Source organism: Salmo trutta, chromosome 4 (assembly GCF_901001165.1).
Source record: "Salmo trutta chromosome 4, fSalTru1.1, whole genome shotgun sequence".
NCBI lineage: Eukaryota > Metazoa > Chordata > Actinopteri > Salmoniformes > Salmonidae > Salmo > Salmo trutta.
Window position 1 is genome coordinate 51,693,464 of NC_042960.1, and position 141,962 is coordinate 51,835,425.

General features: G+C 44.4%; 5 protein-coding genes and 1 pseudogene across 8 annotated transcripts; 1 reads left to right on the forward strand and 5 right to left on the reverse strand.

The window, feature by feature from the left end:
* Window positions 1-7,755: 7,755 nt before the first annotated feature.
* LOC115192560 (forkhead box protein D2-like) lies at window positions 7,756-10,096 on the reverse strand. The gene has a single exon (XM_029751204.1). It carries the CDS (start codon window positions 9,645-9,647, stop codon window positions 8,541-8,543), a length of 1,107 nt encoding a protein of 368 aa, XP_029607064.1. The 5' UTR covers window positions 9,648-10,096; the 3' UTR covers window positions 7,756-8,540.
* Window positions 10,097-14,615: 4,519 nt separating this feature from the next.
* LOC115191548 (forkhead box protein E4-like) lies at window positions 14,616-16,703 on the reverse strand. Its single transcript, XM_029749346.1, has one exon. It carries the CDS (start codon window positions 16,529-16,531, stop codon window positions 15,209-15,211), a length of 1,323 nt encoding a protein of 440 aa, XP_029605206.1. The 5' UTR covers window positions 16,532-16,703; the 3' UTR covers window positions 14,616-15,208.
* Window positions 16,704-19,637: 2,934 nt separating this feature from the next.
* Window positions 19,638-39,743, reverse strand: LOC115193044 (UMP-CMP kinase-like; annotated as a pseudogene).
* Window positions 39,744-44,805: 5,062 nt separating this feature from the next.
* On the forward strand, window positions 44,806-48,559 carry LOC115192561 (protein FAM78B). The gene is made up of 2 exons (XM_029751205.1): window positions 44,806-45,961; window positions 47,070-48,559. The coding sequence occupies exons 1-2, from the start codon at window positions 45,699-45,701 to the stop codon at window positions 47,590-47,592; spliced, it is 786 nt and encodes a 261-aa protein (XP_029607065.1). The 5' UTR covers window positions 44,806-45,698; the 3' UTR covers window positions 47,593-48,559.
* A 2,967-nt stretch (window positions 48,560-51,526) lies between these two features.
* Window positions 51,527-53,091, reverse strand: LOC115192564 (UDP-N-acetylglucosamine transporter-like). 2 transcript variants are annotated; one of them, XM_029751209.1, is made up of 4 exons: window positions 52,893-53,091; window positions 52,218-52,336; window positions 51,728-51,861; window positions 51,527-51,626 (listed from the first exon to the last, which is right to left on the reverse strand). In XM_029751209.1, the coding sequence occupies exons 1-4, from the start codon at window positions 53,026-53,028 to the stop codon at window positions 51,536-51,538; spliced, it is 480 nt and encodes a 159-aa protein (XP_029607069.1). In that variant the 5' UTR covers window positions 53,029-53,091; the 3' UTR covers window positions 51,527-51,535. The 2 variants fall into 2 exon arrangements, with proteins under 2 accessions (XP_029607069.1, XP_029607071.1); XM_029751211.1 differs by having other exon boundaries at window positions 52,864-52,982.
* Window positions 53,092-65,340: 12,249 nt separating this feature from the next.
* Window positions 65,341-112,835, reverse strand: LOC115192563 (neurogenic locus notch homolog protein 2). 3 transcript variants are annotated; one of them, XM_029751208.1, is made up of 34 exons: window positions 112,173-112,835; window positions 102,987-103,068; window positions 88,370-88,635; window positions 87,469-87,810; window positions 84,065-84,187; window positions 83,669-83,902; window positions 83,355-83,510; window positions 83,014-83,199; window positions 82,817-82,930; window positions 82,606-82,719; window positions 82,241-82,474; window positions 79,004-79,114; window positions 78,700-78,892; window positions 78,460-78,605; window positions 78,222-78,335; window positions 77,989-78,108; window positions 77,729-77,881; window positions 77,318-77,546; window positions 76,859-77,060; window positions 76,617-76,770; window positions 76,261-76,445; window positions 76,028-76,160; window positions 75,631-75,882; window positions 75,414-75,526; window positions 74,240-74,781; window positions 73,201-73,554; window positions 72,949-73,091; window positions 72,521-72,725; window positions 72,155-72,236; window positions 71,269-71,422; window positions 70,836-71,155; window positions 69,986-70,133; window positions 68,592-68,689; window positions 65,341-66,991 (listed from the first exon to the last, which is right to left on the reverse strand). In XM_029751208.1, the coding sequence occupies exons 1-34, from the start codon at window positions 112,243-112,245 to the stop codon at window positions 65,618-65,620; spliced, it is 7,449 nt and encodes a 2,482-aa protein (XP_029607068.1). In that variant the 5' UTR covers window positions 112,246-112,835; the 3' UTR covers window positions 65,341-65,617. The 3 variants fall into 3 exon arrangements, with proteins under 3 accessions (XP_029607068.1, XP_029607067.1, XP_029607066.1); XM_029751207.1 differs by having other exon boundaries at window positions 72,161-72,236; window positions 83,014-83,211; XM_029751206.1 differs by having other exon boundaries at window positions 83,014-83,211.
* Between the last annotated feature and the right edge of the window lie 29,127 nt (window positions 112,836-141,962).

A 141,962-nucleotide genomic window follows, 5' to 3' on the forward strand; every position in this document is an offset into this window, starting at 1 on the left:
AATGGACCTTCTTTAAAGTTATATAGTTGACAATTGATTTTGCGTGTAGGTCTACATCTCGCTGTTTTGACACTGCAGTCCCCACGTGCGGCCACAGAGTGGTGGCCAGCAGAGCCTTGTATCCGCGGCGGGCTGCTCGGCGGTGGGCTGCACTACACTGCTAAATACATTAGTGCTACATTCTGGGAGAACAGGGAGTCACATAGACAGCGCTCACTTCTCTAAATAAACATTAGTCTTAAAAAGTTTGGCCCCTCGACCTCAGCATGATCGGATTTCACTCTGGATAATAAACTTCATTTTTATCGCGAGGTTTTCCCATTCTTTCCGAAAACCGACTCACATTCGAAAAGACTTAAACAACGTTTATTTTTCACCTTTCTTGGGGAGATAATGTCCTTGAGTTTAAAAACAGTTTTCTTTAGTTTGCCAACCGATATAACATGTTCCCTAATCGAGTAACCCTATTTTGAGAATCTATATTCTAGTTGTCATATTATTTTCCCCCTTAATGTTCCTAAAACTGAAACAGAGCACGTACCGAAATAAATAAAGGTTAATAAGATATAACATTCATATAGTAAACTGCAGGGTAGTAGGCTATGCAACAACTGGAAGCAGACCACTGAGGAAGACATTTAAAGGAGTAGACATTTCAGGAGAAAGTTGACAAACACACTAACAAGTGCACATGTCCGTGTTTTGGTATGCTGTCACCATTCATTTTCCTGTGATACGCAGTAGATTGAAATGTTACATTGTGCGTAAAATAGAATTGTGTTTGGAGAGCTCGGGGATCAAGCCTTAAGAATTAGAAAGGGAATTTACCTAATGAAGTAAAAACACTGATGAATGAATGGGCTCTATGGGCAATTATAGGACATGTCGTGAAATAGGCCGATGTGTAATTAGGCCTATCCTCCATGAGTAACAGGCCTATCTTTCCTGCGTAATAGGTTGACAAATAAGCCAACAGCAGTTATGGGGAAAACATAGGGATGAACAGTTAACCTCAAGGATAATAAAAGGCCTCATTGCGCCTCATAATATAGAGGTTAACTCATTTGAGGTAGGCCTACTACGAGTTTTTGGAGGGCTTTTCATTCCAACTCATGAGAAGCGCCGCTTTCCAGAATCCATTTGATTCTTGTTTGTTCCATGCACACTCATCGAAATACCAAGGAACGTAGGCTATACCCTATCAGTGTCCCAGCATGAAATGGACCTACTCTCCTGCCGTCTGTTAGTGTCTACTTCTGTTAGCAATATCAGTATGTTCGAAAAAGGCCGCCAGCTGTGCCTTTCTATCAAAGCAATAGCGGGGAAAGTCACATAAAACCCTTGCCTTTTCATTACGTTACCGTTGCTCCAATAAGCCAACAACAACTCGGAACATCCTACTCTAAAAGAAAGACAGGAGTGCCTAGGTTGTCATGGAGTTCATAATCATATTAACAAAACCCAAAGGTCGATGTCCGTTCGAATTAGCATAATAAAAACATCCCCATAGAAATCCATTCGTTTAAGATAGAGACATGTATTTTTTTGCATGGGATGCATCTCAATGCACAGCATCCGCCTATGTTACACTTCTGCATCTGAAGTGAATGGTGATAGAGCTAGAGAGGTGTTTGTCAGACCATGAAAAATCCGGAAAATCGGTGTTCTCACAAAATCCTCTGTGGCATCCGAACGTTTGGCCTACAAAGTATTATGACCCCTCTATGGAAAGATGAGACTCTCGTGAACAAGATGGATTTCTCTGTTTTGAAGTCGGTACAGCCAATCTGTCAACTTCTGTCTGTAGCCACCGAACAGTTTGAGCTATAATATTAATGTTTTTGTAAACCCTTTGTGGAAAGGTGAGACTCTCACGAACACGTACATGTCAGTTGTTTTGCTCTAGGACGCCCACAGGCCTCACAAGACTCGTCTGAAGGTCCCCTGTACCAGTTGAACAAATGTATTGGAAGTATATACAGAGACTCGTAGAAAGAGGAGGAAGTGAAGAGCTACTAAGGTACACAATAGTAAATGTTGGTAGACAGAAGGTGCTCTTTGGTAAAAGGGTTGAGTTGGTCATCAAAAAGAAAGGAGGACCAAGGCACTCTTCATATAATTGATTAAAATGCCTTTATTAGTATGGCATGTTCAATAGAAACAATGTTTTTAAAAATCCGACGCGTTTCGGCTGCAGAGTCTGTATATACAGAGACTGTTTAGTTCCAAAAATAAGGGGTTAAATACATGTAAAAAATTAAAATATATATATATATATATATGTTTCCTGATCTTTGTTATATCTCTCGGAATAAGGACAGACACTTCAGAACAAACTTCCTTTTTATATTTGTATAAACTATCTTATGTTCCGTGTAGTGAATGTGTTATTCTATGCGTTTGTATGGCTAATAGCAGTAAGGCCAAAACGTATTTTTCATCATTTTTTATATACTGTATATTTTTTTCATACTTAAAGGGGTCTTAAAATTCTAAATCAAACAGCAAAATGATCCTTGGTATGACCTTAAAACAATTCCATATAGCTTAGTAGAACCCCCCCTCCCCCGGCTTAGACAGGGCTTAGACTCTTATGGGTTCATATTAAAGGATCATACATCTCTCCCCTCACCCTGCGCGTGCTCTCTGAGAGGAATGGGACGTACATGAACGAGCAGTGCCACAAGACATGCAAGTGAACGGCGGGCTAGATCAGCTGTTATCACAGTCTGGTGACCAGGGCAGTTGAATATCCACTGTAATTAATCCCCATGTTCTCTGTGTGTGGGATGCCAGACCAGCAGCAGGTGTCCGTCAGTGTGTTACACTGTGTCAAAGCGCTTCCAAAGTTAATATTTTGCTAGAGATGAGGGCAGTTCACTGTCTTTGCTTTATTTACACATTCTAAATGAATTAAGCAGAATATTCCTCTGTCCGCTGCAAAAACACGGAGGGGGCGATTGGGAGCAGAGAATGCCCCTAATTAACAAGTCGTTAGTGTCCATCACAGCGCAACTAGCAGTGACAAATTGACTGGAAAAACTAGCCACTTCTGTTTTTCTTTTGGGGTGGGACGTTCCTTCGAGTTGTTGTTGTCTTATTGGAGCAGAGCGAGTTGCAATTCGGACGTCCCTACCCCATTGAAGTTGACATTTAAAAATGGTTACGGTACGGGTTATGGTTAGGGTAAGGGGTTTTAAGGTTAGGGTTTAGTAGGGCATGGAAGTCCCAAGGATCCCGGATAGCACTAACCAGTAGAGAAGGGAGGTTTTGATTTATTGTAGCGGCTCCTCTCCTGCAGGCCTCGATGTGCCTGGGGACCCGGTCATCGCATTCCTGTACTGTGTGCGCGAAAATAACCTTCTCTGCCTCCTTATTTCACAGCCTCAGCCTACAGGCTACCGCTACACAGCCAACGTTTTTTGCAGGCAAGGCCTAAGAGTGCAATAGCAAAACCTCAGTAAAACAATAGTCCTCATTTTGAAAGGGACCAATATTTTACGTTGTTGATTTATTCCGTTCTGGGATTTAATTTGTCCACTGGAAATTGTCTGTTCACATGCTGCTTCAATAGCCTATATTGGAATGAAACCTGCATCGACCATATATATACATATATATTGCTAGAGCCTAATAGTGCCTATAAACTTGGAGTGAAACGTGTAGCACTATCCATGGCTGAGCTCACTTTGCAAGGCCTGTTTGAAATGGAGTCCATGACAAAGAAAAACAGAAGTGTCTGGCCTCCGGCTGCAACAGGTGTCCGTCCATCATAGTTCATCTCAGGTGACCATTCTCTATTTAATAGACCGACGGTAATGTTTTGACAAAGCTGAAATGGAACTTTAAGACCTTCTCATGAAGACTTTAGCCAAAGCCATGATGATATGGTAACTGTTTTGTTAAACACACCAATACACTGCCTCTCACTGTGGTGCGGCTGGGATTTATTTGTTTTAAACGTAGAGCTGACCACAACATTTATAGTAAAGATGTTGCCTATATGATACATTTCAAGACATGATAGTAAATGCAGACCTTGTTTATCCATAGGTTTTTATCAACGTAGGTTTAAAACTAAAATTAGGATTACCCTTTGACATTATAGGCTATTTTATGCAACTACCTGAATATCTATTTATTTTACAGATGCTTACATTAATAAAAGAAAACCGACGTTATGAATATATGCCAAATAATAATAATCATCATCATTGTTCATGTATTATTATAACGTTTTATCATCTGAAAATTATAGCCTATAATATTGTTGTTTTTGTAAATGTAGATGGTATTAATATTTTGAACAAATAGCCTAATGCCCTATACTCGTTTTCAATGTTCACCATTCTGCCCCTATAGGTAGATGATTTCCCAGAAGGTAGGCCTGTCCTACAAGGACATAGTGGCTCCTCGGAATATCTCATTAGGACTGCAGTATAAATAAATACAAAAAATACATTTTCCAAACTGGGCGTTGTCGAGCAGTAGCTACCTTGAATCATTTAAATTACGAGATAATATTACTTTTTCTTAGAATTTGCGATACACATCTTGATGCCCCCTAATTAACTAGTCGTTAGTGTCCTTCACATCGTAACTAGCAGTGACAAATTGCCTGGTGGTGTAATTAGCATATGAGCCAGAGTAGGATATGCATGGTTTAAAAACAACGATTTCATGTAATCCCCTGCCCGCACGCCGAGGAAAGGTGATGATCGATGATCCGATGGTTTGGAGCAAGGTGACACTCGCACAAATTATATTGTAGAGTTCGGTCAAGTCATAGTCTAACAGGTTTACTCAAATAAATATTTTAAAGATATTCAATAAAACGAAGTAAAGCTGCATAATCTAATCTACTTTTCCATAATCAAAGAAATCCTGTTACAGTAGCCGAATTGAATAGGAGCAGAACTATCGACACACCCTTCGATCAAGGAAACTGGTGTGGCGCCATAGTGAGAAAAATATGCCAATCAAAAGCAAATCCATGTCAAAGCATAGGCTACATTTCTTTCATTCAGAAAGTCTAGGAGTTGACCTAGTCATAATGTTGTTATGTTTAAAATATACTCAAAGCATTTCAAACTCATTTTAGTGAGCCAAGCCGTAGGACAGACGACTGTAGGACAGACGACTGCTGCAGAGACAAATAAAGAAACACATTCTGTCCCGAGACTGTGGGTGGTCCTCCTGTGACAAGAACACGGCATATTGAAAAAATGAAAGCAGAATGAACATGCTATTAAAACGATAACCAGTTGCCTTGGATATAATTGGATTAAATTACATTTGTGTGATTTGTGACCCGAGGAAGACGTATTATTATCTTAATGTGGGTCCCTTTAAGCATTACGCTGATCGTTCCTAGGACAGCAGGCCTAGATGCATCATTATTTACGAGACAACTTTTTAATAGTGTTTCCCAGACAAGCACGTATAGACATAACGTTCACTATCTCCATTCAAATCTTACCTTAACATTCTAATTATTCCACAATAGTCTACTGATTATCTCCTAAAGAGATATTACCACCTATGGCTGCAAATAGGCTATTACATACATTTACATTAACAAAATCACAGATTGGGCACATCATTGCGCACATGTTGTCACACATTATGAAACACATTGAGGCAAAAATGACAGACAGTAACCTAGTCGTAAAATAGAACTCAATTGAACATGAAATTGATTTCAATATGATTAAAATGGTATATAGGCCTGTGTATCTTTTAATTCAGTTATCTCGGTTTTCATTTTAAGCATCATTTTATCTTCACTTGTTTGTAACAATTACAAATACTTTGGCACTTTGTATTTAGTCAACTTCGTTTTGAAGTTATCGGCAGTCACAGCCAGACATATCTTGATTATTAAATGTTTAGCGGAGATCTTCTGTAAATAAAGGGACGTGGAAGGGCTAAAAGGCATCTAACTATGCACTTTGGCTGCTCTACGAATGGTCTGCATCACTCGTAGAGGCGCAAAGGTTTTTAAGAGCCGCGTTACTAATGAAGGCTCTGGAAAACAGCTCGGCTACGAAAGATACATCATAAGAAGGTTCTAGTGATGATCTTAACGCTACGAAGGCTCTGGGTTAGGGAAACGAGGCACCGTCTTGTTTGGATTACAGCAGTCTGTGATGCCGGAGGCTGTCGACAATGGTGCATGCAATTGATCCCTTCATGTCCATGTGTTATAGTGAATATTTGAATCAAAACTATATTGAATATAATATGTGATACAATACCTAACATTCAATATGGCCACGGGGTGAACAGGGGGGTGCAGGCCCGTTATCTACGTTTGATAGAGATAGCACATAGGCCGATATAATATAAACTAAAACAACAATCTTACCCTTTCAGTGCATGATCAAAGTTATGTGTGTGTGTGTGTGTGTGTGTGTGTGTGTGTGTGTGTGTGTGTGTGTGTGTGTGTGTGTATGGCACCATGCTTAAAGTGAGCTTCTCCTCTCTACTGTCAAAACGGATTTGGTTTAATTCGTTTTCTGAAGTTGCACTATGAGACAGAAACTGAATTTAAAGAAGATCATATAAAAGGTATACTCTAAGGACTTTCATTAACACGACACCAACAAAAGGAGCGCAAGAGACTTCATAAAAGTCTGACTACCATGTTTGCGTTCTCTTCAAAGGCTTTGGGTGAGCTGAAGGGGAAAGTGGAAGAGGGGAGTCAGCCCTCCCACCCTTTATCCCTAATAATCAACTGTCAAAAACACCCCACCGAGTAATTTAACCATTTGCACACAGATCTGGTAAATAAAAGAGGCTTTTTACGCCCCCCTCTACCTCGGAACATGTGCTCGGCCAACTTCGAAATGGAATAATCGGTCTGTTTTCTGCACTGAGACGAGTCCTGTCCCGCTACCTCCTTTGTATCTGTCCGGAGACAACACAGACGACATGAAAGCGAACAACCGCGCGCCTTTTGAGAAGATCGCTTTTCAGAGGCAAATGTGTGTGTGTTGTCTCCGAGAGGACCCCTCGCTGGGAGTGCATTGAGCATGGGTCTTCAGTGACAACATCAACAAACGGGCAAAACGCCGGAATTATCGTGGATTAGGATCCTGATGAAAAATGCTGCTACAAATTAGCAACGAAACCCCAAGAGATCGTGGGTATCCATGTAGAACGTTCACATTCAATTACAGGCCTCCAAAACTCCGATGTTCCCATTCATTTAGCCCTTTGTTACTTGCCAAAAAGAGTCCATTATAAACGCACTGAGAGCCACAAAAGAGGAATGAATACATGCCCACTCTTCCAGAATATATCTCACAGCAAAACGTGGGAGTTCAGACATCACAAATCTGGATTTGAACGCTTGTTGGCTGTAGTGGTACATAGGCTAATAAATGGGCTAATTTTTGAACATGTAAAATTGATAATAGAGTAGTAATACATACTCCTATCGTTGCACGCAAGATTTAACTGAGATTTAAACCTATGGCACTATTGCGTAAATGACTATGAACGCTTATAATCGTTTCAGAAAGCGGCTTGTAGTAGGACTATCAAAGACCTGCGTATAGCGTTCAAACTGGGCCTACACATACAGACTGAAGTGTGACCTCGGAGCTAGATAAATAAAAACGTAAGCATATTTTCTATTTCCTTGTGGGATTTTAGGCTTTGAAGTCTTAATGGGTATTCATATTTTTGAGTAGACCTATGTGTGCAGGCATATGGCCAATAAAACGTTCCAATAAACAAGTTAACAAAGTATTTTTAAATTCACAAACATTTATTATTATTTTCATTACAACAAAAAATGACCTATGAACATTAAGTGTCTGTCTGTACACATAACATACGTTTCACTGATTGATTTCAATGAAATAGACAGGAACGAAAGCACAACAGTTTAACAGGATGAGAGGTAATGCGCTTTACACCAAAACCACATATCTGTCCACTGACAACATGAAACACTATCCATACAGATTCACCACAACACCGGTGTTAAGAGAACGAGGGGTAGTGGGAAAGGTTCCATTTGTTTAAATAACCCCCCTTGTCTCAATGTGCTTTCTAACAATTAAAACCTGAGTTTGCGTCTCGGTAGCCTATTAACAGTGCTTTATTTCACAACGCACACAATATATATAAAACAATATAAACCATAATAAAAATCTCAATTATAGTTAAGAAACAATTAAATCTTCCCTACAGTGAGATTACATGAAATTTAACTTGCGTTAAAATAGCTGGATCTTTGCTCACGATAGGTGAGGGCCAAGGCCAATGTCGGCCAACGAATACACTCAACATTGTCTTAGAATTTGTTTTCTCACTTCATCATGAATCTTCCATTTAGTGTATCCTATACATATTTACAATCCATAAATATAGCCACCTTTTCACTTTCCTCTCTCCGATCAGATCTAAGAAACACAAGGGGAAGAGCAACACTCTTATTTCTTAAAGAATGTTTATCCTACCTTCACATAAGACGAATAGAACCATAATGGATTAATAGGATTTCTGCAAGTTTTGCTTTTGCTGCCAGTTTAGAAATGACACATGTTTAGATTTGTAGTTTTGCTGGAGAATGTCTGTGAGCCAGGCTGAAGCATGGTTTCCTGCGAGAGGTTCAAGTGGTTCGAAGCTGAGGCGAGTGCAGGGTTCAACATGGCCAGGATCTGAGCCTGACTGTGGCTGCCCGACTGTGCGCTGTACGGGGAGGCTACGGAGTTAGCTGCACCGATTATATTGTCTATAGAGAAAGAGGGCCGAGTCGGAGTGTTAGTGTCCGTCTTGAGAGGCGCCAGGCCGGGCAAGGTCGGGCTTAGTTGAGGGTAGAATGGCTTTCGTAAATCAGCCCCTAATAGAGAGGGCAGGGGATGTGGCGTGGGGAATATTGAGGCTGGCGAGGGGAATCCACAAGATGTATTCTGGAAAGGGAAAGCGCCTGCTGGGAGGTGCGGATGATAGGGGTTATGTGCATGGAAGTTCTGCAGCTGGAGTCCGTAGTTGTACCCATAAGGGCCGTATCCAAACCCGGGCAGGAACCCCCCGGCGTCCCTGAGGATTTCGTTGGCTTGGTGCCTCTTGAAGCGCTTCCTCCTGCGTAAAAAACTCCCGTTGTCGAACATGTCTGCGGACTCCGGGTCGAGGGTCCAGTAGTTGCCTTTTCCGGGGTTGCCAGGCTCACGTGGGATTTTGACAAAGCAGTCATTGAGAGAAAGATTGTGACGAATGGAGTTTTGCCAAGCGGGGAATTTCTCCCGATAATACGGGAACCTGTTGCTAATAAACTCACAGATCTCGCTGAGAGTGAGGCGTTTCTTGGGACTCTGGAGGATAGACATGGTTATCAGGGCTATGTAGGAGTACGGGGGCTTGACTAGAGCGTTCTTACCAGGCTTATCATCTATCATGGCCCCTGACTCTATACCAACTCCAACCTGGTCAGCCGGACACTCGGAGCTGCTGAGACCGGGGGAGGAACCCCTCTCCCCCGCGTTCTGAGACAAATTATCGTCCGAGTCATTGTCCAGGAAATCGTGATGAAGGTATTTCCCATCCTTGCCAACGGAGATGTCTCCCCCAACCACATCTATGTCTACATCATCAGACAAAGCAGAGTTGTCGGACATATCCGTCCCTAGAGTCATCCTCGGAGAGACTGGTTCTCTTCCTTCCTCTCGTTCCGTACCGAGTCTTTTCAGCTCCCAAGCTGGGTGTACTCAGTCCGTGCGTAAAGCACTCAACCGCTCTTCCGAGGACCAAAGCGAACTCCTGTTTACTTCTCCAAGCTGCATAGAAACATTAGTGGAATCTAGAAGAGCGCAAGACTAGGCTTGGATCCAGGTGTAACGCCACTCCAACCAGTTGGTATGGAGGCTGTGGTGTCTTTCACCGAGGATGAAACTCTTCTGAATTCAAGCGCAGGAAAACAAAAGTGGAATGGAAAATTCAGTCAAGCTATTTACTTGAAGACCACTACAAGCATGTATACAATAATAATGTTTCTTCGTTGCACTCATTTGTGTTTTAGGTCGTTAGTTTACTGTTGCATATCTGTATGAATATCTTTACGCACAGGCACGAAGCAAGTATCCTGCGTGAGCTTCATACTATTCCCATTGATAGCTCTCAAAAGCTATTTATTCAGCCGTCCAAATCACGTGGTCACGGTGTCACTGTTACCAGGAATTGAAGGAACGGGAAAAGGGAAGGGCAGACGGACACGGGAGGAGATGGTGAGTGCACTACTTTACACCTTCTCTTGGGTTAACGATACTCCAATACACACACATCTTCTAAATATGGAATATCATCAAAAGTATTGGTTTTATGTTGTTGGAATACATTGTAGCTATATCAAAAGACAAACAGGATGGACGTGTATTTGTTTGTTAGTCAGTGGATTAATTCAGTTGTCACTTGAATCTGATTTACAACATGATTCAAATTATGGCCTACTCAATTTCAAAATGCGTTGTAAAATATCCAAAATATTTCGTTGTCCAATTTGCAATTATGCACGCTCTCATACCCTTCTAAACAAAACAAAAATATTGCTTTAGATGCAATACAAATATCCAAGATGGCTTTAAATCGATTTAAAAGTGCTCCAATAATTTCTTATTATCGTTGCAGTTAATTAAATAAGTGGTTATTTTGTTTTCTATGACGTTATGCGTTTGGGTCTAATATTATCACATATAATTGGCCTACCATTTTGACTTTGATTACCACATATGTTATTAACCATTGATAATACACAGTCATTGATAATACATAGTCATTGATAATACACAGTCATTGATAATACACAGTCATTGTAATACATTTGAAAAACTGTATTATTAACTGTACATTTTACAATATTGAAACCCTAATTCAGTCAAATCACGACATATGTTTTAAACAGTATAATTGTGTTATTAAACTGTATAAATTTGTTATTATTATAATGTATTATTTGTATTAGCCTATTATTATTAATCATATTATTATTACTATTATTATTGAGTCCATTGGGTTTAAACAAACGTATGACTTCTTACTTCTGTCCTCTCAGAGTTAAGGAGAATAGAAGCCAACATGAAAATGTTATCGAAAGGGAGATTTACAAAGTTTCACTTATAATATATAGAGAGAGAGAATATATATATATATATATATATATATTCTGATTATTCATTTGAAACATGGAGCTGATACAGTAATTGACAGCCGAAACTGACAGGTAAATAATATATAAGTCCACAGTGCAAGTTTTACAATTGAAAGCAATGTTTTCCAGAATTGAGACTATGGGATCATTTTTTCCATGGAAAGAGTCCTTTGTGAATGATAAAATATTATAATTAGCCTACTACTGTGTAATAATAATGATAGGCCTAATTATACGACAAACAATAACAAGGTTTCATAATAATATGCCCTTTCATTATTTATTTTCAGAGGAGAAAAGCAGCACAAACTATGGAATTCCATGAACATGTCTTCTATTAATTCTCCGATCACTTCTCACGGGTTTTATGTTTAACTTGTCAAAAGTCATAACATTATCCATCTACATTTTCTACATCATTCACATATAGACAAACACATATGCGCCTGCAACCTGCTCTAATTCGTCTTCGTCAGAGTGCGCTATGTATGCTATGGACAGGACAGATGATGGGTCAGTGTGTTACATGACAGCAGGGGAGCAGCGCTCGCATTCCAGTTCATTATGTTGCAGAAACATGGCATTATTGTAATACACATCAGCACCTCATCCGTCTCTGTACAGGACCATCAGCTAACAGGACCCTTCATGTTAACACAGGCTTCTCCTGCCCAAAACACCACAGCAACTTTATTGGCAACGTTTGTGTGCGTTAAAATTGCTTTCTTTTGTTTAAATAATATTCAAATCGATATTTCAACGAACCTTTCAGGATTTTCCCTTTACATGCCCAAATATCATGAAAAAAAAGGGGAAATACATTTTAGGCGATCCCCACCTGCAAAAGCAAGTTATCGCCCAGCAATGATACACTACATTTAATTTTCCTAAATTCGAATAAAAAATATCGTCAATTCATGCCAACTCAATTGGATACATTTTACATCTGATGCATGACTCTCAAGTTCAGTTGTTACGGAGGTGGAGAGCGGTTGAAGGTATAGCCTAGCCTAAACATGCGGAAGTGAAAGTGTCCGGAGTCGACCATGAGGTCCTCTCAATTGTAATTTATCTAAACACACTCACTCAGTCAGCCAGTCCGTCACAGACCCCTTTCCCAATCCCAATCCTTCCCAGCCCAGGGCAGGTCGAGAGGTTGCATTGCTCACATCGCTGAGTTCAGGAACCAGACAGCTGCATGGGAGAAAGGCCAAATCTCAATTCATAATTGTTCTCTCAAGAAGCTATCTCGCCATCTTAGACTTGAGTTGATTTGGTGAGAAATAACATTATGTAGCCTTTGCCTATGATTCAGGGTTTGGGAGTAACTGATTACATGTAATCTGGTTACAAAAAACTGTAACTTTAATCAGTAACGTTAACAGCAAATATATTGTAATCATATAACAGATAGCCTACTTTAAAAAAAACTAGATGATTACCTCTTGGATTACTTAAAAAAAAAACTAGATGATTACCTCTTGGATTACTTTAAAAAAACTAGATGATTACCTCTTGGATTACTTTTAAAAAAACTAGATGATTACCTCTTGGATTACTTTAAAAAACTAGATGATTACCTCTTGGATTACTTAAAAAAAACTAGATGATTACCTCTTGGATTACTTAAAAAAAACGAGATGATTACTTTTTAAAAAATTGAAAGGATGTTTGAGGGAAACAAATACATAATGACACCTTTCTGTTTTTCTCAATGACATTCAATTCAGCACTGAAAAAAGGCACACGTTTAAGTTTGTTCCAGCTGAGCAGGTCTGACAACAAGGCAGAGACCCCTATGATGATACACAAAATGCGTTTGATGGATCCTTTTGGTCTTCTTCTAAAACTTCTAAAAGTAATCAGATTACATGAATTACTTTTGGTAATCCAAAATTACATTACTGATTACAATTTTGGACAGGTAACTAGTAACTGTAACGGCTTACATTTAGAAAGTAACCTACCCAACCCTGCCATTGATTATAGATGCACAATTACAATTGATCATCTTCCAAACCAAGACTTAGATTTGGCAATCTCATGCGTCTGCATTTCCTCCAGACCCAAAAACAAAAACACTGACAAGAACGAATGATTTAGGAGGCATGTAATAAGCCTTGGTCTATTTCAAAATCACACGAAGAAACAAACTAGTCTGTAATAGCCTATAGCATTTGCAGGATATAAACAAAACGTGTTTGTCTGGATTGCTTGGGACCACCATGGACTGCCAACTTCAAAATAGTGGTTTGTGCAGCCTTTATAGTGGTGGACATGGTAGCCTAAAAGTTTTTTGTTATTGTCTCAAAATATTACATTTTCCTCAAGGGATGAGAACATATTTTACTTCCATCCATATTGGACTTTGGACCGGAAACATAACAAACTCAACAACATCACATTACTATACGTTATTTTTCCTTTTTAGGCTGCTCTGGTTTTCAGTTTGTGACTTATTTGTATTGCATGACACCTAGTGGACAAACTGTAGAATCCGGCACCAATTCCAATCCACAAATCACTCCAAACTTTTGATAGAGACCGCCAGGTGTCGCTCCAACGACGGGTAAATTATAATCTATTAGGCTACAGACCAATGATGTACAGACTCGCCAGAGGTACAGTTCGACAGTTAGAATAGCAAAGGTGCAGGGATTCAATTACAGATACATTTATGTATGTTATGTCCTTGCCGAGTTGTGCATAGATAGGCCCTAGAAGTCAAATATGCCTATTAGCTAGGCTATCTACCATTGGCCTACACGTGAGCAAATATATCTCGTGCTCATTTTCGGCCAGAGCATGTAAAATACATCATATTGTAAAAAATCGAATTAAATCAAATTGTATTCGTCATGTACACAGTTTACAGCAGGTATAAAGGTGCAGCGAAATGCTTGTGTGCCAGCTCCCTCAACAATGCAGTTGGGGAGGGGGACAATTGTGGCAGTGCCAGCAGGCTAAATGTGGTCAATAGATTTGGCTACATTATACAAAAAAATCTACATAAGCTGACAATAACAGCAACACTATATTCAACACTATATTATTTAGGCGTTAATATGTCTAGACCAAGAAGTCCGTTCGGCCTACGATCTTCTTGGTCAAGTCTGAAACGTGTGCGTAAACATGGATAAATGATAGAACTACAAACATTTATGCTGTGACATTACTTCAAATAACTCTTACTATAACAACCCATACAAATGATCTTACAAGTCATGCAAATACAATACTGCCTATATTCCCTAGAAGTTTGTAATAAAACAAAAGGTTAAATTATGAGACAGTTGGGTAGGCCTAATTCAACACGATACACTTGGCCCACGATTCCTGATTTGGTCATTTTTATTTACACGCGGGAAATGAATTATATCAACACCATTAACGAAGTTATAAAGTAAGTATGTAGCCTATATTTCAGAATGAATGTGGAAATTCCCTTGCAGGCCTATATCTGAAATATTAATAGAAAATATTTTGTTTGGGTAATTTAAATGTACAGGCTATTGGGTACACAGGAAAAACAAATACGGTTTATGGGAATTAGATTTAAATTATTATAATGAGCAATCAAATATTAATTTAAAGTAGGCATAATTTAAATCAGAGGGTTACGTGCAGATCATAGGCATATTCAGTTCAACAGATGCAAGGAACAAGACCACGCTTATCAAAAAATGTATTTATTACACGAACCAAAAACGGTAAATAGCAATGTAGGCCTATTCAACATAATTCACAAACAAATAAACTATTTACTTTTCACAAAATAGAACAGTATATGTGGCTAATGATATTGTTTAAGAAGTCTTCTTTTTGACAGGTGACAATGACTGGAATTGTTCTCGGACAAAAAAGTATATGCAGATACACATTAATATTAATTTCATAAAACACATAAGGTAAACGAACCAAAAGCACTGAGAAATGAACACAACTATAATGGAATGTATTTTGGCATTTCAAACAAAGAAGAGGCGTCACACCTATTCAAATGGAATGTATTTTGAGGCTCTATTGTTGTTTGTCTCTATAAAAATCAGGTCCTCACATATACCGATCTAGTCCTGACGCAAAGTTGGCTTGCCTCATGTAAGAGTTGTTGTAAGAGTTCATTGGGCTGGAGAGACCCAATAGTTGCTCAGTGTGTTCGGCGCAAGATCCGGAGCGCACGGCCGGTAGAGACATCCGGTTCCCGGTGCAGTACACCTGAGAAGTACCTGGAGAGAAACTGGATTGCGTCATGGAAGGCAGGTGGGGAGGGGATGCTGAGGAAGAGTATGGGTAACCGGGTGCCAGGTTTGATGACAGTCCCCCACCGCCTCTGCCCAGTGAATTCCCTGAGGGATTGACAGTCTGCGTCTGGAAGCAGTTGGAGGGGTCAGTGGCAGTGAGGGAGCAGCTAGCTGACATGGTGCCCAGGTCTCCACCGCCTAACCCCAGCGGGTTGAGCTCTCCTCCCTGCATCACTGACTGCTGGCTGATGATGTTGTCGATGCTGAACATTCTTGGCTGTCCTTGACTGACCCCGGCAGAGGTCTGGTAATGATGCAGCATCCCCGGGTGGGGGGAACCTGCCAGCTGTGATCCGTAACCCGATCCTATTCCTGGGTACAGGGTGTTGGGGTATGCCGGTCTGCCCATGGAGGTCGAGGTGAACGCGCTAGAACTCTGCAAGTAACCAGGATAAGTGCTTACGTCAGTGCGCTTGAATCTTTTCCTCCTCCGCAGAAAACTCCCGTTGTCGAACATGTCTTCAGCGGCTGGGTCCAAAGTCCAATAGTTTCCCTTACCAGGCCTTCCAGGTTCCCGGGGAATCTTGACAAAGCAGTCGTTGAGGGTGAGGTTGTGGCGGATGGAGTTTTGCCACTTCTTTGAGTTCTCTCGATAAAAGGGAAAACGTTCCATGATGAATTTATAAATACCACCAAGTGTGAGTTTTCTCTCGGGGGAGTTGGCGATGGCCATGGCTATGAGAGCGATGTAACTGTAGGGTGGTTTCCCTCTCTGAACGGGCCTCTTCCTCCGTCGACTCCCCGTGGGCATGAGCTCCTCGGTTTGACCCAGAGCAGCGCCCTCCTCTCGGTCCGTGTTCGGACTAGGTCCCCGGGGCTCAGACTTGATCAGAACCCCGTCCTTCGTCCGGGCCTGCAGCATCAGTGGTGGTGGCGGTAACGGGGAGTCCAGACTCACGTTAGGCGACAAGACCAGCGGGCTGGCCGCCTCGGCTGGCGACTGCTGGGACTCAGCCGTCATGTTACACATGCCCGAAAAGTAAGAGAAATTTGCAAGATTCATAAAAAAATTATGTTTGATGTATGCTTGAAATGTAAAAAAAATAATATTCAAATTGCACCTGAAAAAATGCATGCACCATAAAGTGAGAGGGATGTCTGCTATTGTTTTGCACAGAGACGGTGCGTGCGTTTTGGGTCCCTCCCTATGTTAATTTGAGTCCCTGTCCACCTCGCCGTCAGTGAGCATTCTCTCTTGCCAGGTGAGTGGCGTGGACAGTTTTATAAACCAGGGTCGAGTGACGACACTGGCGATGGAAAAGGGGGGGTACTGCCCCCTGACAGATCATGATTTTCAGATACCGGTATATCTACTTTTCTAAATTATATGTGGTAAGGAAGTTGCACTGTAAGTCCAGGGTAAATAACGTAATGATACTTGACCATTTAATTCCCAGAGTAGGATGAAGTTTGCCTCTTTTTTATAGATATGCCCACATCCTAGTTTTTTTTCTTGTGACCCATGTCAGTTACATTAAAACAGCTAAAACACTTTTTGTTAATGACATATTCTGAAGTTGGAAAGCACAGGGAGCGCTCCCTCCCTCTCTGCCCTCTCCATGTGTCTGAGGCTCTGTGGGTTTGCTCTGGACTGCAGTGTATATCTAGGCCAGAAACAACATGGACAGAGCTGCTCTATGGGATTCCAAACCCAACGCTCAATCCACCAATTGAAAAATAATAACAATCTATTAAAAACAAGCGATTGAGCTGTGAAAGCTTTTGGGGAAGAAAATAAAATTATCCCTCCATTTCATTAGGATGTTTGGAAATTGATAATCAACCTTTCCTCAAGGCAGAGGGGAGGGGTTGTGTTTTGGGACATTGTAATAAGAAACAGCATATTGCACAAAGTCACCACACAGACAAGCTATTAAAACACTATAACATGATATCACTCCTAATTGATTATTTTGTCAAATTGGGGGTGTTACATTAATAAACCAATAAAAGACACAGAAGATAATGTACCAGGACAACTATTTTGATATACGCTTTCAACATAAAAATTATCTTAAATAGCTTTAATGGCTTTATGACAAAAATTATTTGAACTGCATCAAATGGAGGACATACATTTTGCCAGTGAAAATAATAATCTGAAGGTTTGTTTATCTGAGTGTGATAGTGTTAGTAGGTGTGTGTGCATGCGTGTGTGTGGGTGTGTGAGAGAGAGAGAGGCTAGGAGAGGGGGGGGGACAGTCAGAGTGTGTGTGAACGAGGGGCAGCGAGACACTGTGTTCAAAGCAAAGGTTAAACCAACAGGGCTCATTTACCGGCTCTCTCACAGGCTGATATGAAAGAAATGGTGTAATGAATCAAACCAAAGTCATAAACCATAAACACCCTCCCTTCTACACTTCTCCACTCCCCACTAAGCATTCCCAACACAAAGTCCCCCCAGCACCCACCCCTCCCACAGCTCAGACGCACTAAGCCCAGCTAGCCACTCTCAGCCAGTGGCTAACAGCTTCAGACAGGCGTGGGAGCAGGGGTGTATCCAAGCAGGATCTGCCCCCAGAGCTGTCAGGTCAGGCAGGACAAACAGAGGCTATGGCCAGGAAACAGCCCCTCTGCCCTGGGGCCTATGGCCTCACTGTAATCCCTGTACCCTCCCACCTCCCAGTGTTCACGCGCACACACACACACACACACACACACACACACACACACACACACACACACACACACACACACACACACACACACACACACACACACACAACATCTTATTTTCCCTAACCCTTAACCCTAACCCTAACCTTAACCCGTAATCCTAAACCTAACCCTAAACCTAATCCCTAACCGTAATCCTAAACCTAACCCTAAACCTAACCCCTAAACTGTGTAGGGTGCCGTCTTTCAGATGGGACATTAAATGAGTGTCCTGATTCTCTGTGGTCACTAAAGATCCCATGGCACTTATCATAAGAGTAGGGGTGTTAACCCTGGTGTCCTGGCTACATTCCCAATCTGGCCCTCAATACCATCATGGCCACCTAATCATCCCCAGCATCCAAGTGGCTCATTCATCCCCCCTCCTCTCCCCTGTAACTATTCCCCAGGTCATTGCTGTAAATGAGAATGTGTTCTCAGTCAACTTACCTGGTAAAATAATGGTAAAATAAAAAAATACAAGCTTAAAATAGCCCTTGTCCTTATGGGGATGTGGATAAATGCCCTTGTTTTACTATCCTTATGGGGACATTTGGGCATTTCTGGTCCCCGCGAGGATTGAAGAACTAGTCAAGACCACACACACAGTCTGCCCCTTCACCAACACATTGCACCAGTGCACTCCAGGCACTGTGAGGGAGCAACAAATGTATGGTATATGCAACATGCAAGTGTTAATCTACATTTAATTATTCAATTGGTCACTAATTTACAATATGACACATTAACATGAATATTGATAGTTCTGTTAAGAAACCTTTGAGATGCTGTTTGTAACTAATGTAGAGCTAAGAAGAACTCAAGGTGTCAGATATCTCCAAGCATGTCTGAATGCTACTTTGAAGTTCTTACTACATCAACTCACAGACTCCACAGAGACATTTAGAATTTTCACAGCCAGAAAGAGAATAATAATCTCTACTCTGTTTCTCTCTCTGTGGGTACATGTTTAGCATCACCACATCTGTCTCTCTTCCTCTCTTTGGGAGAAAAAGAGGAAACGGGAAAGGGAAAGAGAGAAAGAGGTCAGGAGGGAAGGAGGGAAGGAGTGAAAGAGAGAATGAGAGAAATAGAGAAAAAGGGAAAGAGAGAAAAAGGGAAAGAAGGAAAGAGAGAAAGAGGGAAAGAGAGAAAGAGAGAAATAGAGAAAAAGGGAAAGAGAGAAAGAGGGAAAGAAGGAAAGAGAGAAAGAGGGAAAGAGAGAAAGAGAGAAATAGAGAAAAAGGGAAAGAGAGAAAGAAGGAAAGAGAGAAAGAGAGAAAGAGAATCAGGGGAAGAGGGAAGAGGGAAAGAGAGAAAGAGGGAAAGAGGGAAAGAGAAAGAGGGAAAGAGAGAAAGAGAGAAAGAGAGAGTTGCTGAGTAAACACTTAGAACCCATTCATTCGCGAAGCGGCTCCAGGGGGGGGGGGGGGGGCATGAGAAAAATAGGGGGAATGAAAGTGGGACAGAGAGAAAGAGAGAGAAACGCGCTAGAGAGAACGCTACCCTTTTCTTGCCCAAGCTCATCAAGTACGGGCCAGGGCTCCTGAAAACACAGGGATTATCAGAGTACTGGGGCTCTATTGGGCCGGCTAGGCCCTGCTCGCTCCTGCACTGCATGCCTCACTGCCCTGCTATAGCACCGCATATGGTTCTCACACACACACACACACACACACACACACACACACACACACACACACACACACACACACAAACACACGCACACACACACACACACACACACACACACACACACACACACACACACACACACACACACACACACACACACACACACACACACACACACACACACACACACACACACACACACACACACACACACACACACACACACACACACACACACACACACACACTACCTCTCACTCTAACCCACATACATTGTGGAGATCAGACACCAAAATAACTGAATGTACAGAGTGCACACAGAGTCAGAAAGTGAGACAAAGGACTTGTTCTGTTACTCAACTTCACTGTTACTGCCTCAGCGCCAAGTCCAATGGCTAAAGAATTGGGTTATTTGAGGTCATAGGTAATATAGAAATCAAACAAATGCTAACAAAGATTGTGAAACCTCTATGAAACCTATAATGTACTGAAATATAATTCCACTGTCAACTCTTTTTATAATGGCCACAGCAGCTGTCACTGGTTTGTTCAGACTTTGTCCCCTAGGTCGCTGTCAGGTCAGGAAACCCTCTCTGACAGGTATGAGCAACTCACACCCTGCAGCGCTGCACTCATGCCTCAGGAATGAACTACTGACACCAAAAAGGAGGTGACGTCCTGTTTTCAGATACGCAGAGCAGTTCAACAATCAGGTGACGAGGTGGAAGATGTTGAGACGCCAGGATTACTGGAGAACTGGCCAAGCCCTGTTGGCCATGTTTTACATGATCATTATTTTGGGTCATTCTCACTCTCCCTTTCCTACCTATAAAGCCTAGCTAGTTTGCAAGCAATACAAGCAATAACAGATGATGTGTTTTAGTGTTGTCATTGTTTCCAGTTCTGAGTGGAGCATATGTAGGCCTAATTGACTTACCAACCGTGGTCCCAGCTCTTCATTACTTACCCATTTACCTTATAACCCTTCATCCTCTCCTTTCATTTGGTCTGAAAGGAAATACGGTTTCAATTGGCATAAAATACAATTATGACTGTGTTTTTGTGTACTATATCAAAGCTAAATACACACCTTGTCGAGTGAACAGTTCTTTCCCAGTCAAATCAATCTCCTGGCAGGATTGGAGAGCCAGTGATAGTTCTACCACTCACAGGCAACATGCTCCCACATACTGTCTTTCAAATCAGCAGCTGGCAATAGCCGAAGTGCATGTTTGCAAAGTAGGCTATTGCTACCTGCTTACTTTGCCTACTTTGCAGTTAAGCACTTAAGGCATACATTTGTTTGCTAAATTTTGTTGTTACATGTCACAAACCTCTACCCCAAAATTGTATGCTGCTTTCATTAGTCCATGAGCCAGACCCCCACATTTGGGCCGTCAGGCTCACCAATGTCTCATAATGATTTTCTTCAAGGTCTATGATCCTAGAGTTGGAAAATGTGTGATAACAGTGCAGCAATGACAGCTTTCTCTGTGTTATCACTCTTTCTTTCATCCTTCCATCACATTCATTTTTCCCATAGGGATTTTACCCCATGACAATGTCAGTATTCAACAAGTTATTGCTTACATAATACCCTTTAATCATATGTCATTGGAAAGCTTAGATTCACAGCTACCCATCAGGCACCTTTTCAGAAAGTTCAGGTCAACAGAAGTTTGAACGTTGACCTCTAGGGTACATATCAGAATGACCTGTATAAATTGCTTTGAAAAAGGAAACCCTGATTCATTTGTAACTATCTGTACCATTGACATTAGAATGCTGGAAGCTTAGCCATAGAATTCCATCTAGTGGTGCAGCTATGTTTTGGAATGGGAACTTTGATGATACAGGCAGCATATTACACACACACACACAGCTAGAACAGGTTTTAAAAAAAATATTTGTAGATAGAGGAACATTACAAGATCCAAGCATTAACCCCACATCCACCAACCAACTTAATGGACCAAATTCGCATGACCATACCTGTATGAAATATAATTGTAGTATGCCCAATAATATCTTAACATGTTCATAGTGATGTAGAATATACAACCAAACAAGACAGGTGTGCCGAGTATATAAATATGTTAAATTATTCACAGAATTGTGTTAAGAATGTGCCACAAAAAAACTGTCTGAATCAATGATTTTTGAATATGTTATGATCAATAATTGGAGATAATTTTGATATGTATTCTAGAGGTCAAATGTCAAAGTTCTGTTGACCTGAGCATTCCAAAAATGATATATGATTAAAGGGTATATGTGAGTGTTATGGAATAGGTTAGGTAGGTCAGGTGTTCGGAGCATGATTAGACACTACCACTACCACTTCTACACTCCATCCCCAGGGGGCAGCAGCAACCGGTTTAGTTGATGTGCTCTGCCAGGAAGCCTTGATAATTACTCAGGTGTGGGCAATCAGAATGATTATCAGTCCGGGAGAGATAGGAGGCCAGAAGCTTCTCAGCCAGCCTTTGCTTGTTTCTTTGTGTTAGTCAAGCCTCTTTAGTTGGCATGCCTTAGTTTCGTTTTTTGTACTTATTTATTTTGTCACCATTAATATATAAATAATCTGCTTGGACTGGCAAACCAAGAGGTCAAGACGGAGCTGGCCCTGAACTCGGAAAGTTTGCTGTCTCTTGGGTACAGATTCATATGTTAAATCAGGTTAACTAGGCCTAAGACCCCGAGTGCAACAAAATCAGTAGGCTAGTTATTCGTTTTGTAACATGAGCATTGTCATATCCCAACTCTCCCTAAGACACCCTCGGAGAGTGGGGTCACGACCAGGGTCTGCCGTTATCAACGGTGACCCTGGAACAATTAGGCTCAAGGGCACATCAACAGATTTGTCACCTTGTTGGCTCGGTGTCACGTCCGTCATATGAAGGAGACCAAGGCGCAGCATGGGTATCGTTCCACATCATTTATTTTAATGTGAAACTATGCAAGACATACAATAAACTATAACCAAAACACAAACCGCGATGAAGAGGTGCAACATGCACTAACTCAAAATAATCTCCCACGAAACACAAGTGGGAAAAACAACTACTTAAATATGATCCCCAATTAGAGACAACGATGACCAGCTGTCTCTAATTGGGAATCATACAAAAACCCCAACATAGAAAAAAGAAACTAGAACATAACATAGAAAAATTACACTAGACAAAACCCCCCAGTCACGCCCTGACCTACTCTACCATAGAAAAATATGAGCTCTCTATGGTCAGGACGTGACACTCGGGGATTCAAACTATCGTCCCAAAGCTCTAACTGCTAGCATAGGCCTAATGTATGCCTAGCTTATGTTATCACTCAAAGTTATTATTCATGTGAATAATGCATGTGCAAAATAACATTTATAAAAGTTTTTAAATAGAAAGCCTTCCATGCATTTCAACAGCCTTTCATGTGAAGGTCATGGAATAGCCAAAAATACTGATCTGATCTAGATTTAGAGTTTTTGGGAGACTGAATGTCCTGCAGAGCTCAGAGAATGGTGTTTAAGATGTTGTAGACATTCCCTTAATACTCACTGTTTAAAGTGGCTACTTCCATTGTTGGACTTCTAATTATATATACCGATTGATTGTTGAAGAATATAACTTCTAAATGCCTCATGAGCTTAGTTCAACTGTCGTACCCCATCAGAACCCCAAATTATAAGCTTGTTTCACTCCAATGTTTGTGAACAATGTAAATGTAAAGCCTCAAAACATGGTTAAAACTATACTTTTGATATAATGGATGGTCAGTCCTTGCATCCATAGCTCTGTATATGAATTTGAGAGTGGTTACATTTCTCCCATCCCCCAGCTTTTTACCGAAACAGAGGTGGGGTAACTGCTTTGTTATTTTTACAATAAGGACTCTAGCTTTAACTTGGCACACACCAACAAAGAGGGCCTAATAACTTAATGCTCTGAGCTCCTGTCTGACAGGGTGGGTCTCGTAGGCCTACCTGCTATTCATAGGGCCACCAAGGAGAAAGATAAACAAGAGGATAATACTGCATCAGAGAGTTTCTAGGGGAAGAAGAAGAACAGGTTGTTTAGATCTTAAAATAAGATTTTGTCCTTTTCTATGAGATGAAAACTCTCCGAATCTTTCTAAAAGCTGTGATGGAGCGAAATAAGTCTGTGTGGAGCATTCCTGGGGGCCTATGTGGCCCAGACTGGAGGAGGATGAGTAGCGGCTTTTGGCAGGAGTGGAGGGGATGCGGTTTGGATCGGGTGGCTGGGTAGTCTTTGTGGGTGTGTGCGTGTGCATGTGTAGAGATGGGGAGGGGTTGTCGACTGAAGATCTATGAAAGTAGCCTAATCTACCTTTCAAATGTCAGAACACAAGGTTCTGAAGATGGGAGTTATTTCCCCCCCCATTTTATCAAGCAATATTGTTCTGCGGGACTAAATTAGGTATCAGTGAGGTGACGCAGGCAGACGCGGCATTAGACGTCAGAGTTTCAGAGGACAGAGGAATGAGAGAGAATCACGCTCTGTGAGAGGGGACAAGGAGATCCTTTCAAAGTCTCCTCACCATCTCTTTTCATAGTGCTAGCTGTCAACAGGTTCTTCTCACTCGCTCCCTCTCTCTTCAACGCACTAGACTGAATTCCACTCTGTTCTCCACTGAAAAGGGGGTAACAACTAAGAGTTGATCTATCATAGCATCCAATATTTCATGCATACAATTTATGACTATTTATTTGATTTATTGAATATCCAAAGTATCTCAACACAAATGAAATCATTATATTGCATGGTTAATACTACAGTACAGATGTAGGACCTTAATTTGAGCCAGTTTACTATAGCAGGAAAATAATCCTCCAGCAACAGGAAATATGAATTGTTATGTGGATTATAACTAATGGACATTTTTGTAGCAATTGACACATTTTTTGTAAAGGAAAACCAAGTCTGAAATTTCAAAGTGGAAATTACGAACTTCAGAAGCTTTTTTAAACCTCAAACACGATACACATTTTACCTTTCCATCATTGCATAAAAATGGTTGTCCTGCAACAGGGTGATCAAATTAAGACCCTACATCTGTATATGACAGTGCATCATACAAAAAGTAGACACAAAGTTGTCTCCTGTCATTGCTACAGTATATTCCGCATGCAAATATATTTATTAAATCCAAGGCCTAATTGATTGAATGAGTGCCAATCTAGCCTGCTGTTATCACCCTAGACATCAGCAGCAGCACTAGCTGTTCACCTCAAAGCACCTTTTGGCCCTGGCATTACCTGGTGATGACAGACAGACAGACAGACAGACAGTCCACCGGCAGACACCCAGCAGCCCTGATCCTTTATTCCCCAGAGAGAGGGAAGAGCAGTGATAAAACACGGCCTTTACACACACAGACTCAGACAGACAAGATAGGGAGACCTACACACACGTACACAAGCAATCACAATGTCCCATTCCAGCCTACACATTTATGCTTGTGCAAACGCACAAAGGCTCACCCCACATGAGCAAGGAGAGGAGCGCACAAGCACGTGTGAGCTCGCAAACACACACACACGCGCGCGCACACACACGCACGCACGCACGCACGCACACACACACACACACACACACACACACACATACACACAGAGAGGGCTCCAGTCCCAGAGTTCAACCTTTATCTCCATGAAACTTCATTAAAGCAGAAAGGTCAGCAGCAAACAAGTTTCACAGGTAGACAGGCTAGGTGATTACACTCTGTACACCCCACCTCCCTAGTACACAGACAGACAGGCTAGGTGATTACACTCTGTACTCCCCACCTCCCTAGTACACAGGCAGGCTAGGTGATTACACTCTGTACACCCCACCTCCCTAGTACACAGACAGACAGGCTAGGTGATTACACTCTGTACTCCCCACCTCCCTAGTACACAGACAGGCTAGGTGATTACACTCTGTACTCCCCACCTCCCTAGTACACAGGCAGACAGGCTAGGTGGTTACACTCTGTACACCCCACCTCCCTAGTACACAGACAGGCTAGGTGATTACACTCTGTACACCCCACCTCCCTAGTACACAGGCAGACAGGCTAGGTGGTTACACTCTGTACACCCCACCTCCCTAGTACACAGACAGGCTAGGTGATTACACTCTGTACACCCCACCTCCCTAGTACACAGACAGGCTAGGTGATTACACTCTGTACACCTCACCTCCCTAGTACACAGGCAGGCTAGGTGATTACACTCTGTACACCCCACCTCCCTAGTACACAGACAGGCTAGGTGATTACACTCTGTACACCTCACCTCCCTAGTACACAGGCAGGCTAGGTGATTACACTCTGTACACCCCACCTCCCTAGTACACAGACAGGCTAGGTGATTACACTCTGTACACCCCACCTCCCTAGTACACAGACAGGCTAGGTGATTACACTCTGTACACCTCACCTCCCTAGTACACAGGCAGGCTAGGTGATTACACTCTGTACACCCCACCTCCCTAGTGCACAGGCAGGCTAGGTGATTACACTCTGTACACCTCACCTCCCTAGTACACAGGCAGGCTAGGTGTGTATCAAATCATATCAAATCAAATGTATTTATATAGCCCTTCTTACATCAGCTGATATCTCAAAGTGCTGTACAGAAACCCAGCCTAAAACCCCAAACAGCAAGCAATGCAGGGGTTGGAGCACTGTGGCTAGGAAAAACTCCCTAGAAAGGCCAAAACCTAGGAAGAAACCTAGAGAGGAACCAGGCTATGAGGGGTGGCCAGTCCTCTTCTGGCTGTGCCAGGTGGAGATTATAACAGAACATGGCCAAGATGTTCAAATGTTCATAAATGACCAGCATGGTCAAATAATAATAATCACAGTAGTTGTCGAGGGTGCAACAAGTCAGCACCTCAAGAGTAAATGTCAGTTGGCTTTTCATAGCCGATCATTGAGAGTATCTCTACCACTCCTGCTGTCTCTAGAGAGTTGAAAACAGCAGGTCTGGGACAGGTAGCACGTCCGGTGAACAGGTCAGGGTTCCATAGCCGCAGGCAGAACAGTTGAAACTGGAGCAGCAGCACGGCCAGGTGGACTGGGGACAGCAAGGAGTCATCATGTCAGGTAGTCCTGAGGCATGGTCCTAGGGCTCAGGTCCTCCGAGAGAGAGAAAGAAAGAGAGAAAGAGAGAATTAGAGAGAGCATACTTAAATTCACACAGGACACCGGATAAGACAGGAGAAATACTCCAGATATAACAGACTGACCCTAGCCCCCCGACACATAAACTACTGCAGCATAAAGGGTCAGGAGACACTGTGGCCCCATCCGATGATACCCCCAGACAGGGCCAAACAGGAAGGATACACTCTGTACACCCCACCTCCCTAGAAAGCAGGCAGACAGGCTAGGTGATTACACTCTGTACACCCCACCTCCCTAGTACACAGACAGGCTAGGTGATTACACTCTGTACACCTCACCTCCCTAGTACACAGGCAGGCTAGGTGATTACACTCTGTACACTCCACCTCCCTAGTACACAGACAGGCTAGGTGATTACACTCTGTACTCCCCACCTCCCTAGTACACAGGCAGGCTAGGTGATTACACACTGTACACCCCACCTCCCTAGTACACAGGCAGACAGGCTAGCTGATTACACTCTGTACACCCCACCTCCCTAGTACACAGGCAGACAGGTTAGGTGATTACACTCTGTACACCCCACCTCCCTAGTACACAGACAGGCTAGGTGATTACACTCTGTACACCCCACCTCCCTAGTACACAGACAGGCTAGGTGATTACACTCTGTACACCCCACCTCCCTAGTACACAGGTAGACAGGCTAGGTGATTACACTGTACACCCCACCTCCCTAGTACACAGGCAGGCTAGGGGATTACACTCTGTACACCCCACCTCCCTAGTACACAGGCAGGCTAGGTGATTACACTCTGTACACCCCACCTCCCTAGTACACAGACAGGCTAGGTGATTACACTCTGTACACCCCACCTCCCTAGTACACAGGTAGACAGGCTAGGTGATTACACTGTACACCCCACCTCCCTAGTACACAGGCAGGCTAGGTGATTACACTCTGTACACCCCACCTCCCTAGTACACAGGCAGGCTAGGTGATTACACTCTGTACACCCCACCTCCCTAGTACACAGACAGGCTAGGTGATTACACTGTACACCCCACCTCCCTAGTACACAGGCAGACAGGCTAGGTGATTACACTCTGTACACCCCACCTCCCTAGTACACAGACAGGCTAGGTGATTACACTCTGTACACCCCACCTCCCTAGTACACAGACAGGCTAGGTGGTTACACTCTGTACACCCCACCTCCCTAGTACACAGGCAGGCTAGGTGATTACACTCTGTACACCCCACCTCCCTAGTACACAGGCAGACAGGCTAGGTGATTACACTCTGTAGTCCCCACCTCCCTAGTACACAGACAGGCTAGGTGATTACACTCTGTACACCCCACCTCCCTAGTACACAGGCAGGCTAGGTGATTACACTCTGTACACCCCACCTCCCTAGTACACAGGCAGGCTAGGTGATTACACTCTGTACACCCCACCTCCCTAGTACACAGGCAGGCTAGGTGATTACACTCTGTACACCCCACCTCCCTAGTACACAGGTACTGTCTAGAGACCTATTATTGTTTTTTTTTATCACTTTGGTACTATTTTCACAACTCTTAGTACAAAACTCCAAACTGGTCACACTTGTAATGCGGCCAGTCTTTCACTTAAAACCTGTCATTGTGCATTCGGGGCGGCAGATAGCCTAGTTGTTAGAGCATTGGACTTGTAACCGGAAGTTTGCAAGATCAAATCCCCAAGTTGACAAGGTCAAAATCTGTTATTTAGCCCCTGAACAAGGCAGTTAACCCACTGTTCCTAGGCTGTCATTGAAAATAAGAATTTGTTCTTAACTAACTTGCCTAGTTAAGTAAAATACATTTATTATGGATTGTAAATATCTCTCACCACACAACCATTGATTCAAAATCTAAGTTTGTTGTGAAATGTAATGAGAACATTAGTTTAATCACCACAACATAATTATATATTTTCAATTGATTTGTTTTAACTACCAGTTAATCCAATAGCAAACAATGCAAAATACAGGCTTCATGTCACGTCCTGACCCTTGTAAGAGGTCATTTTCTATAGTAGATGGGTCAGGGCGTGACAGGGGGCGTTTGGTTGGTTTTCTGGTTTCTAGGTTTTGTGTTCTAGGTTTTCTATTTCTATGTTGGGTTTTGTTTGGGTTGATCTCCAATTGGAGGCAGCTGGTCCTCGTTGCTTCTGATTGGAGATCATATTTAAGTAGGGGTTTTTTCCTTTTGGGTTTGTGGGTTGTTGGTGTCAGTTGTTGATGTTTGCAAGGGTCCCTGGTTTGAGCCCGGGTTGGGGCGAAGAGAGGGACGGAACCTACACTGTTACACGTGTTACCAGTCTGGCGCCACCTAAGCCAGTTCCACGCATCCGACCTCCAGTGCGCATTCCCAGTCCGGAGTGTCCTGTTCCTGCTCCCTGCATTCATCCTGAGGTGGGGGTTACCAGTCTGGCGCCACCCATGCCAGTACCACGCATCAGGATTCCAGTCCATGTGCCCCGTCCAGAGCTTCCGGCGACAGTTCCCCGTCCAGAGCTTCCGGCGACAGTTCCCCGTCCGGAACCTCCTGAGACGGCCCGCAGTCCGGAACCTCCTGAGACGGCCCGCAGTCCGGAACCTCCTGAGACGGCCCGCAGTCCGGAACCTCCTGAGACGGCCTTCAGCGGCGGCCTGCAGCCCGGATCCTCCAGCGGCGGACTGCAGCACAGAGCTTCCGGTAATGATCTACAGTCCGATTCTTCTAATAATGATCCACAGGTTGGTGTTACAGAAGCGGAGGGATCTGCGGGTGGAACAGGGGTTACGCCCGGTGCCACCTCCGTTGCTGGAGGATAGGAAGGTTCTGGGTTTAGCACCAGAGCCGCCATAGACTTTTGTCACCCTCCCTACCCTCCCCTTGTGTTTTTGTGGTTGTTTTGTTGGGGGGGGGGGGGGGTTTTGTGTGCAGTCGGGGTCTGCACCTTTGGGGGGGGGGGGGTACTGTCACGTCCTGACCCTTGTAAGAGGTAATTTTCTATAGTAGATGGGCCAGGGCGTGACAGGGGGTGTTTGGTTGGTTTTCTATGTTTTGCATTCTATGTTTTCTATTTCTATGTTGGGTTTGGGTTGATCTCCAATTGGAGGCAGCTGGTCCTCGTTACCTCTGATTGGAGATCATATTTAGGTAGGGGGTTTTTCCTTTTGGGTTTGTGGGTTGTTAATTTTGAGTAGTGTGTTTTCCTCTCTGCATCACGGTTTGTTTTAGTATTTCAGTATTTGGTGTATTTGCAACGTTTCACTATAAATAAAAAGATGTGGAACTACAACCATGCTGCGCGTTGGTCCGATCATTCTGACAGCCGTGACACTTCAAATCACCCTTAGAAGAGCTGAAAGTAGATTACACAGTTTTCACATTATACAGTACACTTATATAACCCAACAAAATTTACTGAAAATCTATCATTTCCATAATATCTATCCAATGTGTGATCAATGAAGACATGCAAAAAAAAACATTGTATTTTTCAGATATAATTGCAACCTATGTGTACTGTCTGTAATGAAATGTAAACAATTTAATGAAATGAATGAAAATGAAACAACATTTGGCGCGCATTCATTTGCATCAAGCATGTCTTGAGCATCTGGCCATACATCCTCATCCACATCTCATCCACATCACACCTCGGGAAAAACCTTTTGGCATGGTGAATCCAAGCTAAACATGGGTCTACATTGATGTCGTCCATGCCTCATCCATGGCCAGGAGGGTGGCACGCTCATGGGGATGGCAATCTACACCTTCCATCTCCATGCTGAAAAGAAAATAGGGTTGAGGAAAGGACAGCATGGGGCAGGTATAGGGTCATGAATCGGGATGGGCCCCAAACCATGTCTGAACCACCTCTGCATGGTGGAACCTGATATTGTTCCACACAATAACATGGGTGACCCCATCACCTTGACAGGCCTGCTCAATTTATCTGAGAATCACAATGGGTGTGCAGAGTTTTAGGATCCAAGTAATGGCCGATGTCCTACCACACCATCTTCAGAGATAGCGGCACACATGGAGATGTTTCCCACATGTTATCCAGGCATTTGGAAGGTCGCCCGTTGGCCGATGAGGTTTTGGCCAGGTTGAAGCCCGCTTCATGAACAAAGAAACTTGTGATGGTTCACAGCAGCATCAAGCACCATCACCCTCTAAAAATATATTTGGGTTAGTTATTTTTAGTATAGTTCCAATATGATAGTGTGAAGTAGCATGTGCATCAAATAGTAACAGTAATACAGTATATAGTAATACAGTATATAGTGCTGTACCTGAACATACTCTGCCCGCAGTTGTTTCACCCGGGTGTTTTTTCTTTCAACAGGCACCAGGTAAATGTGTCATAGATACCTAGTGCCTCTTCAAAAGGGGGTTGATTGTTGGTAGGCTGATGGATTCCCCATTGGCAAAGTTGTTATTGTTTTCCTCAATGGACTGCTTTATTTCGGCAAGGCTCATGTCATTCCTGGCCATTACCATTTCCACCACGGCCCAATCCTGCTGGTTGGTCTGCACACGGCCACGGCCACCACCATGGGGTCTTCTGTCAATTCTGAGGGTAGAACAGAGTATACTGTCAATAGATCATATTGTAAGACTACTGTAACATGATTTGTGAATTTACATGCATTACAATATGTAATTTACTGTAAGCGTAATGGTAAAGCATAGTGCATATCATGCAGACTTACAGCTTTTCTTGGCAAAATGTTCTCATGATCGAATTGACACTTGATCTTTTCAGATTGAGGTGAACTAATCTGGCAGCCTCTGCCCTGGTAAGGCCTTTGTTTACGACATGGTCAACGACGATGGCCCGGACTTCATTAGACACAACAGTTCCCTGCCATATGCCTCCCTCTCTCTGATGCCCATCTCTTTGACCTCTTTGACGGGGCCCATGCCCACCTTTGACCTCTTTGACGGGGCCCATGCCCACCTCTATGACCTCTTTGACGGGGCCCATGCCCACCTCTTTAACTTCTTTGACGGGGCCCATGCCCACCTCTTTAACCTCTTTGACGGGGCCCATGCCCACCTCTTTAACCTCTTTGACGGGGCCCATGCCCACCTCTTTAACCTCTTTGACGGGGCCCATGCCCACCTCTTTAACCTCTTTGACGGGGCCCATGCCCACCTCTATGACCTCTTTGACGGGGCCCATGCCCACCTCTTTAACCTCTTTGACGGGGCCCATGCCCACCTCTTTAACCTCTTTGACGGGGCCCATGCCCACCTCTATGACCTCTTTGACGGGGCCCATGCCCACCTATTTAACCTCTTTGACGGGGCCCATGCCCACCTCTTTAACCTCTTTGACGGGGCCCATGCCCACCTCTTTAACCTCTTTGACGGGGCCCATGCCCACCTCTTTAACCTCTTTGACGGGGCCCATGCCCACCTCTTTAACCTCTTTGACGGGGCCCATGCCCACCTCTATGACCTCTTTGACGGGGCCCATGCCCACCTCTTTGACCTCTTTGACGGGGCCCATGCCCACCTCTATGACCTCTTTGACGGGGCCCATGCCCACCTCTTTGACCTCTTTGACGGGGCCCATGCCCACCTCTATGACCTCTTTGACGGGGCCCATGCCCACCTCTTTAACCTCTTTGATGGGGCCCATGCCCACCTCTTTAACCTCTTTGACGGGGCCCATGCCCACCTCTTTAACCTCTTTGACGGGGCCCATGCCCACCTCTTTAACCTCTTTGACGGGGCCCATGCCCACCTCTTTGACCTCTTTGACGGGGCCCATACCCACCTCTTTGACCTCTTTGACGGGGCCCATGCCCACCTCTTTGACCTCTTTGACGGGGCCCATGCCCACCTCTTTAACAAGTCCCTTGTCCACTGGCTCTTTAATTTCTTCCTCTCCCTTGCTGTCTAGCTGCTCTATGTTGAAAGAAATTGCAAGTGTTCACACACCCCCTTTCATATGGAGACCAACTGTGCTTACCACTATATGAAATCAATTAGCAATAAGCGCTAGCTAGTCATTATGTATGGTTATCATGTATCATACATGTAATTTAGATGTTTATACTTTACAAACACACATTTTATTTCTGTAGTTCTCAAAATCCATGTATAGTAGACAACCTGTTTAAAATCTATAGGTTTACCTAAGCGGTTAAGTGATTAACCATTAAGCACAGTTGGATTAAGTGATGGTCAAATGTATTTAAACAAATGAGAAGAGAATCGTATGAAAAGTATTGTGAGCATTGCATTGTGAAAGGCAATAACGTTATATGAAAGATATTTCTAGATGGAACACTGATTGGTGAAATAGTTACTGTGTATTTGTTACTGTGTAATAGTTACTGTGTATTTGTTACTGTGTAATAGTTACTGTGTATTTGTTACTGTGTAATAGTTACTGTGTAATAGTTACTGTGTAATAGTTACTGTGTAATAGTTACTGTGTAATAGTTACTGTGTGTTGTACTTTGTCAATTGAAAATGTATTTAAAGTTTTGAAAAAACAGCCTTTTTGATGATAGGTTTCTAGTTTTGTACTGAGTTGTGGAATTTTACCACATACTTGTGAAAATAGTACAAGAGTGATAAAAAAAACTATATTAAAAAAATAGATTTCAAACAATTTTATTTTAAATATTTAAAATGTTGGTATAAATTAAATTTGTTCCCTGCACAGGATTATGGTCATTTTAACATCTCCTTAACAGCAAGTAAAGATCTCCCTCCCCCACACCCCTCGCCCTGTCATTCCATTGTCCTTTAAGAGCCCAAGCCCAGCTCAAAGCGGTGGGATCAGCACCCATTATGTTCCACAAGACTTTAGGCACACAAATGGCCATTCACCTGGTAGACACCTAGCTAGCCACCAACACACACCCCTCATTAGTGCAGTGTCAGAAGTTCTGTTTCGCTGGTGCATGTCATCCCAGTCTGAGACATCCATTCGGTCATATCTGGAATGGGGAGACTTCACTTCCTGAGGTGCAAGGTTCCAAAGTAGCAAAGCATTCAATCCTAAGACTCTGAGAAACCCCAGGAATTATGGGATTGTAGACTGCACTCATAAAGCTCACTTCCTTACTATCAGCTTATTCAAACAGAAATGTGGATTACAAAATAGATGAATGAGTTCTAGGGTTAATTGTAATGTCAATGTATTTTTGGTCAGGAGGACCATCAAACATTGAGATAGGGAATAAAGAAAAAGGTAAGCATTATATGACAGAGGTCAGGTCAGGATGTCAAAACTAGGACTCGTTAGAAAGATGTCAGCAGACAGGCTATCTGTACATGGAGACAATGGATAGTAAAAGACATACCCATACTACCCTCTATTGGACTGTTGTAGTCAGTGCAGAGGAGCACTCCACTGGCCACGTCAATTAAAAACGTTTACTTTGATCCAAGGTGGTTTATTATATGAAGTAATTCTTCGCTGCTTAGATTACATTGTTGCAACTATAACAGAGATTCTGTAGTAATAGCGTTAACAGTGCACAGTAAGACTCACTATATATACATAAGTATGTGGACACCCCTTCAAATTAGTGGATTCGGCTATTTCAGCCACACCCGTTGCTGACAGATGTATAAAATCAAGCAAACAATCTCCATAGACAAATATTGGCAGTAGAATGGCCTTATTGAAGAGCTCAGTGACTTTCAACGTGGCACCGTCATAGGATGTCACCTTTTAAACAAGTCAGTTCGTCAAATGTCTGCCCTGCTAGAGCTGCCCCGGTCAACTGTAAGTGCTGCTATTGTAAAGTGGAAACGTCTAGGAGCAACAACGGCTCAGCCAAGCGGTAGGCCACACAAGCTCACAGACCGGGACCGCGAGTGCTGAAGCGGATAGATAAATAATCATCTGTCCTCGGTTGCAACACTCACTACGGAGTTCCAAACTACTCTAGAAGCAACGTCAGCACAGTAACTTTGTTGGGAGCTTCATGAAATGGGTTTCCATGGCCGAGCAGCCCCACACAAGCCTAAGATCACCATGCGCAATGCCAAGCGTCGGCTGGAGGGGTGTAAAGCTCGCCACCATTGGACTCTTGAGCAGTGGAAACGCGTTCTCTGGAGTGATGAATCACGCTTTACCATCTGTCAGTCTGACGGACAAATCTGGGTTTTGCGGATGCCAGGAGAACGCTACCTGCATAGTGCCAACTGTAAACTTTGGTGAAGGAGGAATAATGGTCTGTGGGCTGTTTTTCATAGTTCGAGCTAGGCCACTCAGTTCCAGTGAAGGGAAATCTTAACGCTACAACATACAATTACATTCTGTACGATTCTGTGCTTCCAAATTTGTGACAACAGTTTGGGGAAGGCCGTTTTCTGTTTCAGTATGACAATGCCCCCATGCACAAAGCGAGGTCCTTCCAGAAAAGGTTTGTCAAGATCGGTGAGGAAGAACTTGACTGGCCTGCACAGAGCCCTGACCTCAACCTCATCAAACACCTTTGGAATGTATTGGAATGTATTCCAAAGGTCCCCGCAGCAATGTTCAAATATCTAGTGGAAAGCCCTCCCAGAAGAGTGGAGGCTGTTATAGCAGCAAAGGGGGGGACCAACTCCATATTAATGCCCATGATTTTGGAATAAGATGTTCGACGAACAGGTGTCCACATACTTTTGGTAATGTAATGTACAGTATATCAAATAAAAATGAAAACGTGGTTGCTATTTGCTATGGACCTTTATATAGATAAAAAATATATATCTTGACACAATAGGCTGCAGTGCCCCACACACCAATGGCCACTGCTTTACAACAATCCTCATAATTAAACCCCTTTGCATAACACACTCATTCAAAATAATCATTATTGGCTTGTCATAGACTGTTCTCTCTGCTACCGCACGGCAAGCGGTACTGATGCACCAAGTCTGGAACCAACAGGATCCTGAACAGCTTCTACCCCCAAGGCAATAGTTAGTTAAATACTTAACCAAATAGCTACCCGGACTATCTGCATTGACCCTTTTTACAAGGACTTTTATGGACTCATTACATATTCTGCTGCTACTGTTTACTATCTGTCTCTTTATTCCTAGTTACATATCTACCTCAATTACCTCGTACCCCTGCACATCCACTTGATACTGTAACCCCTTGTATATAGCCAAGTTATCGTTAGTCATTGTGTATCTATTATTATTATTAAGTGTTTAAGTTTTCTATTATTTCTCCATTTTCTTTCTTGTTGGGAAGGGCCCGTAAGTCAGCATTTCATTGTTAGTCCACACCTGTTATTTACAAAGCACGTGACAAATAAAATAGGCTTTAATTTTATTTGGTGGTGGTAACAATAACCTCAATAGACCCAACTTGCTGTTAGTGCAGGGTTAATTGCATCGGTGGATAGACTGGAAGTTGCAAAATTCTCTTGACTTCAGCAAATACCTGGAGGAGACAGGATACGATTAATTAAGCTTTTAGAAGATAATAATTATTTTCAATTAACAACACCACAATCACACAACACTGTACATAGAAAGAATGAGAGGAGTGTTTCACTTGTCAGCCACACATGTTCGGAGAGCTGGGGTGGCCTGCTGAGTTGCCCCAGCAGCTCATAGTGATGTGGCGATCCACATGTGGTCATAGGAAGACAGTGCAACAGATATGTGGCACTCTCTGTGTGACTGTGAACAGACTGGGAACATATTACTCTGCATGTAATATACAGTATTATATTTTAACTATATACAGTATATAGTGTGTGTGTGTGTGTGTGTGTGTGTGTGTGTGTGTGTGTGTGTGTGTGTGTGTGTGTGTGTGTGTGTGTGTGTGTGTGTGTGTGTGTGTGTGTTTGTGTGTGTTGTGTGTGTACATGACCTTATTGACCTCCTCCACACACTGCGAGAGGCATCCACGGTGCATACTTTCCTCTGTTGTTCATACAGCTCTGTGACGGGCCGTGTTGACTGCAGGTATGTCTGGACCCTTCAGCGCAGTCTAGGAACATACACGAGACACACATCTTGGCATATCCAAAAGACAAGACATCTCAGTACCACAAGAATAAACGCCTGGAGGCTTGTTGTAGGTGAGGCCCTACCGCTTCTCTAGACACCCTCTGTTGTCGTCTTAGCGTCCACTGCTCTTCCCTCAATCCAGACACCTGTCAAAACACAACTGCACACACACACACACACACACACACACACACACACACACACACACACACACACACACACACACACACACACACACACACACACACACACACACAGGCAACCCTGCTGACTTTACCATTCACAATACCACATACACAATAGAGACTGACCCCTTTGTCTTGGGTCAGGTCATTTCTTCATATGGACTGCTGCATTTAGAAGAAACGTATCAGAGATCACACAGCTCTTTCCCTGCTATTCCAGGAGATGTAGTTAGTTGCCTCCCACCTGATTGCTGTAGTCAAAGAAGAGGACGAATTGGACGTCAGCCTTCCCCTCCATGGCACAGGTCCAGCCCTGGAAGTTGTCTTGGTTACGCAGAAAGCCATCAATTAGGAAGCGGAACTTTGACTGGTCCAGCTGCATCGTTTCCTCCATCGCCTGGGAGAAGGACGTGGGCAGGGGAGTTGGGAGGGTACAAACAGGATCTGATGACTGTATGTAGGTGTCACTCAATTCCTTCTAAAATAATGCTTCATCCAGCCTTTCTACTCGGCCCAGGAGCAAATTGGAAAAAGGAAAAAACAATAAGGCAGGGTTTACTCAATTAACTGCAAACAAGATGATGAGGTACCTTCCTCAGTAAGTTGACTGTGATCTCCACAGGAACAATCTTGCCATCCTTGATGTAGCTTCCGATCAGCTGTTCATATTCAATTCCCTCCTGACACCTCTCGGTCCACAAGAGGTTGCCTGCAGACAGGTGAGTGCAGCCATAAGCCTGGAATACATGAACAAGGGAAGACCTAAGTAAAAAGGAAAATACACAAGTCAAAGCAATGAATTGTTTCATTAAGGAGTGCATTAGAATGCAGTGAATAGTTAATACCTGCACTGTGACTTTTCAAACTAGGTTATCCTCTGTTGGATGTCAGTAAAGGGAGAGACCGTGTATGACCGATATGACTGGTGTTTATGTGAGTGCTTATTCCCTTTGAACCCCAATGTTGACATGTCTACATTCCAGCCTAGGTCAACCCAGGTCAGTGTAGAACATAAACCCCACGGGAAAGCCCTATTGGCTCCCAGGGTTATAAACTTTTATAAACTGTAGGTATTACAGAGTTCCAGTCCTGTCAGGAGGACACCTATGACTTAAAATCAGTTGCCATTTAAGATTAGAGACACATTTTTTTTTCATGAGCATGGCCTTATTTCTATTACATCATAATGGATGACTGTCATTCATATTCCATTCACCCAGTTCAATGTAACAGCCATAGGTTTAGGCTACTACATTTTCCCTACACTCATGAGTTTGCTACAACCTAAGTTTACAACTTAGGGGCACACAGGTCAAGAGACAAATCTGAGGTGACAGTGACACATGGACATACAGTGATATTCAAAAGTGCCATGCACACTCTTGCGTGCATCTAGCTGATATAGGATGTAATCATTAGTCCAACAGTTGCAAACGAGAGTTTCTATTGGACAAAATCAGGTATGTTTATCCACGTTTTGTTCAGTTTGCTTCTGTTTAAGAAACGTTTTTCAACAGAATCAGAGGGATGAATACACCCCTGATCAAGCGTAAACACAATTCACTTTCATAGCAGCCACGTTGTATTCCTTCTCGCATCTATGCGCTCTCGTCCTCTCACCTTTGCATGTGGACTTTAATGTACAACATATCAGCTGAATGTGACCAGGTGAAAAAACGCTACACACAGTCTACATCGTTGTCACCATGTTAGCGAAAGTAACATCATAGTCAGCATAGCTAATAGAATTAATGCATTAGTAAACCCGCTGCAATCATGCAGTAACGTTACAGTGTACAGTTAATAAGCAGTTATACCGGCGGGCCCCGGTGGCAATACATTTGTAAACCCAAAAGATTACCTTGACTTGGAAAAGTTCCAGTGTTGTGTTGGATAGTCATAGCCAGCTAGCTAACACAGCATCCCTCTGTTTGAGAAGGGTGTTTCAGTATGCTAAACTAGCTAGCTGCATTTGCTAGCTAAGTAAGTGAAACTGAAAATAAAATTACGAAATCTCTCTCGCTATTAAACTAAGAAATGAGTTTATCCAAAACGATCAACTATTGTCTTTCTCTATCTTTGAGTCAACTGCTCACCACATTTTATGTACTGCAGTGCCAACTAGCTGTAGCTTATGCTTTCAGTACAAGATGAATTCTCTGATCCTTTTATTGGGTGGACAACATGTCAGTTCATGCAGCAAGAGCTCTAATAGGTTGGAAGGCATCCTCCGGAAGTTGTCATAATTACTGTGTAAGTCTATGGATGGGGGTGAGAACAATGAACCTCCTAGGTTTTGTATTGAAGTCAATGTACCCAGAGGAGGACGGAAGCTAGCTGTCCTCCAGCTACACAATGTTGCTACACTACAGAGTGCTGTTGAGGCTACTGAAGACCTTCTTAGCAAAATAGTATGTTTTAATTACTGATTTGGGGACGTGAATATATTAAGTATAGTTTTATCTAAAAAGGATAACTTTTTAAATGTTTTACATTTTTTTTAATGAAATTCAAAGAGGAGGATGGTCTTTCCATTCCTCCTCTATGGAGCCTCCACTGCTTAAAATATCTCCATCCTGACCGAAATTTTAAATGCCTCCACAATTTTGGCACACTGGGTTCCTTTCCCTGCGCCTGGTCCTCCATGTACCTACACAACTTGTGGTTTCATCATGATCACAGTCAGTGGTGAAAAGTACTTAAGTAGTACTTCAAAGTATTTTTTACTTAAGTACTTCACTATTTATATTTTTGACTACTTTTACTTCACTACATTCTTAAAGAAAATAATGTACTTTTTACTTCAGACATTTTCCCTGACACCCAAATGTACTGGTTACATATTGCTTAGCAGGATAGGTGTCACGGCTGTCAAAATGATTGGACCAAAATGCAGCGTCGGTTTCGTTCCACATATTTATTAAACATGAAACTGAATGCAATACACTTAACTACTTGAAAACACAAAAACAACAAATATAACCACCCACAAAAACCAAGTGGGACAAACATCAACTTAAATATGGCCTCCAATTAGAGACAACAACAACCAGCTGCCTCTAATTGGAGGTCATGCCAAACAAAAACCAACCTAGAAATACAAAACTAGAAACTAAACATAGAAATACAAAAACGGACAAACACCCCCTGTCACGCCCTGACCTACTCCACCCTAGAAAATAACAACTTACTATGGTCATGACGTGACAGTACCCCCCCCCCCCCCCCCCCCCCCAAAGGTGCGGACTCTGACCACACCTACAAAAACAAAACCCCCCCTAAACAACAAACCGCCCCCCCCCCAAAAAAAAAACGCCAACCGCCGCTGAAGACTCTGGGCTGAAGGCCGCCGCTGAAGACACTGGGCTGCATACCGCCGCTGAAGGCTCTGGGCTGCAGACCGCCGCTGAAGGCTCTGGGTTGCAGTCCGCCGCTGAAGGCTCTGGGTTGCAGACCACCGCTGAAGGCTCTGGGTTGCAGAACGCCGCTGAAGGCTCTGGGCTGAGGAGCGTCGCTGGAGGCTCCGGACTAGGGATGCGCACTGGAGGTCTGATGCGGGGACTGGCATAGGTGGCGCCAGACTGGTAACACGCACCTCAGGTCGAGTGCTGGGAGCAGGAACAGGACACCCCGGACTGGGCAGGTGCACTGGAGGCCTGATGCGTGGAGCTGGCATAGGAGGTGCCAGACTAGTAACACGTATCTCAGGGCGAGTGTGGGGAGCAGGCACAGGACATACTGGGCTATGGAGGCACACTGGAGGGAGAGTGCGAGGAGCAGGAATCGGTCTCACCGGACTGGGGGAGACGCACTAAGGGCCGAGTGCTCACAGCAGGCACTGGCTGTACCGAGTTATGGATGCGCACTGAAAGGAGAGTGCAAGGAGCAGGCACAGGACGTACTGGACCGTGGATGCGCACTGGAGGTCTGGAGCGTATGGCTTGCACAACCCGCCCTGGCTGGATGCTCAACTCAGCTTGACAACTGCAGGGTGCGGGCACAGATCGCACCGGCCTGTGAATGCGCCCTGATGACACAGTGCGCATCACCGCACAACACGGTGCCTGCCCCGTCACTTGCTCCCCACAGTAAGCACGGGAAGTTGGCTCAGGACTCCACCCTGACTCTGCCCAACTCCCCGTGTGCCCCCCCCGCACAATTTTTTGGGGGGGCTGCCTCTCGCACTTGCCTCTGGGTGGATATAGCGCCTCATAGTATCGCCGCTCCGCTCTCGCTGCCTCGATCTCCTCCTTCGGACGGCGATACTCCCCAGCCTGCCTCCAGGGTCCTTTCCCGTCTAATATCTCCTGCCAAGTCCATTTTTTTCCGCTGCTCCATTCCACGCTGCTTGGTCCTTTGTTGGTGGGTGATTCTGTCACGGCTGTCAAAATGATTGGACCAAAATGCAGTGTCGGTTTCGTTCCACATATTTATTAAACATGAAACTGAATGCAATACACTTAACTACTTGAAAACACAAAAACAACAAACCGTGACGCAGAGAAGAAAACACACTACTCAAAATATAATCACCCACAAAAACCAAGTGGGACAAACATCAACTTAAATATGGCCTCCAATTAGAGACAACGACAACCGGCTGCCTCTAATTGTAGGTCATGCCAAACAAAAACCAACCTAGAAATACAAAACTAGAAACTAAACATAGAAATACAAAAACGGACAAACACCCACTGTCACGCCCTGATCTACTCTACCCTAGAAAATAACAACTTACTATGGTCAGGACGTGACAATAGGAAAATGGTCCAATTCACGCACTTATCAAGATAACACGTGGTCATCGCTACTGCCTCTGATTTGGCAGATTCACTAAACACAAATGCATCATTTGTAAATCAAATTAAATCAAATTGTATTAGTCACACGCGCCGAGTACAACAGGTGTAGACCTTACAGTGAAATGCTTACCTACGAGCCCCTAACCAACAGTGCAGTTTCAAAAAATGCGGATAAGAATAATAGATAAAAGTAACAAATAATTAAAGAGCAGCAGTAAAAAATAACAATATATACAGGGGTGTGCCGGTACAGAGTCAATGTGCGGGGGCACCGGTTAGTTGAGGTAGTATGTACATGTATGTAGAGTTAATTAAAGTGACTATGCATAGATAACAACAGAGAGTGGCCACGCTGATCCTCAACACGGTGGCTCCTCAGGGGTGCGTGCTCAGCCCCCTCATTTACTCCCTGTTCACTCATGACTGCATGGCCAGTCATGACTCCAACACCATCGTTAAGTTTGCAGACGACACAACAGTGGTAGGCTTGAGCCCCGACAATGAGACAGCCTATAGGGAGAAGGTCAGAGTCCTAGCCGTGTGATGCCAGGATAACAACATCTCCCTCAACGTGATCAAGACAAAGGGGATGATTGTGGACTACAGGAAAAAGAGGACCGAGCACGCCCCCATTCTCATTGACGGGGCTGTAGTGGAGCAGGTTGAGAGCTTCAAGTCCATTGGTGTCCACATCAACTACAAACTAACATGGTCCAAGCACACCTTGACAGTCGTGAAGCGGGCACGACAAAATCTCTTCCCCTTCAGGAGACTGAAAAGATTTGGCATGGGTCCTCAGATCCTCAAAAGGTTCTACAGCTGCACCATCGAGAGCATCCTGATTGGTTGCGTCAATGCATGGTATGGCAACTGCTCGGCCTCCGACCGCAAGGCCCTTACAGAGGGTAGTGCGAACGGCCCAGTATATCACTGTGGCCAAGCTTCCTGCCATACAGGACCTCTATACCAGGCGGTGTCAGAGGCAGACCCTAAAAATTGTCAAAGACTCCAGCCACCCTAGTCATAGACTGTTCTCTCTGTTATCGCATGGCAAGCGGTACCGGAGCGCCAAGTCTAGGTCCAAAAGGCTTCTTAACAGCTTCTGCCACCAAGCCATAAGACTCCTGAAGAGCTAATCAAATGGCTTCCCAGACTATTTGCATTGCCCCCCCCCCTTTTTTACCCTCTCTGTTTATTATCTATGCAGAGATACTTCAACTCTACCTACATGTATATATTACCTCAATTACCTTGACTAACCAGTGCCCCCGCACATTGACTCTATACCGGTACCCCCTATATATAGCCTCACTACTGTTATTTTACCGCTGTTCTTTAATTATATGTTATTTTTCTTAAAACTGCATTGTTGGTTAAGGCCTTTTAAGTAAGCATTTCATTGTAAGGTTTTCCTACACCTGTTGTATTGTATTTGTTTTTGATTTAGGCATATTTTAGCAATTACATTTACTTTTGATACTTAGGTATATTTAGAGCCAAATACTTTTTTACTTTTACTCAAGTAGTATTTTTCTGGGTGACTTTCACTTTTACTTGAGTAACTTTATATTAAGGTATCTATACTTTTACTCAAGTATGACAATTGGGTACTTTTTCCACCACTGATCACAGTCAAATGATTTTCTAAAAGTACGTGAAGGCAGGAGTAATCTTTTACCAACTCTATGCTGAACACACTGCTTGCATCGCATGTGCGAGCATTGCAAAATAAATGTACATGTTATTCAATCGTGCACGTCAACGAGCGTCTGTGTAGCCAGGCGCTAAAACATAACTTGGTTCTATTTGTGATGGTTGACACGCTGCAAGTCCCGCCTCTCTCATCTCCTCGTTCTTTAGGAGCATATACCCACTTGGGTGATTGAAAGATGAACTGAGGTCCACTCTACAGTCCAGTTGGTGGTGGTAATGCACCTTAAAGTTGGTTGCCAACCGCCATATAAAGTCCAGATAAGAAGAAGAAGCCTGAAGGAGGAGAGATGACTAGAAACAAACTCAGTTTACCCTTTTATCTGTGGATTAATTGTCGGAGTAGAGGACCTTGTGCATTTCAGGGAAAATACCAAACCAATGTTTATATCCCAGGACAAATTAACTAGCAACAGCAAGCTAGCTAAATTGCCATAAATGTTTAAAGATTTTCGACCAGTCCCCAAACTAATATAGTTATTTCAGAGTTCGTTTTGATATTTCAATCTGCATGTCCTGATCATGTCTTGTGTGTGTGAACAAAATCAACAAGCGCAAGCGTGTTGGCAAAGGGATCACTGAAGGATGACATTAAAGTCCCAGGGTGCCAGTAATGGGAGGTGCTTTGTTATTACCGTCTACATCAGATTCACTGGCAGGGCCAGTCCCATAAACTGAAATGCCATGTCAAATGTTGCTACAAGTGTAGAACCTCCCATTTGTCCTAGTTAACTGAAATTGGACCGCCTTGTCTGCTCAGAATGCCACGCCTACCTTTATTTATGTAAAGAACTCGACTGTGGTTCATCATCATGTCAAACAAAGATTAGTAGGCTTTTCATGAAGGGTTTAACTTCTGGCCTTCAATCAGAAAATTGCTATTTATTTTTTAAGAATATCATGCTCTCCTGCAAAAATCGATTTAAATTTGCCCTAAAATTATATGATATAATCATACAATTATAGCCTAATCGTATTGATTGTGCTGCCTTCAAATAATTGCTATAGAGTAGACAATAGCCTGCCATTGCATAATTGGTGTGAGTATGTCGCTCATTAAAAATTAAACCATCAATTGGTCAGGCATAAGCTATTCAAGCTATGGAGGAAATGTACAGACTGTTACTGCCAAATAATGGACCCGGGCACTACCACGCGCTCAGTCTCCCTCTGCTTTTCATTGGTTCACTCATCATCATCAGCACCAGGGAAGCTGAACAGCGCCAGAGGACGCATTGCTTTCGGAGAAAAGACAGAATCCCTAATGAATCCTTAATGTGTCTGAGTTCATCAAGCCATGCGGCGACAATTTGATACATTGATTGTCTGATTGGATAGAACTGTGGTAGGCTATATAATTGATCTTTTCTTAAACAATTGTTTTTCACCCGCTGATTTATCGAGGCGAGAGGCTGTTGTTCAGCCAATTCTGCAGAGAGGAAGCAAGCGTTCAATGAAAAATGCGGGAATTCTCCGCTTTGGCCTTGTTTTTATCCATCGTTTTACTGTCATAGTGAGGAATGCCGGGTGGTGTAGATTGTCAATGTCATCGCTCCGATCAAGTGCACCTTGTGAGCCGCCAGCGCCGCATCAACAAGCATCACGACCACCACCCGACGGGGACATCGACACGACGCCTCTGAGTCCGCCGCTCTCCTCCGGCTTGTGACATGACAGCCCGGGGAAGAAAGAAGAGGATCAAGCGGCACAGACCTGCAAGCGGACGTGTGGATTTGAATACAAAGGCCGCGGGTAACAATCATTTTGAGGGGCTGGAGCCCACGGAAGCCCGGACTGCAAGAGAGGGCAGTGCCACACAGACACCGACAGGCTACACCTGCGATACGAGACATAGAGAGGATCCCATATCACCAACTGCTGTTATTTCATCTGTTCCCCTATCCCAAGATCAGGCCACCTATCTGTTTTGTCTTCGTGCGTAAATGTGGATGGAACTTATTGCATTTTTTTATGCATAAAATGCATTGACTAATGTGCCATTTTAACTATAGCGTCTGGAAGTCGATGGGACGTGACAGAGATTGATGACACATTTATCCCAAGTCCACAGTGTTATCCTCCCGTCAAGTCCCCCTGACTAGAACCCTAACCTCATCATGGGCTGCATACAGAGCATCACCTGTAAGTCGCGCATCAAACGCGAAAACATAGTGGTCTACGACGTTTCCGCCACTATCGACCACTGCCCAACAATCATTGAGGAGAACTCGCCTATAGTGTTGCGCTACAAGACGCCCTATTTCAAGGCCTCTGCGCGGATAGTGATGCCCCCTATTCCCCGTAATGAGACTTGGGTGGTGGGTTGGATCCAGGCATGCACCCAGATGGAATTCTACAACACCTACAACGACATCGGCATGTAAGTTGAGTTCTCCTCCTGTTTTGTATTCCCCCATCAGGAGGCTAGCTGCTGACTGTCCTTTGTCACAGGGGACTGATGCTCCACCCTCCGCCTGATGATATGTCCTAAACTGTCACCTCTCTGGTGCTCTGGGCAGGTGCCAAAGCAAAGGAACAGACCTTAGTCACTGTTCCAGTGTGTGTGTGTGTGTGTGTGTGTGTGTGTGTGTGTGTGTGTGTGTGTGTGTGTGTGTGTGTGTGTGTGTGTGTGTGTGTGTGTGTGTGTGTGTGTGTGTGTGTGTGTGAGAGAGAGAGAGAGAGAGACATCTTAAATGCCACAAATCTCTAAATCAGTTCTGTGAGGCATCAAAAATGACGTGAATGAAATGCAACAGTTGATGTATGGCTGTGTGGGTGCATGTGTTGCAGAGCATTTGTGCACACAGCAGGGTAACTATGCTGTCACCGTCTTTCATTCAAACGCCCACCAATTGATTCTGTTCCTGTGATTTCAGCATCAAAATAGAAACAACTGAGGGGCTAAACAACTGCTTCTAGACACATTGTGTTCACAGAAACAATGGAGGGAGAGAGAGATGCACTGACACTCCCACGCTCCCTCCTCTACCGGAGACACAATCACACACCCACTGACGAGCAACACATACCTCCGCCTCCAGCACTGCCTGGGGGTATTTTTCACTGGAGGAAAAATATGTGAGGGGATGTTTAACCCTGGCTGGAGGTAGGGTGTCTGGGGGACGCAGAAAAACACAGTGTACAGACAGATGGAGTTATTCTGAGGGGGAGACAGTGGCATCAGGTCACACCAGCTGACACCCCCTCATTAGCCAACAAACAATGAGATATGAATCTACTACTAACGCACTGAACACATACAGTATGGAGCCCTGAGGTAGAAAAGAGATGGACATGCTGATTCCATTTATCACACATACAGTATGTATTTGTTTGTCTTCCTCTGTTCTCTTCGAGAATGTCTAATTCCCAAGTGTGTTTGTGTGAAACACCTAAAACCTTTTGAAACTTCTTGTGACCCTACAGTGTCCCTAAGGCTCCAACCCACCATCTGTTAAACTGTAATCTGACCCTTTGTCCTCCTGCAGGTCTAGCTGGGAGCTACCAGAGCTGTGTGAGGGTCTTGTGAGGGCCATCAGTGACTCAGATGGGGTGAGCTACCCCTGGTACGGCAACACCACCGAGACGGTCACCCTGGCGGGGCCCACCTCCAAGCCCTCTCGCTTTACCGTCAGCATGAACGATAACTTCTACCCCAGTGTGACCTGGGCAGTGCCCATCAGCGACAGCAACCTTCCCCTGCTCACCCGCATCAAGAGGGACCAGAGCTTCACCACCTGGCTGGTGGCCCTCAACACGGCCACGCGGGAGAAGATCCTGCTGCAGACGGTCAAGTGGCGCATGCGGGTGGACATCCTGGTGGACCCCGCCATGCCCCTGGGCTCCAGAGCCACCCTGATGGGCCGGACACACCAGGACCAGCCCCGCGTCCTAACCCGCATGGAGCCTATCCCCCCCAATGCCCTGGGGAGGCCCAATGCCAACGATGCCCAGGTGCTGATGTGGAGGCCCAGGAAGGGCCCGCCTCTGGTGGTCATCCCTCCTAAGTAGAGAAGGAAGGAGAGAGGGAGGGGAGGTGGAACTATGGGTCCGGACATCCAGCCATGATGAGATCAATATGGACAGCTGCCTTAAATCTCCACCACTGCCTTTGAGTAGAGAGGGAGAAGACCATTGCCTGGATCGGGTATAAATACAGGACAGACCCACAGATGGACCTCTGCCTTAATAAAGTAATTTGGCCTGGAGAAGCAGGGAGGACTTGTGGGTGTGCCAGGCCCAGCAGGCTTCAGAGTAGGCTACACTCCAGGGGAGCAGCCTGTAACCTATTGCACACCATGCTGCCTCACCGAGATGACAGAGCAGCCATCTTTAATCACAGATTGCTCTGGGTCTATGACAGTGATGTAGAGGGCTGTGTCTCAAATGGCACCCTATTACTCTTTGGCTCTGGTTAAAGGTAATGCAGTATGTGGAGAATGCGTTGCCATGTGAGACTAGCCCAAGGTGTGAGAGGCACAAGAGTACATGTATGTGGCTTTATGGGTATAATACAGGTGAGATTGAAGTGTATAATGTATTTTATATGTAAGAACAAAGATTGTGGTATATTTAAAGTCAGCCTTCATGCTCAGTAGAGTAACAGAAAGGGAGGGATGTGTTACTGGGAGAGGGGAAAGACAGGGTCTCTAAAGTCATCTACAGCAGCCCCAATGAGAACAGCAGTGTAGGCCAGGCCAGGTAGTAGATGAGTTTCATTACAAAACGCTATATATTCATTTTCAGAAATGTTGCTAAATGAGCTTTTATTGTTTAAAGAAATAATGAAAGAGATTGATGTTTTTTCACTATCTAATCATGGCATGTTCAATGACAGACATGCATTTGTTTAAATCTATCACTTGATGGTTTCATTTCAGAGACAAATTATATTTTTGTTGTGCAAAATGCTATATATCCACCTCACTCTCTGAGAAATAAGTAGTTACGCTAGGTTTTATAGAATGAAATGTAACAAATAGCTACATTTTTAATAAAGAAATGTACAAATGATACATTTGTGATATCTTTATATATTTTACTTTACAAAAAGAATTAAACACAGTAATATGAGATCTATATGTAAAACATTTACATTTGACATTTTAGTAATTTAGTAGATGCTCTTATCCAGAGCTACTTACAGTAAGTGCATTCATCTTAAGATAGCTAGGTGAGACAACCACATATCACAGTCAAATATACAGGATAGAAACATTCCATTCGAGCTAAACAATGGATATATAGCGTTTTCCCCCCAAAAAACATTTTCATACATATCTAAAATCTATGAATAAAAAATATGAGAAAAGTAATATTTTATACACACTTGAAGGTGAAAAAATGATTTCAGGTGAAAAAATACAAATGTAAAAAATTGGTGGATATAGCGTTTTGGAAATCAACTTTTCAGATGCAGAAAGGAGACTGAGTGAGCCAGGCCAGGTAGTAGATGAAGAGCAGACTGAGTGGGCCAGGCCAGGTAGTAGATGAAGAGCAGACTGAATGGGCCAGGCCAGGTAGTAGAAGAAGAGGAGACTGAGTGGGCCAGGCCAGGTAGTAGATGAAGAGCAGACTGAGTGGGCCAGGCCAGGTAGTAGATGAAGAGCAGACTGAGTGGGCCAGGCCAGGTAGTAGATGAAGAGCAGACTGAGTGGGCCAGGCCAGGTAGTAGATGAAGCGCAGACTGAATGGGCCAGGCCAGGTAGTAGAAGAAGAGGAGACTGAGTGGGCCAGGCCAGGTAGTAGATGAAGAGCAGACTGAGTGGGCCAGGCCAGGTAGTAGATGAAGAGCAGACTGAGTGGGCCAGGCCAGGTAGTAGATGAAGAGCAGACTGAGTGGGCCAGGCCAGGTAGTAGATGAAGAGCAGACTGAGTGGGCCAGGCCAGGTAGTAGATGAAGAGCAGACTGAGTGGGCCAGGCCAGGTAGTAGATGAAGAGCAGACTGAGTGGGCCAGGCCAGGTAGTAGATGAAGAGCAGACTGAGTGGGCCAGGCCAGGTAGTAGATGAAGAGGAGACTGAGTGGGCCAGGCCAGGTAGTAGATGAAGAGCAGACTGAGTGGGCCAGGCCAGGTAGTAGATGAAGAGGAGACTGAGAATGTAATGGGCGTGTTCCTCTGCCCAGGTTTTGCTGACGCATGCCAGATCTTACGTGTGAATATTTTAAGTTTCAGCTAACCACAGCATTATGGTTGCGTTCCCCTGTTCAGACGTTGCATGCATCAGCCAATGGTTGCATGCCACATCATCAACTGTGTCATCGACTGACAGATTGCCATAACATATGATATGGTTAGCTGATACGTAAAATACCTATCTAGGCGTAAGTTCTGGCAGGCGACAGCAACGCCAGGGCAGAGGGACGCACCCTACGTTATAGCAATCTGTCAGTCGATGACACAGTCAATGACGTGGCATGCAACCATTGGTTGATGCATGCAACGTCTGAACAGGGGAATGCAACCAATATGAACTCATCATGCTGCTCATTACTGAGGTGCAAACCATACTAGCCTTTACACTGACACACACATCCCCTCTGTGACTAAACACACATGCAGACACACACTTATGCACACATCCCCTTTGTGACTACACCCAAGTCATTATCATAGAAGAGGGACGAGTGGGATATTACAAACCATTTGTTTAGATTGGAGGTCATATCACATACCGTGTATGGTGGCCACTGTATGGTGACAAACGTCCATTGAGAGCCAGTCACTCACAGTAACAGACGTGCCTGAGACCAGAATGACTCGGACTGGAGGATGTAGTGGGACAATGTGGGGTGGTACTTTACAGGGTTTCAGAATGGATGGGTGGGAGCTTTTGCATGCAAGCAGTGTTTTTAATTCAATAAAATTATTCAAGTAAAATGTCTTTTTTATAGAACCTATTTAAATCCCTCTGCAAACGTAATAATTTCCCCCCTCAGTTGCACATTGACAGTTCATGGGTGTATGTGTTACAGGGGGTCTCATGCACAATATGCACTCATTCAGAAAATGTATTAGTGGCAGAAACAATAGGGAGTGCATCAGTTTGACTGTGTGTGTTCATATCATGGCTCAGAGCACTTGTAAAACTTCTACAAGGGAGCATTATATGACACACAATGTTACAACAACAGAGTCGTGATATAGAATGACACACTCGTCTTTGACGTAGGAAACATTTCCTTTATGGACTTCATGTTCCTAATGATTGGTAAATACAGTAATAAAGTCAACCTTCCCCACTTCCCCAAATAACACACAAATCACGTTACGCCAATGTGTGGAAAAGTACAGAGGTCTACAGCAGTGAAGCAGTAACATAGTTCATCAGTATGTCTGTAGAGTCCAACACATCCGGACTATTGTCACAAGTCATGAGTGAACATTATGGCCTTCAGGGAAATGCACAAGTCAGAAAACTTCCCTGCCTGTGTCTTTGTTTTATCCATCATCTTCATTATTAAGATGACCATAATATAAAGACAGGGGACCCTACCCAACCAGTTTTGACCCAGTAAAATAACCTGCCTGGCAGGTGTGTCCAGTACACTGCTGAGCTTGGTCATGACTCATGGGTCTATTTCTCTGTGGTGGCAACTTCCTGATCACACTTTTTTAGTGGAGGAACTTATTGGGCTGCGATAACACAGGCATCATACCGGCGTTTACATATAGCTACGTTTTCACAGGCAGCCCAATTCTGATATTTTTTTCACTAATTGGTCTTTTGACCAATCAGATCAGCTCTTAAAAAGATCTGATGTGATTGGTCAAAAGACCAATTAGTGGAAAAAATATCAGAATTGGGCTGCCTGTGAAAACACAGCCACAGTGTCTGAGGCCCATGCCAACAATGCCTCTAGGTTAGTGTCCTTTGCTCCTCCTCTTTTCTCTCTTCCGCTCCACTGTTTTCTTCTCTTCCCTGACACCCCCTTTGGTCCTCGGTGATGTCCCCTAGGCACGGCTGGGGTTGGGGGAGGGCTTGTCCTCGTAGCCATACAGGAAGGTGGCCACGATGACCAGTACTGCACCAAGGAAGAACACACTGGAGAGGACACAAATAAATTAAAAACACAGCATTACACATGTCAGAGCCACGGGACATTAAAATAGGAAATTGAAATAACCTGGCTAGAATGTGTGTACCTTGTGGGGTCGAAGTCCTGTAGCCAGAAGTAGGATATGAGGGTTGACAGGATGATGGAGAGTGACGTGGCAAAGCCCTTCAGGATGTTGTCTGCATACTTGATGACAGCTGCTATAACCAGCCCTCCTAGTGCCTAGAGAAACACACACCAGACATGGAGTATGAGCAGAGTGGGGTAGTTTGGGCAAAAGGGACACTATAATACTGCTAGGCTTATACATTTGGAATCAGATCAAGCAATATTCCCTTAGTAAAGAGGCACGGCAATATTCATTCTGCAATATTAACAGAGCAAGCTTTTTCACTTAAAACGGAACACTCTTTGACTGGAGTCTGGTTAAGTGGGTAACACTCTCACCTCTGAAACCATATACTTATAAAAAACGTAACATTATTTCTCCACATTGGTAGCTTGCGAATTAGTATTACATTTGGCTAAATTTGACCTAAAGCTGATAGGTGAAGTGAAAAGACAATAGTGAGATGTACCTGCAGAGCCACCACTGTCCAGGTGATTGTGTTGTATCCCTTGAACATCCCAGATTCCCGGACTCTCTCCCCATTGTACACAAACATCCCCATCAGACCAAACACCAGGCCAAACATTCCTACAGCCAGACACACAGGTCAGATGATATGACAGTTTGAACTGATGTAGGAATGATAGGAAGGTAGATTTAGCATAACCCGCCCGCGTTAATCAAAAAACAATAACCTGTGGTGCTTGACTGGAAAGCAAAGACAAATCATGTCTACATGCATAGACATGAATACATTCATGCTAAAAACACTACACTCAACCATTCTTTATGAGGATGAATCAAGTCTCTTCTCTGTACATACACTCGATACAGGAAACTAGCACAAGTTCACACCAGGAAATGAATCACAGGAGAATTAACACACACTTCACACGTTCAGAGGTAAAAATAAACTCAGCAGGAAGACTCATTTGGCAGAAAAGGAGCTGAGAGGCAAACACAGTGTTTCTGTGCAGTGAAAAGGAAAAAAACACTGTAAAACCTCCTTTAAGGACCCGGTAGAGATACTGAAGCTCTGTCATAAATAACATATCTTTAACAATAATGGGGCAATTCTGGAATGAAAAAGTGCCCTTATAGCAAGAAAAACCTACTATAGTAGAAACCTTTCATGCTTGCTGACCCAGTTGGATGTTGCGGACCCAGACGCTCTGTTTGGTCTCTTTGAGGATCCTCTCAAAATAAACCCCAGCGAAGCCACTGGAGCAGCAGGCCACCAGCACCGCCACCACGCCCACAAACTGGGACCCTTGGGACATCTGCTCCTTCTCAGTGTCCCCGAGGGATTCAGAGGGCCACTAGACATCGGACACACAAAAACACACACACTTGCACTAAAACAATTTAGTCACTGAAGTGGGTAAATGCAGGTTTCAAAAAAGTGGATTGTAAAGGAGTTAGAGTAGAGTTTACCTGCACAAGTGCGACCCCAGCCATGAGGATGAGCAGGGAGAGCCACTGGTACACACCCAGCCTCCGGCCCAGCATGCACACTGAGAACAGGGCTGTGGTGAGGATCTTCACACAATTACAAAACAGACACACACACACACTCAGTGGAGACTGCTGAGAGGAGGACGGCTCATAATAATGGCTGGAACGGAGCAAATGGAATGGCATCAAACAGATGGAAACCATTTCACTAATTCCGCTCCAGTCATTACTATGTGCCTGTCCTCCCAAATTAAAGTTGCCACCAACCTCCTGTGCACACACTCCATAACAGGTTGTCTTACCTGGTAGGTGGCAGCGTCCAGGTTGGACAGAGCCACATAGAGCAGGTTGTTCTGTAGGGTGTAGATCCCAAAAGCAATGGCCAGCTTCAGGGTCTCTATAGGCTTGTGAGTGATCTCTTGCCTCAGAATACTGTTCAGAGCCCGAACATTGTAGCCTGAAAAACACAACCAGACAGGAGAGAGTGAGAGAAGAAAGCATTACATTGGACAGTGTATGCCATGTGTATCATGTACATATATGACTAATACAACTTGAAACTTGAGATGGAGACAAATGGAGGGTCAGCTTGCCTAAATGTATACTTGCACATGTATATTTTTGAACAGTTGTATTTTCTTTGAGGACACTCACTGTGCTCCTTGAATATGAGCAGCACACAGGTGATGATCTTCATGAGCTCAGCCACCACCACAGCAGAGGAGGCCAGGTAGCAGGGGCCGTCCCCCTGTAGCGTGCTGGAGTAGCGCATGGTCAGCACCAGTTAGGTGGTCTGGAACACCAGCACCCACAGAGACAGGGACTTCAGCCTGGACGACACCATGTTGAGGACAGCAGAGCCACTCTGGTCTGCAGGGAGAGGAGATAAGAGTTAGGCACTGCAAGGTGAGGGGGCAGTCTTGAAACATTCAAAGGAAGGACCAATGGGCCAAATGGCTGCAACTCTTGCTCCTGTGGTCAGGCACTGGAGACAAGCTTCAGTGGTGTGAAGAAAAATTTGCTTACACTGACACTGTGGCCAGACAAACATGCTGGCCTCCTGCTGGCTCAAAAACAGCAACACAATGCTCTCTTTGTCCACAAGACCAGGGGAACCAGCAAATACCATATATGACAGTTTCCTAGTCCATCAAAGATTAACTGACTTTTAATTGTAGTGTGGTAAGGTCCGTTTGGACATTCCCATGATTGTAGAATCCCCTTTTCAATGATTTTACAGACAAAAGTCAGACTACATGCATAATGACAGAAAGTCAACAATGACTAAATTAATACTTCAACTTTTGTTTATTCAGTTTAATTACAGTCAAATCAAGTGACACCTTCCTATAAAGTTGACTAGCTAGTTTGTGCAGGCGTCTTCTCACATTCATCAACAAGGAAGCAGGCAAGCTAACGTTACGATCGCGCCACTGACTCATCATTCTCACCCAGTTTGATAACGCATGGATTGCAGACCTACCCGGTGGCACTGGAAGAAAGCTAGCTAGGTTATACAAAAGTTGAACTTTTGAAGTGTGAGTTGTAGTGCAAGATAGCAAACGTTAGCTTAGCTGCCTTGAGTAGCTAATTAACTCAGCGTTCTGTTAGCCACACATTTCAAGCAGAGTTTCTAAACCATATTTTATTGTCTTTGGTTCAAGTCCTCTCGTCCATTGACCCAGGCTGGCTCACAACAACGGTATTCTACCATTGCCCCTTCATACCGACGTTTTTGTCCATAATAGTTGTCTGTGTTATTACGGTAACTATTCTAAAGATGCAAAGACAGCTAGCTAAATTCAAAACATTTCGTATAATTTTATATACGTGTGTTCGAATACTCATACTAATCGTACTATTTGTGACGTGAGTATATAGTATGCTTATTGGTCATAATAGAGGATGCCTGGTTATTTTTTTTTAAATGCCTTCCTCACCATCTTAAATAAGCATGCCCCATTCAAGAAATTTAGAACCAGGAACAGATATAGCCCTTGGTTCTCTCCAGACATGACTGCCCTTAACCAACACAAAAATATCCTGTGGCGTTCGGCATTAGCATCGAACAGCCCCCGTGATATGCAATTTTTCAGGGAAGTTAGAAACCAATATACACAGGCAGTTAGAAAAGCATAGGCTAGCTTTTTCAAGCAGAAATTTGCTTCCTGCAACACAAACTCAAAAAAGTTCTGGGACACTGTAAAGTCCATGGAGAATAAGAGCACCTCCTCCCAGCTGCCCACTGCACTGATACTAGGGAACACTGTCACCACTGATAAATCCACTATAATTGAGAATTTCAATAAGCATTTTTCTACGGCTGGCCATGCTTTCCACCTGGCTACCCCTACCCCGGTCAACAGCACTGCACCCCCCACAGCAACTCGCCCAAGCCTTCCCCATTTCTCCTTCTCCCAAATCCAGTCAGCTGATGTTCTGAAAGAGCTGCAAAATCTAGACCCCTACAAATCAGCCGGGCTAGACAATCTGGACCCTTTCTTTCTAAAAGTATCTGCTGAAATTGTTGCAACCCCTATTACTAGCCTGTTCAACCTCTCGTGTCGTCTGAGATTCCCAAAGATTGGGATTCCCAAAGATTGGGGGACACTCTTGACCCAAACTGCTACAGACCTATATCTATCCTACCCTGCCTCTCTAAAGTCTTCGAAAGCCAAGTCAACAAACAGATTACCGACCAATTTGAATCCCACCGCACCTTCTCCGCTATGCAATCTGGTTTCAGAGCTGGTCATGGGTGCACCTTAGCCACGCTCAAGGTCCTAAATGATATCTTAACCGCCATTGATAAGAAACAATACTGTGCAGCCGTATTCATTGACCTGGCCAAGGCTTTCGACTCTGTCAATCCCAACATCCTCATCGGCAGACTCAACAGCCTTGGTTTCTCAAATGATTGCCTTGCCTGGTTCACCAACTACTTCTCTGATAGAGTTCAGTGTGTCAAATCGGAGGGCCTGTTGTCCGAGCCTCTGGCAGTCTCTATGGGGGTGCCACAGGGTTAAATTCTTGGGCCGACTCTTTTCTCTGTATACATCAATGAGGTCGCTCTTGCTGCTGGTGAGTCTCTGATCCACCTCTATGCAGACGACACCATTCTGTATATTTCTGGCCCTTCTTTGGACACTGTGTTAACTACCCTCCAGACGAGCTTCAATGCCATACAACTCTCCTTCCGTGGCCTCCAACTGCTCTTAAATACAAGTAAAACTAAATGCATGCTTTTCAACCGATCGCTGCCTGCACCTGCCCACCCGTCCAGCATCACTACTCTGGACGGTTCTGACTTAGAATATGTGGACAACTACAAATACCTAGGTGTCTGGTTAGACTGTAAACTCTCCTTCCAGACTCACATCAAACATCTCCAATCCAAAGTTAAATCTAGAATTGGCTTCCTATTCCGCAACAAAGCTTCCTTCACTCATGCTGTCAAACATAACCTCGTAAAACTGACCATCCTACCGATCCTCGACTTCGGCAATGTCATTTACAAAATAGCCTCCAATACCCTACTCACTAAATTGGATGCAGTCTATCACAGTGCCATCCGTTTTGTTACCAAAGCCCCATATACTACCCACCACTGCGACCTGTACACTCTCGTTGGCTGGCCCTCGCTTCATACTCGACGCCAACCCACTGGCTCCAGGTCATCTACAAGACCCTGCTAGGTAAAGTTCTCCCTTATCTCAGCTCGCTGGTCACCATAGCAGCACCCAACTGTAGCACGCGCTCCAGCAGGTATATCTCTCTGGTCACCCCCAAAGCCAATTCCTCCTTCAGCCGCCTCTCCTTCCAGTTCTCTGCTGCCAATGACTGGAACGAACTACAAAAATCTCTAAAACTGGAAACACTTATCTCCCACACTAGCTTTAAGCACCAGCTGTCAGAGCAGCTCACAGATTACTGCACCTGTACATAGCCCATCTATAATTTAGCCCAAACAACTACCTCTTCCCCTACTGTATTTATTTATTTAGCTCCTTTGCACCCCATTATTTCTATTTCTACTTTGCACTTTCTTCCCTGCAAATCTACCATTCCAGTGTTTTACTTGCTATATTGTATGTACTTCACCCCCATGGCCTTTTTTGCCTTTACCTCCCTTATGTCACCTCATTTGCTCACTTTGTATATAGACTTATTTTTCTACTATATTATTGACTGTATGTTTGTTTTACTCCATGTGTAACTCTGTGTTGTTGTATGTGTCAAACTGCTTGCTTTATCTTGGCCAGGTCGCAATTGTAAATGAGAACATGTTCTCAACTTGCCTACCTGGTTAAATAAAGGTGAAATAAATAAAATAAAAAATAAATAATATGGATATAGTTAGTATGCCAAAAGTTCCCAGATGTCGTACTAAATTCGCCAAAATACGAAGCATACAAGCAGTGGACACTATTTCCGTGCTTTTACGGCCCATAATGCAATTCTTCAGAAAATGGACGTGGCTTCAACGTTTTAAAATTTGAAGCAAATGGCGGAAAATATGCAGGCACAGTCCGACGAGAGCGGATACAAATTAATTGCTTTAACTAATTATGACAAATGTTAAGAAAATGTTGAGCAATGTAATAAAGTCATGACTTTTCAAATAAGTTACGTTGGCGGACAATTTGTTAGCAACGCTATCCTTACCGCAGTATGTACCGGTATGTTGGCTAGTTACCTAACTTTAGTTGGCTACTAATAACGTTACATCGAACTTGCCAGGCAGTATATTAACTATCTGCTATCCAACTACCCAACGTTTACTGACTTGATTATTCACATTATTAGCTAAGTGGTGTAGCCGTTGTGCGTTTCAATGGGCATTGTTAATTCTGGCTATCTACTCCAATTTCAGAGTGCTCTCATCTGAGTGTGGCAGAGCGCAGAATAACGGATGAATACTGGTTGAATATGGCCGGTGTCAGTAAACAGCATAATAATATTGTTGCCAACAACACAGTTACAGTCACCAACGCTCTGGATAACATGAAAACTGCCTAACCAGCCCTGCTGTTCTCTCATTTGTGTCTGGAAGTAGCTAGCCAACGTTTATTAGGGATCCCTCTTCATGGGGTCCAAACATATTAAAGCACTTGCATTACATAAGTAGAAAGATAAAACAGTACATCATATAACATTATTACCACTACTACATATATACAATACAAAATGTTTGATACCACTATACAACAATATCCCAATGCATGTGTCTGTACCTTTGTGTGTGTCTCTTCACATTCCCCGTTGTTCCATAAGGTGTATTTTTACCTGTTTTTTAAAATCTGATTCTACTGCTTGCATGAGTTACCGAATGTGGAATAGAGTTCCATGTAGTCATGGCTCTATATAGTACTGTGTGCCTCCCATAGTCTGTTCTGGACTTGGGGACTGTGAACAGACCTCTGGTGGCATGTCTTGTGGGGTATGCATGGGTGTCCGAGCTGTGTGCCAGTAGTTCAAACAGACAGTTCGGTACATTCAGTTTGTCAACCCCTCTTACAAAAACAAGTAGTGATGAAGTCGATCTGTCTTCCACTTTGAGAGATTGAGATGCATGTCATTAATGTTTTTATCATTATAATTTTTTTAAGGGGTGTCATTAATGTTAGCTCTCCGTGTACTTTTAAGGGCCAACCTTGCTGCCCTGTTCTGAGCCAACTGCAATTTTCCTAAGTCCCACTTTGTAGCACCTAACCACACCACTGAACAGTAGTCTAGATGCGACAAAACTAGGGCCTGTAGGACTTGCCTTATTGATAGTGTTAAGAAGGCAGAGCAGCGCTTTATTATGGACATACTTCTCCCCATCTTAGCTACTGTTTTGACCATGACAGTTTACAATCCAGGGTTACTCCGAGCAGTTTAGCCACCTCAACTTGCTCAATTTCCACATTATTCATTACAAGTTGTAGTTGAGGTTTAGGGCTTAGTGAATGATTTGTCCCAAATACAATGCTTTTAGTTTTGGAAATATTTAGGACTAACTTATTCCTTGCTACCCGTTCCCAAAACTAACTGCAGCTCTTTGTTCAATGTTGCAGTCATTTCAGTTGCTGTAGTAGTTGACGTGTATAGTGTTGAGTCATCCGCATACATAGAACATATAACATATTTGGTATAACTCTGGTTCATAGGCTCATGATTACGGTATACAATAGCTGTAGGATCAACAGAGGTATTCAGGGCAATTAGGGGGACATAATTGAAGTTACTTACATTGTGTCTGCCAACGCCCCTAGGATAATGTACATTTTATGCAGCATTATGATGACTCATTGTCACAATGGTAGGGATTAATTGAGCTGGTCATTGATAAATCATTGTTTGAACACAGCCTTGAAACGCTTGGGTGCTTGACTGCCGTTGAACGCTCGATCAACCCCCCTTGGCCAGAGCTTCCAGTGTGCGCTCCGAGAGCGAAACACTGAATTCATGAACTGACAACGATTTACGAACGCCCAGAGCGCACTCTGGCACTCCAGATTGAATTTACCAACACACCCAAAATCGTAAAATGTCTAGCTAGTCATTTGTCATGCTAACAAGCTAGCAAGAGGTTGCATAGCAACAGCATCAACTTCCGATAGACAGGCGAAGCTCTAGTACGCTCAACACATGAACGATACCATTCGTTTACAGTATGCTAAAATGAACTAATAGTATCTAGTATATACTCATTAAGTATGTAGTATACAGTATGTTAGTATGAGTATTCTAACACGACTTGTACAGTATTTTTGTCTTCCTCATCTGATTAGAAGAACATCAACAACTAACTTCCGCTCGCCCTTTACTGCCACCTGCTGGATGGGTGGACAGGGTTCTACTGAAAACCCATGGTGGCAGGCTTGTTCGTCAGTGTCGGAGACTGCCGAGGGACTTATTTTAATGACGGTTGACATCCAATATGTTGCATTACTGCCACCAAATGAACTAAAGTAATGTTATTTACTGCTGCTCTTTAAGTATTTGTTATTCTTATTTCATACTTTTTTTATAGGTATTTTCTTAAAACTGCATTGTTGGTTATGGGCTTGTAAGTAAGCATTTCACTGTGAGGTCTACACCTGTTGTATTCGGCGCATGTGACAGATCAAATTTGATTTTGATTTGATTTGATAAATCCTTTACACTTTGTGATACAAAATGAGAAAAGGGCAAACAATAAAACCCACTACCTTATTCCACTACTTTAACCCCATCTGATCCTACCCCAGGACAACGACCTGAGAGGACGGTAAATCCTATCTGATCCTACCCCAGGCCAACGACCTGAGAGGACGGTAAACCCTATCTGATCCTACCCCAGGCCAACGACCTGAGAGGACGGTAACCCTATCTGATCCTACCCCAGGCCAACGACCTGAGAGGACGGTACAATACCACTCAACATACCCTGTAATTATTTTCTTTTTTCCTGAATTCAAACCTCGTACCCCCAAGTACTTCTCTGCAGCTGCCACCACAACATCTATTTTCTGTGACTTACGTTCCATCTTTGCGGTACAGTTGATAACCATTGCTATGAACACTAGGAAGCCAACCTTACTGAAATATATCACACATTAGCCTATCCCTCTGTTCTGGCACAGATCTACTATTCACAGGGATCCTCTCAGAATCCCTCACCCTTGATCCACGCTCCTCTACTTTCTTCACTGTATCAGCATACAACATCTTCTGCACTACTCTGACCCTGGCCACCTCAACCTGCCTCCCTCGCACCAGACATCACAGATCCCCAGCAACATGGGCACCTGTACAGATGACACACAACTTTTCTCACCAAAACTATGCATTTCTCTGTCCCGTGTCCTCCTGCACACGTCCCACATCTTGGAATCTCCATCCTACAGTGCTGCCACATGCCCATAAGTGTGACACCTATAATGTGAATTATGGATTTGATGCTCTTGAACCAGTGTCTCGAACACAGCCCTTGTCTGTGAATTTGGAGAGGAATTGAGTCATGGGTAACTGCATCTACCTCAGTGAACTGCATATGTGGAGTGTGTCTGGAAGTGGGGGTTGGAAAACAAGTGGGAGGATCAACACAAGTGGGTCTATCGAAAACTAACAGCTAATTGGGCAGATCCTTTTCCTAACCTTAACCTCATTCTCGTAACCTGCTAGGGTAGTTCTCCTAACCCACCACATTAATTCAACTAACCTGCCATGTTTATCCTAACCTGCTACCCTAATTCTCCTAACCTGCTACATTAGTTCTCCTAACCTGCCACGTTAATTCTCCTAATCTGCTATGTTAGTATTCCTAACCTGCCACGTTAATAATACTAACCTGCTACGTTAATGATCCTAACCTGCTTAGCTAAAAGGATACAAGGAAGGAAGCAGCCACATCAAACAGTCTTGAGTGGCAACCAATCTGCCCAATTAGCTGTTAGGTTGACACACTTGCTGGTGTTGAGCCTCCCACTTGCTTCGCAATGCCCACTTTCATACACATTCCACATATGCAGTTACTGTACACCTTGCACACATCAACAACTGACACCCACGAAGCAACGTTACCCATCGCTCCACAAAAGCCGCGGCCCTTGCAACGCAAGGGGAAACCCTACTTCAAGTCTGAGCGAGTGACGTCACTGATTGAAATGCTATTAGCGCGCACCACCGCTAACTAACTAGCCATTTCACATCGGTTACACTTGGATTAATTAGGTATTTACTGTGTTCTCCACTTTCACATGAAGTGGCTATGCTACACTAAAAGTCTGCGGACAACCTTTCAAATTAGTGGATTCAGCTATTTCAGCCACACCCGTTGCTGACAGGTGTATAAAATCGAGCACACAGCCATGCAATCTCCATAGACAAACATTGGCAGTAGAATGGCCTTACTGAAGAGGTCAGTGACTTAACGTTGCACCGTCATAGGATGCTACATTTCCAACAAGTCAGTTTGTAAAAAGTCTGCCCTGCTAGAGCTGCCCCAGGCAACAAGTACTGTTATTGTGAAGTGTAAACGTCTAGGAGCAACATCGGCTCAGCCACAAAGTGGTAGGCCACACAAACTCACAGAACGGGACCGGCGAGTGCTGAAGCGCGTAGTGTGTAACAATCGTCTGTCCTCATTTGCAACACTCACTACCGAGTTCCAAACTGCTTCTGGAAGCAATGTCAGCACAGAAACTGTTTGTCAGGAGCTTCATAAAATGGGTTTCTAAGGCAGAGCACACAAGCCTAAAAGCAACATGCGCAATGCCAAGCGTCGGCTGGAGTGGTGTAAAGCTCGCCGCCATTGGACTCGCTGCCTAGTGGAAACGCGTTCTCTGGAGTGATGAATCACGCTTCACCATCTGGCAGTCCGACGGACGAATCTGGGTTTGGCGGATACCAGGAGAACGCTACCTGCACCAATGCCTAGTGCCAACTGTAAACTTTGGTGGAGGAGGAATAATGGTCTGGGGCTATTTTTCATGTTTCGGGCTAGGCCCCTTAGTTCCAATGAAGGGAAATCTTAACGCTACAGCATACAATGACATTCTAGACGATGTGTGACTGCAACTTTGTGGCAACAGTTTTGTGGCAACATCAGCACCCGACCTCACTAATGCTCTTGTGGCAAATGGAAGCAAGTCCGCACAGCAATGTTCCAACATCTAGTTGAAAGCCTTCCCAGAAGAGTGGAGGCAGCAAAGGGGGGACCAAATCCATATTAATGCCCATTATTTGCTTTAATTATTGCTTTATCAGTGAATTGGTTCAATGCCAGTGTAATACAGAAAACAAATCTGTTATAATATGCATTGTTTTGAACAGTTTATTCATTTTCATTTCTAAAAACAATGTGTTTTACCATGAGAATGACACATACGTGCACAATAGGCAGATATAAAGAAATAAAGGCAGACTTTTTAGATCTATAATATGTATCATTTGTTTAGTTTATTTCAAATCAGACAGGTTTTGTTCTTTATAAACGCATATTTTCCTCATCATACAAATATGAGGGGAAGCTACTTCATATAACGTATATATAACGTATATATATATATATATATATATATAATGGTTAGCAGAAAAAGTACAAACATACAAACTTGTTTATATACAGCACGTAAAAAAATAGCCTTGCATAATGCGGCATTTAGGTGTACATACCATGCTCCATGAGCTCTGCTGATTTGATTATGTGGATAGTACATCAGAAGTAATTTGTAGTGGGGGATATTAAGTGCCAGATAGGGGGAATGGGAAAGGACTTTGGGGATTTTGGTATGAAGTTTTCATAAAGGCACTCACATAATACCTTACCATGTGTGACGGTGCGGCAGGTAGCCTAGTGGTTAGAGCGTTGGACTAGTAACCGAAAGGTTGCTACATCGAATCCCCGAGCTGACAAGGTAAAAATCTGTCGTTCTGCCCCTGAACAAGGAGGTTAACCCACTGTTCCTAGGCCGTCATTGAAAATAAGAATTTGTTCTTAACTGACTTGCCTAGTTAAATAAAAGGTATAATCATTGACTGTATTTGGATTTTGCTCTGTCAAAGCCACATTAATCTTTCAAATACAGTAACAATAATCCACTTTGATTAGACAATACCTCCAAAATGCAACATTTCCAAATAACACTTTCAACAGTCACCAATGTCATGGATATACAACGATTTGCAATGAATCACTTTGGTCTTGGAGACATTGATGTTCCATTTATCGGTACAAAATAGAAACAATCAATGATTGTCTAATCACAGAGCATTCACATAAGGCTGTGCTCATATGAGAAAAATTAGGACGACAAAAATACTCATTATACAATTGTTTTTATCTTAAAAGACTTGGTTTATGAATCACAAAAAAAGATACACAAACACACTGATTGTAATTAAGCAAAAAAGTGATTATATAATTTTGGGAGAAATACTGTACCTCAACACTCAACTGGTCTAACAAAGTGATTGATTTAGTAACATCATGTAAAGCATCTTTGTCCTCGTCTTATTTCACACACCATAGTGAAACCCCCATGGTGAGAGAACATAGAGAGAGACAGTGCAATTTCAAACGATGCCTTTTTCTCTCATTTGGTATTTCAGTCACAATCTTTTCTTTTGTATCCATAACCGTACCATATATCTTAAACTCTTCAGTAACACAGATTCTCCTGACACAGAACACCACAGAACACCCCACTAACTGACATCCTCCCTAAGGTGTAGGGGAGAGACAGAGGCTACACTGTAACAAAGGCAATAATGAAAAAGAATACAGGAACTTACACCGAGTGTACAAAACATTAAGAACACCTGCTCTTTCCATGACATAGACTGACCAGGTGAATCCAGATGAAAGCTATGATCCCTTATTGATGTCACTTGTTAAAATCACTTTAAAAAAAATCAGTGTAGATGGGAGACAGGTTAAAGAAGGATTTTTAAGCCTCGAGACATATTTTGTATGTGTCATTCAGAGGGTGAATTGGGAAAAACAAAAAATGCAAATGTCCTTGCACAGGGTATGGTAGTAGGTGCCAGGTGCACCAGTTTGTGTCAAGAACTGCAATGCTGCTGGGTTTTTCATGCTCAACAGTTTCCCGTGTGTATCAAGAAGTCTGTTCTTAGGGCAAAAGAAGGGGTGCATCTCAATATTAGGAACGTGTTCCTAATGTTTGGTATACTCAGTGTACATGACAACTATTTACACCACAGTTTAGCCTAGAACCACACATTGAAGAGATGTATCTGCATGTTTTTAGCTTGTGTGTGTGTGTGTTTATAACCACACAATAGCCCCTCAAATAGCATCACCACATCCTAATCAAATACATTCCATAATACGAATCCACAAAGCAGTCTTCGCTTAGTGAACACATCTTAACATAAGCGAACGTAACCCATCATATAAAAAGTCAAGTTAATTTTCAATGAAACAGTTATGTCCTTGGCAGAGGTCTACATAAAACAGTGAATGAAATTGATAGCACGTTAAATGAGCAATTATTTCCTTAAAAAAAATGTAAAAAAATAAGTCTCAGCCCAAAGAAACATCCCAAGAGGGATGACAATAAGAAGCAGAGTTAGGCAATATCCAATGTCGTTTCTGTCTTGAACAGTCCATTTTCCTTACATGATCACCGTTTGGCTCTGGTTCCTTGTTTGATTTCTGATTGATCCGTCACTTTTAAAATGTCAAAGGTACTTAAACAGTTTTTGGTTTTAGTTGACAATACTCCTACAAGACTATACACTATCTTTAAGTGCAAAATTGAAGAAAATCGTGTGACAATGAAGTGTAAAAGTGATTACTGTAACCAGAGAGACGATAAGACAAAAACAAATGACGAAAGAAGTGATGGATAAGAGTTTAAGTGTTGTAACTACAAAGATCAACAAAGCATTTAAGAGTTGGGCACTTTAAGAGAGTCCTCTTGTCTATGCAAACACCTGCATGTTGCCACGCTGAGGCTGCTGGGGGTTCTGTTGTGTCTGCTGGGACTGCGGCTGCAGCTGCTCCGGAATGTGTGTGTGATGGAGAGGCGGCAGTGCATGGGGGTTCCCCAGGGGGGTGGGGCTGGTTGTGACGTCAGACCAGTCTGAGTTGGAGTGGGGGGAGGAGGAGGACCAGGGGTCAGGGGACTCAGGGGAGGGGGTGAGGTAAGGGTGCTCGCTGGGCGGGTGAGCCGGATACCCTGGGGTGGTGCCCTCTGAGCCAGCCGTAGCGTAGCTGTGCTGAGAAGGAGGGGTTGGGTACTTATCCACTGGGCTCTGCATAGCCTGATAGGGAGGGAGCTGTTGGCGGGACTGGCCATCCTGCACCATGCCGTGGGCCAGGCCATGGGGGTGAGGGAGGCTGTGAGACAGGCTGTGCTGGAGGCTCACATTGGGCATTTGGTACAACATGCCCTGGGGGCAATGCAGGTGAGTTGGGCCCTGCTGAGATTGGGGCTGGCCCTGGTTTTGCCCCTGGGACTGCACCTGCCCAGGCTGGGGCTGCTTCAGCAGGGCCTGCCCGCCCCCCGGCGCCATCATCTGGAAGGTAACAATGGGAGGCAGCTGCTCGCGGCTCATGGTGACATTCATAGGGGTGAGCAGGCCTTGGCCGTGGTGCTGGGACATGCTAGGGTGGCCACTGCCCATCTGCTGGGGGAGGAGGCTGAACATGTGGCCACCGTAGCCATGCTTCAGGCCCACCCAGCTCTGCTGCTGGCCCAGCATGTGGCTGACTGGGGGCAGCAGGGGCCTGGAGGAGGGGCTGCCCAGGAGCGGAGAGTTGGTCGTTTTGGAGGCCCCGGCAGCATCTCCTATGTATAAGTGTGGAGACTCCAGGGAGTCAACAGGGGACATGGTGACTGAGCTCTCCAACAGCCCTCCTGCAGCTTTAGTGCCGTTGCCACTGGCTCCTCCCACTGCAGGCCCTTCTCCTCCCGTTGGCTTCTTTCTCCGCTTGGCCTTCATGTCTTTCAGCTCTTTTGCTGTAGCCCCACCCACCCCTCCAACCTTTGCCCCGCCGCGCCTGCTCTTCTTGCCCTGGGGTCCGGGGCGCATGCCCATGTAGCCAGCGCCATTGCCTCCACAGACCAAGGAAGAGTGTCCCCCGCCCATGTGGTTGGGGCCATTGTGAGGGCTGTGGACCAGGTTGTACTGGTCAAGCAGACGTACGATGTCATGGTGCATGCGCTCCTGTGCGGTGTCACGGGGCAGCCGGTCCAGGTGGTCTGTGATGTCCCTATTAGAGTAGTGGTCCAGAAGAACCTGGGCCGCCTCAAAACTACCCTCTCTGGCTGCCAGGAACAACGGGGTCTGCTCCTGAAGGAACACAACAGGAGAAACAACCCATGAAGGCATGTACCAAGCTAATAAAACATTATCCTCGTGATAGAATATGGGACATACAGTGCATTCAAAAAGTATTCAGACCACCTCCCGTTTTCCACATTTTGTTACGTTACAGCCTTATTCTAAAATGGAATAAATACATTTTTCCCCCTCTTCTCAAATCTGCCAATACCCCATAACAACTTAAATATCACATTTACATAAGAATTCAGACCCTTTACTCAGTACTTTGTTGAAGCACCTTTGGCAGCGATTACAGCATCGAGTCTTCTTGGGTATGACATTACAAGCTTGGCACACCTGTATTTTGGGAGTTTCTACCATTCTTCTCTGCAGATCAGTCGCTGCACAGCTATTTTCAGGTCTCTCCAGAGATGTTCTATCGGGTTCAAGTCCGGGCTCTGGCTGGGCCACTCAAGGACATTCAAAGACTTGTCCCAAAGCCACTCCTGCGTTTTCTTGGCTGTGCTCTTAGGGTCGTTGTCCTGTTGGAAGGTGGAACTTCGCCCCAGTCTGAGGTCCTGAGCAGGTTTTTATCTCTCTGTACTTACCTCCATTCATCTTCCCCTCAATCCTGACTAGTCTCCCAGTCCCTGCCGCTGAAGAAAATCCCCACAGCATGATGCTGCCACCACCATGCATCACCGTAGGGAAGGTATTGGCCAGGTGATGAGCGGTGCCTGGTTTCCTCCAGATAAGACACTTGGCATTCAGGCCAAACAGTTCAATCTTGGTTTCATCAGACCAGAGAATGTTGTTTCTCTTGGTCAGAGTTCTTTAGGTGCCTTTTGGCAAACTCCAAGCGGGCTGTCATGTTCCTTTTACTGAGGAGCGGCTTCCATCTGGCCACTCTACCAAAAAGGCCTGATTGGTGGAGTGCTACAGAGATGGTTGTCCTTCTGGAAGAGTTCTTCCACAGAAGAACTCTGAGACCATCAGGTTCTTGGTCACCTCCTTGACGGCCAGCTCTAGGAAGAGTCTTGGTGGTTCCAAACTTCATCCATTTAAGAATGATGGAGGCCACTGTGTTCTTGGGGACTGTGCCTCGACATAATCCTGTCTCAGAGCTCTACAGACAATTCCTTAGACCTCATGGCTTGGTTTTTGCTCTGACATGCACTGTCAACTGTGGGACCTTATATAGATAGGTGTGTACCTTTCCAAATCATGTCCAATCAATTGAATTTACCACAGGTAGACTCCAATCAAGTTGTAGAAACATCAAGGATGATAAATGGAAAGAGGATGCACCTGAGCTCAATTTCGATTCTCATAGCAAAGGGTCTGAATAATTTAGTAATAAGTTATTTTTGTAATTATTTCTTTCCCAAAATTTCTAAAAACCTGTTTTCTCTTTGTCATTATGTGGTATTGTGTGTAGATTGATGAGGGGAAAAATGTATTTAATCAATTTTAGAATAAGGCTGTAACTTAAAAATATATAGAAAAAGTGAAGGGGTCTGAATACTTTCTGAATGCACTGTAGCTTGACTTAAAGACTACTTTTGAGGTTTGAAAACATGTTCAATACAAGGTAGAGACGTGAAATGCAAACTGAGGTAGTACAAACCTTGTTGTCCTGCATGTCTCTGTTGGCTCCATTCTTCAGCAGCACCAGAGTGGCCTCCACATTGTTCACAGCAGCTGCCCAGTGCAGAGCAGATTTACCTGAGCGAGAGAGGAATAATATGAGTCAAAGACAGACATGCAAATTGCTCTGTTACGGCACAAAACTATTTTGACTACACACTTTTTATTTTTTTGAGAAGGTTGGTCCTCAAGCAATGGCATGACGGAAATGCAAATGACAAAACCGCAACACAAATTCATGACCCAGCTTTAATGGAATTGTAATGGTAACTGGGCTCCATTGAGAGCGAGATTGAAACCATGGGACTATAAGGTTCTGACTTTTTTTAAATAGTTAAAACAACACAATTCATCTTTAGATGGTTCTTCATATGTCTGTGAAGTAAAATGTTTGATAGGTAATTTTAAGTGAATAAATGAAAAACTAAAACGTTCTCTCTGCATAAAACCATTTGAACTTGCCACTATAAGGTTCTATCTGCAATCCAATCACAAGCCTGAACAAATAGGCAGACCAATCAGAACACGTTCTTGCCATCTCTCTCCATGTATGGGCCAGTCTAGCCAGCAATAATGGCACATAAGCAAAAAACAAGTAAATGTTGTCACATAGTTATTCAGTGATGACAGTAATTTGTCTGATTATCATAATACATTTCTTGATATATTTGATGTGTTCTGACTGTCTTGGTAAAATAATGTTATTCTATAATTTATCATGTATTCAAATAGCTACAGTTTTCTGTCTAATCCAGAAAGAAGCTTGTGGCTGAACCCAGATTGACATGTCAGAGCCATAAGGTTCTATCTGCAATTGCATCCCCTTAAAAAAGATTTACAAATGTCTCAGGATTTTGATATTCTGCACTTTAGGTACCTATAAGGTGAGGACCTTAATGGGTTATGAAAGAAGAATTCACTTCAAAACAGTTCTGAGATCTGAAAACTATGCTTAATAGGAGCGGCAGGTAGCCTAGTGGTTAGAGCATAGGGCAAGTAACCGAAAGGTTGCTAGATCAAATCCCCGAGCTGACAAGGTAAAAATCTGTCGTTCTGCCCCTGAACAAGGCAGTTAACCCACTGTTCCTAGTTATCTGCAGTTAACTGACTTGCCTAGTTAAATAAAGGTAAAAAAAAAAAAAAAATCAGAACTATGCTTTCTGCAGATAGAGCCTTACAGTACCAAGGTCTTTCCGAATTCTTGCCCTGTATGGCAGTGCTCAATGAGAAAATCACTAAAACAACATTTCCTATTTAAGTATTACTGAACAGTTAGTCTCAGTTTAGAACAAATCTCTAATCCCAATGGGATCACCTGTATAAAACAAATGTAAAATCATACAACATACATGTAAAAACAATGCCAGTGCTCACCGTGGTCGTCGACAGCGTTGATGTCAGCGTGGCAATGTACCAGTTCCTCCACCATGCCTTCCACAGCCAGCCTGGCAGCCAGGATCAGAGGTGTGGTTCCATCGTTCATCCTGGCATCCAACTCCGTGGCCCGGTTACGAATCAGGATCTGAGAGGGGAACAGTGTTAAAGGGGCAGTGCAGTCAAAAACTTTATTTTCCTCTGTCATGTTTTGTACACTCAGTATATATTTAACAGTGGTTTAGATTCTCTACACTATACATTTCTTGTTTTATCATAAACGTAAATTAGGTGAACTATTAGAAATTTAGCAACCAGGAAATGGCGGAATGATTTCTGCATATTGCACATTTAATGATATTTCCACACTGAGGTTGTAATAACAATGTAAGAGCCTAATACATTTTTTTTTTTTTTAAAACAACACCTGGAATTTCAATATTTTCAGGTGGGATAGTTTTTGGCCCACAGAATGACATCACAATCTGATTATTCTGACCAGCCCCACTAATGGCTGCACCTATGCCCAGTAAAGTGAAATCCATAGATTAGGGCCTAAATCATTTATTTAAATTGACTGATTTCCTTATATGTAACATAGTAAAATCTTTGAAATTGCTGCATGTTGCATTTATATTTTTGTTCAGTATATTTTAAGTTATTTTCCATTAAATAAACCCACAGTGATATATTAAACATACAGTGATGATTTCCAAATAACATTTAAAAGACTGCATGGAGACTAACTCAATAAGCGCAATAAGATTTTTGAACTGGTGCCCATGTGAGCGCAGTACGAGGAATATGTTTTCAGCTGCTCCAATGAGTCTCTGTATTTCTAGCCTCTCACCTGGAACACTCCCTGGGCATCGGCTGCCACAGCAGCGTGGAGAGGGGTGCGACCCATGTTGTCGTGAGCGTTGGCATCTGCCCCAGCGTCCAGCAGCCTCTTGGCAGCGTCGGCCCGGGCGTAGCGAGCAGCCAGGTGGAGCGCCGTCTCCCCGGTGCGGTCTGTCTGGGCCATGAGTGTTGCACCCTGGGTGATAAGGTCTGAGATGGCGTTGGGACATGGCTCGTCTCCCCCGCTCTCTTCCTCCTCCTCCGCCTGCAGGCCGCAATCAGATGCCCCTCCGTTTCGTAGAGAGGCCAGCATCAGGGGGGTGAAGCCATCTGGAAAATATTTTTGCCATTTGGTCAGCGTCAAAAACATACACAGCAATCACTTCTCAGTTAGGTATCCTTACACTTGATTGACACCAATCCTATTCAATCTTAAACTCTACCTGGTCCTTTGACATTGACATCCAGGCAGTCTGCCTCCAGATCAGTCTGTGGTGGAGTGAGAGAGATGTCAGCAGCCTTGTGGTGCTGCAGGGTCCACTCCCGTCTGTCCACTCCTCCATCCACACCCATGGGCAGTAGGGGCTTGTCCTCAGTCTGGGGGAGAGGGAGGCAAAGGAGGAGAGATTTTTAGACACTGACTCAATGCCATTATGTATAGTAGGGTTATTCCGCCAATTAGGTGCCTTTAGAGTAGTGATACTTCGTGGATTTCACCTAATTTTACCTTTCTGACAAAGACCACATAACAAAAAAAACATGTTTTCCCATCTCAAGCGGTTAAATAAAACCTAACTCTGGGTAACAGGGTTGACGTGTTATGCTCAACTCGCTCAGTTTTCCACCACAAAGAGTACAACCAGCTCACCTGCTTTGACACTAGGACATTGACTGTTCAATGTCTCTTTCGAAAAAATCTTTAAAAAGGAATATTTTCACCATCTGGAAACAAGAGTTCAGTTCACGTAAAAAGGTTGACCTTAAATTTAATCACTTATCACATGAAATAAATAATAACCTGTAGAAATGACTATGTTAAAACAACAAAATAACTAGGAGAAAAGTTGGAGTTAAGATCTTCCTAGAAGTCACAGAGGATGCTTAGAAGGACATGTCAAAATGACCTGGATTTATTTAATTTTCCATATAGTTTATATTAGAAGGGCACTTCCTTTAATATACAAGGCTTTCAGATATTAATATTTGTCCAACATTTCTACTTAAAATATCAAAGGGAGGCAAAAGTCACTCATTTCCTGGAACGACTCAGTAGCTGGTGAGCGTTCTGACCCAAAATGGCTGCCAAGAATGGTTCCTCTTCTCGCTCACCCTTACTTTCTTTGGCGGAGCCTCCTCTTCCATCCACCTCTGGCCTCCATCTATCATCCCTCCATCCTGGGTCTTGAAGTTCCTGCAGGGAGGAGAGGAAAAAGAGGTCAGTGTGTGGCTCAGGAGAATTACACCCTACATTATGGTACACCAGTCAAACATTTGTCTCAGTTCAGTACCATTCTGAACATACTAGAGCCTGGTACAGTATAGAGGTACACATTTGTCTTTATTCCCGGTGTAGTGCAGTAATTTAATAAAACAATAAATATATATTGACCGTATGCAGGCCCTGGTCAAATGTAGTGCACTATACACGGAATAGGGTGCCATTTCAGACGCAACTTCTGTCTTTTCTCCACTCACTTCATGCCGAAGTCGTCCTGGCCCACGGGTTCTCGCCTCTTGTCATCCTTCTTGGCCAGGAAGCCATCGGGGAGCCAGAGGATGCCGTGTTTGCGTTTCCTCTTGGCGGCCAGCACGCCCAGCACCAAGATTAGCAGGATGATGACGGCTGCTCCCACAGCCAGGTAGAGCAGGAAGGGGGGCTTATGGGGTTCCGTAGGGTCACCTGGTGGTGGAGGAGACATGGAACTCTTAAGTAGGTGATGCTATCTGAAGTGGGCTCTGCATTCAGAGCATGGAACCGAGTGTCCATTTGGTACCAAAGAACATGATAAGTGGGTTTAATCAGGTCTGTAATCAAAGATAATTGTGTGCTGATGTAACATAACCATTAGGGTGTTTTAAAGGTGTCTCAGAAATCACACTGGGAAGAAAGGAGAGGGACTTACTGTTGACAGAGACCACAGGGTAGGGCAGCTCAGATTTCAAGTACTCAGCAGCGATGAAGGATGCAGCCAGCTCTGTGCTGGAGAAGCAGTCCATGGAGCGCTCAGAACACTTACGGTTATCGATCTCCAGGTACACCTTAGACCTGCAGCAAACAACTTCCGTTAGTCTTACTTCCCAACATTCAAGACTATACACACACCTCATCTTATCTAGTAGAGAAAGAGAGACAGGATAAATACACATCTCCTTACCCGATAACCTCCTTGTCTAGCTCCCGTTTGCCTCTAAGCATCATTGTAGAAGGTTGTCCTTCATTGCCGTCGTCGTGCTCCAGGCCGTAGTACGGATACAACATAGGTTTCTGCTGGTCGTCCATCTTGACACGGAGGTTGGTGTGCAGCAGGGTTCCCAGGGAGCGCAGGAAGCCTCTCATGTCTCCCATTAGCTCCTCGGGCTGCAGTAACACTACGATCACCAGCGTTCCGTCAGCCACCTCAGCAGGGGTGTCCCCAGAGCAGTCCAGGCCGTCCCAGCCACATGCCTCCGTGTTACAGCCCTTATCACAGATCTTGTTGGCATAGTGGGCCGCACAGTACTTATCATACCTGTATATAGGACAAGGGAGAGGGTTAGGGAATTCAGAAGACTCTAGGAGGTCCTATGGGTTAATAAGCTTTGAAATTTGAACGTAATTAATAAGACATATACACTGAGTGTACAAAACATTAAGAACACATGCTCTTTCCATGACAGACTGACCAGGTGAATCCAGGGGAAAGCTATGATCCTTTATTGATGTCACTTGTTAAATCCACTTCAAAATCAGTGTAGATGAAAGAGAGGAGACAGGTTAAAAATGTATTTTTAAGCCTTAAGACATGGATTGAGCATGTGTGTCATTCAGAGGCTGAATGGGCAAGACAACAAATGGAAGTCCCTTTGAACGGGGTATGGTAGTAGGTGCCAGGTGCACCAGTTTGTGTCAAGCACTGCAACACTGCTGGGTTTTTCACGCTCAACAGTTTCCTGGGTGTATCAAGAATGGTCCACGACCCAAAGGACATCCATTCAACTTGACACAACTGTTGGAAGCATTGGAGTCAACATGGGCCAGCATCCCTGTGGAACGCTTTCGACACCTTGCAGATTCCATGCCCCGACGAATTGAGGCTGTTCTGATGGCAAAAGGGGGCGTGCAACTCAAAATTAGGAACGTGTTCTTAAATGTTTGGTATACTCAGTGTACCTGTGTATTGATGTCTTTATGTTGTTGCAAACTCTTGTACTTACTTGCAGTAAGACTGTGCGCTCTCCTGACACTCGAAGCTGTCGAAGAGGCAGCCAGAGTTGTCACACTCGGGGTCACATCGACCGTTGCGGAACAGCTCCCAGCAGGCCACCGGGGCGGTGCAGTTGACCCATGGCTGGCGCCAATGTAGAGAACAGTCCCCTCCGTCCCATTGGCACTCATGGCTGTTGCACTGAGGGTCACACACCTTATCCCCAGAATGCTGCTCACACTCTACGTAGGGGCAGGAGGCGGGGGTGCTGGGGGACGGATCGAAGATGACATTCTCACAGTGCCTGCCTGAGAAGTGGGCTGGGCAGTGACAGCTGTACTGGTAGTGTGGGTCCTTCATACAGGTGCCTCCGTTCAGACAGGGCCGGTTCTGGCAGCTGTGGACGGTCTCGCAGCGTGGCCCACTGAAGCCTGGCTGGCAACGGCAGTGCGGACGACCAACCTGAGTCTCCTGGCAGTGCCCGCCGTTCTGGCAACGCAGCTTGGCACAGTTGTAGCCCTCCACCTCTCCACAGTTGAAGCCAGTGAAGCCCTGAGGGGTCGGGACAGAGTGGGTATCAGACATGTGAACAGACTAGCTAGACAGATACCTGTGGTCTCTGTTTTACATCTCTAACATGCATTACTGCAGTTGACTAGTCAGAAAAGCTGGGAGAATCTACTAAGTTTGGTACCTTCCTACAACACTGCTGTTCTCAGTCATACCTGACCTGTGTTGTTTCACCCTCTGAAGCAATCGTGACAATAAGGAGAAGGGGTTAGTGGTTTGGAAAACAAGCCATCAGGTCAGGGTTTCCCAAACTCGGTCCTTGGAAACCCAGGGGGTGCACGTTTTGGTTTTTGCCTTAACACTACACAGCTGATTCAAATTATCAAAGCTTGATGATGAGTTGATTAATTAAATCAGTGGTGTAGTGCTAGGGCAAAAACCAAAACATGCACCGTGTTTGGAAACCCTGCAGTAGGGAAAGAATACTCACTCCATATCTACATTAGAGGTAAATACAATTTATACAGCACAATGCAATTTCTATGCAGTTGGAAATCCATTCAAAACAAAGAGAGAAAGATCAGCAAGCTGGCACATGCAGTACTTAGTAACACAGCAGTCTGGCAGTTGGAAAACAAACATTGAAAAGGGTAGAGTACCGTTATATGACTTACTGGTTGACAGATGCATGTGTATCCATGCACTGAGCTCATGTTCATGGAGCAGGTGCCACTGTTATGGCACGGCTTCGACTGGCACAGGTCCACCATGGACTCACAGTGGCGTCCTAGGACAACAGACAGACAGACAGACATGTCATGTTATACAGCATGAATGTGGGGTAAGCTAGGTAACTTGATATGTTCTAACATATACAGAGGGGCACTCTACCTGTGTAGCCCAAGCGACAGCGGCACTGGTAGTCATTGGCCAGCTGTACACAGTCCAGGCTGCCAGGAGAGTGGCAGGGACCAGAGAGACACTCATTGACGTCCCCCTCACAGTGTTCCCCAGCGAAGCCAGGGGGGCAGGAGCAGGTGTAGCGTCCCACCCCGTCCACACACTGGCCCCCGTTCAGACAGCGAAGCTCCCAGGAGCCAGGCTTGGGAGCACAGTCGTCCACATTCACCTCACACTGAACACCTACAGAGAAGGGGTGGAGAGAGAGAGGAGAGAGGGAGGCAGGGAAGACCATCAGTTCAGAGGTCAGAATTATAGTTGTACATTACGCAAAACCAATGGGCCAGAAAGAGATAGATAAAGCAAGAGAATGTTCCGGTATCTTTACCATTAGTGCCAGGTGGGCAGGCGCAGGAAAAGCGGTTGATGAGGTTGATGCAGGTTCCTCCGTGGTGACAAGGATTAGAGTGACACTCATCCACATCATATTCACAGTTCACCCCCTGGTAGCCAGCCTTGCACTGGAACAGAAAAATACATTTTTAGATGTTTCCCTGGGTGCAGTACACTAAGTGCAATACTTAGATCCCACACGCAGACACACATTCATACACAACTTACCATACACTCATATGTGCCCTGGTAGTCCATGCAGGTGGCCCCGTTGCGGCAGGGGTTGGAAAGGCACTCATCCACCATCTCGTTACAGTAGCTGCCCGTGTAACCAGGCAGGCACTGACACTGGTGGGCATTACCCACGTTCACGCAGCGACCCGAGTGCTTGCACACTAACTCCACTTGGATACCTGGCCGAGACAAAGACACACACAAAGACATGTTAACCAGGGACGCATTATGCGTAATATATCTTCTTCAAAAATGTTCATTATCTTTACCTATATAAGTTCCATATTTCACTGGTGACAGAGAGGTGGCTGAATGAAAGAAATGGTACTAGAGAGGCAGTGCCTGCTCACCGTTTCGAGCAGCATAGTCCTGACAGGACATGTTGGGGACATCACAGTACATGCCAGTCCAGCCCACAGGACAGTGACACAACCAGGTGGTCTCTGACTGGGAACAAGACCCTCCATTTTGGCACAGTGGCTGGCTACACAGGTTCACAAAGTTCTGCATGGAGAGAAAAGTGAGTATAAAATGTTAGCATTGATTTTCAAATGAAGAACCAGGCAAGAACCATACTACACACACACTCTACCTGGCAGTTCTGTCCATTGTAGCCCACAGGGCAGGTGCAGCGGTAGGAGCCCAGGCCGTCAGTGCAGGTTCCTCCGTTCTTGCAGGGCTGAGAGTCACACTCATTCTGCTCATACTCACAGAAGGTGCCGTAGAAACCAGGCCGACAACGACACGAGAAGGTGTTGATGTCATCAACACAGGTCCCGTTATTCAGACAGGAACTAGAGGAAGGGAGAAACAAATTGAGGGAGAGAGAAAGAGAGATGTAGTCATGCATGATGGAAAGTCGAACATATGTAGGTAGATAGGAATTCCTTGTGTGTTGCAAAGGAAATTCATTTTCAATACATGTTCTATACATCTAAATGGGTCTCAATCCACATATCAAAAAGGAAACTCATTGAAGGATAATTCTGAGTGCATCTCAACGTTAAACCCTTTAAAATAATGACTATAGTTACAGTCCTTTGTAACCCACCTCTCAGTGCATTCTGGGATGTTGTGTTCACAGAGGATTCCGTCGAAACCTGGCCGGCACACACAGACAAAGCTGTTGACGTAGTCCCGGCACACAGCTCCATTCTGGCACGGCTGACTGGCACACTCGTCCACTTCTGCCTCACAACGCTCACCATCAAACCCTTGCCGGCAGTCACAGGAGAACCCTCCCACTTCGTCCACACAGGAACCACCGTTCAGACACGGGTCTGAGAGGGAGAGAGAGATACAAAAAGAAAGGGTTGGAGTCAGACAAGAAGTTTAAAAGACCCAGAATAGTAACTAACTACGGAGATGAGTGTACAAGGTGCTCATGGAGAGTACTCAATATGCAGTAGTATACGTGTTGATAGTACAAATTAAAGTAAAAGAGAGATGTGTGATAACTCACTGGGGGAGCAGTCATCGATGTTGGTCTGGCAGTTGAGACCGCTGTAGCCTGGTCGACACTTGCACACGTAGCTGCCCTGGCTGTTGATGCAACGGGCCCTGTTCTGACACGGGTTCTTCCTGCACTCATCCACATCCTCAGTGCAGCGGGGGCCTATTCACAAACATACCATTTCAATTAACATCAACGCAACGACTGAATGGTAGAAAATGTCCCCCAACACACACACAAATCTTTTCTCTCTTTCTATGAATACTCACCTTGCCAGCCGCTGGGACATCGACAGGTGTAAAAGGTGTAGTCCGGGGTTGGCTGACACACACCTCCCCTCTCACATGGATGAGACGCACAGGGAACCAACTCCTCCTCACAGTGTTTTCCTGTGAACGCACATAGCAATATTGGTAATATCCAAAATGCCCACGATACAAATCAACTCAGCTCCAACAGAGGGAATGTGTCCTGGATAGTACAGTAGTGTGGCTGGTGTTACCGGAGTATGGAGGATCACACAGGCAGCTGTAGGTGTTGACTCCGTCCACACAGGTACCATGGTTCTCACACGGGCTTGATGCACACTCCTCCATGTTGAACTCGCAGTTCACACCTGAGGGGAGAGGGATGTTTTTAACTAAAATGGTGAACAGAAAAACACATGTATCTGTTAGGTATTGCAGTTTAATGGGATCATCTGTATATTAATAAAGGATAAATGAAACCCTGATTCAGACCTGTGAATCCGGGGCGACACTGGCAAGTGTATCCGTTGAGTCTGTCCACACAGGTGCCGCTGTGCTGGCAGGGGCTGGACTGGCACTCATCCTTCTCCTGGTCACAGTGCTGCCCCACCCAGCCAGAATCACACTCACAGTTGTACCTACATACAGACCAGGGGAGGGGTAGGAATATTATTTCACAAGAAGTACGTAACTCAAGAAAAAGATAGATCGATAAGGTGAGGAGAAGCGTACCCGCTCTGCTGCTCTACACAGTCTCCGTGTACACAGGGCTGGGGGGCACAGTGGTCGGTGCCAGAGTGGCACAAGGGGCCGTGGGTGCCAGGGGGACACTGGCAGATGAAGCCGTTTACCTTGTCCACACACGTACCCCCACTCATACACGGGCTGGAATTACACTCATGGATGTCCACGTCACATTTTGCACCTGTGAGAGAAGGAATTCAGAAAGTTCATTCATTCACTGGGGAAAAAAAATCAGGCTGTCATTAACATGGAAATGCATCTGAATAGTTGAGAGGAAGGAGTGTGTGTTTACCTGTGTATCCTGGAGCACAGACACACTTGTACTCGTTGATCCCGTCCTGGCACTCTCCATATTCACAGGGGTTACTGGCACAGTCGTCAACATTGAACTCACAGTTCACCCCTGAGAAGAAAACCAGAAGACAAACCATTTAGTCTTGAGTCTAATGTAAGAAAGGAAGGATGCATTTTGAAGTTACTTGAACAGGCTCTCCATAACACAAGGTAGATGCAGTTCCAATGGCCTCCAACAGGGGGAGCTGTGGACTAGCTGATAGTGCTTAACAGGTGTGTTCCAAAGAGAGCTGAGTGAGTGAAAGTGTGTGACCTAAGCTAGCCAACTGGCTGGCTGACTGACTGGCTGTATGTGTCTGTCCCGGTCGGTGTGTGTGTGTGTACAGCACCAGTGCTCTGGCCGCACTAATCCCCCCCAGGCCACGACAGCGTGCTGGGCACAGCAGGACAGAGCTCGGCCGACCCTTATGACCGTTCCACTCCTGTCTGAGTGCATTGAGCTGAGAGCTGCAGGAAGCCCCTTCCACACCACAGAACACAACAGAACTGAGTAGGAACTGCTGGTGTTTCAGGTTCAGAGCAGCACAGCACAGAGCTTTTGGGCTGAGAGCACCTTGTGAGCAGCAGTGTAAGTTGGGGCTACATGACACCAATGAAGTCATGGTCTACTAAAGTTTACAAACTATAGTTTGGTCAAGACCAGAGTTTTACACATAAGTGTTTTCCCTGTGATTTTTTCAGCAGCTGTGGCTAAGGTAGTGGGGTCAGGGATACCCCACCAGGAGATTTTCTTTGGTAGAATGACTGCGATGCCACTTCTGGTGACTATTTAAAAGGACATTCTACTCCAAAACGTACTTACATTTACATTTTAGTCATTTAGCAGACGCTCTTATCCAGAGCGACTTACAGTAGTGAATGCATACATTTCATGCATTTTTGTACTGGACCCCCGTGGGAATCGAACCCACAACCCTGGCGTTGCACACACCATGCTCTACCAACTGAGCCACAGGGACAGCTACAGTATGAACTTAAAGTTGTGCTCTGCTGCTCCTCTCTTCCTTCTCTGTGCTTTTGCTCTATCCCAGGGTGTGTCACACTCATTTTGCAACACGGGCCACATTCGGTATTCACTGAGGTCCGGAGGGCCGCAAAAAAAATTGGTCCTCTATCCAAGAGGTCTTCAACCTTTTCTTGCCCAGGGAACCCTCCCAGGCAAACCGGCGACCTAGGGAACCCCATCATAGAATACGTTTTAACAGTTATTTTCTTATCATCAGGTATAATGGACAATGGAAAGGAGAAGTGATCAACATTTAAAAATTTATAGATTTGGTAGATTGTTTTAATGTCCATACATAATTGGAAGAGGAAGTGTAAACTAACACAGCCAATAAGATAGAAAGGTAACTCCAAACACGTTTTCACTAAGATCAGCTATTTAGCTGGTTAATCAAAGGTTAGACATACATTTTTGCCAACACATGGCTAAGTCAAGAGAGATAACCAGCAGCGCTTGTTGCAAAAGCAGTGTTCTAAAATGTTATTTGTCATATGCGCCTAATACATTGGGTGTAGACTTTACTCCAGTGATCCAGTCAAATACTCCAGTGAATGTAATTTGTTGAGAAATAAAGTAATTAGAAATAAAATTAATCTCTTTTCTACTGTATGTAATTACATTTGTTTTTCTATTGTTGCTAGCGATATTTATAAAACATTTTAAATAAACACGTTTTTCACAACAACAAAAACAATGTAATTTGTTTTAATGCAGACCCCCATGCAATGCAGACCGCCGGTTGAATACACCTGCTCTATACATCACTTTTGGCATTTTTGACGCTCCCTGACTGTCTAGCTTTTGTTTCGATGACTGTTAGCGAACAGGTCAGAGTGAAGGAACTATAAATGTAAGTACACTACATGACCAAAAGTATGTGGACACCTGCTCGTTGAAGATCTCATTCCAAAATCATGGGAATTAATATGGAGTTGGTCCTCCCTTTAGCTGCTTAAACAGCCTCCACTCTTCTGGGAAGGCTTTCCACTAGATGTTGGAACATTGCTGCGGGGACTTGCTTCCATTCAGCCACAAGAGCATTAGTGAGGTCGGGCACTGATGTTGGGAGATTAGGCCTGGCTCGCAGTCGGCGTTCCAATTCAGCCCAAAGGTGTTGGATGGGGTTGAGGTTAGGGCTCTGTGCTAGCCAATCAAGTTCTTCCACACCGATCTCAACAAACCATTTCTGTATAGACCTCGCTTTGTGCATGGGAGCATTGTCATGCTGAAACAGGAAAGGGCCTTCCCCAAACTGTAGCCCCAAAGTTGGAAGCACAGAATCGTCTAGAATGTCATTGTATGCTATAGCGTTAAGATGCCCCTTCACTAGAACTAAGCCCGAACCATGTAAAACAGCCATTATTCCTCCTCCACCAAACTTTACAGTTGGCACTATACATTCAGGCAGGTAGCATTCTCCTGGAGTCCGCCAAACCCAGATTTGTCCATCAAACTGCCAGATGGTGAAGCGTGATTCATCACTCCAGACAAAATGTTTCCACTGCTCCAGAGTCCAATGGCGGCGAGCTTTACACCACTCCGGCCGACGCTTGGCATTGTGATCTTAGGCAAGTGTGCGGCTGTGCGGCCATGGAAACCCATTTCATGAAACTCCTGACGAACAGTTCTTATGCTGACGTTGCAGTTTGGAACTCGGTTGTGAGTGTTGCAACCGAGGACAGACAATTTTTACGTGAGCTTGTGTAGCCTACCACTTCGCAGTTGAGCAGTTGTTGCTCCTAGACGTTTCCACTTCACAATAACAGCACCGGGGCAGCTCTAGCAGGGCAAAAATTTGATGAGCTGACTTGTTGGGAAGGTGGCATCCTATAACATGCCACATTGAAAGTCACTGAGCTCTTCAATAAGGCCATTTTTGTACCAATGTTTGTCTATGGAGATGGCATAGCTGTGTGCTCGATTTTATACACGTGTCAGCAACGGGTGTCACTGAAATAGCCTAATCCACTAATTTTAATGGGTGTCCACATACTTTTGTATATAGTCATTTCAATGCCATTCGAGATCGTTTTCCCCCTATTATTTTACTTCATATTTTTGGGAGAGGCAATGGTTTAGCAGATGTAAGTTTATTTTTCTGTTTGTCCAAACATTCTCTTGTTGTTCAATAAAATGAAAATATTCCACCCATTCTCTGTCTCTGCTCACCCGAGGTGCCAGCCAGACAGTTGCACTGGTACTTGTTGACCAGGTCGATGCAGCGTCCACGGTTCTGGCAGGGGTTGCTGTGGCACTCCATGACCTGGACATTGCAGATAGAGCCGGTGTAGCCCGGGTCACAGTCACAGGAGAAGGTGGCGATGCCGTCACGACAAACCCCATGGTGACAGGGCTCTGGGTCACAGTCATCTATGTTCTCCTTACACAGCGGCCCCGAGAAGCCTGGCGAGAGAAACCAAACATTGAGTAACAGTTAAAGATTCCCTGTATTAATGCTTTAGTTTAGACATCATGTTTAAAAATGCGAGAAAGGTACGTTAATTAAAGTTGAGATAGTGAAGGCTGTCTAGTACCTTCAGCACATTCACACTCGTAGCCGTTGGGACGGTCGATACACTTGGCCCCGTTGAGACACGGTGTGCTGGAACACTCGTCAATGTCGATCTGACACATCTCCCCACTGAATCCTAAAGGCCAGGGACGAAACCCAGCTTCAAATACTGTAGCTACAAACCTTCTGAAACACTATGACAAATTCATTTGATTAGAAAAAGGCAGACGAACCTAGAGGGCACTGGCAGACGTAGCGTTTGACCTGATCCAGACAGGTCCCTTGGTTCAGACATGGAGAACTAGCACACTCATTGATGTCAATCTCACAGTGTGTTCCCTCAAATCCTGGAAACAGAGAGTGAATATTACACAACAGTACTGTGTGTGTGTAATTAGAAAGAGATTTGGGAATCACTGATCACACACACCTTCCATACAGATGCAGCTGTAGTCTCCTATGCGGTCCAGACAGGTGCCGTCATTCTGGCAGGGGCTGGACGCACACTCATTGATGTCTGTCTCACAGCGCGGCCCATCATAACCTCTCGCACAGTTACATGTGAACGAGCCATCTGTGTTCACACACGATCCTCCATGCTCACAGGGGTTTGGACCTGAGGGGAAGCCTGAGAGAGGTTAGATACACAGAACTATAAAGGAGTAACGAAAGTACCAAAGGGAAAGGAAGGATTTTTCTTAAAGAATAGTCTGTATAGTCAAATTACAAAAGCACTCTAGGTATCATGTGTTCTGATCTGTCCCTCCTCACCTATGATGCACTCGTTGACGTCGTCATTGCAGGTGCTTCCTATGTAGCCTGGGGCACAGTTGCAGTTGAACATGCCGTTGATGGGGTTGGTGTCGCACTGCGCCCCGTCCCGGCACGGGCTACTAATGCAGGCATCGTTCACATGGCAGAGCAAACCTGGTAGGGAATACTCAACAGTCAGCCTGTGTGTTTTCTGTGCTTATTAGATACCCCTTGGGGATTAATACACTCTGTTTCAATTTATCCATCAGTCTGTCCATAAGATTTGTCTGTGTGTATATATATATATACTATAGACAGGCTTTGTCCCACACCTGTTTTTCCATAGGGGCAGACACAAAGGAAGGATGCCACACGGTCAATACAGGTGGAGCCCTTGGTGCAGGCAGCCGTAGCACAGTCATCTATGTTTTTAGAGCAGTCCAGGCCACTCCAGCCATTGACACATACACAGGTGTAGCTGCCCTGGATGTTGCTACAGGTCCCCCCGTTCTGACATGTGTTGGGCTGCAGGCGACACTCATCCACATCCTCAGTACAGAACTGACCTGTAGGGGGAAAACAGTTGGACATTCGAGAAGAAAAAACTCCCCCAATTTGGACACAGAGAGAAACCACAGACAAACAAAGAAACACAGACACTGAATGAAAAACTGAAACAAAGAAGAAAAGCCAACCAGACAAAACCACGGACTATTCTTTATCCTTACCAGTCCATTCTGGGGGGCATTGGCAGTTGTAAGTATTGACACCGTCCATGCAGGTCCCTCCATTTCGGCATTGATGGTCGGGGCAGTCGTCAATGTTGTTCTCACAGTTAGTACCATTGAAGCCTGCCATGAGAGAGACAAAGACAGATATGTTACTTAGGCTAATTACACTACATGAAAGCCTGCACTATAGGCCTACCTCTCGCCAATCGGATGGCTCAGATTACCGTGTCTGCAGTAAAGTAGCAGGCATAAGAAATCTACAGCAAAGTTGATACTGTGAGATTTCAAAATGTTTAAAACCATAACTAGAGAAAGAGTGTCAACGAATACAGCAAAGAGCTGCTGTTTTTATGACTTCATGTTTAAGTTCTTACTCAGCACTGTCAACTAGAGGTGGACCGATTAATTAGGGCTGATTTCAAGTTTTCATAACAAATCGGTAAGCGCCATTTTTGGACGCCGATTATGGCTGATTACACTGCACTCCGCGAGGAGACTGCGTGGCAGGCTGACCACCTGTTACCCGAGCGCAGCAAGGAGCCAAGGTAAGTTGCTAGCTAGCATTAAACTTATCTTATAAAAAACAATCAATCTTCACATAATCACTAGTTAACTACACATGGTTGATGATATTACTAGTTTAACAACTTGTCCTGCATTGCAAATAATCAATGCGGTGCCTGTTAATTTATCATCGAATCACAGCCTACTTCGCCAAAACGGGTGATGATTTAACAAGCGCATTCGCATCAAAAAGCACGGCCGTTGCACCAATGTACCTAACCATAAACATCAATGCCTTTCTTAAAAACAATACACAAGTATATTTTTTTATGCCTGCATATTTTGTTAAAAGAAATTCATGTTAGCGGGCAATATTAACTAGGGAAATTGTGTCACTTCTCTTGCGTTCTGTGCAAGCAGAGTCGGGGTACATGCAGCAGTTTGGGCCGCCTGGCTCGTTGCGAACTGTGTGAAGACCATTTCTTCCTAATAAAGACCGTAATTAAATTTGCCAGAATTTTAGGGATGCCACTCGTTCGATAAAATACGGAACGGTTCCGTACTTCACTGAAAGAATAAACATTTTGTTTTCGAAATGATAGTTTCCGGATTTGACCATATTAATGACCTAAGGCTCGTATTTCTGTGTGTTTATTATATTATAATTAAGTCTATGATTTGATATTTGACAGTGCAGTCTGACTGAGCGGTGGTAGGCAGCAGCAGGCTCGTAAGCGTTCATTCAAACAGCACTTTACTGCGTTTGCCAGCAGCTCTTCGCAATGCTTGAAGCACAGCGCTGTTTATGACTTCAAGCCTATCAACTCCCGAGATTAAGCTGGCAATACTATAGTGCCTATAAGAACATCCAATAGTCAAAGGTATATGAAATACAAATGGTATAGAGAGAAATAGTCCTGTAATAACTACAACCTAAAACTTGTTCTGAGCAAGGAACTTAAACGTTAGCTTTTTTACATGGCACATATTGCACTTTTACTTTCTTCTCCAACACTGTGTTTTTGCATTTTTTAACCAAATTGAACATGTTTCATTATTTATTTCAGATTAAATTGATGTCATTTATGTATTATATTAAGTTAATATAAAAGTGTTCATTCAGTATTGTTGTAATTGTCATTATATATATATAAAAATAATTGGCCGGTTTATCTGTATCGTCTTTTTTTGGTCCTCCAATAATGGGTATCGGCGGTGAAAAATCATAATCGGTCGACCTCTACTGTCAACACTTTGTATTCAACACTTTTATAAGCCATAAAATGCGCGTTCTTCCCATTTCCACTCAGCGCTACAACAAGCACTGCAGCAGTGAGTAGGAAAGGGTAATCGATAGGCTTGCGTTCTAGTTGTTATTAGCAGCTTGGATCTTTTTTCATCTTTAGGAATATTTCACTTTCTTTGTTCATAGAAATAACATGAATTTGTGCATGCAGAAATAATGAGGTGCGACTGGAGTTGTCATCATCCGCTGGAAGATGTTGTCCCTTTTTGGTGAGTCAGTGGAGGAAAGAGAGGAGACTGACCGACCAGCAGATGCAGGCATCATCAGCTCAGTAAAATGAAAAGCCTCAAGTAATACAGCAACGTATTTATTACCAGTGTGATCATATAGAATACCTCAAATTTTGAAATAGATTTTTTTCAAATGGTCCGTACAGGGCAATTCAAGCAAAGCCAGTATGCAGTGATAACGTATTGGGCCTATAGCTTACTGCACAAACATCATTGCTACAGAACTGTTTTTAATTTGTTAATGTTGCTTAGGCTTACATTTTTTAAGTCATGTTAAAAACAAATCTGAGCAGTAGATCTAGGCTTGCATCTTGACTCAGAAAAGGTTGGTGACCACTGTTTTATAGATTTCCCTGTTAACACCATCAACGTTTCCCTTTACTGTGGCAATTGTGATCGAATCAGCGTAATTAGTCACTTTTAATGCAACTATCCGAACAAAGCTAAGCTTGCGCTCAACAGACCTGAAATTTGCCCAGTGCCAAACATTTTTTGAGGGAACATTGGTTGGCACTATGCATTCAGGCAGATAGCATTCTCCTGGAATTCTCCGGACTGCCAGATGGTGAAGCTTGATTTATCACTCCAGAAAACACGTTTCCACTGCTCCAGAGTCTAATGGTGGCGAGCTTTACACCACTCCAGCCGACGCTTGGCATTGTGCATGGTGATCTTAGGCTCGTGTGCAGCTGCTCGGCCATGGAAACCCATTTTATGAAGCTCCCGACAAACAGTTCTTATGCTGACGTTGCTTCCAAAGGCAGTTTGGAACTCCGTAGTGAGTGTTGCAACCGAGGACAGAGGATTTTTACGTGCTCCGCGTTTCAGCACTCGGCAGTCCCGTTCTGTGAGCTTGTGTGGCCTGCCACAGACATTTTACAAACTGACTTGTTGGAAAGGTAGCATCCTATGATGGTACCACATTGAAAGTCACTGAGCTCTTCAGTACAGGCCATTCTACTGCCAATGTTTGTCTATGGAGATTGCATGGCGGTGTGCTTGATTTTATACACCTGTCAGCAACGGGTGAATCCACAAATTTGAAAGGGTCTCCACATACTTTTGTATATATAGTGTATTTCACTACTATCAATCTTGCTGGCAATCTGTCATATAATGTATAATTTACATAGTGATGACAAGTTATATTGTAAACAGATAACATGGGCTAGGGTTGACAGTTGATTGTTGTGCCCACAATGAGCCATTGGGAACAGTAGGGATTTAATACATAGTGTCTAGTATTATAGCGCCAGTAGGATTCTAGTGCTTGGACCTCAAACATTGATTGCATCAAGCTGCATTCATACAGGCCTCACTAGGCCTTTCTCCATCTTTCTTTCTTTCCCTCTCTCTCTTACCTGGCAGGCAGTGGCACCAGTAGCTGGTCTCAGAGGTTGGGCGACACGTGCCCCCGTTGAGGCAGGGTGAGGGGGAGCAGGGGATGTAGGGGGTCTCACATTGGCGGCCAGTGAATCCGGGGGCGCAGTTACACCTGTAGGAGCCGGGGGTGTTGACACACCCCCCTTGGTTCTGACACACCGGGGCAGAGGCAGCACACTCGTCAGTGTCGTTGAGGCAGCGAGGACCCCAGTAACCTGGAGGACAGGTACAGCTGAACTTGCCCCCAGACAGAGAGCTGCAGGTGCCTCCATTAGCACAGGGTCCTGACAGACAGCTGTCCTCACGATTACAGCGCATGCCTGGACACACAGGGAGAGAGGCAGTGGAAAAAGAGATGAGTGGGCCGAGGTTATATAACAGAGAAATAGGGGAAACAGTGGGGAGGGGGATACCTAGTCAGTTGCTCAACTGAATGAATTCAACCGAAATGTGTCTTCCGCATTTAACCCAACCCCTCTAAATCAGAGGTGTGGGGGGCTGCCTTAATCGACATCCACGTCATCGGTGCCTGGGGAGCAGTTGTTGTTGGAGTTTAACTGTCTTGCTCAAGGGCAGAACGGCAGATTGAGCTGGCAAGGTGGAACAGGGATTCAAACCAGCGACTTTTCGGTCACTGGCCAAACGCTCTTAACAGCTAGGCTACAGTGCCTCATGTCCTTGGTTACTTATCATGGCCACAACATACAAAACAGACTTCTGATCAATGCAAAAGCTAAGGACTGTCCTGAATACATGCACCAAACAAATGACGACATAGTGGAAAGAATGGATTTGAACTAGTGAACTGCACAGCACTTAGCACTTATCAAGAGCGCTTGTACAGTATTAAGCAACAGTTTGAGTCAAAGAGAAGCTGACCTGTCCATCCGTGGGCACACTGGCACTTGTACTTGTCGAGGGAGAGCAGGGTGCAGACCCCTTGGTTGGCACATGGGTTGTTGGGGTAGCAGGTGGAGTTCTGGGGGGTCTGGCAGTGCTGCCCGGTGTAGCCCAGGGGACAGGAGCAGGTAGGGCTGCCCGGGATGCCCGACACAGCCACAGAGCAATTCCCCCCATTCAGACAGTAACCAGGGTGACACGGGTCTTTGTGATGGCAGTAATCACCCAGGAAACCTGCGGCACACCTGTGGACAAAGGAAAACAGAAGTAGTCTCATCAATACATCACAGACAGGACATTATCAGCTATAGAAACCTACAGAACAAACACTATAGATCAAAGAGGAACAGGAGCAGCAATAGTGGACAACAGTGCAATGATTACATCAAGCTTTTGACTCTGCAAACTTGTTTGATGCATTTGCCGTTTGTTTTAGTTGTGTTTCAGATTATTTTGTGTGGGGTAAAGGTTGACAGCAAGGTCAAGTTCTCAAAATATTTAAAAGCAGAAGGATGCGACGAGGTGGTGTTAGATGGAAGTGGCAATTTACCACAGGTGGACTCCAATGAAGTTGTAGAAACATCAAGGACGATCAATGGAAACAGGATGCACCGGAGCGCAATTTTGAGTCTCAGCAAAATGGGGGACTATGTTCAAAAAGTGCTGTAATTTGTAAACTTTACCCTCAAATTAAAGCTGACAGTCTGCACTTTAGCCTCCTAGTCATATCATTTCAAATCCAACATGCTTGAGTACAGAGCCAAAACAACAATAAAATTGTCACTGCCCCAAATCCGCTGGAGCTCACTAAGTCAGAGAGGGTATGTGGGATAACGTAATGAATACAGGGAAAAATACTACACTGAACAAAAATAAAGGCAACATGCAACAATTTCAAAGATTGAGGTACAGTTCATTTAAGAAAATCAGTCAACTGAAATAAATTCATAAGGCCCTAATCTATGGATTTCACATGACTGGGAATACAGATATGCATCTGTTGGTCACAGATACTGTACCTTAAAAAAAGTAAGGGTGTGGATCAGAAAACCAGTCAGTATCTGGTGTGACCACCCTTTCTTTGCCTCATGCAGCGCAAGATCTCCTTCGCATAGAGTTGATCAGGCTGTTGATTGTGGTCTGTGGAATGTTGTCCAACCCCTCTTCAATGGCTGTGCAAAGTTGCTGGATATTGGCGGGAACTGGAACACGCTGTCATACACGTCGATCCAGAGCATCCCAAACATGCTCAATGGGTATCAGGTGAATATACATATCAGGTGAATATACAGGCCATGGAAGAACTGGGACATTTTCAGCTTCCAGGAATTGTGTACAGAGCCTTGAGACATGGGTCCGTGCAATATCATGCTGAAACATGAGGTGACAGCGGCAAAGGAATGGGACAACAATGGGCCTCAGGATCTCGTCACAGTATTTCTGTGCATTCAAATTGCCATAGATAAAATGCAATTGTGTTTGTTTTCCATATCTGATGCCTGCCCATACCATAACCCCACCATCTGCCCAGTACAGTTGAAACCAGGATTCATCTGTGAAGTGCACATTTCTCCAGCGCGCCAGCATTGGTGAGCAAGAAGCCGGATGTGGAGGTCCTGGGCTGGCGTGGTTACACGTGGTCTGTGTTTGTAAGGCCCATTGGAAATACTGCCAAATTCTAAAACGACACTGCTTATGGTAGAGAATTTAACATTCAATTCTCTGGCAATAGTTCTCGTTGACATTCCTGCAGTCAGCATGACAATTGCACGATCCCTCAAAACTTGAGACATCTGTGGCATTGTGTTGTGACAAAACTGTACATTTGAGTGGCCTTTTGTTGTCCCCAGCACAACGTGCACCTGAGAGAAATACGTTTTTTTGTACGTATGGAACATTTCTGGGATCTTTTATTTCAGCTCATGAAACATGGGACCAACACTTTACATGTTGCGTTTATATTTTTGTTCAGAATAGTTGGACTAGTCATGTTCATGTCACTGGAGCTACTGTAAATCATTTGAATAGAGCTGAGCAAGGGAAAGGGTGACAGCAAGGTCAAGATTTTTTTTAATTTTATTTAAAGCAGAAGGATGCAACGATGTGGTGTTAGATGGAAGTTGGCCAAGTGGCAAAAACAAAAAACAAGAACAATCATATGTGAAGTTGCAAATACTTGTAAACATAAAAACAAGGCCATAAGGCCAGCTCACCATCGCTAGATAGTGAGTTTAGTGTGTGTGTGTGTGTGTGTGATAAGTCACAAGACATGGAGAGAAGAACAGAGAAAGAAATGCCCTATGTAAAGTGATTTAACGACATGACTAACAGCAGAGTGGGAATTACAATATTGCACAAAAGGACAAATGAAAACCCACTCTGCCCCATACTTTCACTGTCTCTTCACTTCTTGACATGACGCTCTCAGTTTGACATTGTCATTTTGTACTGAGTCAGCTCGAAGTCTGTGTATATTGTATTTTGTATTGTCTATTTTCTTAAGTTCTGTCTGCTGGTTGTGGTCACAGACCGATCGAGGTTGAAGCATGATCAGTGCTGCTCTAGACAGACATGGTCTCAGGGCTCTATTGCTTCTCAGCACACCGGAGTGTGTGTCTGGCACACTGCCAACACACTGTCAAGAGACTCTCAGCCATAGAGTAAACTGCTGACTATCAGATATAGGTCTTCACATCTACCTCCCTGAAGGGGCTCAGCGCAGGCGGCTGGTGACATCTTAATTGGGGAGGACAGGCTCATAGTAATGGCTGGAACGGAATAAATTCCATTCACTGACACACGTCCCCCCCCTCCCTCCCACACACACACTTCCTTTTCTCAAAAAGGAATACATTTTTATTTCACAGATCATTGAATGACAAACATGTAGGAGCACAGTAAAACGGGAATAATTAGAATCTTTTGAAATGGAGATGGGAATCATTTTTAAATGTAGTCTCACACGTACTATATATATATATATATATATATTCTGCACTACACCCAAACACAGCTTGAAAATATTAGGTTGAGAGAGCATGGGAAACTCTGACTGTCATGATTCATGACAGTGAGAATTCCAGAGTAGATCGATTGAAAGTGTATAAGTGTAACCCTAATATTTATCACACAGTCCCAGGCTTCAGAGGATTCACATACCTGTTTTAACATGCTTGTTTCACACATACACAACCTTAAAAAACAGATCTTCAAAGAGCTGTAACACAGACCTCCTCACCTCTCGCCGATTGGACACGCTCCACAGGCATGACTAGGCTACTTCCCTATAATACCTTCTCATCCCTCCATCCCTCCCTTGTCTCCTCTCTGTCTCAGCACTCCTCTCCTCGTCTTTGGTTACACTATCCCCTCACCCCACCCAAAAACACACACAACTAAGCACAGCCTGTCAATGATATCACAACAATACTGCTACCCTGGGAATTTACACTCCCCTCTACTCTACGCCAAGGCAACCTCTCAACCCTCAAAGAATCATGACACGGCCCCTGACATAGATCACTTTAGCAGCCTGTCAAATAAAGCTGACCATGTCCATGTAGGTAATCGTTTTATATTTCAGAAGACCTATAAATGTATGAGTAAAGGGGAACATGATATTTAACAAAAAATAAAATCTCTCTGGAATTCACCTGTGTTGAAAGAAAAGATGACATAAGTTTGATTTCATTTAATTGGGTTTATCATTTCTGTATCATTTCTATTTCTGTTGACAGAAAGAAATGTCTTGTCCTTCAGCTTTGTATGCTCTATTTAATATAATATTGCCCCCTAACCAAAATCACCCTACAGCTAAAGAACAAGGCTGTGAATGACACACAGTGTTATTTTTCGCAGGAAGTTTCTAGGTGAAAACAGGAGATGACCTAATATGACTTATAAGACAACAAACCATGTTGGCCTGTGTAGTCTACTCGCTGCAATGTGCTGAAGCATGTTGAAAGAAAATAATAAAACCCATTAGCAAAAAAAGAAAATGGGACAAAACAGTGCACAAGGACCTACAGTCAAATACAGTCCAGACTGCTCCTCACCACACAGTAGTCAGCTCTACATTCAGGAAGAACTCAGTGGTTCTGCAGCCAAACTCATCTATAGGATTCTTTGTTATCCTCCATGTGGGATTTTTCATTCCCTCCCTCCCGCTCAACCTTCTTCCCTGTCCTTCTCTAAGTGCAGTTCACAGCAGCTTTCCTCTCCCTCTCTTCTCGGGGTGTCAGGTTTCTACAGCTGGTTCACATTAGAGAGCCCCGGTCCCGTCAATGCACCTCCTCTCCCTCGGCTCTCTGATGGCTGACCTCTCCCTGTTCTGTCAATGTGGGTGTGGGTTAGGGCTTGCCTCTCCAACTCTCTCATGGACCCCCGCCTGCACACTGATGCCTAAACTCCATCATTGGTGCTCTACCCTGCATGTTAGAGACTACTGTCCTATGCAGTGCCGTCGGGAAGTATTCAGGCCCCATTACCTTTTCCACATTTTGTTATGTTACAGCCTTATTCTAAAATTGATCAAATAAAAATCCTCATCAATTTACAAAGAATACTCCACAATGACAAAGTGAAAACAGATTTCAAAATTTTTGCAACTGTATTCAACATAACTGAAATACCTTAAGTATTCAGACCCTTTGCTATGACACTCAAAATTGAGCTCAGGTGCATCCTGTTCCCATTGATCATCCTTGAGATGTTTCTAAAACTTGATTGGAGTCCACCTGTGGTAAATTCAATTGACAGTGCATGTCAGAGTAAAAACCAAGAGATCAAAGGAATTGTCAGTAGTGCTCCAATAGTCAGGATTGTGTCGAGGCACAGAACTGGGGAAGGGTACCAAAACATTTCTGCAGCATTGAAGGTCATCAAGAATGCAGTGGCCTACATCATTCTTAAATGGAAGAAGTTTGGAAGCACCAAGACTCTTCCTAGAATGAGCAATCGGGTCACTCTGACAGAGCTCCAGAGTTCCTCTGTAAAGATGGGAAAAACTTCCAGAAGGAAAACTCTGCAGCACTCCACCAATCAGGCCTTTATGGTAGAGTGGCCAGATGGAAGCCACTCTTCAGTAAAAGGCACGACAGCTCACTTGGAGTTTGCCAACAGGCACCTAAAGACTCTCAGACAATGAGAAAAAAGATTGTCTGGCCTGATGAAACCAAGATTGAACTCTTTGGCCTGAATGCCAAGCATCACATATGGAAGAAACCAGGCACCATCCTTACTGGGAAGCATGGTGGTGGCAACATCATGCTGTGGGGATGTTTTTCAGAGGCAGGGACTGGGAGACTAGTCAGGATCGAGGGAAAGATGAACGGAGCAAAGTACAGAGAGATCTTTGATGAAAACCTGCTCCAGACCACTCAGGACCTCAGACTGGGGTGAAGGTTCACCTTCCAACAGGACAATGACCCTAAGCACACCAAGACAATGCAGGAGTGGCTTCGGGAGAAGTCTCTGAATGTCCTTGAATGGCGCAGCCAGAGCCCGGACTTGAACCTGATCGAACATCTCTGGAGAGACCTGAAAATAGCTGTGCAGCAACTCTCACCATCCAACCTGGGGGAGCTTGAGAGGATCTGCAGAGAAGAATGGGAGAAACTCCCCAAATACAGGTGTGCCAAGCTTGTAGCGTCATACCCAAGAAGACTCGAGGCTGTAATCTCTGCCAAAGGTGCTTCAATAAAGTACTGAGTAAAGGGTCTGAAACCTATGTAAAATGTGATATGTTTTTTAAAAGCCCGTTTTTTCTTTATCATTATTGGTTATTGTGTGTAGATTGATGAGGGGAAAAAAACTATTTAATCCATTTTACAATAAGGCTGTAACATAACAAAATGTGGAAAAGGTCAAGTGGTCTGAATACATTCCGAATGCACTGTACATAGTCATTGACCACTGGTCAATTTAATAATGTTTACATCCTGTTTTACCCACTTTATATGCATATACTGTATTCTAGTCATGGACATCCTATACAACTACTGCTGTACACACCTTTTCGATTCATATACTCTCCATATATTCTGATACGTCCAATTTCTTGCTCTTTTTTAAACTTTTGATAATTGTTTTACTGTCATTGTATTGCTAGAAATTGCAGCACTGTGAGAGCTACAAACATAAGCATTTCTCTGCACCGGTGATAACATCTGCAAATCTATGATCTAGTGGCATCTAGATCATAGTGGCAAATATATATATCAAAAAAACTATTATGGCACACGAAACACCTGTCTGACTCACACATTTACAATGTTTGTTTGGTTACGGTACTCTCTGTTAATTGCATTCAATATATTATTGTTACAGTCTTATCGTTGTCATTGTAGGAGTGGACATGTTGTTTGCAGAGCGCACAACCTAGGCTACACTAATTTCATTCATTTTAAGAGTTGTCAATTTATTCATTGTCTTTTGTTTGGAGCGCTACTGTCAATCTTGAGTAACATGCTGACCACACCGCTCCCATTACGTAAAATAAATAAATGTAGACATACATTACCGGTCAAAAGTTTTAGAGCACCTACTCATTCAAGGGTTTTTCTTTATGTTTTACATTGTAGAATAATACTGAAGACATCAAAACTATGACATCATGTAGTAACCAAAAAAAAGTGTTACAAAAAAATCGAAATAAGTTATATTTGAGATTATTCAAAGTAGCCAAAATTGATGACAGCTTTGCACACTCTTGGCATTATCTCAACCAGCTTCATGAGGTAGTCACCTGGAATGCATTTCAATTAACAGGTGTGCCTTCTTAAAAGTTAATTTGTGGAATTTATTTCCTTAATGCTTTTGAGCCAATCAGTTGTGTTGTGACAAGGTAGGGGTGGTATACAAAAGATAGCCCTATTTGGTAAAATACCAAGTCCATATTATGGCAAAAACAGCTCAAATAAGCAAAGAGAAAGGGCAGTCTATCATTACCTTAAGACATGAAGGTCAGTCAATCCATAAAGTTTCACAAACTTTTAAAGTTTCTTCAAGTGCAGTCGCAAAAACCATCAAGCACTATGATGAACCTGGCTCTCATGAGGACCGCCACAGGAATGGAAGACCCCGAGTCATCTCTGCTGCAGAGGATAAGTTACCAGCCTCAGAAATTGCAGCCCAAAAATACTTCAGAGTTCAAGTAACAGACATCTCAACATCAACTGTTCAGAGACTGTGAATCATGCTTACATGGTCAAATTGCTTCCACGAAACCACTACTAAAAGGACACCAATAAGAAGAGGAGACTTGATTGGGCCAAGAAACAAGAGCAATGCACATTAGACCGGTGGAAATTTGTCCAAATTGGAGATTTTTGGTTCCAACCGCCGTCTTTGTGAGATGCGGTGTGGGTGAACGGAGGAACTCCGCATGTGGTTTCCCACCGTAAAGCATGGAGGAGGTGGTGTGATGGTGTGGGGGTGCTTTGCTGGTGATACGGTCTGTGATTTATTTAGAATTCAAGGCACACTTAACCAGCATGGCTACCACAGCATTCTGCAGCGATACTCAGCCCAAACCAGATGGGATGGCGTGAGACTATAATTTGTTTTTAACAGGACAATTACCCAACACACCTCCAGGCTGTGTAAGGGCTATTTTACAAAGAAGAAGAGTGATGGAGTGCTGCATCAGATGACCTGGCCTCCACAATCCCCCAACCTCAACCAAATTGAGATGGTTTGGGATGAGTGAAGGAAAGCAGCCAACAAGTGCTCAGCATATGTGAGAACTCCTTCAAGACTGTTAGAAAAGCATTCCAGGTGAAGCTGGTTTAGAGAATGCCAAGAGTGTGCAAAGCTGTCATCAAGGCAATGGGTGGCTATTTGAAGAATCTGAAATATAAAATACATTTTGATTTGTTTAACACGTTTTTGGTTACTACATGATTCCATGTTTTATTTCATAGTTTTGATGTCCTCACTATTATTCTACAATGTAGAAAATAGTAAAAATAAAGAAAAACGCTTGAATGAGTAGGTGTTCTAGAACTTTTGACCGGTAGTGTACATGTTATTCAAGCATTTCATCCAAACTGCTCACGCGCGGCTGCATAACCTGGTGCTAAAATAAATTGTGTTTTATTTTAAAAAATAAATAAAAAATAATAATAAAAAAAAAAATACAAAATGTTTACACTTGATGTGCTGCATGTCCACACTCCCATCTCTTCATTGGTTTTTAGGAACATATACCCACATGGGTGATAGAAAGCTGTACTGCGGTCCACACTCCAGTCCAGTTAGTGGTGGTAATACACCTTAAAGCTGGTTGCCAACCGCCATATAAAAAGTCAGAAGATGACTGAAGGGGGAGAGATCACTAGAAACTAACTAGGTTGACCCTTTTATCTGTGGATTCATTATTAGAGTAGAGGACCTTGTGCATTTCAGGTAAAATAAAAAAACTAATTAGCTAGCAACAGCAATCTAGATATCTAAACGGCCCTGAATATTTCATGCATTTCGACGTGACCCAAATTAATATAGTTGGTTCAGAGTTTGTTTTGGTATTTCAACCTGATCGCGTCTGGTGTGGTTGGACAAAATCAACATGTGCGCGATGGCGGACACACGCATGCCTGATCTAGTTAGCATGTAAGGACACGCACCTGATTATGCATAGAAGTAGGCCTAGGCCACCTGGCCTGCGTGCAAATTGTGCCCATTTGGGGGATCTGATACTAGGTCTGATTGTCTTCATTTCTCATCATTTTTTTTATTAGCCTCAAAAACAGCAAGTTAACAAAGTCTGTTTTTACATCAATTGAGAATGACAATAGTTCTCTCAAATGTAGCCTATATGAACATCTTTCCAGTGCTTTCCCTTTTGATAACCACTCAGCATGAAAGAGAAAAATGTCATGCTCTGATCCTGTGGAAACGTCATAAAATAGGCCTACCTGATTACTTATTATCAAGGGCTTGACTTGGACTGAAATAGGTTCTGGTACTCATTTTGTGTGCTGGGACTGTTTATATTTAGGTGCAGGAGCTCCACAATACTTTTAAGATAATACTCTATAAAGAGGAACAGGAGCTCAAGCAGTAGAACATTTGAGGTGCTGGTACTCAGCTCCGGTGAGCTCCTGCCCAAGTCAAGCATTGCTTCTTATCCCTTCCGCAAATTTCCTAAAGCTGTGTCTGTCCCGAGCTCACTGGTGCAGGAAACTGAGGGCCCAGAATTGTATATGCAATGTTGAAAGTTTACTAGTGCAAGCTTCAGGTGGACCCAAGTTAAATAGTTGATACAATGTTTCAAGTTCATTGCAGACAGGCCATGTGTAACCAATGTGATTTATAGGATATTTATTTAAAAAATTTGGATATTTTCTACCTGCAGGCTGCAATGTTTTTATTTGTTGGCTTTATGGAGGCTATTTTCACATTGTTGGAAATGGCAATAGAAGTTACTTTTTAGGTTTGTATCATTTTAACTTAGATTTGTATAGAATTTTGATTAACCACATGCCAATGATATTAAGATATGAAGAAGTTATAAAATAAATGAAACTGTTTCACGAAAATGTGCATATGAAAACCATAACTTGCACGCAGATCGGTAGAAATGGTAGGATAAATTGGCATTCCACATGAGAAAGGTTGCCGACTCCATGTGTAGCCTATAACCAGCAACTTCAGGAGAGTGATGGCAGAATCTAAAAGCCAGAAGGAGCAGGAGAATAGTTGGGTCAGGTTTTTTTTCTTCTGGTTATCTAGATCTCTGGTGCCATTTTGAGGCATGTCTTATTTCATCAACCTGTAAGCTTAAAGCATCAGACAAGCTCAGTGCATATAATTTATTTTATTAAAACACATAGGGTGTGTCTATATATGGAAAAATGAAAGTTGAAAAATTTCGACCAATAGATTGTTTTTAGCCAAGGACAGCCCTATCTCCTCCTCTCCCTCCGACCGTCACACATAGACCAGGCTGCATAAACAAGGTGCTCCTGCTCACATTTCACACTCGCCGCTTTGGCTGGTTGGACTGGAGCGGAGGTGGTCTCTCTGGTGCAAGTATGTAGTGTGCACACACACACACACACACACACCACACACCACACACACAGTATTCTACAGTAGAAAGTTTCAATTCAAAACCAAAAATAATGGTGTAGGTTGAGAAGATTTTGAGATGTGTGCCTTATGAGATCTAGGCTATAGGACACGGTATAATAGTCTTCCTTGGTTTCTTTACAATAAAACAATTTGTCTCATCCCTTTTTGCTCAATACCTTCTATGCTCTTTACTCAGAGGAAATGTTAGAGTAGTATTTTTGGAAGCAAACACTTTCATAAAGAGCAGAAAGGCTGCTAAAACAACAAGTGATTGGGGGGGTGCGAATTTGCGAATGGCAAGAAATGAAGAAAAAATGTGTGGCTTGTAGGGCGATGGGAGAGAAGGAATGAAAGGCAGGAGAGGAGAGAAAAAGAGACTGTCGGAGAGTGGAGACTGACTTTGGGCTGTGGTAAATAGCACACTATATTTAAAAGAACACTCCAAAAGAATCAAGATCCGACAGACTGAATAAGGAATCCATTTTGATTCTGTATGCTCCATCTGCTTTCCTCTGTTGTGTGGTGTCATTTAGTTATGAATCTCTAGGAGGCCTGAGGCCAACATCTTTCATTGAAGTCATGCAACCACTGGGCATTTGAACTTCACAGGGTTAGCCTACTTTGTTGTCATTATCACCACAGCTCTTGTCACTGCAGTGTCTTGTGGGTTTAGAATCTGGTTGTTACATTCCCCACTATTCTGTAGGGCTTCCTCCCTTTCAGATTGAGAGTGGGTGTAGGGGTGAAACACACAAAAAGGGACAGTCCCTCTTGGCCAGCAGGCCATGTTGACCCTATCTAGTGAGTTGACAATGATGAATGGTCTCATCTCCACCCCATCAAGACCCCTGCCATAGACCATACACACAGGCCTAGTCATACCCCACTCTAACATCCAACAACACCCCCACCGGCAGACCCCTTTCTTAGCCCTCTGTGCCAGCCACACTTCAGCTCTTTCCCTGCCCCACTGTCCCAGGGCCAGCCACTATCTTGTCTCAAGGTGCCCCTGGGCCTGTCTTCAGTCTCTTATCTGTGTGGTTTCATTATGTCAGTACATCTCATTGAGCTGTGGTGGGCAAGTGGACTGGGTGAAAAATCAACGCCCTGGGTTTGTTTCTTCAAAATCACAAGGTTTTGTTAACTCAGGTTTTGGTCATGGGTTTGCCTGGCCACTCAGTGTGTGTTATCAGCTACTGTGGTTGTGTGTGTGCTGGTCTGCTGGAGTAGAGGAGAAGCGGTACGGAGTGGTTGCAGTGAAAGGAGTGAGGGAGAGAGAGATTAAGCTAACGCAGTGCTCCTCCTCTCAGCTCTCCCTCCTCCCTTGTGCTGGAGTTTCTGGTTCTCTCCTGTTTCACCTGAGGCTATGGGAGGCTCAATGGGGATAGGAAATCACATCATGGCTCTCTGTCGGGCAAGCTCATGATGAAAGAGAACTGACATATATAGACAGGGGTAGAAAGGGGGTGAGGTTAAGTCAGTGGGGCAAAGGCAAGGGGTAACAGAGGATTTCAGGGTCTGAGACAGACAAAAAGTAGGGTGGAGGGGTTAAATGAAGAGAAAGAGATGGTGGAAATAATGAAAAGGGGGATAAATTGAGGGAGAGAGAGCGAAGGATTAAGAGGCCAGGTGAGATGTGTCCAGAGGCATTTAGCCCGAGGGAATGAGGGATGATTGATAGAGTGATGAGGAAGGGGCAGTGACAGGGTCATTTCTGTCCCTCTTTCTCCTCCTCATCCCCCTCTCTCCCCTCCCACACCTCTCATCAGTGACAAGTCAGCTCTGAGATACTCTCCTCAAATTACTGCTAAAGAGACATCCTCCTTTCTTTACTCCCTCTTTTATTCCTCTCTCTGCCCCAAGCTAAATTCTATCTGTCAGATCAAACCAACTACTACACACCAAACTCTCTCTCTCCTTCTCTGTTCAGTCGAGAGAGAGAGAGAATTAATCAGTTTGCACCATGGCACTGTAGTAGACAAAGGGATCTTGGTCAGGGAAAAAAGGTTTGGATGCCATCACTCTCGCCCTAGGGTTGCTGTGCTGAGGTACTAGGCCCAACTCTAAATCTATCCTGTGTAGGGTATATATATATATATATATATATATAAATATAAATATACCCTACACATATATACATATACAAAATGTTTCATTGGAAACCTTTTAAGTTAAGGATTTGATGTAATTTCTCTGAAGACATCAAGTGGCCCTTTTGGGTCCTTCAGATTATCACATGCATCTCCCTGGCCCTCTGTGGGCTTATCACATGTCAAATATATCAAATAATAAATAAAGATCAACACACTTTGCTCTGACTTACCAGTACACTTGGGCACTAACAAAAGCCCAGGCTCAACAGACAGTGACACACAAACACACAGTGGTGACACACGCCTCTTTCTCACACCCTCGCTGAAGGCTTGCAGTCCCACCGGTTCAACAGCTTAAACACACCTTGCTCTGCCAGCCAGCCTCTCCCTCCCAGACTCATCTTTCTCTCATTAGGTTCCCAGTAAGCAAAAAGACAGACAGAAATGAGTGCTTGGGTGTCACCTCCACAAAAAAGCATTACTAAGCATCAGCTGAATGTTCCCCTATTTCCTTCTCTGTATCCTCCTGTTCCCTTTGCACAAAAGTCAACTGGCAGCCATCAATCTGTCTTGGAGCACATGCCTCGTCCCCCGGCAGTGTTCGGCCTTGTCCTAAAGACAGCATATCAACACAACAGTAGTCGTTATAACTAACTCTGACCCCTGGACTGCTGCACAGTCCATAATTGCACTTGTCTTGAGGGGGATGGACCAGGCACTGTTTTTTCACTGCTTGCCTTAATATGTTGGAAGTCTAATAAACACATAATGGGATTTTCACACAATGACTCTTTTGAGGTCAGCCAGCGGGCCGGCAGGAGGGAGGGATCTGGGACTGTGTGTGCGCCGTCTGACTGGTTAATTAGTCTAACAGTTGCCCTCCTCTGTCACCCGACTGGCCTTGGACTGAAAGACTCCTCTCTTCAGGAGGAGCAACCCGCTGCCCAATATGGGACAAAGGATTAAATGAATTCAAATAGATAATAGAGAAACTTCCTTCTGGGGCAGTCAGCCAGTTACACAAGTCACCGTTAAAATCAGTGTGTGACTCAAGCGGTCTGTTCAGTGTTCTTTGTCTTGGGCTCACTTGTCCTCCTACTCGCTCTCATTACAACCACTGATGGTGAAAGCTAGGCCTAGCTCAGGTCAGTGTCTTGTTCTACATCAGAGGCGAACACAATGTAGGATCCTATAAAATCCATAAAGCGGAGAACGCAGACGGAATCACGGAATCTAGACATTAAAACGGAATTCAACAACATTCAAAAACGTATTGAACTTAGTATGAAATCAAATAATGTATTCAACTTACTACATGTATTAAATTTGCCCAAGACATTCAAAAATGGTTCAGTGATTCGTATTTCCTTCAACTTTCTGAAGAGGCAACACACAGGAATGCCCGTGCGTTGATTATTTATTCTGTTACTATGATTTTATTTAGCAAATATTTGTCTTACTTTTTAACTCTGCGTTGTTGTGGATGAGCTGGTAAGTAAGCATTTCACGGTAAAGTCTACAACTGTTGTATTCGGTCCATGTAGTCAATAAAATGTGATTATCCAGTGGCGATTTATTTAGCAAACTCTGCAATTACATGTGTGGTACAGAAACACAGCTAACCAAACAAGTCTCTTGCTGGTGCTCAGTTGAATTAAAGGGCATCTACATTTATTTGATTTTATCCCAGACCCCAAAAGTGGTCTCCTGATGGGGTTTAAGCACTTAAAACATCCAAAAGGTGTGATTTTGAGAGCGAAAACCCCCAAAAATGAAACCTGGAAAAACAAAAATGGAAAAAACACAATTTGGGAAAAACATAAAGCAGACTTTATAGGGCCCTAATAATGGACTCCATACACCTGTAGGGGAACATATTTGCTTTACAGTTGAATTGAAAACATTGACTAAAGCCTAGATGTTTTCTATTTATTTCGGAAGCAGTAAACTTTTCAGATTCCACAGGTCTGGGAACAGAAACAGAGCGTGACTCACATCCCATTACATGCAACGTGATAGGTTCATGACCGAGCTGTGTGTTTCTATAATTGGTGTATAGATTGGGAGTGTCCGTTCTTACTATGCTAAGTAAATTCATAATTACAAGCACTGTCAAAGGCACTAGGCATATATCATGACAAACCGAAATAATTGCAGACCTTTATAGAACATTAAAAGGCAATACCCAATCTGGATTTAGACAGTCAACCATTGAATACAGTAGAAGAGTCTTGATTAATTTGGCAACACAAGACTCCTTTGAAAATGTACGACTTGGGAGATCCCCCGTAATCTCTACAAAAAAACAGCTTGGAGGTGGAAGTATGCTTTGGTGGGGCTGCCAGTATTGTTATTACTCAGTGATCCTTGGGTTGGTACTGGACCCAACAACCACCTGAAGGGTTTCTCCTCGGCCAAGCCAGTCTTACCTGCAGTATCCTGTCCCGTTGGTGAAGGTGGCACACGTAGCATTGTTGACACACGGCTTAACAGCATCCAGACACTGGAGAGCTGCAACAGACAGGAATACAACACATCAGTCAAGAACACACAACCTGATGAATAACTTTAGTGATTCTTTCCAATAGGCCTTCATCTATCTGTTTATTCAGAATCCTCTTGAAAACATGCATTTAAAAAAAAAAACTAATATATTTCAGTCTTATGCCACCCAAACTCAAGCACATCTTACCACTCCTGCCACCCAACCCCAGGTGATCATATTAATATAGGAAACTACAAGAGCCACATGGGCCAGCCAGTGAACATGCAGCAGACAGAGACATCAGTGAGCCTTGATAGAGACCACAACGTCTCATCTATGTCAGGGTTTCCCAAACTCAGTGCTGGGACCCCCCCCCCCCCCGTTGCACCTTTTGGTCTTTGCAGCACTACACAGCTGATTCAAACCAACTCTTCATCAAGCTTTGATGTTTTGAATCAGCTGTGTAGTACTAGGGCAGAAAAACAATATATACGTGCACCGGAGGGGGGATTCTGGGAAACTGCTAGTCAGACACTCAGGCTCAGCATGACTTCCCTGTCAAAATAAAGGTTGAAAAAAATACGTAGAAAAATAAAAACACTTCCTCTATTGTGTGGGGAGGATGCAACCAGAGACGGCACTCAAGTGCTCCTGATGCATACCAGGTGGTAGTTAGGCTTGGGCGGTATACCGTATACCGGGGTATTTGGAAAAAGTCACAGGGATGTTTTTTTTAATACCGTCAAAACTATTTATTTGAAGTTTTTGTATCTACTTTATTAATGAATACCTGCAGTCAATTTGTGCAGAATGTTAGGAGATGAAGTACGCAATCTGCTTTATTTCACCCGTCACATTATTTTACATTATGAAGCTTACCGTAGTTCCCCAGAACAGTTGAACCAGTCACGTGTTTGTTTGTAAATAGCACAACGGGAGACGTCCATAGCGTTCTATATCTATCGTCAAGTCTCCGTTGTGCTGCGCACATGAGGTGATGACGTTTCACTTGTATGCAATTCACTACTAAATGTTTGCCATCAGATATCTTATAATGCCTTTCTGCCAGAAGTCAAAGAGCTCTGGATGAGTTGCCTGGACAGCTCCAATTTTTTCCTTGTGATACCTACTAGTGTTTTCTCCCCCTCCTCCGTTCTTCTCCCCTCTGCTCCATGTACACATGCTGCTATTCCTTCAGAAACGCATGCATCACAACTTTGTTAATTTGTACAATTTCTCATTCGCTTTCACTTGTAAAATGTCCACACTGACTAAAAATGACATTCGGTAGCTACTAGCTATGCTTGTACAACTTTATGAGCTGGATTTGCACGTCTTTGCAATTAGTTTGTTAGTTGTCTTTGTGATTTTGCTATTAGTTTGTGTACATTTTGTTAGCATTCCGGTAAGAGACGTCCAATGGGCTTTTATTGCATTTTTAGCACACCGTTGTGTGCTATGATAGTAATTCCATAAATCCCAGGAAAAGATAAGGACTGTATGATAATATTAAAATCTGGATACCGCCCAAGCCTAGTGGTGGTATGCCAAATAGCATGTTGATGTTGCCAATATCAATTTAATATGTGGGCTGATAGTGTTGATTAAACTCGAGGTATGAAAAAAGCTGACAGAATTTCAAACCATCGTGTACCCACTTAAATATATATATTTTAACAGGAAGGAAAAGAAAATGTGAAGGAAAAGAATATACTTTTTTTTTTTTTAATAATTTTCCCCCCTGCTTTTTTTCCATTGATGTTTGATTTAACTTAGTCTGAATCTTAGCCTGGGGTTCACTGTCATAATCAACCAGGGGGGGCCCCAGCACCGAGTTTGGGAAACCCAAAACACAGTGCTCTTTCCTGGAAGAAAGGGCAGGTCAAATGACTTCACAGCAACGCCAATCCTCACATGACAGCCATGTCATCAATGCACAGGAAGTGTGCTCAGCATTAACACTGCTTCCTGTGACAAGACCGTCACATATTGTATGCACCACTCTGAAAGGAAGAAGTACATGAACGCTCACACACACATCTGGAGCTACTTCTACATTAAAGGACAAGCCTAGTAATTTGAACAACCGAGTGCTGGTTGGAATCAGACTCCAAGGTCCAAGAATCACAGATATAAACTCAGTCAATCATAGTGGTTATTGGTTCAAATCAAATTTAGGAACAATGGTATTAAACACAACCACACTACAATTTAGAGCAACAGAATGAGCCTGGAACACCTGAGGCAAGAGACACATGTCATAAGGCCAGTAAATATCAGCTGACATATCACACCAGATACTGCTGTGCTGCATACAGCTAGGCTGTGATATCATGTGTGACTTTGCATGATGACTGACCACGAACATAATACCCCCCATTACTCATGCTACGAGACAGTAAGACATCACAGATCACACTGGGGTCACACCCTGTCTGGATCCTTCACTTTCATCTCCATATGACTGATCATTCAAGGCTAACTTGTGATAGGAGGTTAATGCACATAGCTTAGCCTATAGGCATAAATAGGCTATGCATTGATTATTAATGGGATACATGCATTTTCATGCAAATCAAGAAATTATATACAGTACTTAGGCCTAAAATGTATTTGGAAGCTCTAGAAGCAGACATACTTTTCCTATGCCGTCTCATTGGTGGTCACTGTGGTTAAAAAGAGGTGGCAAAAATATGCACGATTGAACAGTGAAGTTCGCATCTGGGGTTTCACTCTCTCTACTGACATTGGCTCATTAAATAGGAAATACTTCAGAAAAAAAACTGCTCCAGCCAGCCACAATTCTTAACTTTTCAGACACGAAGGAGAGAAATAGACAGAAAGCAGGAAGCAAAATATACAGGGGTAAAGAAAGACAGTAGACAATGAGCAACTGAGGATAAGGATATCAAAATAGTATAAGGAGGAGTGCTAAAAAGAGCAACAGGGAGAGAAAGGGTGAGAAGGAGAGAGTGAGCGAGTAAGCAGCGAAGAAATCTCTTTCCCCTAACTGGTTTGACGAGCTCCAGTCCACATACATGCACGCTGTCACAACGCCAGGCGTAATGATCTCACAGGATTTGGGACAGGCTGACACTAATTACTCCATTTCCATTCTGAAGCAGACCACCAGCCCGGGCTCTGGGAGAGGGTGGGGAGGGAGGAGAGGATCCCCCCCATTGCAGCTCAGCCCCACCACTCTCACACAGACGCAACAAGCAAACAAACAATACCACCACGCGTCACAGACCCCGCTGACAGATAACTTTTACCAGCCTGTTGTAACTACAACTGACATTCTTCTCCCTAATGGAGGCTCTCCTACTTTATCAGTGAAAGCTGGTTTAGGGGAATTTTCTTATGATTGTAGACATGATAAGAACCAGGCGGCTAAGGAAAACAGGGAAATTGGGGTTGGTTGAAGGGGGGGGGGGCAAATTGTATTTAACATACAGATGAGACGACTAAAACATACTCATCGTCCTTCAGGCCAGGCTAGTAGGCCAGACACATATACAGAGAGAGTGCCAGTAATGATGACTCCACTACACACGTGTAGTGGCGCGAGCAGGAGCATGTGTGACTGTGGTCAGACAGACTGTGTGGGCTAAACAATGGAATCCCCACATTCGTAGAAATGGAAGTGAATCTCTCGCTCGCTCCCTCTCGTTTTGTCTCTGTGCACTGTATGTTGTTCTCTGTCCATTTTAAGAACAGAGCAAGGACATACAAACGAAGAGTATGTCTAGTCAGGGTCATGGGCTTTGGCATTTGGCTGTGCAGCTGGCTGGCACACGTTGGTTCCTCCCTCAACACGCACCACTGCTTTGTCACTGAATCCACTACAAAACCCTGGGAGGGGAGGCTCTGTTAGTCGAGTCTGATTGCGGAGAGGGAATGAGTGACGGATTTGGCTTTGAACTAATCACTGAGGAGATGGGGAAGTAATTACGATACACTGACAAAAGAGTGCACACGAATGGGCGTCCCCGAGCACAGGCTCCAGTCCCATATTGGAGAGGACAGGAAGTTGTTCGCACCAACTGAGGAAGTAACCCAGTTTCCTGGAATTGCTATAGCCTATATCCGTTGGCAAAACAAATCAAATTTTATTGGTCACATACACATGGTAAGCAGATATTATTGTGAGTGTAGCGAAATGCTTGTGTTTCTAGTTCCCGACAGTGCAGCCATATCTAACAGACGACAAGCAAACAGTTGCCATGGTAGTGCTCCAGACTAACATTTTCCCCTGATGGCACTGGTACCACTAGGTTTTTCAGTACATGGCACCAGCCCATGATTTGGTTGCACCAATTTTTTTCCCACAGCATCACACAATAGAACAAATGAGTATCATCTTATAACGTAATTCGCAGTGATTTGTTAAAAAGTTCAATAGTCTACTGAGATGGTATTCAAGAAATAAGTTGTTTCATCATCTTTTCATGTTGTGATTCTAAATATTCTCATGTGCAACCTAATCCAGTGATTGTCATGCATGTTGGGTTGACAATTAAGCTATTGTTGTTATATTTTATTGTTAAAAAGAGTGTTGCAGGGGCCTCCTGAGTGGCACAGTGGTCAAAGATACTGCATCGCAGTGCTTGAGGCGTCACTACAGACCCGGGTTCGATCCCAGGCTGTGTCACAGCTGGCCGTGACCGGGAGACCCATGAGGCGGCGCACAATTAGCCCAGCGTCCTCTGGGTTAGGGAGGGTTTGGCCAGCCGGGATGTCCTTGTCCCATCACCCTCTAGCGATTCCTTGCGGCAGGCCCGGCACCTGCGAGCTGACTTCGGATGCCAGTTGTATGGTGTTTCCTCCGACACATTGGTGCAGCTGGCTTCCAGGTTAAAACCTGTTGGGGCTAGGGGGCAGTATTTTCACGGCCGGATAAAAAAACGTACCCGATTTAAACTGGTTACTGCTCTTGCCCAGAAACGAGAATATGCATATTATTATTAGATTTGGATAGAAAACACTCTAAAGTTTCTAAAACTGTTTGAATGGTGTCTGTGAGTATAACAGAACTCATATGGCAGTCAAAACCCTGAGACAAATCCTAACAGGAAGTTGAAATCTGATGTGTGGAATCACTTTCAAGCCTTTGCCTATGAAACACAGAGTGAGTTAGGATTCCTTTAGCACTTCCTAAGCCTTCCACTAGATGTCAACAGTCTTTACAAAGTGGTTTGAGTCTTCTCCTGTAAAAACTGACTGAACGAGAAGCCTGGAAAGTTTGACATAAGGGGAAGGCGATTACTACTATGATGCGCGTGCATGTGGGTACTCTTTCGTTCCGAAACGTTTTGTAAGACAATGCAATCGTCCGCCTTGAATATTATTGAAGTTCTGATTGAAAAAGGCCCTAAAGATTTATGCTATACAACGTTTGACATGTTTGAACGAACGTAAATAAAAAAAATAATAATACTTTCGTGGCGACATGTTCCGCGCGCTTCGTACATTTTGAGTAGCCTTCGGAACGCGCTAACAAGAAGGAGCTATTTGGACATAAATTATGAACTTCTTCGAACAAAACAACATTTGTTGTGGACCTGGGATTCCTGGAAGTGCCTTCTGATGAAGATAATCAAAGGTAAGGGAATATTTACAATAGTATATTTGATTTTAGATGACTCCAAGATGGCGCTAGTCTGTATCGCCTAGCTTATTTTTCTGAGCATAGTACCTCATTTATTGCAAAGTGTGATTTCCCAGTAAAGTTCTTTTGAAATCTGGCAATGCGGTTGCATTCACGAGATGTTAATCTATAATTCTTTGAATGACTATTATATTTTACCAATGTTTTCGAATAGTAATTTTGTAAATTGTAGCGCTGATTCACCGGCAGTTTTGGAGGCTAAATATTTTCTGAACATCACCGCCATTGTAAAATGCTGTTTTTGGATATAAATATGAACTTGATAGAACAAAAAATGCATGTATTGTCTAACATAATGTCCTAGGAGTGTCATCTGATGAAGATTGTCAAAGGTTAGTGCATAATTTTAGCTGGTTTTCTGCTTTTGGTGACGCCTGTCTTTGCATTGAAAATAGCTGTGTGTAATGTTTTGTCAATGTACTGTCCTAACATAATCTAACTTTATGCTTTCGCCGTAAAGCCTTTTTGAAATCGGACAACGTGGTTAGATTAAGGAGATGGTTATCTTTCAAAGGGTGTAAAATAGTTGATTGTTTTGAGAAATTTAAATTATTAGATTTTTGCTGTTTTGAATTTCACGCCATGCATCTTGTCAAGCAATCCCGTTACCGGGATCCGAACGGGAAGGGGTGGCCCCAACAGGTTAAGCGAGCATTGTGTCAAGAAGCAGTGCAGCTTGGCAGGGTTGTGTTTCGGAGGACACATGGCTCTCGACCTTCGCCTCTCCCGAGTCCGTACGGGAGTTGCAGCGATGGGACAAGAATGTAACTTCAAATTGGACAAAATTGGGGAGAGAAAAGGTTAAAAGTACCAAAAAATAAGTTAAATAAATATTTATTGGATTGCAGAATCTTAAATTAAAATTAAATCAATAGGAGAAACTTCCCTGGTCTTTATGTGCACTAATATCATAGGCTAATTTATTTGGGGTTAAAGCTCACCGTATACTTCCAAATTGAAAGAGTTTGCGCATATATTATGACTCAATTGTGTGAGGTTTTGGTTAATTTTTGTCTTTGGAAGGTTTTTTTCAGCAGTTTGTGCACACAAAAAAAACATCTTGAGGCAAGTCGAAGTTCAGTAACCGAAGTTTACGCCCCTTCGTCGGTGATTGGTCAACAGTACTACTCCTAGTTGACTTAGCATGCACAGAAACTAAGCTAAACGACTTTGCCCAAGGGTTACTTATGTCTGTGGCCCACAAAAACAGCAGCGTCAACATCAAGCTGGGTTTGTACTAGGACTAGTAGGTCACAAACAACGAGGGAGGTGACGCTACAAATTGCCCAGTTCCAATAGCAACAGTAAAGTCCTGATGATAACTTTGCTGTTACAATTAGGAAGAAGAATTAGCACCCCTGATCTAAATCTGTGTACACAGAGGGCCATCCTCTGCAGGCGGAGTGGCCTTCACACTGCAGTGCTGGGGTGTAGTGTAGAGCTGTGGACATGGGCACCAGCGCTCTGCCCTCATGGCTCCAGGATTATTGAGCTCTGCTGGGGCAGGAATGTAGGACATCTTAATTCTCTGTTCATTTGCTAACCTGCTCAACAGTGCAGTCACAACTCTCTGTAATCACCCCCACTCTTCACAGCAGCACCTCCCATTAACCACACCAAGCCCCCCTTTGCATCAGATCGCCTCCACTCGACTAAAATCCTATCTGGAGCACACTCCTATTCCGTTCTTATCACACAGCTGTTCTTTGCTGCTGTAACTTGAGGTAATTTACTACTACAACAACCAAAAGAAACAGTCAAAAAAGCATGTGTTTTCTTCTAATATGTACATATAGCTTAGGGAGGAGAATGGGTTAAGAAGAAGAATCAACAAACAAAGAAAAATATTAAAATTGTCTGGAGGCAGACTGAGCTGGGATGAACTGATGCTGCGACCACTGTGCCCTCCACTGGCATTGTGAAGAGCCAGTGCTCAGCAGCTCAGTAATGCAGGCAGGTCAATAAACAGAAGCTTGTGTTCCACGTGGAGGGCGCAGCATGTCACAGATAAATCACATTTCACACCAGGCTCCAGCATGGGTCAGACTGCAGAACAAGCAATGCAGTAACAGGCACAATCACTGGGCTTTTCATTGCACAGGCATGCTGTCAGGACTGAGTAAATACATGCAGCCATGGACCCACGCAGTGGAGGCAGGCAGGCAGCACCACGTCGTGTGCCACAAAAAAAGTCAAAAGCTTCATCCTCAAGGGACATCATCTGCTTGACACAATAGGGAGGCAACAGCCGATTTCTATGCTGTAAGAGTGGATGGGTGAGTGAGTGTGTGTGTGTGAGAGGGAGAGAAAGCATGAGAGGGTCAGAGAGAGAGAAAGAGGGAGGAATGTGAAACACCAACAGGAACATTCCACCCACTTCTTCTCCTGCCTGTAGCAGCTTTACATTGTCTTGTGTTCTTGTGTGTCAATCCTCTGTCCAAAACGTGAGAAATTAAGGTCATGAGGTTGAGGCAGAAACATGGCTCATGTAATCACTTTTATGTTAATGTCTCTTACCTGGCTGGAATTCATGTGTTTTGCTATTAACCACCATTTCTGTGCTATGACTGAGTCTGTAGCAGTACTCTGTTGAATTTGGGAACTATCACAAAAGGAGCAATAATAGTACAGAGCAGATAGTAATAGTAACAATTTCAGTATGGATATCATTGCCATTAGCCCAATTATTCATTGTGTAACGATTAAAAGTACTGATTAACAATACTACTGTTAGAGTTATGATAATTGTGATTATCATCAATATGTGATGTTATAGTTGTGTTGTCATAAAAAAAAAATGAGTCAAAAGTAGCCAATCAGCAATAAGCATTAAAAACACGCCCAAAACGAACAAAATAAGAACAAAAATGTCAAATCTATACTCCATCAAACTCAAATTACAAAATATATATTTATTTGTAGCTAACACAACAAAACCATTTTGAATTCCATTCACCCTAACTATATTGGGCGAGCGCGCTGGTTAACTAACATATGGGCAGCGCTGCGAGACATCGAGCATAGGTGTCAATAGCTAAATTTTGGCAACTAAATATAATTTCTAATTAAACACCATCCACAAATCTCACTTGATACTGTGCGTGTACTGTCGGTTACACTAGATTTGAGATAGACGTATACAATGTATTCTAAAGAACAAACTGCCAAACAAAAAAAGTACAGCTGTGCTGTAACTTTTTCCCATTCTTCACCTTGTTGCGAGCTGCTACTGGCTACTTTATTTGTTACAAAGTTACTAAACTGATGCATAAGAGGCACGTGACAAAGTATTAATATCGACATGTGTTACTTTGGATCCAAAAGTCGCCTAATCAGCCTAATTATGCAGAAGCGTGTGCAGATGCTTCGCCCCATGCCAGCACAGATGCTAAGTAATTAGCGAGAGAATACGATTTAGGTCATAGAAATGTATCAAAAGCAAAACTTATCTCAGTAACTTACCCAAAGAAAGTCTAACGCAACAGACGACGATGACTAATACTTTGCCCGAAGAGAAAACGGGTAATTGGCCCATATTTTCTGTAAAATCCACATAGAGTCGCCAGCGCGAGGCTGAGCTCTGTCTCCGGTTAGGTGAACTAAACTTCTAAATGTGTCGTCAAGAACAATACTATTACGAAGTTAAAATAATAAAGGCCCCGTTCCCCTTGTTTCGTCCACGTCTGTTTTTACTTTAAAATCTTCGTTTTTGTTTCTATTTTCCTATAAAAGACAACAGCACTGTAGTCAGTTTCTTCACTCCTCACCTCGTCACTGAAGTCACTAAGAGGAAAATCTATTCCTCCGCAGAAGTTACAGAGAAGGATCTATCTGAGCAGTATATATGAGTGTCGGCACATTTGAAGATACACTTGACACTCACCAAATCAACATTGCATTACAAATTGATTACTGAGATATTTTAGTGTTTGTAAATGTGGAACTGTTTTAGAATTCCACTTTTCGAATTTTACTTTTATTTTTCTCTGTCGCCGCGGCGGAGGAATTTTCACATATTTTCTACTTCTCAAAGCTTCGTATGACTGAAATTTAACCCGTTCATAGATGTTTTTCTCTCTCCACATTGGGCCTAGATGTTGACGCTTTTCCGTTCAGCCTTTTAACTCCCACTCTTTCTTAATTGTACTACTATAGGTTGCCCTCATTGGCAAGTTTACTGGTATTTGTGACTCATGAAGGTGATCAGAATATTTCCCTTCAATAACTATACCATAGTGTTTACTGTCAATGTTGTTTTGATGAACAATATTACTTTCAATAACCAGATTAGTAAAACAAATAAGCAACATCAATAAACGTGCAGTCACAGTGCAATCTGGTAGCCTACAGTATATGGTGTGATAGGCCATACATTTGAATAATTGTAGGCCTTGTCATACAGTATTATAAATAGGCTGTCTTGTGATTTGTGATAATATAGCCTACTTCCATCATGAGGTTTAAGAACAAGAGCAGCACTTTATTGTTATCATTCAACCTCCAATATAACAATAAACTGAATTACTTTATATTCACAGATACTAACAACAGTTATTGCAGGCTATTATGGTCACATCATTCTGATCCAGGTGTAAATCACTGACTCATGACCTAAACACAGAACTCATCCCATTGTTTGTTTTCACACCCTGTTAGAGAAACTTTGCAGGACCCCTGCTGTTGTGACCATAGACATCAAATACAGGATGTCCGTCTGTCCCTATTGACCCCTCATGAAAGAGCTGGGACCAGGGGGAGCAAATTGATTTCCTCAGGGGTTCCACCTAAATCAAATCAAATCAAATGTTATTGGTCACATACACGTGTTTAGCAGATGTTATTGCGGGTGTAGCGAAATGCTTGTGCTTCTAGCTCCGACAGTACAGTAATGTCTAACAAGTAATATCTAATAGTTTCACAACATATACCCAAAAAACACGTACATCTAAGTAAGGAATGGATTGAGAATATATATACATATATGTCAGAGCGGCATTGGACTAAGATACAGTATAGTATAGAATACATATGAGATGAGTTTCTTTGTTGACTACGAACTTTCTTTACCCAGTGGGACAGACTATGTTTGTTCTTACACTCAGGACTCTATTGGTTACACAGACTTTTGGCCTCCCATCCCATTCTAACCACCTCTCGCCGGCTTTGTATTAATGTTACCTGATGAAATTGCTGTACAATATGATCTTGTTGCTGTCTGATGCACATTCAGATGTCATAAATCAGCACTGCAGAGCTCTCCCTGTCCTATGCCGTGCCTTGATTATATTACTGTTGATGATATCTGGAAATGTGCATGTACACCCTGGCCCATCTACTGTTGCTAGTCCCAATTCTGACTTGTGCTCTGATATCTGCTTCACTGATTTCTGCTCCTGTAAAAGCCTGGGTTTTCTGCACATTAACACTAGAAGCTTATTACCTAAAATGGATCAATTGAAAGTGTGGGTTCACCCCTCCAATCTAGATGTGTTGGTAATTAGTGTTTTGAATACTGATGTTAACCTTTCTGGTTATAACCTTTTTCGGCAAGACAGATTTTCCAAATGTGGGGGAGAGGCAATCTTTACCATGGATTGCCTTCAGTTGTCTCCACCCCAAACAATTTGATGGTTTAAACTTTCAAATAGCTCTTTGTTGACTGTTGCGATGATCCTCAATTTTTTATTTAACTAGGCAAGTCAGTTCAGAACAAATTATCATTTACAATGACAGCCTACCAGGGAACAGTGGGCTAACTGCCTTGTTCAGGGGCAGAATTTTACCTTGTCAGCTCAGGGATTTGATCCAGCAACCTTTTGGTTACTGGCCCAACACTCTAACCACTAGGCTATCTGCCGCCCCAAAATTATTAAAGTGGCTCGTGTTTCATTTCCTTAAAGTGGCCAGTGATTCCTAATTTATGTCTATAGGCAGCAGCCTCTGATGTGCTGGAGATGGATTTTTAACAGTCAGTGGTGTAGTATAGAATACAATACAGTATATTCATATGAAATGGGTGATGCAATATGTTAGCACAATTTAAAACTGACTAAGATACCGTAGAATAGTGTGGAGTGCAGTTTATACATATGAGATGAGTAATGCTAGATAGGGAACATTATTACAGTGGCTAGTGATCCATTTCTAAAAGTGGCCAGTGATTCCTAATCTATGTCTACAGGCAGCCGCCTCTGATGTGCTAATGATGGCTGTTTAGCAGTCTGATGGCCTTGTGATAGAAGCTGTTTTTCAGTCTCTTGGTCCCAGCTTTGATGCACCTGTACTGACCTCGCCTTCTGGATGATAGCGGAGTGAACAGGCAGTGGCTCGGGTGGTTGATGTCCTGGATGATCTTTTTGGCCTTCCTATGGCATCGGGTGCTGTAGGTGTCCAGGAGGGCGGGAAGTTTTTCCCCCGGTAATGCGTTGGGCAGACCACACCACCCTCTGGAGAGTTTTGCGGTTGTGGGCGGTGTAGTTGCCGTACCAGGCAGTGATACAGCCAGACAGGATGCTCTCAACCTAACTCTATTGTTGCTGTAATCAATGTCAAGACAAGCCTTAACCTGTTAGGGATAGGGGGCAGTATTTACACGGCCGGATAAAAAACGTACCCGATTTAATCTGGTTATTACTACTGCCCAGAAACTAGAATATGCATATAATTATTGGCTTTGGATAGAAAACACCCTAAAGTTTCTAAAACTGTTTGAATGGTGTCTGTGAGTATAACAGAACTCATATGGCAGGCAAAAACCTGAGAAGATTCTGTACAGGAAGTGGCCTGTCTGACCATTCCTTGAGCTTCTTGGCTCTGTTTAAAGAAAATGTAGAATCTTTGCTGTAACGTGACACTTCCTACGGCTCCCATAGGCTCTCAGAACCCGGGAAAAAGCTGAATGATGTAATTCCAGGCGCTGGCTGAAAAACTTTAGCGCGTTTGGATGGTGGTCGATCAGAGGGCCATCAGACTGAGGCTCGTGCACGAGGGGATCCCATGCTTTTACTTTCGCTCTCTTTGTACTAAAAAACGATTTCCCGGTCGGAATATTATCGCTTTTTTACGAGAAAAATGGCATAAAAATTGATTTTAAACAGTGGTTGACATGCTTCGAAGTATGGTAATGGAATATTTAGAATTTTTTTGTCACGAAATGCGTCGTGCTCGTCACCCTTCTTTACCATTCGGATAGTGTCTTGAACGCACAAACAAAACAGAGGATATTTGAACATAACTATGGATTATTTGGGACCAAACCAACATTTGTTATTGAAGTAGAAGTCCTGGTAGTGCATTCTGACGAAGAACACCAAAGGTAATAATATTTTTCTTATAGTAAATCTGACTTTGGTGAGTGCTAAACTTGCTGGGTGTCTAAATAGCTAGCCCTGTGATGCTATCTACTTAGAATATTCACCGAAAAGCTATTTTAAAATCGGACATATCGAGTGCATAGAGGAGTTCTGTATCTATAATTCTTAAAATAATTGTTATGCTTTTTGTGAACGTTTATCGTGAGTAATTTAGTACATTTTTTGTAAATTCACCGGAAGTTTGCGGGGGGTATGCTAGTTCTGAACGTCACATGCTAATGTAAAAAGCTGGTTTTTGATATAAATATGAACTTGATTGAACAAAACATGCATGTATTGTATAACATAATGTCCTAGGTTGTGTCATCTGATGAATATCATCAAAGGTTAGTGCTGCATTTAGCTGTGGTTTTTGTTTTTTGTGACATTATATGCTAGCTTGAAAAATGGGTGTCTGATTATTTCTGGCTGGGTACTCTGCTGACATAATCTAATGTTTTGCTTTCGTTGTAAAGCCTTTTTGAAATCGGACAGTGTGGTTAGATTAACGAGAGTCTTGTCTTTAAAATTGTGTAAAATAGTCATATGTTTGAGAAATTGAAGTAATAGCATTTCTAAGGTATTTGAATAACGCGCCACAGGATTCCACTGGCTGTTACGTAGGTGGGACGATTTCGTCCCGCCGACCCTAGAGAGGTTTTTAAGGCAGCAGGGTAAATGTTAGGTAAACCACAAAAATAAAAAAAACTGATCACACATTTGCTCGCTTTCTATTCCTTTAGTTACAGTAACATCCATTTATCTTTCTCTCTGTTCTCCCATCTGGCTTCATGAAACACTATGTATTCTCTTTTAACAGCCAGGATACAAATTCACTGCTGTAGAAACAATTCATGCAAGTAAAAAATGTCAAAAGAGTTTAATGATAAATCATGAGTGGGCCCTGTGGAAATACACTCTATCCCAAATGTGAAAATCCCAAGTTACATGAAAATGACACAGACTTAAACTGGCACTATGCAATACATTTCACAATGGAGTCTGCGGTCATATGTGTCAAAAGTCATGTAAAAGGAAGCATTACAGTTGGTCACTGTCTAGTGTACTGTTATTCATATGATGTGGCCTTCCGAAGTGTGTATGAGAGTGTGGGCCTCTAGCTTAGCCATGTGCAGAACTAGACGATTACTGCAGTTCCTCATCACTATTGCACTGATGAAAAAGAAGCAGGGACTTAAGAGAAAATAAACGAATAAAATAAATAAATAAATAAATACATCATAATAGAGTTGGAAAACGCCTACTTGGTCAGCTATAACACATGGCATTATACCTCAGCATCAACTCTGAACAATGGATGTACTACTAGAATACGGGTTGCTGTATGACTCTCTGCTTTAGTTTTTTCAATCCTTTCTTGGTGCATTGGTGTCTGGCTGCCACATGCTCATTAATTACTGTTCTCACAAAAAACTCTAGTATTTTAAATAACCAAGGACATATAGCCGGAAACTACCCCACTCACTTCAGAGTCTTTGATTGAACAGTGCAGTGTCACAAAGGATGACCTGAACAATTCGTCTTTGAGTCCGTAGCACCCATTTCCTGACGTGGGAGGCAAAACAAGGATACAAGCTATTAAGATAAAGAAAATGATCTGTTCAATTAAGGAAGATGTAGGCCAATAGATATTGAAATGTTCTGTATAGTTCTGTGTATGTATACTACTTGAGATTCAACATGTGTGTTTGCCAATCGATATCGGAGCAGTGCAGTTCACACCAGTGTAGTGATCATCAGGAAGACTCCAGCTGTCAGACAATAGATTTATAGCGGTGGACATTGGTGTCAGGGGGCAGATAAAGGGCTGCAGAGTAATTGCCCGTGGATTGGTCCCCCCCTCACACCACAACTCCCCCACCTCGATTTGATAACTGTGGGAAACCAAATCACTGGTTGTCATTTTAGAAGGAAGTAACGTTCTGTAGGGGCATAGTTGGCATGCAAGAGGAATATATAGTTAGACATGTAGACATGAAGTCTGATGGTTGGTGGAGTTGTTTACATGTAATTCACTACACTCATCTACAAAACATGGCGCCTTGTGGCCTCCTGGACTGATCCACTAAACAGAGGTGAATACATACAAATGGATAGAAATAGTTATACAGTTAGTGATAGCTGCCATTATTTAATTAACCTCATTCATCAAACATGGCCCCTCATTGTGGCATCCTAGACTGGTCGACAGAACAGAGACCAACAAAGATCAAAGACCACAGGACAGTGGACCTAAAGTGTTGAAAGTTTGGACACAGCTACTCATTCCAGGGTTTTTCTTCACTTTTACTATTTTGTACATTGTAAATTAATAGTGAAGACATCAAAACTATTAAATAACACATATGGAATCATGTAGTAACCAAAAAAGTGTTAAAGTAGTCACCTGGAATGCATTTCAATTAACAGGTGTGCCTTGTTAACAGTGAATTTGTGGAATTTATTTCCTTCTTAACGCATTTGAGCCAATCAGTTGTGTTGTGACAAGGTAGGGGTGGTATACAGAAGATAGCCCTATTTGGTAAAATACCAAGTCCATATTATGGCAAGAACAGCTCAAATAAGCAAAGAGAAATGACAGTCCATCATTACTTTGAGAAATGAAGGTTAGCCAATGCGAAAAATTTCAAGAATTTTTAAAGTTTCCTCAAGTGCAGTCGCAAAAAATCATCAAGCACTATGATGAAACTGGCTCTCATGAGGACCGCCACAGGAAAGGTAGACCCAGATTTACCTTTGCTGCAGAGGACAAGTTCTTTAGAGTTACCAGTCTCAGATATTGCAGCCCAAATAAATGCTTCACAGAGTTCAAGTAACAGACACATGTAAACATCAACTGTTCAGAGGAGACTGTGTGAATCAGGCCGTCATGGCTGAATTGCTGCAAAGAAACCACTACTAAAGGGCACCAATAAGGAGAAGAGACTTGCTTGGGCTGAGAAACACGAGCAATGGACATTAGACCGGTGAAAATCTGTCCTTTGGTCTGATGAGTCCAAATTTGAGATTTTTGGTTCCAACCGCCGTGTCTGTGAAACGCAGAGTAGGTGATCTCCTTATGTGTGGTTCCCACTGTGAAGCATGGAGGAGGAGGTGTGATGGTGTGGGGGGGCTTTTCTGGTGATACTGTCTGTGATTTATTTAGAATTCAAGGCACACAACCAGCATGGCTACACCAGCATTCCTTTTGTTGACCTTCCTGTAAGATTTGACATTTATATTAGATTAACTTATTAGTCACATGCACAGGGTCGCAGATGTAATTGCAGTGAAACTCATAAGCTCAGAAATCCAACAGTGCAGGTCAAAAAGAGAAGAGAATGAAACAATAATAAAAATTATATATATATACATATTTACAACTGTAACAATGATAAATGTCCATTGGGGGCAGGGTAAATGTCCATTAGATAAGAGATGCGGCCTGAGACCTTCATCTCCGTAGTGTCTCCACACACTGTTTGAGATATGCAGCGAGTGACCTATTACAAAATCCCATACAAAACTCCATCAGGTTCTACAGCAGCACACAATATCATATTGCACTTCATGTTCATACATGCAAATCTGCTTATTTCAAAACCTCAACAGAATAAGTTCGTTAGCAGCGCATGAGGCTCTTGCTTGTGCTTGTGTTGTCATTGGCGCGCCAACGTGCCAAGTCATGGCGTTCCACAGTGGTCAGGATTAGAGGGTCAGTGAGCGCGAACCGAGGACCCAGTGACCAGGCAGGCAGGATATAGGCTGGATGCCTTCAGAGCAAATGGGTCCTGCTAAGGGGGATGTGGAGAAAGCAGTGGTTGGCGGGGAAGCAGTTTGAAGGTGTGAGGTTCTTTGGGGAAGTGGGAGGGGAGGCATAGGTCCTGAAAGGTGACCTGGGTGCTGGCAGGGCCAGGTGGGCTAGAATGTGCTGTTGTGCATGGGATCTTCCCTGAGCGGCCCTGCTGTCACCCCACCCTACTCTACCCTGGGCTATTTATACTGCACTGTGGGAAAAGGATGGCCCCAGCAGTGTGAGCTGGATTCTGCAGGGTTTATTTCTCAAAGTAATATTTATGACCTGGATGCTCAAAGACATGAAACGTGGAACTGTCTGCCACAGCGTCCAGGTCTGCTTGTAGGGTTGAAGCTGATGTGACTGGAGCAGATTAGTTAGAGGAATAATAGGGGGAGTCCTGAGGTCAATACCAGGACCTCTTTAATACCCCATAACAAATGCATGTGTATGTTGGAGTCATTTGACTTAGTATATGGGCTGAAGTGGGACTTCATAGTGCCAGTTTCCTCCCCCCTGCCTCTCTAGCCACAGGGTACACTGAGGTCAAACTCATTTACCATAGTCCATGACATTTTAACCACACTAACACACTGACTGGGTGAGAATGTGAGAGAGGAAGGGAGTGGGAGGGGGAGAGGGAGAAAAATGAAAATAAAATGGCGGGAAAACATTGTACAGAGAAGTACTGGTGCTGTAAGTCAGTGACGAGTGTTTATCAGGCTTGTGCAAGTGAATGCACTGGTGTGTATATGAGTGCATGTGTGTGTGTTTGTACTTGTACGTGTTTGTGTGTGAGAGTTTGACATACTGAGTAGGCTAGTAGCCAATGCTCAAAAAGGGCTTTGGTTTTTGATATTCCCCTTCCTGAGGTATAACAAAGCACAGCCATGTTTTTCACTAAGGTCTCCCATATAAAAATAAAAATATTTTTTAAATGGTTAAAGTGCTAGATATTTTTGACACACCCCCTTAACTCAAACAGTGCAGAATAATGACTGGCTGGAGGGGGGGGGGGGGGGGGGTGAACAACCTAAGCTCATGTAACCCAATATTGTAAGCTCTGATATTGCAAAAGAAAATGAGCAAGTAGTCAGTTGTCTGCACTAGATACACAAAATTAGGATATATTAATGCATCTTGGAAATATAGACCTGTAAACACACAGATACAATAGTCTGAAATATCAACTATGAATATTTATGATGAATGTAAATTTCACTTTTGGTAGCTGTTCAAATTTGCTCTCATTCAGTGCTGTATGGTGCCAGTGCAGGCTGCTGAGGGGAGAATGGCTTATAATAATGGCTGGAAAGGCGCAAATGGAATGGCATCAAGCACCTGGAAACCATGTGTTTGATGTATTTGATACCATTCCGCTGATTCCGCTCCAGTCATTACCACGAGCCCGTTCTCCCCAATTAAGGTGCCACCAACCTCCTGTGCTATGGTCCTGCTTGAGAAAAAGGCATACATGTGTTTTGATGTTATGGCCATTGTAACCAGCTCTAAGGCAAGTGGGCTCAGACACTGAAAATTGTCATTTTTCCCAGTCAAAGGTTCCTCTGTGAATGTTATATGTTTAGCCCCTACTCTTGCAATTACGTTAGTGGGCCCCCCTAGATTTGAATCCAAATCCAATATGGCTGCCACATTACCATTAAATGGTGGTTTAATCACCTGTATCTGTACATGTTTTAAATGAGAGCCATTTTTCAGATTTGTGTACTGAACTTATGACCTGTACTCAATACTATTTTTGTGTATGTCAACTACTGTATGTTAAGAATCCAATATGCCCACCATATACACTCAAACACCTTTATCTGGATATATAAAAAGGCAGCAGACAGCTTGGCATGGCAACACCAAGTATTCTTAGTCACAAGCCTCTTTGAGGATCAATAAGACAACTAGGAGGCTCCAACGAAAGGTAAAAAAATCCAACCCGGGACTCTAACATCCTCTCCCTAACTCTACAACTTTCCCCCACTGTGGTATAACTTGCCCCTCCAGGATTGGGCTCTTAAGTCACCTCCTTATCATTTAGAAGTGAGCTTTGATTCATTGCTAGTCCAATACATCTGCCTTAATCCAACATGACCTTACGCTGGCTCACTGCATTTGTGATGCACATTAGGACGTTCCGGTACACTCTTATCCTGTTTGGGTTGACCTGCCACATTGCTTCTTCCAGACAATCATATCCACTATCCTGACTGTCTGGCCTGGAGTTGCTGTATATGTTGACTTGGTGACAGTTATGGTGGATGGGGAGGATGCAACCACACATGACAAGCCATAAGACAGGTGTTCACTACAATGAACCAACACAATCTGAAACTCATTTGATAAGAAATACCATCAACTTATTGGGCCTTCATGTCATAGGACTTGCACCTTCCCAATGTCAATATCATCCTGAATCTCCCAGAACTGTCCATGATAGGCCCACTCCACCATCAGTCCTCCCCTTAGGCAGTTAATAGAGACAGAGACACCATGGAACTGGACTGCCACATGTCAGGACGCCATTCCACAGCCAAAATGCTGTCTGGAAATTTCTGCCGTGCATTGTTCTCATATGTACCTATTTTGCTACCAACCCTGGCTGGCCAGCCCATGTGACACTTGAACTGGACTCACATGTGAAGAATGAGCTTTCATGCTGGGGTGACTCATGCATTGGTTTGGGAAACTACAGTAATCCCAACATCCCTGTACGGACATGCCATTTATGGCAAACAAGAGGCACTGTAGGATGGTAAAACTAGCTGTATGGGATCATTTTTGGTGGCTGGGTATTGACTGTGAGATAGTGGTCTTTGTGGACCATGCTTCATCAGCTCCACCTCCTCTGCAACCCTTTTACTGTTTGTCAAAGCCCAGGGATCATCTTCAAATGTATATGTGTGTGGAGCTGTGCTTCGTCCCTCACAACCAACGATTCTTAGTCATAGTCTATGACCTACACTCCAAGTAACCTCTAATTAACCTGAGGTCGCCATCACCGGTCCAGTTACTCTCCTCATCTCCTGCTGGGCATGCTCCAGTCCGCAATCAATGCCAACCACCCACAGTTAATATCAGCCAAATTATAATCCTATCTGACTTCCAAAGGAACATAAAGAAATATGTAGGATGTGACCTGCAAGACTTTTTTGCCACATTCAACATAAACAACTCCACCCACAATTAGGCATTGGAAAGTTTGCCAAGTCTGTTTGTGACAGCCCTTTCACAGACTTTCCTTCAGAACCAGACAACCACCCATTCTACTACTGGAGTATCCCCAGCATCATCATTCAGGCTATGATAACATTCCTGTAGTTCTGGGGCCATTGGGTCTCTTTGGTATACAAGCTGCATCTGCTAACTGCCTATAGCGAACTGTAGAAATGGAAACTGATCACACCACAGCCAGTCATACAGAAAGGATACTACCCTTGTCGCTGCAGATTGCACAGAATGACCAGTTAGCTGTGCAAGCTGATCAGACCCAGAACTACAACCCCCACTGGCTGCTGGTCAGGCCCCAGAACTACAACCACCACTGGCTGCTGGTCATGGCCCCAGAACTACAACCACCACTGGCTGCTGGTCATGGCCCCAGAACTACAACCACCACTGGCTGCTGGTCAGGCCCCAGAACTACAACCACCACTGGCTGCTGGTCAGGCCCCAGAACTACAACCACCACTGGCTGCTGGTCATGGCCCCAGAACTACAACCACCACTGGCTGCTGGTCATGGCCCCAGAACTACAACCACCACCGGCTGCTGGTCATGGCCCCAGAACTACAACCACCACTGGCTGCTGGTCATGGCCCCAGAACTACAACCACCACTGGCTGCTGGTCAGGCCCCAGAACTACAACCACCACTGGCTGCTGGTCATGGCCCCAGAACTACAACCACCACTGGCTGCTGGTCATGGCCCCAGAACTACAACCACCACTGGCTGCTGGTCATGGCCCCAGAACTACAACCACCACTGGCTAGTGGTCATGGCCCCAGAACTACAACCACCACTGGCTGCTGGTCATGGCCCCAGAACTACAACCACCACTGGCTGCTGGTCAGGCCCCAGAACTACAACCACCACTGGCTGCTGGTCATGGCCCCAGAACTACAACCACCACTGGCTGCTGGTCATGGCCCCAGAACTACAACCACCACTGGCTGCTGGTCATGGCCCCAGAACTACAACCACCACTGGCTGCTGGTCATGGCCCCAGAACTACAACCACCACTGGCTGCTGGTCATGGCCCCAGAACTACAACCCCCTCTGGCTGCTGGTCATGGCCCCAGAACTACAACCACTACTGGCTGCTGGTCATGGCCCCAGAACTACAACCACCACTGGCTACTTTGTCTCCACACCCGTTAAGGACACACTCATGTCCTGGTCACTTCAAAGACTTTGAATCAACCTTGCATACTTAGTTGAGGTGTGGAAAAGAGGGCTATACATATAAACTATTAGAGTAGCTAACTGTTGTACTATGGTTGCTTTCCTGTAACTTGGTTATGCTAATGTGTGCTTGTGTCGTGAATTATATTTTGTGGAATTTCCCATTGTTGATATGCTGTAAGTGTGTGAATGAGATTAAAGCATGAACACACATTGAAAAACTAGTTGGCTTCAGCTATTCAAACACAACAGAGTCATGTCAGTGCCACTCATAGTCCTAGATAAGATATACCAAGAGCCTTACAAAACCATTTTAAAGACAGAATAACACAATACAAAATTAACAGGGGCTACTTACATTCAGGCAACAGTGTTTGAGTGTAATCATGTTGGACATATTGGATTCAGAAAAAAAAATATTCATACCAACAGTATTTATAGGCATGAGTGTTGTACACAATAATAAAAAAACATATTTACAGGTGATTTAACCTCCATCAAAGTTATTGTGGTAGCCATATTGGATTTTGGACGCCATATTGGATTTGAGGCTCAATAGGAAGATCATCTGTGATGCCCTCCTGATTTAATTGCAAGACTAGGGGCTACATTTTCAAAATCCTTTAAGGAACATGTCTGAGCCCACTTAGTTTTCTTAGAGCCAATTACAAGTCACAACATCAAAAACATTATAACTGTATGCATTTTTGTCAGGCAGAACTATACAGTGCTGAATATCTATCAATTTAACCACTTTTGCAATACATGGGAGACCTTACAAAGAGACCTTGCAGATATGGAAACACATGCTTGTGTTTTGTTATATCTTGGGTATAGGTATCTAAAAATAAATGTGGGGCTTTGCCACTAGCCTAGAGATAGTGTAAAGTGAGTGAGCCTGTCGTTTCTCCAGGCGGGGGTTAATTGTATCATAAATTCACGAGTTGTTAGAGGACAGGCATGACTGGTATTCACACCTCACCGTTCTAGCTCAGAGAAGAGGCCAGGGATCCACATAGGACACTATTAATAAACTCAGATGGTGCATCACCATCTCAAAACAAGAACCATAGGCCTCCACAGTCAGGTGAAATTGTAAATGGTCTGTATCTCGGTGTACCCAATATAATGGCAGACAGTGACCTAATATCTGATCCATTCAGACATACAGTACATAGTGCACATTTTCTATTTCTGTTGCCAGACCTGTGACTTTGCCATAAATTCTCCCATTGTGACGTGTGTTTAGGGCCACACAGCAACAGACACAATACCTGCATGTGATCATGGTGGGAACAAATCTGTTGTAAAGCAATGGTAAGCAAATGGTTTTATTATGGAGCAAACGGTGTCTTGTTGTCCATACTGTATACTCTCATGTCTCATTATGACGGCTGTGGACTTGTGATGGGGTGGTAAAGTACACAGAGGGTGATGGGGAAGCAGGCCCGGAGAACAGCCCTGCTCCACGCTGCACCGTGGTCCTCTGTGAGAAGAGGACAGTTCCCAGGCCCCCATGTGTACGTTGGAGGGTAATAACTCAGAAGGTCCCCCTTACTTCCTCTTTCGGCCCTCGCTTTTACGACCCCGTCCACTGCCGTACAGCTGCTGCCTCCATGTGCCTGGATGGGAGGGAGTGTGAGAGAAGAGGAACAGGAAGGGACAGGGACAGGGACATGGACAGGGAAGCATCAGGACAGCTGGGAGGAGACACACTGGTTGCATGACATTGATTGTTATTGATATTATTCAATACTGACCAGGGGAAAGGAGGAACTCCCATTTACTGTCAGCATCATACAATTATCCATAACAGTGGGTGACAATACTTTTTTAAATTATATTTTTCCGTTATAGTAAATATAATTATATTGAAGTTGTAGAACTACAATAGAGAGCCTTGTACTACTATAGCAAAAATTGATACCACTCCATGGAAGTTTCAGGGTCACATGCACATTTAAACTCATGGTAATTTACACAGGACAGTTGTGTGTGTGGGCCTTTATATCCTCACATCCTGTCTGGTAAAGCTCCTGGTCTGGACTGAATCCATGTTTCATAAGCTTGAAATACCGATCTGTCATTGAATTTCCACTCAAACAAGGTCTACAGAATGTGGCTCGGATGTCATAAATTTCAAGGTGCTGCTGCTTTTTAAAGTAAAACATGCAGGAGACATGAAGGACTAAGGGTACCTATTCGTCTGTTTGCAAGTCTTTTTTGCAGTTAACTTCTTTAATGAAGTAAGCGGGGCATGCATTGCCTATTGTGTCTATGTCACTGTGGTCTAAATTTGGATGCTATGCGCTATGAACTTAACATGAATGTGTGTGTACGTATGTTGTGTGTGTGTCTGCCTGTGTCTGTGTATATATATAATCCGTTTATGATGCGTTTAGTGTGTGTGCAGTTTTCCTGACCCCTGATCACACAAAGTATTTTAATCCAATCAGCTTCCTATTCACATAACTGTTACGCACCCCCTGCTGCCATGGTAACATACAGAGGAGGGAAAAAGGACAGAAAGTAGAGCAGTATATTGCTCTCACAAGTCTTTCAGTCTTTTTATCAGCCTGACATTTTAGCTCTCCCATAGTAAGGATCATGCCATAGGGTGGAATTCTACTCCCCCCTTCCCCCTATGCTGCTCATGCTACATATAAGATATGTGTCTGAGGTGAAGACATTGCATAAATCATCACATACTAATTTTCTTCTTTGTTTCCAAATGAGACTTTTACAGTTTTGGAGAACTTACAGTATGTGGACACATAACAGGGGAGATAGGGGCAGTGAACTTCATGTATGAACTTCAGTAGGCAGGAGATCACTATTGGAGAAGAAGCAGTCTGATTTAAAACAAAGTTACTCGAAACAGAAGTCGATGTTGATGTTCCTTAAACATAATTGAGATATGGAGGATGACAGTAAGGTAGCCGATGTCGGCTCTTCCAATCATTGTGAAACAGAATTCACCAAGCATTGGATTGTTCAACCATTAATAGGGAACGTGAGCTGGGATTGGACCGTCATGAGACAGGTTAGTTTTACCCTACCCTACATCTATAAGTTTACCCTACCCTACATCAAAAATATAGTTAATGTGCTTTTTATGTCGGTTTTTACGAAGTTATGTTTTTTTAAACCCTGCCCTACTAGTAAATTTGGTTCGTTGGAGGTTGTGAATACGTATGTTTTTTCTTTCCCAGTGGTTCTGGGAACGAAGCTATAAGTTTCCTGACTGGTAAAACTGAACGTTTTTTTTACATTCTGAGAACAGAAGTGAACATTTTGCTTGTTCTAGGAGTGTAAATAGTGGGCGTGGCCAACACCTGAACACACTGAACAAGATAGAGGACAGAGAGCGTTTTGTTGACGCTGAGAATGGAATGTATATGTTTTTAAATAACATTCTTATAACGTTCTTTGAACGTTATTAATGCTTTCTTGTGGTTTCTATGGAAAGTTTTCTTAATGTTCTGAGAACATGACATTAAATAGAACCATGAGGAAACCTGCAGAAAATATTATGCTGAGTACTGAAATTCCCACAGAAGAACGTTGTTTCTTAACGTTCTCTAAACATTCTGAGAACATGACTTTAAATAGAACCATTAGGAAACTTGTAGAAAACGTTATGCTGAAATTAAACATTAGTACTGAAATTCCCACAGAAGAACGTTTTTTCCTAACATTGTCAGAACAATTTGAGAAAACATGTCTTTAAATAGAATCATGAAGAAACCTGGTGGAAATGTTTTGCTGAAGTACTGAAATTCCCACAGGAGAACATTGTGTCTTAACATCCTCTGAACTATTGGAGAACATTCCCAATGTCAAACCAGATGGAGAACATTCCTAGAACATGACCAAAAATGTAAATAAATGTAACCATGTTTGAACTTTTAGAAACATTATGTTAAAGTGTTAATGTGATGAGTGTTAATGTGATGAGAAAGTTCCAAAGCCAAGTAACTATCCAGCACCTTTCCCAGAACGTTGTGGGAAGGTTGTATGCAAAATAACCATAGGACAACCACACTCACAAAACTCACCAAACTCTAAGAAACACCAAACTCGAAGAAACATATGGTTCTCAGAACGTAATGAGGTAGGTGGGTGATAAGTGCCTCAGTAAGGAATAGCACAATTTTGATATCTTATTTGTCAGGAGCCATGAGTTTGATTATAGGAGAGCCCATTTGTGTGTGTAGGCTATGGCATCTCATGAATTGAATGCCAGTTTACAAAAACGTTTTAATTTACTGTAGCTAGTCATACAACAGCCTACACAGCATCATATAGACTAGGCCTACCTGGTCTGGAAGTGATAGACTACCTGTACAAACCTTGCAGCAGCGTTAATCTTCCACCTTGAATCATCCGTGTAGCCTAAATAATTAACCTTATAATATAGATGCGAGCAGCAATGAACGAGGTCAGATAGGACACAAGATCAGTTGGATAACAAAGTATGTTTAGCAGCACTGAGCCATGCATGAGAACACCAGCTCTTCCGGATGACTGGGTGATCACGCACTCCGTAGCCGATGTGAGTAATACCTTTAACATTCAGAAGGCTGCAGGGCCAGACGGATGACCAGGACGTATTCTCAGAGCATGCGCTAACCAGCTGGCAAGTATCTTCACTGACATTTTCAACCTCTCTCTGACCGAGTCTGTAACACCTATATGTTTCAAGCAGACCGCCAAGGTAACCTGTCTAAATGACTATCGCCCCGTAGCACTCACATCTGTAGCAATGAAATGCTTTGAAAGGCTGTTCCTGGCTCACATCAACACCATCATCCCAGACACCCTAAGCCCACCCCAATTAGCATACCGCCCCAACAGATCCACAAGATGATGCAATATCTATTGCACTCCACACTGCCCTTTCCCACCTGGACAAAAGGAACACCTACGTGAGAATGCTGTTCATTGACTACAGCTCAGTGGTCAACACCATTGTGCCCTACAAACTCATCACTAAGCTAAGGACCCTGGGATTAAACACCTCCCTCTGCAACTGGATCCTGAACTTCCCGACGGGCTACCCCCAGGTGGTGAGGGTAGACAACAACATATCTGCCATGCTGACCCTCAACATTGGGGCCCATCAGGGGTGCGTGCTTAGTCCCCTCATGTACTCCCTGTTCACCCACGATTGCGTGGCCGCGCACGACTCCAACACCATCATCAAGTTTGCAGACGACACAACGGTGGTAGACCTGATCACCGACTACGATGAGCCAGCCAAAAGAGAAGAGGTCAGAGACCTGACAGTGTGGTGCCAGGACAAACAACCTCTCCCTCAGAGGAGATGATCATAGACTACAGGAAACGGAGGGCCGAGTATGCCCCCATCCACATCAATTGGAGAATGGAACCAAGATGGGGTAACAGTCGGACGTGTGTTTTGTCTTGTCCCGTGTAAATATCGATTTTCGTATATATTTCGTATATATTTTAATATCACTTTCCATCTACGGACTGAATATACTCTCCTGCAACCCGCCTCACCCAATGTGGTACGGATCTGCTATTTTTTTATACTTAAGAACCGGAACCCCCATCAAAAACTAGCCAGCTAACTGGTTACTAGCTAGTAGTCAGTTAGCCATTGCTAGGCCCATCTCACGGCAAGCCGAAGAGGCCCATCAACCACTCCTTGGGCTACAAAACCTGGACCCCCGCTGACCCATCACGACTGGACTACCGACGTAATTCCGCCCGAGGGGTTTTTTCAACTGACTCCTCCGTCGCGACGACCCCTGAATGCCCACCCGCTCGCCTGCTAGCGGCGGCCCGCTAGCTGTCTAGAGCATATCGGACTATTAGCTTAAGAGGCCCATCGGACAAATTCTTTGGCCACTATACCTATTTTGCCAATTGGCCTGGTTTACCACACGGAGCCCTGCTGATCCATCCTCTGAACCGGAACCCCCAAACTCATTCCGTCAGTAGAGGATGCCTGGTTATTCTTTAAAAGTGCTATCTTCACAATCTTAAATAAGCATGCCACATTCAAAAAAAATTGAACCAGGAACAGATATAGCCCTTGGTTTACTCCAGATCTGACTGCCCTTGACCAGCACAAAAACATCTTGTGGTGTTCTGCATTAGCATCGAATAGCCCCCGTGATATGCAACTTTTCAGGGAAGTTAGGAACCAATATACACAGGCAGTTAGGAAAGCAAAGGCTAGCTTTTTCAAACAGAAATTTGGATCCTGTAGCACAAACTCAAAAAAGTTCTGGGACACTGTAAAGTCCATGGAGAATAAGAGCACCTCCTCCCAGCTGCCCACTGCACTGAGGCTAGGAAACACTGTCAACACCAATATATCCGCGATAATTGAGAATTTCAATAAGCATTTCTCTACAGCTGGCCATGCTTTCCACCTGGCTACCCCTACCGCGGTCAACAGCCTGCACCCCTCACTGCAACTTGCCCATGCCTCCCCCATTTCTCCTTCACCCAAATCCAGATAACTGATGCTCTGAAAGAGCTGCAAAATCTGGACCCCTACAAATCAGCAGGGCTAGACAATCTGGACCCTCTCTTCCTAAAATTATCCGCCGAAATTGTTGCAACCCCTATTACTAGCTTGTTCAATCTCTCTTTCGTATCATCTGAGATCCCCAAAGATTGGAAAGCTGCCGTGGTCATCCCCCTCTTCAAAGGGGGAGACACTCTAGACCCAAACTGCTATAGACCTATATCTATCCTACCCTGCCTTTCTAAGGTCTTCGAAAGCCAAGTTATCAAACAGATTACCGACCATTTCGAATCCCACCGTACCTTCTCCGCTATGCAATACGGTTTCCGAGCTGGTCATGGGCAACTCATCCTCCTCTTCAAAGCATTGTTGCTTCTTTCTGTAATAGTAAGGGTTTGTTCTTCTACGCTGTCACACCGTTTATAATGGTCTTCAAAAGCCAAGTTAACAAACAGATTACCGACCATTTCGATTCCCACCGTACCTTCTGCGCTATGCAATCTGGTTTCCGCGCTGGTCATGGGTGCACCTCAGCCATGCTCAAGGTCCTAAATGATATCATAACTGCCATCGATAAGAGACATTACTGTGAAGCCGTATTCATCGACCTGGCCAAGGCTTTCGACTCTGTCAATCACCACATTCTTATTGGCAGACTCAACAGCCTTGGTTTCTCAAATGATTGCCTCGCCTGGTGCACCAACTACTTCTCTGATAGAGTTCAGTGTGTCAAATCGGAGGGCCTGTTGTCCGGACCTCTGGCAGTCTCTATGGGGGTGCCACAGGGTTCAATTCTCGGGCCGACTCTCTTCTCTGTATACATCAATGATGTCGCTCTTGCTGCTGGTGATTCTCTGATCCACCTCTACGCAGACGACACCATTCTGTATACTTCTGGCCCTTCGTTGGACACTGTGTTAACTCTGGACGACTCTGACTTAGAATATATGGACAACTACAAATACCTACAGTGGGGGAAAAAAGTATTTGATCCCCTGCTGATTTTGTATGTTTGCCCACTGACAAAGAAAGGATCAGTCTATCATTTTTATGGTAGGTTTATTTGAACAGTGAGAGACAGAATAACAACAAAAATATCCAGAAAAAAACGCATGTCAGAAATTGTATAAATTGATTTGCATTTTAATAAGGGAAATAAGTATTTGACCCCCTCTCAATCAGAAAGATTTCTGGCTCCCAGGTGTCTTTTATACAGGTAATGAGCTGAGATTAGGAGCACACTCTTAAAGGAAGTGCTCCAAACCGCAGCTTGTTACCTGTAAAAAGACACCTGTCCACAGAAGCAATCAATCAATCAGATTCCAAACTCTCCACCATGGCCAAGACCAAAGAGCTCTCCAAGGATGTCAGGGACAAGATTGTAAACCTACACAAGGCTGGAATGGGCTACAAGACCATCGCCAAGCAGCTTGGTGAGAAGGTGACAACATTTGGTGCAATTATTCGCAAATGGAAGAAACACAAAAGAACTGTCAATATCCCTCGGCCTGGGGCTCCATGCAAGATCTCACCTCGTGGAGTTGCAATGATCATGAGAACGGTGAGGAATCAGCCCAGAACTACACGGAGGATCTTGTCAATGATCTCAAGGCAGCTGGGACCATAGTCACCAAGAAAACAATTGGAAACACACTACGCCGTGAAGGACTGAAATCCTGCAGCGCCCGCAAGGTCCCCCTGCTCAAGAATACATATACATGCCCGTCTGAAGTTTGCCAATGAAAATCTGAATGATTCAGATGACAACTGGTGAAAGTGTTGTGGTCAGATGAGACCAAAATGGAGCTCTTTGACATAAACTCAACTCGCCGTGTTTGGAGGACGAGGAATGCTGCCTATGACCCCAAGAACACCATCTCCACCCTCAAACATGGAGGTGAAAACATTATGCTTTGGGGGTGTTTTTCTGCTAAGGGGACAGGACAACTTCACCGCATCAAAGGACGGGGCCATGTACCGTCAAATCTTGGGTGAGAACCTCCTTCCCTCAGCCAGGGCATTGAAAATGGGTCGTGGATGGGTATTCCAGCATGACAATGACCCAAAACACACGGCCAAGGCAACAAAGGAGTGGCTCAAGAAGAAGCACATTAAGGTCCTGGAGTGGCCTAGCCAGTCTCCAGACCTTAATCCCATAGAAAGTCTGTGGAGGGAGCTGAAGGTTCGAGTTGCCAAACGTCAGCCTCGAAACCTTAATGACTTGGAGAAGATCTGCAAAGAGGAGTGGGACAAAATCCCTCCTGAGATGTGTGCAAACCTGGTGGCCAACTACAAGAAACGTCTGACCTCTGTGATTGCCAACATGGGTTTTGCCACCAAGTACTAAGTCATGTTTTGCAGAGGGGTCAAATACTTATTTCCCTCATTAAAATGCAAATCATTTTATAACATTTTTGATATGAGTTTTTCTGGATTTTTTGTTGTTATTCTGTCTCTCACTGTTCAAATAAACCTACTATTAAAATTATAGACTGATCATTTCTTTGTAAGTGGGCAAACGTACAAAATCAGCAGGGGATCAAATACTTTTTTCCCCCACTGTCGGTGTCTGGTTAGACTGTAAACTCTCTTTCCAGACTCACATTAAGCATCTCCAGTCCAAAACTAAATCTAGAATCGGTTTCCTATTTCACAACAAAGCATCCTTCACTCATGCTGCCAAACATACCCTCGTAAAACTGACCATCCTACCGAACCTTGACTTCGGCGATGTCATTTACAAAATAGCTTCCAACACTCTACTCAACAAATTGGATGCAGTCTATCACAGTGCCATCCGTTTTGTCACCAAAGCTCCATATACTACCCACCACTGCGACCTGTACGCTCTCGTTGGCTGGCCCTCGCTTCACTCTCGTCGCCAAACCCACTGGCTCCAGGTCATCTACAAGTCTCTGCTAGGTAAAGCCCTGCCTTATCTCAGCTCACTGGTCACCATAGCAGCACCCACCCATAGCTGGAGACTCCTATCTCCCTCACTAGCTTTAAGCACCAGCTGTCAGAGCAGCTCACAGATCACTGCACCTTTTCATAGCCAATCTGTAAACAGCCCATCCAACTACCTCATCCCCATACTGTATTTATTTATTTATCTTGCTCCTTTGCACCCCAGTATCTCTACTTGCACATTCATCTTCTGCACATCTATCATTCCAGTGTTTAACTGCTATATTGTAATTACTTCGCCACCATGGCCTATTTATTGCCTTAACTCCCTTATCTTACCTCATTTGCACTCACTGTATATAGACTTTTTTCCTACTGTATGTTTGTTTATTCCATGTGTAACTCTGTGTTGTTGTATGTGTTGAACCGCTATGCTTTATCTTGGCCAGGTCGCAGTTGCAAATGAGAACTTGTTCTCAACTAGCCTACCTGGTTAAATAAAGGTAAAATTAAATTAAATTCAATTTAAATCCTACCTCATTTGCACACACTGTATATAGACTTTCTCTATTGTATTATTAACTGTTTGTGTCACGATTCCCACCGACGGTGGCGCCCCCTCCTGCTCGGGTGGCGCTCGGCGGTCGTCGTCACCGGCCTATTAGCTACTACCGATCCCCTTTTGGTTTTCCCTTTTTTTGGTTTTGGGCACCTGTGGCCAATTAGCTATTAGAGGGGGGTATTTAGTTTAGCTGGCCCGTCTGTTGTTTGTGTGGGATTAATTTGTGTTCATTGACGACGTGTTCGTCGGCTTTACCTGGTCGTCTATTATGTACTTATTCCCTATGGTTGGGAACTTTTGTTTACCCTGTGTTATTAAAAACACCACTCCCTGTGTTCGCTGCTTCCTGCGCCTCATTCCTCCTACCCGACTACCGAAGCCATTACAGAATCCCGCACCACTGAAAAAGGCATGGAATCAGCGGGAGCAGCGGGCACTCCTCTTCCCTCGATGGAGGAACGTGTGCTTCACCACACTACGGTCCTACACCGCATCGGATCAGCGATGGACCAGATGATGGAGAGGATGGACCGATGGGAGAGAAGTGGAATCCTCTCTCCACCTCCACCTCCTCCGATACAGCCACCTTCGCCTCCCACTACGTCTGGCTCTGGCGCGCTTCGTTTGGCGCTCCCAAGGGAGTACGATGGTGCAGCGGCTGGGTGCCAGGGGTTTTTGCTCCAGCTTGAGCTGTACCTGGCCACCGTCAGACCTGCTCCCACAGGAGAGGAGAGCGTGAGTGCCCTCGTTTCCTGCCTGACGGGCCGGGCTCTGGAATGGGCTAATGCGGTCTGGAACAGCCCAGACTCGGCGAGGGACCACTATCCAGAGTTCACCTGCCGTTTTCGGGCCGTGTTCGACCACCCTCCAGAGGGAAGAGCGGCAGGTGAACGGCTGTTCCACCTCAGGCAGGAGACGAGGAGTGCTCAGGACTTCGCGCTGGAGTTCAGGACCTTGGCTGCTGGGGCGGGGTGGAACGACAGGGCCCTCATAGACCACTACCGCTGCAGTCTCCGGGCGGACGTCCGCAGGGAGCTGGCCTGTCGGGACACAGCTCTGTCCCTGGACGAGCTTATAGACATGTCCATACGTCTCGACAATTTGCTGGCTGCCCGCGGGCGTTCGGAGAGGGTCCTGCCCGTTCCACCCCCGTGCACCCCCGCCCCTACCCCTATGGAGGTAGGGGGGGGCCGTGCCAAGGGGCACCGGAAGAGGTGGCTCCTCCTGCACCAGCTGTGGTCGGAGAGGACACACGGCCGACCGGTGCTGGAGGAGCCAGTCTGGGAGTCGAGAGGGCAGGCAGAACACTTCTCGGTCACCTCAGGTGAGTCAGCACCAGAGTCACCCAGAACCCCCTGTTGGTCACGTGTTTTTACCTGTTTTGTTTACCAAATTTTTTCCCTCTTCCCAGCATAGGGCGCTAGTCGATTCAGGCGCAGCTGGGAACTTTATGGATCGTGGACTTGCCATCAAGCTGGGCATTCCGCGGGTGCCGTTAGATTCCCCCTTCCCGGTGCACTCCCTAGATAGCCGACCATTAGGGTCAGGGCTAGTCAGGGAGTCTACGGTGCCACTGGACATGGTAACGCAGGAGAATCATAAGGAACGCATTAGTTTTTTCCTTATTGATTCGCCTGCGTTTCCGGTGGTGCTGGGGGTCCCCTGGCTGGCTGGTCACAATCCCCGTATTTCGTGGAAACAGGGGGTTCTCCAGGGGTGGTCAGAGGAGTGTTCAGGGAGGTGTCTAGGAGTTTCCATGGGTGCCACGTTGGTGGAAAGTCCGACCAGGTGTCCACCGTGCGCATTCCCCCTGAATACGCCGATTTGGCGATCGCTTTTTGTAAAAAGAGGGCGACCAAATTACCACCTCATCGACAGGGGGATTGTGCGATAGATCTCCAGGTTAACGCTGCGCTTCCCAGGAGTCACGTGTACCCCTTGTCACAGGAGGAGACGGCGGCTATGGAGACTTATGTCACGGAATCCCTGGGACAGGGGTACATTCGGCCCTCCATCTCACCCGCTTCCTCGAGATTCTTTTTTGTGAAGAAAAAGGAGGGAGGTCTGCGTCCGTGCATTGATTACCGAGGTCTAAACGCTATCACGGTGGGGTTTAATTACGCACTACCTCTCATCGCTACGGCGGTGGAATCATTTCACGGAGCACAGTTCTTCACAAAACTGAATCTCAGGAGCACGTATAACCTGGTGCGTATCAAGAAGGGAGACGAGTGGAAAACCGCCTTTAGTACCACATCGGGCCATTATGAGTACCTCGTCATGCCGTATGGGTTGAAAAATGCTCCAGCCGTCTTTCAATCCTTTGTTGACGAAATTCTCAGGGACCTGCACGGGCAGGGCGTGATAGTCTATATCGATGACATTCTGATATATTTCGCCACCCGCTCCGCGCATGTGTCCCTGGTACGCAAGGTGCTTGGTAGACTGCTGGAGCATGACCTATACGTTAAGGCTGAGAAGTGTGAGTTTTCCAAACGAGCCGTCTCCTTTCTGGGTTATCGCATTTCCACCACGGGCGTGGTGATGGAGTGTGACCGCGTTAAGGCCGTGCGTAATTGGCCGACTCCAACCACGGTGAAGGAGGTGCAGCGGTTCTTAGGCTTTGCCAATTACTACCGGAGGTTTATCCGGGGTTTTGGCCAGGTAGCGGCTCCCATTACCTCACTGCTGAAGGGGGGGCCAGTGCGTTTGCGATGGTCGACGGAGGCGGACGGAGCCTTCAAGAAGTTGAAGACGCTGTTCACCGACGCACCCGTGTTGGCGCACCCGGACCCGTCTTTAGCGTTCATAGTGGAGGTGGACGCATCCGAGGCTGGGGTGGGTGCCGTGCTATCACAGCGCTCGGGTACGCCATCGAAACTCCGCCCCTGCGCTTTCTTTTCGAAGAAGCTCAGTTCGGCAGAGCGTAACTACGATGTGGGGGACAGGGAGTTGCTAGCGGTGGTCAAAGCCCTGAGGGTGTGGCGGCACTTGCTTGAGGGGGCTAAGCACCCCTTTCTCATCTGGACCGACCACCGAAACCTGGAGTACATCCGGGCAGCGAGGAGACTGAATCCGCGTCAGGCGAGGTGGGCCATGTTCTTCGCCCGGTTTAGGTTTACCATCTCCTATAGACCGGGTTCCCTGAATACTAAAGCCGACGCGCTGTCCCGTCTCTATGACACGGAGGACCGGCCCATCGATCCAACTCCCATCATTCCAGCGTCTAGGCTGGTGGCACCAGTGGTATGGGAGGTGGACGCGGACATCGAGCGGGCATTGGTGTTGGAACCTGCGCCTGCGCAGGTGCCCGTGGGGCGCATGTATGTACCGCTCGGTGTTTGTGATCGTTTGATTTGGTGGGCGCACACGCTACCTACTGCGGGTCATCCTGGTGAGGCGAGGACAGTGCGGAGTCTAAGGGGGAAGTACTGGTGGCCCACCTTGGTTAAGGACGTGAGTTCCTATGTCTCTTCCTGTTCGGTATGTGCCCAGAGTAAGGCTCCTAGGCATCTACCGAGAGGGAAGTTACAGCCCCTCCCCGTTCCACAACGACCATGGTCGCACCTGTCCATTGACTTCATGACAGATCTTCCCCCCTCTCAGGGGAACACGGCGATTCTGGTGGTTGTGGATCGGTTCTCTAAGTCCTGCCGTCTCCTCCCATTGCCCGGTCTCCCTACGGCCCTGCAGACTGCGGAGGCCCTATTTACCCATGTCTTCCGGCACTACGGGGTGCCGGAGGACATTGTCTCTGATCGAGGTTCCCAGTTCACATCCAGGGTCTGGAGAGCGTTTATGGAGCGGCTGGGGGTCTCGGTCAGTTTGACCTCCGGTTATCACCCCGAGAGCAATGGGCAGGCGGAGAGGGTGAACCAGGAGGTGGGCAGGTTCCTGAGGTCATATTGCCAGGACCGGCCAGGGGAGTGGGCGAGGTATATTCCCTGGGCTGAATTAGCCCAGAACTCACTTCGCCACTCCTCTACTAACATATCACCCTTTCAGTGTGTGTTAGGTTACCAGCCGGTCCTGGCACCATGGCACCGGAGCCAGACCGAGGCTCCTGCGGTGGAGGACTGGGTCCAGCACTCCAAGGAGACCTGGAGAGCCGTCCAGGACTCACTAAAGGAGGCCAGTGCGCGGCAGAAGGGGAGTGCTGACCGCCACTGCAGTGAGGCGCCCGTGTTCGCACCGGGAGACAGGGTCTGGCTCTCAACCCGGAACCTGCCCCTCCGCGTGCCCTGCCGGAAGCTGGAGCCGCAGTGTGTGGGGCCCTTCAAAGTCCTGAGGAGGATAAACGAGGTGTGTTATCAGTTGCAACTCCCTTCCTATTACCGCATTAACCCCTCGTTTCATGTGTCTCTCCTCAGGCCGGTGGTAGCCGGTCCCCTTCAGGAAAATGAGGTGCCGGAGGTCCCTCCGCCCCCTCTGGACATCGGGGGGTCCCCGGCGTATAGCATTCGGGCCATTCTGGACTCAAGACGCCAGGCGAGGGGCCTGCAGTACCTCGTGGACTGGGAGGGGTACGGCCCGGAGGAGAGGTGCTGGGTGCCGGCCGGCGGAGGACGTCCTGGACCCATCTATGTTGAGGGATTTCCACCACCTCCGTCCGGATCGCCCTGCGCCTCGCCCTCCGGGTCGACCTCGAGGCGCGTTGCGGGAGCCGCACGTCAGGAGGGGGGTACTGTCACGATTCCCACCGACGGTGGCGCCCCCTCCTGCTCGGGTGGTGCTCGGTGGTCGTCGTCACCGGCCTATTAGCTACTACCGATCCCCTTTTGGTTTTCCCTTTTTTTGGTATTGGGCACCTGTGGCCAATTAGCTATTAGTGGGGGTATTTAGTTTAGCTGACCCGTCTGTTGTTTGTGCGGGATTAATTTGTGTTCATTGACGACGTGTTCGTCGGCTTTACCTGGTCGTCTATTTTGTATTTATTCTCTATGGTTGGGAACTTTTGTTTATCCTGTGTTATTAAAAACACCCCTCCCTGTGTTCGCTGCTTCCTGCGCCTCATTCCTCCTACCCGACTACCGAAGCCATTACAGTTTGTTTGTTTATTCCATGTTTAACTCTGTGTTGTTGTTTGTGTCGCAATGCTTTGATTTATCTTGGCCAGGTCGCAGTTGTAAATGAGAACTTGTTCTCAACTAACCTACCTGGTTAAATAAAAAATTTAAATAAAATAAAATGGGGCTGTAGTGGAACAGGTTGAGAGCTTCAAGTTCCTCAGTGTCCACACCATTAAGGAATTATCATGGTCCACACACACCAACACAGTGGTGAAGAGGACACGTCAACACCTCTTCCCCCTTAGCTGGCTGAAAGGCATGGGCCCTCAGATCCTCTAAAGGTTCTACAGCTGTACCATTGAGAGCATCTTGACTGGCTGCATCACTGCTTGGTATGGCAACTGCTTCTCATCCGACCGCAAGGCGCTACAAATGGTAGTGTGTACAGCCCAGTACATCACTGGGACCGAGCTCCTTGCCATCCAGGACCTCTAAACCAGGCAGTCTCAGAGAAAGGCCTAAAAATGGTCAAAAACTCCAGCCACTCAAGTTATAGACTGTTCTATCTGCTACCGCATGGCAAGTGGTACAGATGCGCCAAGTCTGGAACCAACAGGAACCTGAACAAGCCATAAGACTGCTAAATAGCTAGTTAAACAGTTAATCAATAGCTACCCGGAGTTTCTGCATTGACCCTTTTTGAACTAACTCTTGTCACATATGCTGCTGTTACATTTTATTATCTAGCCTGTTGCCTAGTCACTTTATCCCTACCTACAATATATGTACATGCAGTATCTTTCTCAATTACGTCGTACCCCTGCATATTGACTCGGTACTTACCAAGTATCCAAGTTATCGATACTGACTATGTCACGATTGTCGTAGTGATGAGACCAAAACGCAGCAGGTATGTGTATACTCATCTTCTTTATTATATGGAAAGAAGGCAAACCCAAAATAAACACGTATACAAAAAGAAACACACCGACAATAAACAGTCCTGTAAGGCTTGACGCTATACACGGAACAATCTCCCCCAAATCACAAACACAAACACACCCTAATATATGGGACTCTCAATCAAAGACAAATAGACAACACCTGCCTTCAACTGAGAGTCCCAACCCCAATTAACCAAACATAGAAACAGGCACACTAGACTAAACATAGAATGCATGAAAATCAAACAGTGCCCAAACACTCCGGAATACTTAAATCAAATGCCCCTTCAACAAACACACCACCCCGAACCACATAAAACGAATACCCTCTGCCACGTCCTGGCCAAACTACAATAACAATTAACCCTTATACTGGCCAGGACGTGACAGTACCCCCCCCCCTAAAGGTGCTAACCCCGGAAGCACCTCAAAAATAACAAAAACCCCAAACAACAATAACAAATCCCCCTAAACTAAAGGGCGGGAAGTCACTTGTGCCACCGACGGCACTTGTGCTACACCCCCCCTCCCCAACCCACCTATGCAGGTGGTGGTTCAGGCTCCGGCCTATTGTCCTCCAGAGTGCCGACCGACCCGATCAGCCTCGGACCGTAGGCAGACTCCCCCTGCTCCGGATCCTGGGCAGACCTCCACCTCTCCACCCTGTATGTAGACTCAGACATTAAACAGTTAATTTCTTTAAGTTCTGAATTGTCAGGCTTACTTAGTTTAAGGTTGCTGCTAGACTCCCTTGGGTTTTGGTCATCTGCAGACTCTGGGCAGATGGGCCACTCTGGCTGATCCTGGCCGCTGGGGCAGTCTGGCAGCTCTGGGCAGTCTGGCAGCTCTGGGCAGTCTGGCAGCTCTGGCAGCTCAGGGCAGTCTGGCCACTCTGGCTGATCCTGGCCGCTGGGGCAGTCTGGCAGCTCTGGGCAGTCTGGCCACTCTGGCAGCTCTGGGCAGTCTGGCCAGTCTGGCAGCTCCGGGCAGTCTGCCCACTCTGGCTGATCCTGGCCGCTGGGGCAGTCTGGCAGCTCCGGGCAGTCTGGCCACTCTGGCAGCTCCGGGCAGTCTGGCAGCTCTGGCAGCTCCGGGCAGTCTGGCCACTCTGGCAGCTCCGGGCAGTCTGGCCACTCTGGCAGCTCCTGACTAGTGGGTGGCTCTGGCGACTCCTGACTGACGGGCGGCTCTGGCGACTCTTCACTGACGGGCAGCTCTGGCGACTCTTCACTGACGGGCGGCTCTGGCGACTCTTCACTGACGGGCGGGTCTGGCGACTCTTCACTGACGGGCGGCTCTGGCGACTCTTAACTGAGATGACGCACTTGAAGCCTGGTGCGTGGTGCTGGTACTGGACGTACCAGACTGGGAACACGCACCTCCAGGCTAGTGCGGGGAGCGGGAACAGGACGAGTCGGACTGGGCTGACGCACTTGAAGCGTGGTGCGTGGTGCTGGTACTGGACGTACCAGACTGGGAACACGTACCTCCAGGCTAGTGCGGGGAGCGGGAACAGGACGAGTCGGACTGGGCTGGCGCACTTCCGGGTCCGCACGAGAGACAGGAACTGGAAACCCAGGGCTATGGAGGCGCACAGTCGGTCTTGATCTTACCTCCTACACAACCCGTCCTGGCTGGATGGAACTAGTAGCCCTGTACGAGCGAGGTGCTTGTACAGGGCGGACTGGGCTGTGCACGGGCCTGATGGTAGCCGTGCGTAGAGCGGGAGTTGGGTAGCCTGGTCCTAGGAGGCGTACCGGCG

What these genes read in the sequence shown, in the direction of transcription:
- LOC115192563 (XM_029751206.1), bottom strand. Translation starts at nt 112,245, where the DNA reads ATGGGCCAATTACCCGTTTTCTCTTCGGGCAAAGTATTAGTCATCGTC. An exon ending in CGAGTGTGAATGTGCTGAAG is followed by an intron (nt 82,475 to 82,605) that starts GTACTAGACAGC and finishes TTCTCTCGCCAG; the next exon opens with GCTTCTCGGGGCCGCTGTGT. An exon ending in CAACGCTGTCGACGACCACG is followed by an intron (nt 68,690 to 69,985) that starts GTGAGCACTGGC and finishes TCTCTCGCTCAG; the next exon opens with GTAAATCTGCTCTGCACTGG.
- LOC115192561 (XM_029751205.1), top strand. Translation starts at nt 45,699, where the DNA reads ATGGGCTGCATACAGAGCATCACCTGTAAGTCGCGCATCAAACGCGAA. An exon ending in ACCTACAACGACATCGGCAT is followed by an intron (nt 45,962 to 47,069) that starts GTAAGTTGAGTT and finishes GTCCTCCTGCAG; the next exon opens with GTCTAGCTGGGAGCTACCAG.
- LOC115192564 (XM_029751209.1), bottom strand. Translation starts at nt 53,028, where the DNA reads ATGTCCCAAGGGTCCCAGTTTGTGGGCGTGGTGGCGGTGCTGGTGGCC. An exon ending in GGACAGTGGTGGCTCTGCAG is followed by an intron (nt 51,862 to 52,217) that starts GTACATCTCACT and finishes GTGTTTCTCTAG; the next exon opens with GCACTAGGAGGGCTGGTTAT. An exon ending in CAGGACTTCGACCCCACAAG is followed by an intron (nt 51,627 to 51,727) that starts GTACACACATTC and finishes TGTCCTCTCCAG; the next exon opens with TGTGTTCTTCCTTGGTGCAG.
- LOC115191548 (XM_029749346.1), bottom strand. Translation starts at nt 16,531, where the DNA reads ATGCATTTTTTCAGGTGCAATTTGAATATTATTTTTTTTACATTTCAA.
- LOC115192560 (XM_029751204.1), bottom strand. Translation starts at nt 9,647, where the DNA reads ATGACTCTAGGGACGGATATGTCCGACAACTCTGCTTTGTCTGATGAT.